General features: G+C 41.7%; 6 protein-coding genes and 2 long non-coding RNA genes across 23 annotated transcripts; 3 read left to right on the forward strand and 5 right to left on the reverse strand.

The window, feature by feature from the left end:
- Positions 1–103: 103 nt before the first annotated feature.
- pde5ab (phosphodiesterase 5A, cGMP-specific, b) lies at positions 104–19827 on the forward strand. Of its 2 annotated transcripts, XM_058078183.1 has the most exons (22): positions 105–541; positions 1773–2199; positions 2696–2869; positions 4591–4680; positions 5893–5964; positions 6427–6516; positions 6958–7098; positions 10719–10786; positions 11983–12088; positions 12162–12240; positions 12307–12482; positions 12692–12742; positions 13849–13995; positions 14057–14182; positions 14409–14503; positions 14583–14670; positions 15513–15613; positions 15750–15827; positions 15896–15959; positions 16104–16178; positions 16829–16912; positions 18169–19827. In XM_058078183.1, the coding sequence occupies exons 1-22, from the start codon at positions 444–446 to the stop codon at positions 18286–18288; spliced, it is 2550 nt and encodes an 849-aa protein (XP_057934166.1). In that variant the 5' UTR covers positions 105–443; the 3' UTR covers positions 18289–19827. The 2 variants fall into 2 exon arrangements, with proteins under 2 accessions (XP_057934167.1, XP_057934166.1); XM_058078184.1 differs by lacking the exons at positions 12162–12240; positions 12307–12482; positions 12692–12742 and having other exon boundaries at positions 104–541.
- A 292-nt stretch (positions 19828–20119) lies between these two features.
- On the reverse strand, positions 20120–23181 carry mad2l1 (MAD2 mitotic arrest deficient-like 1 (yeast)). Its single transcript, XM_058078263.1, has 5 exons — positions 22978–23181; positions 22326–22472; positions 21789–21909; positions 20597–20700; positions 20120–20499 (listed from the first exon to the last, which is right to left on the reverse strand). Exons 1-5 carry the CDS (start codon positions 23039–23041, stop codon positions 20327–20329), a joined length of 609 nt encoding a protein of 202 aa, XP_057934246.1. The 5' UTR covers positions 23042–23181; the 3' UTR covers positions 20120–20326.
- A 5760-nt stretch (positions 23182–28941) lies between these two features.
- On the forward strand, positions 28942–33982 carry arsj (arylsulfatase family, member J). Its single transcript, XM_058078215.1, has 2 exons — positions 28942–29423; positions 31255–33982. The coding sequence occupies exons 1-2, from the start codon at positions 29152–29154 to the stop codon at positions 32630–32632; spliced, it is 1650 nt and encodes a 549-aa protein (XP_057934198.1). The 5' UTR covers positions 28942–29151; the 3' UTR covers positions 32633–33982.
- Positions 33983–36018: 2036 nt separating this feature from the next.
- LOC131132533 (calcium/calmodulin-dependent protein kinase type II delta chain-like) lies at positions 36019–38379 on the forward strand. Its single transcript, XM_058078266.1, has 4 exons — positions 36019–36180; positions 36844–36919; positions 37004–37098; positions 37960–38379. Exons 1-4 carry the CDS (start codon positions 36063–36065, stop codon positions 38202–38204), a joined length of 534 nt encoding a protein of 177 aa, XP_057934249.1. The 5' UTR covers positions 36019–36062; the 3' UTR covers positions 38205–38379.
- A 343-nt stretch (positions 38380–38722) lies between these two features.
- ank2b (ankyrin 2b, neuronal) lies at positions 38723–80453 on the reverse strand. Of its 10 annotated transcripts, none has more exons than XM_058078113.1 (46): positions 75022–77579; positions 71629–71730; positions 67474–67572; positions 66216–66314; positions 66032–66130; positions 64718–64903; positions 63568–63591; positions 60929–61027; positions 60196–60294; positions 60019–60117; positions 59068–59265; positions 58905–59003; positions 58451–58549; positions 58277–58375; positions 57219–57416; positions 57048–57146; positions 56494–56592; positions 55820–56017; positions 55225–55323; positions 55053–55151; positions 54125–54223; positions 53933–54031; positions 53794–53866; positions 52721–52862; positions 52556–52637; positions 51858–51961; positions 51732–51770; positions 51162–51386; positions 50909–51007; positions 50057–50211; positions 49780–49991; positions 49123–49333; positions 47958–48054; positions 47674–47899; positions 46884–47009; positions 46680–46802; positions 46271–46297; positions 46157–46178; positions 43069–44454; positions 41395–42816; positions 40509–40574; positions 40305–40430; positions 39598–39670; positions 39434–39497; positions 39149–39259; positions 38723–39075 (listed from the first exon to the last, which is right to left on the reverse strand). In XM_058078113.1, exons 1-46 carry the CDS (start codon positions 75142–75144, stop codon positions 39028–39030), a joined length of 7773 nt encoding a protein of 2590 aa, XP_057934096.1. In that variant the 5' UTR covers positions 75145–77579; the 3' UTR covers positions 38723–39027. The 10 variants fall into 10 exon arrangements, with proteins under 10 accessions (XP_057934096.1, XP_057934095.1, XP_057934098.1 ...); XM_058078112.1 differs by having other exon boundaries at positions 41395–42819; XM_058078115.1 differs by having other exon boundaries at positions 43465–44454; positions 75022–77577.
- Positions 68150–71622, reverse strand: LOC131132543 (uncharacterized). Its single transcript, XR_009130383.1, has 2 exons — positions 69848–71622; positions 68150–69155 (listed from the first exon to the last, which is right to left on the reverse strand). It is a non-coding gene; the product is annotated as an uncharacterized LOC131132543 (long non-coding RNA).
- A 3797-nt stretch (positions 80454–84250) lies between the features above and the next one.
- On the reverse strand, positions 84251–105987 carry frem1a (Fras1 related extracellular matrix 1a). Of its 6 annotated transcripts, XM_058078086.1 has the most exons (38): positions 105949–105986; positions 104324–104427; positions 103673–104011; positions 102167–102261; positions 101773–102077; positions 100915–101093; positions 99477–99803; positions 99288–99396; positions 98297–98428; positions 97120–97464; positions 96671–96813; positions 94794–94990; positions 94628–94718; positions 94163–94330; positions 93880–94088; positions 93703–93796; positions 92496–92748; positions 92008–92181; positions 91698–91883; positions 91592–91621; positions 91425–91516; positions 91174–91354; positions 90486–90630; positions 90282–90423; positions 89952–90147; positions 89618–89882; positions 88972–89386; positions 88717–88912; positions 88508–88652; positions 88303–88432; positions 87421–87493; positions 86983–87132; positions 86733–86905; positions 86550–86672; positions 85721–85852; positions 84712–84827; positions 84564–84649; positions 84251–84491 (listed from the first exon to the last, which is right to left on the reverse strand). In XM_058078086.1, exons 3-38 carry the CDS (start codon positions 103949–103951, stop codon positions 84298–84300), a joined length of 6270 nt encoding a protein of 2089 aa, XP_057934069.1. In that variant the 5' UTR covers positions 103952–104011; positions 104324–104427; positions 105949–105986; the 3' UTR covers positions 84251–84297. The 6 variants fall into 6 exon arrangements, with proteins under 6 accessions (XP_057934069.1, XP_057934073.1, XP_057934071.1 ...); XM_058078090.1 differs by lacking the exons at positions 103673–104011; positions 104324–104427 and having other exon boundaries at positions 91425–91621; positions 105949–105987; XM_058078088.1 differs by lacking the exons at positions 103673–104011; positions 104324–104427; positions 105949–105986 and adding an exon at positions 103031–103163 and having other exon boundaries at positions 91425–91621.
- Positions 105988–112842: 6855 nt separating this feature from the next.
- On the reverse strand, positions 112843–113276 carry LOC131132209 (uncharacterized). The gene is made up of 2 exons (XR_009130325.1): positions 113068–113276; positions 112843–112997 (listed from the first exon to the last, which is right to left on the reverse strand). It is a non-coding gene; the product is annotated as an uncharacterized LOC131132209 (long non-coding RNA).
- Positions 113277–115000: the final 1724 nt, after the last annotated feature.

A 115000-nucleotide genomic window follows, 5' to 3' on the forward strand; every position in this document is an offset into this window, starting at 1 on the left:
AAAAGAATAATCCAAAGAAATACATCCAGTATGTAATATAGTATTTACAAATGGTTAGGAATATTACAATGAATATATAAAGAGCTTTGTAGCTGATAATGTCGTATTAATTCAAAATGTTATCATTTCTTTTGTCATATTATTCACCCAGTACCACTAACCGCTAACGTACCACCGGCAGCTTGTGTGCCACAGCTTGAGGAACCCGTCCGGCGGGAGTTTGCCCCCAGGGAGCCTGCCGGCCGAGCTACGGCACTGCTAGCAGCCTCCCCGTGTGGGTGTGTGGGGGGGGGGTCTTGTGTTCCTCCCCGTCTTTGTCCGCCCCCTCCCTCTCTCCGTGTCTTCCGTCGACTGTGAGGACAAGCGCGGTGATCGAGGGAGGGGGCCGTGCCGTTCGGGACCGGGGTCCTTACGGGAGCGGCGTCGGGCGGAGAGGGACGCCGATGTCGAGCCGCCGTCCGATGGAGGAGGACACGATGGAAGCGTGGCTGGACGATCACCTCCACTTCACTCGCTCCTACTTTGTGAGGAAGGCGTCAAGGTAGGAAGATGTTTGTCGCCATTGTCGTCATGTGTTTTCCGTGGAATTGGACGTTTTTAGGAACAGTCGTGGGAAGGCGGACCCTTCCTTGGACTTCACGCACCCTGCTCTAATCATTAACTTTTACGGCAGGAACTCTTTCAATTTGCTCCCTGGAAATCCACCTTGGCGATCATTTCATAGCCGGAAATATGTTTATACTCGTCTTATGGTTACACATCTTTTTACATTTATTTGTGGGGAACTTTGCAAAGCTATATTTCACATGTACAATATTTCCTCGTCATGTTAATCCTTCAACTAATGTATATTTGAAATACCTAATTATAGTATACATAAATACATAACCTGTGGTACACACCATACTCTTGTCATCTTCTATGCTGCTCATTGTTGGGGGGGGGGGGGGGGGGGGTACAAGGAAATGAAATGCATGTTTTTGAAGCCATGACTGGCATCGTCATAATCATCATAAGATCATAAGTATTCATCCTTCTGTGCTTTTCATACAGAAACCAGCGGAGCCGGGATATTATTGCAAATGTTGCACAGATAAGGTCACAATTATGCCGTTATACCAAGTGTTTATTCATTTTTTAATGATTTTATGATTACCATAAATAGATATGATTTTCCAAGATAAGTTGTACTGCAAAGGTTGTTTTCAGAACATAACAGAATGAAGTAATACCCACAAGGAAGTCATGACAATCAAGTCCGGATATTATGAGAAAAAAATTGTTCAGTTTGGAGAATAAAGGCGAGTCGTGAGAATTCGCCGTTTTTTTGTGGGAACACCCGGAGATGGAATATCACAAGAAAGCTTTTTATTATTGACAAAATCCTCATCTTATGACAAAAATGTTGTTGTCATCTTCCAGTTGGGACAAAAACAAAGTTGTAGTGTTTCAGGATCAAAGTATATTGTGATATAAGTATAATATAATATATATAATGTAAGATAATATTGCATGAATGAAGTTGCCAGAAAGAAAAATCCTCATTTTAGGCGCCAAAAGTGCTAATATTTAACGTATACATCCTAGCATCGTGTGGAAGAAAGCTGACAATAAACTTGTGGTAGTATGTCAAAACTTCACAAGATAAGGTTGTCGTTTCTTCGAATAAAGTTTTTTTTTTACTTTTGAAAAGGATAATGTGTTTACTTTGGAAAAGAAAGCGATGCTACTACGAAAAAGTCATTTTCCCGCCCCCTCGTCTCTCGTGACAGGGAGATGGTGAACGCGTGGTTCGCCGAACACGTCCACGGCATCAAAGCGGCCGCCTCCAAAGACGGCCCCCCCACTTGGGACAATCTGGCAACGATGTCGGCGGCCACCAGCCAGCCCCCAGCTACGCCGCCACGCAAAATCTCCGCCTCAGAGTTCGACCGCCCGCTCCCGCCCATCGTGGTTAAAGACTCCGAGGGCTCGGTGACGTTCCTGAGTGACACCGACCGCCCGAGTGCGCCGAGTGCGCCCTCTCCGCTTGGGGACGCCGAAGATGGGGGCGGTGGACGGGCGGCGGCGGATCCTTGCGCTCGCCTGCTGGGGCTGGTGAAGGACGTTGCCAGCCATCTGGACGTGACAGCACTCTGCCACAAGATCTTCCTGCACATCAACCAACTCATCGCCGCGGACCGCTACTCGCTCTTTCTGGTAAGGGGGGGGGGGGGGGGGGGGGGGACAGGGGGGGCAGCCCCCTTTAAGGCGTCCAATCCCAGCCATTGTTCCAAACACAAGTTTGACGAGTTTGACCGATCTGTCGGCACACGGAATATTGTGTTGTACGGCGATGCAAACATGGAAGCCACCCAGGGAAACATGACCTTTCTACAGTTGCCATCTTTTTCCGCTCTTTAGTCGTCAGCAGTGGAACGTCGGTAAGTTTCAGGAAAATATCAGTTCCCCACTAGAAAAGGCAGAACAGCAGCTTTTTGTCAAAAGATGCATTTCAAGCATGGCAGTCAGGTGTCGTGTTGGTTGGTATCAAGACGTTTTGCTGGCGTTACGTTATCATGTGGTATTATACAAATCATATTACAAAAGTTACTTGTTTTTACTGCTATGATTACTTTGAACATTATTATGATTACTTTACTTGCTAAGTCGATGCAGCGCCGCCCTCATCTTCTCGCGACTGTTTTTTTTCTAGGTGGGCGAAGACAGCTCCAACAGCAAGTTTTTAGTCAGCCGCCTGTTCGACGTGGCCGAGGGTTCCACGCTGGAACAATCTTCCAGCAGCTGCATCCGACTGGAGTGGAACAAAGGCATAGTGGGACACGTCGCAGCCACGGGACAGCTGCTCAACATCAGGAACGCGTACCAGGTAAACATGTCGGCTTCTCACAGATGCCTTGTTCTTTTTCAACCCAAAGAGTAATACTGCTGGCTGAGTAATATTACTCCCAAGGTTAAGAGTATAAAATTACACGGAAATAATATAATAATAGTAGATGTTCATCTCAAACCCAGCAGTCCTGATTCTGAAGGCCCTGGACGGATGACACTAACATTTGAATGTGCTGGACAATGAAATCTGACCTACACATACTGTACTGCATACTGCATACTGCATACTGCATACTGCATACTGCATACTGTACTGCGTAGTGTACTGCAAACACGAGGGAATGACCATACATGGGAACCTGGGTTAGCGTCATTCATGTGTTGCACAAGGTCGGACTCAAACTGAAACGGACATGAATCACACAAGAAATAACCCAAGTTAACCCAACTGATCCGTGAAAGAAAGCCTAATCATTAAAGGGGACCTAACATGCTCATTTTTCATTTGTATTGAGTTGGGGAGTCCTATAGAGCAGCTACACACAATAACCCACAGAAACTTTCATCTTCCGGAATCTGCACCTATTCCAGCTGTGTTTCCGTGGATTAGTGCTTCCTGCCAAAGCGGTCTGTTTTCATTTGCCCGCCTCCGGGCACGCCCACTCCGCTGCGATTGGTCAAGCCCAATTATAAATACTTCCTGACCACTTTCCAATATGGTGGGTATGGCTGTTGATAAGTCCTTCATGTCCATGATCTGCTGGTTGGAGACCCCTGACTTGCCGTGTATGAACCCATAGAGTGCTAACGGAGGCAGCGCTCAGGAGAAAGCGCTGCCTCCGACCTCGCCTGCCCGAGGAGGAGCGCTCAATGTCGGACACACTTTGTCAGAGGCACCGCTGGTGCCTTGGAGATCATAAGCAAATAACGTTTGCCCCAACTTTTGCCCCAAAAGACCTTAAAAGACCTTTTAAGCGGCAACAATCATCAAAACAGGAAATGGCGTACTTCAGATGTCACGGCTCACAGTTGTTGCTCTCCAGCTGACCTCTGATTGCTCATTGTTATGTGGTTGCCGGGCAACCAGGAGATGATGATGATGGCCCACGAGCATGCTGTGCAATTAGCACGAGTGCTCTTATGTGTTCAAGTACTGCGCACGGACATACGTAAGTACTTGGACAGTGTTGGAATCATTTGTCCTGTACACGGCTTCTCTATGGCTTAAAGGGTCTAAGAGGTCAATACGCAATATGGCAACCTGCGCAACCTGTGTCGCTCTCACCTGGATGTAACATGGCCCAATAATAATCATAATCATAATAATAATAATCATAATCATAATCATAATAATAATCATAATAATGGGATCGATGCTGTCGGGTGTCATCCTAGTCTGGGGTGGGACGGGTTTGCCCGAGGGGGTCAGGGTAGGCTTTGGCTTCATGCTGGGGTTTGGCCCAGGGTGCCCTGATGTCCCGAGCTCTTTGCGAATCATATATATATTGAATACAGGAAGTGAACAAATTATTGTCATACATGTTAAATTGTGTAATGTAATAAAATATACATCAAATATAATTAAAAGCAATATGAGAATAATTGTACTATTACAACAAAAAGTGTACTAAGAATAAAATCATAGTTTCACTTCAATAGGAATTTATTTTTTGAATGAAAGGAATATTTGTAATATTTGGACCTAAAGCGGGATATTTATACTATTTATGTATTTGGTCTTGTGCTTTTCTTGAACAGGACCCTCGATTTAACGCAGAGGTGGACATGATCACTGGTTACAAGACGCAAAGTATTCTTTGTCTGCCCATCAAGAACCACAAAGACCAGGTAAGACCCACACGCTCTCCCTCACTTCTTGTTATTGTTATTGTTGTTGTTATTGTTATTGTTGTTGTTATTGTTATTGTTGTTGTTATTGTTATTGTTATTGTTGTTGTTATTGTTGTTGTTATTGTTGTTGTTGTTGTTATTGTTGTTGTTTTTGTTATTGTCATTCTCTCCCAGCCCCAATTCCAAAGACGTTGTTAGGTCTCGGCTTCGGCATTGTGACACGACCCCAGTATGGGGTCAGGAGCAGGAGAGCCAAGTGCAGATAAAAGGTCTATTTTTAGTAGTAATGGCTGACATATATGATGTGTAGTATATGATATTTAGTATATGACATATAGTACATGACACATGCTGATGTACACCAGTGAAGACGGGTCCAGCAGCGTGGGAGCTCCAACAAGCAATGCAGCCACAAACGGGTGCACGCACCTGAACTGAATGGAAGGGGAACACGAGGAACACAAATAGCAACAGGTGCGAGTGAAACGGAAAAGCAAAGCAGGCAGACAAAGCTCAGGGCAAACAGGAAATGTTAGCAAAATAAGAGCATAAAACAGGAAGTGAGGCGTAGAAGCAGAAACTGAGGAAAGTGTCACATCGGCTAACTTGAGGATGGTGACACACGTCAATATTAAAGGGATCCACACCATGCGATGGTCCAAATCCGTAGACCTGCCCAGTCTTGTTGCCCAGTCTTGTTGAGCAAAGCCTGGATGGCGGTGTTTAAGTCCCACATGAATTGTGGTACATTTCTTAGGAAAAAGAAGCCAGTGTAAATAAGTTTCAGGACGTTCCAAATATCTAGGGAATGTGGGGGGGTAGAACTCCCACATTCCTTGGGAGCAGGCTACAGTGTATCTTAACATGGATCTACGAGGAGAACACGCCAACTCCACACAGAGATGCCCAATGGAGAGTCAAGGCAACTGTACTACCCAAGATGTACTTTTCATGTACAGTATGAAGGTTTCTGTCTTCTTCCAATGATGACGTGTATTTCTGGTACCGTTATTAAAGCGTGGGCTCCATCATGATGTCTAGCATCAGGAGGTCATGAAGACTGTCTAGCATCAGGAGGTCATGAAGACTGTCTAGCATCAGGAGGTCATGAAGACTGTCTAGCATCAGGAGGTCATGAAGACTGTCTAGCATCAGGAGGTCATGAAGACGTTATGAAGACAATCTGATGAGATGTGAAATGAATTCCAGGTTGTTGGAGTGGCCCAAGCTATTAATAAGAAACACGGAGAAGACGGAGCCTTCAGCAAACAAGATGAAAAGGTCAGGAAAAATGTTCTTGGCAAATATGATGATCTCCACAAACTAACTGTTTTTTTCAATGACTTATTTCATGACAATAACTCAAACTCAACAACGCAAATATAATGTGTCCATCCCCCCGTGTCCATGCCCCCCCGTGTCCATCCCCCCATGTCCATGCCCCCGTGTCCATGCCCCCCGTGTCCATGCCCCCCGTGTCCATGCCCCCGTGTCCATGCCCCCCGTGTCCATGCCCCCCTGTGTCCATGCCCCCCTGTGTCCATGCCCCCCTGTGTCCATGCCCCCCGTGTCCATGCCCCCCGTGTCCATGCCCCCGTGTCCATGCCCCCCGTGTCCATGCCCCCCTGTGTCCATGCCCCCGTGTCCATGCCCCCCGTGTCCATGCCCCCCGTGTCCATGCCCCCCCGTGTCCATGCCCCCCGTGTCCATGCCCCCCCGTGTCCATGCCCCCCTGTCCAACAGGACTTTTCTGCTTACCTGGCCTTTTCAGGCATTGTGCTACACAACGCACAACTCTACGAGACATCGCAGCTGGAAAACAGACGCAATCAGGTGGGTGTTAGGGTTAGGGGTTAGGGGTTAGGGGTTAGGGGTTAGGGTTGGAGTTAGGGTTAGGGGTTAGGGGTTAGGGTTAGGGTTGGGGGTTGGGGGTTAGGGTTAGGGTTAGGGTTAGGGGTTAGGGGTTAGGGTTAGGGTTAGGGTTAGGGGTTAGGGTTGGGGTTGGGGTTAGGGTTAGGGGTTAGGGGTTAGGGGTTAGGGTTAGGGTTGGGGTTGGGGTTAGGGTTGGGGTTGGAGTTAGGGTTGGGGTTGGAGTTAGGGTGTTAGCATTGGTTACTCCACCCGGAGGCGTCACGCTTGGCTCCAAACCGGCCAGTAAACGATGAAAACTGTGAATTTTCTGAGGAAGAAGTTGTAGTACTGTAAGAGAACAAAGTAATCTGACCAGAAGTAACTTTTGAGCATAATATTTGGATTGATAGACTTTGTGTTCAGGTTCTGCTGGAGCTCGCCAGTCTTCTGTTTGAGGAGCAGCAGAGTGTGGAGGTTCTTCTCAGGAGGTTTGCTGGAACCATCTTGTCCTTCATGATGGCCCAGTCTTGTACGGTCTTCATCGCTGACGACGACTCCACTCAGGTTAGCGCGCCACAATGCTAACACTTGATCAACACAATAGCTGGCAGCTTCCCCTCGTTAGCCACATTTCCCTGGAAGGAACATGAAGGACTTGGTGATGGAGGCGAGGAAAAACCCATCTCAAACACTGAATGCTGCAAGAATGGGAATGATGCCCACTCCGGGTGTTTTCTTCAAATCCGACCTTTATATCGTTGTTCATGTTACCAAAAAAGAAATGCCACTTTTAATGTGAAGGCCCCGGGAAGTGACGCACATGCACACGTACACACGTGCACACGTATTTGCCTCTCACAGAAACATTGTCAGGTTGGCGCTTGTGGGCTTTGCCATGCGAGCCCAGGATGCAGAGATCAGGACCAAGGTTGTGGATAAAAGGTGGTTTGAAGTAACGGCAGCAGGATAGCAGATGCAGAGATCAGGACCAAGCGTGTGGATAAAAGGTGGTTTGAAGTAACGGTAGAAGGATAGCAGATGCAGAGATCAGGACCAAGGTTGTGGATAAAAGGTGGTTTGAAGTAACGGTAGAAGGATAGCAGATGCAGAGATCAGGACCAAGGTTGTGGATAAAAGGTGGTTTGAATGAAGTAACGGTAGAAGGATAGCAGATGCAGAGATCAGGACCAAGGTTGTGGATAAAAGGTGGTTTGAATGAAGTAACGGTAGAAGGATAGCAGATGCAGAGATCAGGACCAAGCGTGTGGATAAAAGGTGGTTTGAATGAAGTAACGGTAGAAGGATAGCAGATGCAGAGATCAGGACCAAGCGTGTGGATAAAAGGTGGTTTGAATGAAGTAACGGTAGAAGGATAGCAGATGCAGAGATCAGGACCAAGCGTGTGGATAAAAGGTGGTTTGAATGAAGTAACGGTAGAAGGATAGCAGATGCAGAGATCAGGACCAAGCGTGTGGATAAAAGGTGGTTTGAAGTAACGGTAGAAGGATAGCAGATGCAGAGATCAGGACCAAGGTTGTGGATAAAAGGTGGTTTGAAGTAACGGTAGAAGGATAGCAGATGCAGAGATCAGGACCAAGGTTGTGGATAAAAGGTGGTTTGAATGAAGTAACGGTAGAAGGATAGCAGATGCAGAGATCAGGACCAAGCGTGTGGATAAAAGGTGGTGTGAATGAAGTAACGGTAGAAGGATAGCAGATGCAGAGATCAGGACCAAGCGTGTGGATAAAAGGTGGTTTGAATGAAGTAACGGTAGAAGGATAGCAGATGCAGAGATCAGGACCAAGCGTGTGGATAAAAGGTGGTTTGAATGAAGTAACGGTAGAAGGATAGCAGATGCAGAGATCAGGACCAAGCGTGTGGATAAAAGGTGGTTTGAAGTAACGGTAGAAGGATAGCAGATGCAGAGATCAGGACCAAGGTTGTGGATAAAAGGTGGTTTGAAGTAACGGTAGAAGGATAGCAGATGCAGAGATCAGGACCAAGGTTGTGGATAAAAGGTGGTTTGAATGAAGTAACGGTAGAAGGATAGCAGATGCAGAGATCAGGACCAAGGTTGTGGATAAAAGGTGGTTTGAATGAAGTAACGGTAGAAGGATAGCAGATGCAGAGATCAGGACCAAGCGTGTGGATAAAAGGTGGTGTGAATGAAGTAACGGTAGAAGGATAGCAGATGCAGAGATCAGGACCAAGCGTGTGGATAAAAGGTGGTTTGAATGAAGTAACGGTAGAAGGATAGCAGATGCAGAGATCAGGACCAAGCGTGTGGATAAAAGGTGGTTTGAATGAAGTAACGGTAGAAGGATAGCAGATGCAGAGATCAGGACCAAGCGTGTGGATAAAAGGTGGTTTGAAGTAACGGTAGAAGGATAGCAGATGCAGAGATCAGGACCAAGGTTGTGGATAAAAGGTGGTTTGAAGTAACGGTAGAAGGATAGCAGATGCAGAGATCAGGACCAAGGTTGTGGATAAAAGGTGGTTTGAATGAAGTAACGGTAGAAGGATAGCAGATGCAGAGATCAGGACCAAGCGTGTGGATAAAAGGTGGTGTGAATGAAGTAACGGTAGAAGGATAGCAGATGCAGAGATCAGGACCAAGCGTGTGGATAAAAGGTGGTTTGAATGAAGTAACGGTAGAAGGATAGCAGATGCAGAGATCAGGACCAAGCGTGTGGATAAAAGGTGGTTTGAATGAAGTAACGGTAGAAGGATAGCAGATGCAGAGATCAGGACCAAGCGTGTGGATAAAAGGTGGTTTGAATGAAGTAACGGTAGAAGGATAGCAGATGCAGAGATCAGGACCAAGCGTGTGGATAAAAGGTGGTTTGAATGAAGTAACGGTAGAAGGATAGCAGATGCAGAGATCAGGACCAAGCGTGTGGATAAAAGGTGGTTTGAAGTAACGGTAGAAGGATAGCAGATGCAGAGATCAGGACCAAGGTTGTGGATAAAAGGTGGTTTGAATGAAGTAACGGTAGAAGGATAGCAGATGCAGAGATCAGGACCAAGGTTGTGGATAAAAGGTGGTTTGAATGAAGTAACGGCAGCAGGATAGCAGATGCAGAGATCAGGACCAAGGTTGTGGATAAAAGGTGGTTTGAAGTAACGGCAGCAGGATAGCAGATGCAGAGATCAGGACCAAGGTTGTGGAGAAAAGGTGGTTTGAAGTAACGGTAGAAGGATAGCAGATGCAGAGATCAGGACCAAGGTTGTGGATAAAAGGTGGTTTGAAGTAACGGTAGAAGGACAGCAGACAGCAAGGACCAAACCAGCCAAGGCAAAGACGATGAAGCCTCCTAAGAAGGAGAGCTCACACCTGAACTAAACAGGGACTAGGACATTAGAGACAGGTGTGTCAAATGAGTCTGACAGAAAACGGAAGGGAACAAGACAGGAAGTAGTTCCAAAATAAGGGCATGGAAACCGGAACAGAGGCAAAGAAGGAAACTAAAGGCGCTGTCACCAGGGGGTAACGCCCACACGGTGACAAATGTTTTTTTTAAATGTGTCTTTCATGGCTCTCCTAGCCAAAAAGGTTCCTGACCCGTGTGCTCAGAAAACAAACTCTCCGACCTCCAAAAAGTTGTGATGTTCCAAGGTGAAAACATTCATGCTCCAAATCAAATCTGCCGTGAGCAGTTCCAAGAGATAAGTGGCAATATAATATTCTATTGCAATAAGTGGCAATATTATGCCATAAAAGTCAGAATCTTGTGAGTGTTACAATGTTGTGATGTTCAAGAGAAAAAGTGCAATATCAGCAGGAATATTTGAGGAAACTAAATGTGTCATCTTAGGAACATAACGTCCTGTGGAACACAAAAAGTCTCCTGGCCTACAAAGGTGAACATTTCTCATGAAAGTATGATGATATATTATGATAAATGATATATTTGCCTATGTTTATGTCCCCGGAGGAACCCCAGCATTCCCAGTCACATCCTCCTCAGCCGTGTCCAAACATTTGCTGTTTAAAGTACTTTTTTATGACTCAAACATTTGTTTATCTTCCACATCCTCTTAAAAGTTGGGAAAATGATCTCCTTTGCGAGAGGTCACGAGTGCAAGTCCAAACCAAACGGGACCTTAAAAGGACTGCAGGAAGAAATAGGAAGACTTGGAATGTTCCAAAAACTTTTAAGAGACTTTTGTTTTTTTTTTTGCAGAACTCCTTTTCCAGCGTCTTTCACATGGACTGTGAGGAGCTAGGTCCGATTCCCAATGCTCCCAAAAGGTAAGATGGAACCCTGACGGTGCAATGTCACCAACTGGCAAAAGTGGAAACCAACAGTCATAAATCCCAGCGTACCCGTCTTTTATCCCATCATGTCGGAATGTGATGACATCACTCTGCAATATATGAAGTATTTAATGAAGCAATTGGGCGTATTGTAACGTTAGGGTGAAGTACCAGAAGCCTACGACAGCGACATCCATCATCCAGGAATATGGAAGAGGGAATGCAAGACGCGGGATGGGAGCCGCACACAAAATCCTTTTTGCGCACGTTTTCCACCTTGGAAATGTAGGCGACATTCCATGTCCCAGCGTCCCTCGTTTGCTCACATCGTTTTATGTTTTTTTTCATCGGAGTTGAACAGTTGCCACGGCGAACAGAAGCTGTGGTTGTTGATGAAAAATGTTTACTCTTACAGTCCTGACGTTTAAAGGGGAACTGGACTTTTGGGGAATTTTTCCTATCATTCCCAATCCTTGTGGGAAACACAAATGCATATTTCTTTTCCTTTTCTGTGCAGTTGACTGCGAAAAAACGAGTTAATATGAGCTAGCTAACAACGAAGGAACCATTGTTCCATTTCCACAAGTGACTTTTATGTTAACCAAGCTACTGCAATATTATATATAATATATAATATATATAATATATTATTGTAGCAGCTACACCAAAAAGTATATTTATCTTAGCATTTATCTTGTATCTGGCTAGCCACAAGTCTCAGCTCCCTGACGGACGGTAGAGTGGATACCTCGCTCTCAATTTCGCTACCAAGACTCCACAAGATTCTTGTTTGCTGCCAGCATTTTCAACCTGAGGATCGGGGCTCAGATTGTACGCCTTGTCGCTGTATCCATGCTGTTGTTGTTGACGGAACTAGCATAAGAATGCGTAGCAGTGCGCCTAGGAAAGACATTTCGGTCATCAAAATACGGCAAGATACTGTAAGTATCACGTTATATTATTATTATATACGTATATATATGGATATCAAATGATACTTTTCTTGGTGATGGCCATTGCTAACGAGCTCCTATCAACGTTTTCCTGCGTTATAATGCACAGAAAAGGCAAATAAATGTGATGGTGTTTCTCCAAGGATTGGGAACGACGGGCCAGATTCCCAAAATGTTCCCTTGAATGTTGAAAAGTGGCATCCTGTGTTTGTAACACGGCGTGCTTTGCTGTGTTAGCGATAGCGTGAGCCAGAGGAACTACATGTACGCTCAGTATGTCAAGGACACCATGCGGCCCCTCAACATCGCCGATGTTGGCCAAGATCAACGCTTCCCCTTGACGGTACGCCCGTTTCTTTTCCATCCATGGTTTTGTTGCCAAAGGTGGTAGATGTTGTTGTTGTCGTTTCTTTAAGCGTGAACCTCAACCAGGCAGACCAACCAAAAGTTTGCTCTGCACTCCCATCAAAAACGGCAAAAAGGACAAAGTCATCGGTAGGAGACGACAAAATCAGCACTGAAGTAGTTGAAGACATGGAAGAAACGTACGATGGTTTGCAGGCGTCTGCCAGTTGGTCAACAAGGCGGACGAAGCGTCGGGGAGCATCAAGACCTTCAACAGGAACGATGAGCAGTTCTTGGAGGCCTTCGCCGTCTTTTGTGGTCTCGCCATCCAGAACACGCAAATGTACGAGACGGTGGAGAGGGCCATGGCTCAGCAGCAGGTCACCTTGGAGGTCTGAGGCCCTTTCTTCTCGTAGTCTCATGCTAGCCGACTCTTCTCACCTTCGTACCACATTTTCTTCACTTGGGCTTATGGAGCATTACTCAGAGTAGTTAGACTTCCGTCCTGATATTCTTTCCATAAAGCGACCAAAATTGCTGGAATTACTGGGAATGCTGGCCATCAACGTATTTTTCGTTACTTCCGACATATTTTTTTCAGGTTCTTTCATATCACGCTTCTGCTGCTTTGGAGGAGTCCCAGGAACTCCAGGTAATGACTTTCGTTCTTGCGATACACCATATCCATTCTCTGGTTTTGTTATGGCTTGTATTATATGTATGTATTATATATTATATGTATTATATGTATGTATTATGTATTGTGTATTATATGTATTATATGACAATTTAGTTCAAAGTTAAGTTTGCATTTGACTTTTATATTTCTGCTCAACTTTGACGGATAACTTTGAGCTTTGAGATCCAAAGGGAAGAAGAATGTCAAGGTGGCGTTGATACCTTTTAGCTAGCAAAACATGCTACGATAATTATCGTAGTTTTATCAGATGATATTCAAGTTTAGAAGAAATGAATTTGTTTTGGTCAAAACGAAGGTCAAAAGGTGACCCACATTTTTGCCAGACTTTTGTGCTCCGCATAAACTGTTGTGACCTATGACCCCGACTCACGCCGTATGATCCATCCGATCGCTGCACATAACCCTGCCGCACAAAGAAACCACACATGTGCCACCACAGACCAGTTGGGCAAATTCCCATGCAGCCTCCAGGGTGTAGAACTGGTCCAGTGTTCCACGACCAGTACCAAAACCCCATTGCACTTCCTGTAGCCGAGGTTCAGCTAATACCTCATACCCTTCTCTCCGGCACTCCGGAATAACCCTTCCCAGGGAGACTGAGAAGCGTGGTCTCCCGTTCAACCCAGTCCGCCAATCCTGACTTCCACAATGTTGAAGAGATGTCCCTCAACAACCAAGAGTCTTTGGACTACCCTCAGCCAGCGTGATGGTCCTGTCAGCGTTTGTGTCTTCACACTCTGATCCTCTATGGACGGTATGACACTGGGATCACCGGGATCACCGGGATCACCGGGATCACCGGGAGAAGGGCCTCCAAATATTCCTTCAACTGCCGACGTTGTCCCGAGTGGAGGCCAGCAGGCCACCGTACCCACTGGAGCAACCTGCTTCCACTTTCTGAGTCCAACAGTTTTTCAGGGCTGACGACAAAACTTGAGCTTTTTAAATATGAATTGAAATCATACTCGATAAAAGACGTTATTCTTCATTTAACGTGATGTATTCTTCATCCATAAAAATGTTCTCCATATCTTCATAGTCTGCATGTGTTTCTGAAGGCAGCCGCCGTCCCGTCGGCGCAGTCGTTGCGTCTGTTGGACTTCAGCTTCAGTGACTTTGAGTTGACGGACGCTGAAACAGCTTTGGGGACGCTTCGCATGTTCACGGACCTCAACCTGGTCCAGACCTTCCAGATGAAGCACATGGTAGGTCGGCGCTTCCTCACAACGCTGACAACAAGAACATTGGCAGCTTGCTTTCTTCTAGAGTTTGTGCCGGTGGGTCCTGAGTGTGAAGAAGAACTACAGGAAGAACATCGCCTACCACAACTGGAGGCACGCTTTCAACACGGCACAGTGCATGTTCGCGCTCTTCAGATCAGGCGGCCTGCAGGTTGGAAACCAACCACTCACAAATATTCTATCACAGTACAACAACTAACAGTTTGGTGGTTTTCATGTCATGTTGACAAATCATCCAAAGTACTGCAGCATATCATGCCCTGTCCCGACTATTCCCAAGTCATTCCCAAGTCATTCCCAAGTACTATTTTTGTCTCTTGTTGTGACGTTATTGTCCTAAAATGCTAAGCTAGCTAAAATGACTGCTGTTGTGACAGAACAATCTGAGGGATTTGGAGGTTTTGGCTCTGATGATCGCCACCTTGTGCCACGACTTGGACCACAGAGGAGTGAACAACGCATACATCCAGAGGTAAAGAATACTACTATAATGTGTACGTACCTTTCAAGCCGTGTGTAGTACACGTTGACTAAGAATCCCAACAACGAAGGAGCGACCATCCGCTGGCTCATCTCTACTGCCACTCCACCATGGAACATCACCACTTTGACCAGTGCCTCATGATCCTCAACAGCCCAGTGAGTACGCTGACATCGTCGTCCCTCGTTTATCGCAGTTCATTGGTTCCAAACCAAACCGTGATGAGTGAATTTGGGGTAAGTAGGATTCTAGGCTAACTAGTTAGCCTCCAATGTATTTATTCTGAACTTGAGAAAGAAGCCAAAAAGTACCAATTCCACATGGAATGGGAGAGAACTTTTTTGAAGGCTTTCATGTCACACATGCCACGGCCGACTACCTGCAGGGTGAAAGTCATGACTTGGGTCGGTACCGACACCCGGAATACTACATATCATTTGTCCTTCACTAAGAATTGGCCGTACCGGACACAAACCAGAGATCATTAAGTCATTTCTTTAAACCCGCCATGTTTGAACTGCTCTGTAACGAGGGATGACTGTATATATACATATACAGTACATTCAAAATACTTCTTTAAAATGCTCCTTTAGCGAAGCATTATAGTATAAACGTTGTTGTCAAAAAGGCAGAAAATCTGCCAAATATGTTGTCTTTGCCGTGAAACTTGGACAAAAACCTCATCAAGTCTACGGAATAAAAGCAATACAGCCATGATGAGTACAATGTATTGGAAAAACTATTTTTTGGCACAAGTCAACTGGGTAAATTTACAAACCCCAACATAAAACTTGTTTTACATTCAATCTGGACCTGTAAACTTCTTACTTTATGATTTTACAGTACTTTTACAGTACTTTCCATATTCCAAGACTTTCTGTCATAATCTTGTGCTAAAATGCTGCGCTGATGTTTCTCTCGTGAACGTATGCCGTAGTTCTCATGACTTTGGTGTTTTTGGCGGGTACCATGATGACCTGCAACCATTGTGTTGTTTCAGGGTAACCAGATCCTGAGTAGTCTCTCTCTGGAAGAGTACAAAAGTACTCTAAAGATGATCGAGATGGCCATACTCTCTACTGACCTGGCCCTCTACGTCAAGTATGCGACATGTACACACAGCGATAATACACAACATAGTACACCTCTTGTATTATATTGTGTAAAATTCCGTATCCATCACGCTTGTACTTGCGTGTTAGCATTGTGCTAATTGGCTATTGTGCTGCGCTATCAGGAGGCGTGAAGAGTTCTTTGAGTTGACTAAAACCAAGCAGTTTGTGTGGGAGGATGAACGTCACAGAGACTTACTGAGGTAAGAAGGAATCACGTGCCAAAATATGATGTCACCTCCTAAACGTTGTAAGTCGTCTCCACGCTCAGGTCAATGCTGATGACTGCCTGCGACATATCGGCCATCACCAAGCCGTGGCCCGTGCAGAAGAAGGTAACATCTCAGGCGCTCCAGTGGCTTCAGTGAAGGGAAGAGTAGATCTCCTTCCTAGAAACGTTGTGTTAGATGATAACTGTCAATGCTACTGCATCAACTCACGTCCAAATACTTCACTGCTGTGATTTTCCTCCCACGCAGGTTGCGGAGCTGGTGGCGACCGAGTTCTTTGAACAAGGAGATAAGGAAAGACGAGAGCTGAATATTGAGCCCAGCGTGAGTGCTTTCTTCAGGAAGACAAAACTGCAATATTTCTGTGAAGTTTTGACCGCAGTACTGTAAAGTAACAACATTGTTTGAACTTTATTGACTAAAAATGACCACATTTCTCTTCTAATGACTTTTTTTCTTACCGCTTTGTCTCACAATGACATTTTTGTTCAATGTTTTTCTCCCCAATTCCCACCAAATTCTTGAGAAATTAATATTAATGACAGCTTTTTGTCCCATTTTGTGATATGATAGATATTTCAGTCATTTCATATCATGTATTTATTCTCTTTCAACGACGATGGTCTAGAGCGGGTTTTCATCCAGGATGTCCGTCCATATGGCTTCCTTCCTCTTTCCATCCATCCTGCTGCTAAAACATGCTTTGTGTCATATACTGGATTCTTCACCTTTTCCATGGAAACGCCCGACTATGGTCTTCTAATAGTCTTCAAAATGTTTCCTACTTTGTCAATGTTCACTTCAAAAACACTTTTTGGTCAAATGTAGCTTTTTGTTCATATATTACCTGCGTTTTCATGATTCTCCAGGAATGACATGTTATATTATGTTATATTAAATATTACAACGTTCCCTTCATCATGGTGCCGATCCTAACCCATTTCTACTATTTCCTCATCAACGTTACATTTCAGGACCTCATGAATCGGGAGAAACGAGACAAGATTCCCAGCATGCAAGTTTCCTTCATTGACGCCATCTGCACTCCGTTATATCAGGTCATTTTTTCCATCAATCCTAATTGGGTTATGTTATTATTATTATTATTATTATTATTATTATTATTATACGCATGCCAGGCCTTCAGTTGCAAGTTGTATGTAAACCTACCGACTCCGTATTTCTCCTAAATATCCATATCAAAATATCAATGTTCATAAAGTGAATATTTGTAGAATTATGGCATCGGAAAACACTTTATGATCCTTTTTAACAAGCCCATATCGTCATTTACCCAATATCATAGACAAAATTAGACATAAAGAGGATAACAGGCTTGTTGGCTTTACACTCCTATTGCACAATATAAAACAACTAAACAACCTGATGTCCATGAACGCACCTCACACCACTCCTGTTGGCCTGCTATGCCACCACTTGGTACGTGCCACGATTACGGAGGACTTGGTGAAGGAGGGCTGATTTCTTTCTTTTTTTTGGTTGCCTGTTTAACATGCTGACACGTTTCAGATGACCAAACTCATTTACATATTAGTTAATGACTTGTCATTAGTTAATGACAACACAACTGAACACAAAATGTGTGTGCCCCCCCCCCCCCGTTGAAACATGAGATTATTTGAGATCTGTCAGTCTGGAAAATGTTATAAAGCTTTCTAAAGCATTAGGACTCCAGCAAACCACAGCGAGAGCCATTATCCACAAATGGCAAAAACATGGAACAACGGTGAACCTTCCCAAAACAAAATGACCCCAAGAGCTCACAGACGATTCATTCAAGGTCACAAAAGACCCCACAACAACACCCAAAGAACTGCAGGCCTCACTTGCGTCAGTTAAGGTGAGCGTTCATGACTCCACCATCAGAAAGACCCTGCAGGCCAGACTTCCAAGACATCAAAAACGATGTTAAGGCTTGTCTGGATTTTGTTGATCTTTTTGGAAAGTGTGTGTCCCGTTGCGTCTGGCGTAGTAACACAACATTTCATAAAAACATCATCATAGCGGCAGTAAACTTTGGTGTTTGGTTGCGTTAGTTGAGTCATCGACTCCCATTCAAGCTGGTTTGATGATCTGACACATTGAAACATGCCAAAAATCAGCACGGGAGCAAACGCAGCACAGGACATCATACAAGTACGTATGATTCGTGGTGATATATTTTTGACAGGAGTGGGAAAAAATGCTAATTGACGTGGGCGATAAGCGAGGTCCACTAATGAACTTGTGTGTATACGTACTTTGTTCTCGTAAAGTACGACCTTTTTTTGACTTGAAAAACGTATCGTTTCAGACGTTGGCCACAATGTCAGAGTACTGTTCTCCTTTGCTGGAGGGTTGCCAGACCAACCGTCGGCACTGGAAGCGTTTGGCCCAAGAGTGTGACGAAGACGACCAAAAGAGCCTGGTTTGACCTTTGGTTTGACCTTCAACAACATGCAGCTTTTCCAGGTCCTTCCTGCTTTTTGGTAGTTGAACTATTTTGTAAAGGTGGCCAGCAAAGCAAAAAATAAAAGTCCTAAGTTGAAGAAGGTGGTGCTGGTGGTGAAGAAGGAAGGCGGCCACCACCTCGGGGTGGGACTCACAAAGTAACGCAAGGCAGTGGTGATATTTTCATAATCGTTCCTTCATAACATTCACTATTTTTCCTTGGAAACTTGACAATGTTTATGTACCGTATTTCCCTCACCGTAAGGCACGCTTCTCAAAAGTCGATGTTGCAGCTTATAATCCGGTGTTCCCTGTGTGTGCAGAGTTCCCAAATCAAATGTATTGGGAGCTTGTCATCATTCCGGGACGATAAACGATAAATAAAATTGGTGTAAACGATGTGAAGTGAAGATGCGAGCAGAGTGCGAGCGATGGATGAAAGGCGGCGGCGGGCGAGTTAGTCCACCGTATAGGAATGGATGGTGGACGCTTGATGATTGGTCGGAGGCCCAGGTGTCAGTCGGAGGCTGACACCGACGATGATGAGGGGCAACCCGCCATGTTTGATGGTGAAATTGCCCAGCTGTTCAATTCAGATACAGAAGATGAGAATTTGTGTTTGGTTAAATAGTAAAATAAAGGAAATTGTTTGGGGTACTGTTTGGGGTACTGCGTGGGGGTTGGTACGTACATCCAGTAATTCTATCCAGTAATTCACCACAGATCTATTATTATCTATTATTAAGTTCAGGCTGTTTCCACCACAATGGTTCAGGTAGTAAGAGGAACCACTTTTTGAGGTTTTTGGACTCTCTGCTCCTTTTGTACTGGCTAAGTACAAAAATACACAACGTAATTGGGACTGCGTGTTATAATCCGTTGTGCCTTATGGTGCGGAAAATACGGTACTTAAAATTGTACACGTCTATGACAGAATTTTCCTGTCTAGTTCAATTTTCTGTGTAAAACCTTATGACTTAGTCCATGTTTTTATGCTGTCACAATACGGCTTTATTCTCAGAATATTTTTCATAAACTTACAACCTTTGTCTAGTAAATGTACAGGTTTGGGGGGATTGTTTTTAAATATTACAACCAATTTTGTAAAAAAAAAAAAAAAAAAAGGTTTTTGTCATCATATTGTGACTTTTTTCATGAATATCTTTTTGTCATGTTGACATTTTCTCCAAATGTATTCTTTCATTTACATTAAGAGTATTTTCCACATGACCACTTGAACATTTTTTTACAATCATTTAAAGGCACAAGCAGTCGTACAGGCTCCCAAATTCCAAATTGTGTTTGGGTTTCAGGTTTTCATATGATATATTCTAACGTTTTGTAATGTACCTGTAATATGGCTTACTTGGTACAAATGTTACTTCATGTCATCAGTCAGAAAGTCAACGATAAAACAGAACTATGTTGAGTACACAAGCTGTTTATTTCTTTCTTTTTGTTGTTGCACCAAGTGGCTTTGAAGTCATCGCCAAACAAGTCATTAAATGTTTGGGTTTTTTAAGTTATGGTTAAATACCGCAGTACATCAAACACTACATTTGTTTCACTCACTGTCTTAGATATTTGTTTATTCAAATGATATCTATTGGATTATCTTATACAACATGGAAGGATTTTGTCAACATTCTATTTTTCATACTAAAAAACGGGAAAAGGTTATAAGGGCAATATCTTGAAACTAGTAAAAAAAAAAAAAAACACAGAAAACGATTTTATTAAAATACCCAGGTGTTAACTTTATAACGTGTCTTTGCAGTCAATGACAGAAAATTCAAACATGTTGATATTGCCCCCCCCCCCCCAGCTGTTCTATGAAATAAAATCTGTTTGACCATCTTTTTCATTTTGAAAAATACACAAACATACACGTCTGTCAGGAATTTTTAATGTCCGGTAAGGAGCATATGGATATAGAGTCGTGGATGGTACCCGAGTCCATCGATGAATGTGAATATGAATATGAATATGAATATGAATGACATACGAATGAATGTGTGTATTTAGAAAGAGTCTGCCTTCTTGTAAGCCACCATGCTGGTCACTTTGTGAATAGAAGTGGTGAACGAGCGCAGACGCACCTCCTCCGATTGGCTGATGATGTGCGGGCTGGACTCCTCCCACTTTTCCGGAATCTCGAGGTCTTTGTCGGTATAGACCAGGAGGTTGAAGCCACCTGGGGGGTTGACAGAAGTGTTCATTGCACGGTGGGCTCCATAAATGTGTGGGTTGTTTATGACCCCCCCCACCCGCGATGGTAGGGGGCTACTCACACGGCGTCTCCAGCAGTGGCAGGAACGTTACGGTGGCTGTTATCTGTCTGAGCACTGAGCGGATGTCGTTCTGGATGGCCTTGATGGACTTCTCTTGGGGGGCACTGGGAAATGATACAAAATGATACAGGGCAACATATATCATTCATATATATATATATATATATATAACCATTGAAAATGATAAAATTATGAAATAATAATAATGCTAACACTAATGAATGCCACGGCAGTCCAGGCACAGTAAGGGGGAACTACCACTATACCTGCAGAACCGAGTATCCAACATCCAAAGGGAATCAAACATCACCACGGTTACACTACGTCTGCATGGTGGCGTTGCGCTTTGAGGCACCTTGGACTTGAACATTTTGGTGTGTGGCGCTTTGCTACCAACGTTTGGCCCAATCTCGTGATGGAAGCCGGTATTATCTGGTCTTCAAAAATGCAGCGACTCGGCAGCCCATCCTGATCCTGAAGATGGGATCGGGACATCCCGAATAATTATTTGAGTAATCAAGTATTTTTTCATGTCATCGAGTAATCGAAACAAACATTTTTGCTCTGTTTTTTACAGAGATGTATTCCCAATGGAAATGCGAGTATTTCTCAGTGAGTATTTCCCCTGTGGCAATAAACCATGTATGTAACCCGTCGTAATAAACTACCATGCAGCCACATTAACCTGCAATATTTACTCTTCCCTCTGGCTGAAATAAACCCTGTATGAAGTCACGTTACCGTCGTAATAAACTACCATGCAGCCACATTAACCTGCAATATTTACTCTTCCCTCTGGCTGAAATAAACCCTGTATGAAGTCACGGTGCCATCGTGATAAACTGCCATGGATTCAACAGAAGTCATAACTAAGAGAAAGTTCTCCCTCCACACATTAAAGTACAGTAACTTTTATCTCAGTGATTTGCGCTACATTAAGTTGACCTTGTGGCAGACCTTCCACTCCATTTGTGACTCATAACGTGCAGTCTTCTTTACATTTCCAACACCTTTAAACCTCCGCTTCCTTCTTTGTCGTTCGTGTGGTTGACATAAGCGTTTCCTCAAGCCAGAAAAAACATATTTTTTGTCATTTTGTAACTTGAATTATGCGTGGAATCTTTGCCACCCTAATCATAATCCTAACAATCAAAGCTGGGTTTTGGAATGCTCCGATTTTGATGGCACTCACCTGCACTCTTTCACCGACTTGTCACACTCGATGTCAAACTGCCACCTCTCCAGCACCTCGTTGGTTTCCAGGCACGTGATCACCAACACCAGCTTTTGCACCGTGCAGTCGAGTAGCCATGCTGCAACGATAACATCGGCGGCATGCAAGCTGATGTTGACTAAGCAATCGACATAAGTAAAAAAGGACAGCGATACAAACTCCTGACAACCAAAATTGGAAAATACCCTGAAAAAAAATGATAGGTGGTAAAAAAGTGCATGTTGTGAAAACAGCAGTAGCACAGGTTAGGGTTCATAAAAAACAAACAAACCCCCCCACAACCTAACTATCACCTGTTATATACTTTACTGCTGGGTTACTAGTTCCTGATGTTATCTGTTAGGCCAGTTAACAGGGAACATCCATAGACTTTAGCATTAGCAGTGCAACACCAGGAGATAAAAAAACTAAATGTCATTTTGTGCATGTCCTTTGATAGAGAATCTGTGACACACCCGCTCCACGTGCAATATCAATCTTTGAATGAAGACCAACCTTTGAGCTGCGACACCACGCTGTGGAGATAATCCTTCAACTTGGGGTCGTCTGTGACTTGGAGGTTCATATCATACTGGCTGACTCTGGTGAATGACTCTGGAGGGTAGATGCCACGCTGGTACAAGATACTGTTGATGCCGAAAGCTGTGGGACAAACATTCCATGTTCAGATGTTACATAGAATATGGCTGAAACATACCAAAGGGATCACGTATATGTTTTATATCCTTCTTAGAAATACATGTTACGAGTTGTTGATTGAAACCTGTCATACTTTACTATTAAAATATCTATTACAAATTGTATTGAATGCATTTATTTCATTGATCAAATTACTTATTTTATGACACCATCATGAAATTATTTTTATCCGTCAAAAAGCATAAAGCATGTGCTACAGAATAGTGAAATAACTACATTATGAATACATGAAAAAGGAACGTGCACTTTATGTATATAAATTATGTAATGTACGTACTCTAGAGAAGTAGAAGATGAATTTCACAGCATGATGTGTTGCTGTCCTATCTAATATTCTAATATTAATCTAATATTAGCTCAGATATAGCACAGTGCCTAGGCTTGTGGCATTATGCTAACTTAGTTTCATGTCTTCACGATACGACACACATTCACGATAAATACTTACAAAAGAAGTCAGCCACAACCTCTGCACTTCCTTTAAGGGTAATTCCTTTCAACGTACTCGTCATTGTTTGATTATGGATTACCTAACTAACACCAAAAGTTGGGTTACGTTTCGACTCTTCTTTAGCTTGTCTGGAGACCAGACGAGGACCCGCCGTTCAGTTCGAAAATGGCTGGAGCGCATGCGCATGAGTGCAATGCGTGGCCATTGGTGTTTTGCTTTGGTTTAATGGCGGGTTGCAACCATGACTTTATCGGTGTATACCGCCCTCTACTGTACCGGAGTATTAAACCTGGCTTATGCGACCTATTTTACATTCATTTAAATTAAAAAACACTATTATATAATGACGTGTCCGTAAGAAACCTCATAGTAGCCCTCGGTGTGCGTCTCTAACTCCTTCACCTCTCCTACGGTTCCCAAAATAGTCAACATTATTGCTCTTCTTCTCAATAGGAATGTTGATTTATGGACGCACGACCGCTATCTGGTGTCTTGGAAGCATAACGTTGCCACTGGAGGAGTGGGAATGAACCAAAAAACACAATGAATGAGGAGAGACATTGTAGTGCATGCATCAATTGCAGTTGTCATTTCTTGGTGGTAAAAACAAGTATAAAAGACAACTATAAAGACTGGAGCAGTGACGTTTTCCACCCATTCAAAATGGGATTGATCCCTCTGAAAATGTGATGTCCATGTTGCAACTGTTTTCTAGAGCGTTTTCTAGAATCACATAGAAGGCACAGAAAATAGAAAGAATGGACGCAGAGCTCAATACTGACATACAACCACTTTTATTTATTTACACTGGCACTTTTAGCATAGGTTTTAGCACCATTTTATTGATATTATTGGTATTTTAGCCAACGGGTCTGGCTCCGTACCCTCAACCAGTGTGGCGTGACGCCTCGGTGAGGCATATCAGGCTTCCGGGTGGCAGGGGGGGCAGCCTCGGTGTTGGTGTGCTAGCGTGTGTGTTTTTATTTCTTTATTTACTCTTTTATTTATTTGACTTCATGAGGGCGGTCTGTTGGAGCCGGAGGCTGGGTGTTCCATCTCTGCCGGCCAGACCTCCTTGAGGGTGGGGCAGAGGTGGGGGGGGGGGGGGGGGGGTATTCAGGCTTTGGGGTGGGCGGTCCCATGTCCATGGTTGTGTATGGGGTGGGCCCGTGGTGGGGAACTTTCCCTCTCGTTGGTGGGAGTGTACTCAGCTGCAGCTGTGTGGCCCCCCTTGCCCATCTACCTTGTGGGGTCTTGGGGGCTGGTTGTCCTCTGACCTTCCGGTGCCCTGTTTTTTGCCCGAGTTAACTCTCTGCCGCCCCTTGATGGTCTTCCCAGGGTGGGGCTCTGCGGGCTGGGTCTTGGGGCGCCTGTCCAGTTCTCTCTTGTGGTGAGGGGACATGCTGGCTGGGTGGTGGGAAGCAGTCCATTACTTTTCATACGCTGTTATTAAAAATACACCCACAGACGAGGACAACACAACACAACACAACACAACACAACACAAGCGCTCATACGGATGGAAAGAAAGAAAAGTTACCAACCCAGAAGACGTTCCAATAAGTAGCGCCACATTATTTCTACTACATACACTACTACATATCTACATATCTACATATCTACATACGTATCTACATATCTACATACGTATCTACATATCTACATATCTACATATCTACATATCTACATATCTACATATCTACATATCTACATATCTACATATCTACATATCTACATATCTACATATCTACATATCTACATATCTACATATCTACATACGTATCTACATATCTACATATCTACATATCTACATACGTATCTACATATCTACATATCTACATATCTACATATCTACATATCTACATATCTACATATCTACATATCTACATATCTACATATCTACATATCTACATATCTACATATCTACATATCTACATATCTACATATCTACATATCTACATATCTACATATCTACATATCTACATATCTACATATCTACATATCTACATATCTACATATCTACATATCTACATATCTACATATCTTCATATCTACATATCTACATATCTACATATCTACATATCTACATATCTACATATCTACATATCTACATATCTACATACGTATCTACATATCTACATATCTACATATCTACATATCTACATATCTACATACGTATCTACATATCTACATATCTACATATCTACATATCTACATATCTACATATCTACATATCTACATATCTTCATATCTACATATCTACATATCTACATATCTACATATCTACATACGTATCTACATATCTACATATCTACATATCTACATATCTACATATCTACATATCTTCATATCTACATATCTACATATCTACATATCTACATATCTACATATCTACATATCTACATATCTACATATCTACATATCTACATATCTACATATCTACATATCTACATACGTATCTACATATCTACATATCTACATATCTACATATCTACATATCTACATATCTACATATCTACATATCTACATATCTACATATCTACATATCTACATATCTACATATCTACATATCTACATATCTACATATCTACATATCTACATATCTACATATCTACATATCTACATATCTACATATCTACATATCTACGTATCTACATATCTACATATCTACATATCTACATATCTACATACATATCTACATATCTACATATCTACATATCTACATATCTACATATCTACATATCTACATATCTACATATCTACATACGTATCTACATATCTACATATCTACATATCTACATATCTACATATCTACATATCTACATATCTACATATCTACATATCTACATATCTACATATCTACATATCTACATATCTACATATCTACATATCTACATATCTACATATCTACATATCTACATATCTACATATCTACATATCTACATATCTACATATCTACATATCTACATATCTACATATCTACATATCTACATATCTACATATCTACATATCTACACATCTACATATCTACATATCTACATATCTACATATCTACATATCTACATATCTACATATCTACATATCTACATATCTACGTACATATCTACATATCTACATATCTACATATCTACATATCTACATATCTACATATCTACATATCTACATATCTACATATCTACATATCTACATATCTACATATCTACATATCTACATATCTACATATCTACATATCTACATATCTACATATCTACATATCTACATATCTACGTACATATCTACATATCTACATATCTACATATCTACATATCTACATATCTACATATCTACATATCTACATATCTACATATCTACATATCTACATATCTTCCTTCATGTTTGCAATAAAACCATGGTCGACGTTGGTTTTCTTAGCCATCCAGCCTAGCTAAATACTGCAACTGTGCAGGTGAATATTGGTAAAGTGTTTACAGTCATGTTGCAGTGCAAGCCTATAACGGGGGTGGGGGTGAAGGTGGAGGGTGGGGGTTAGTGAAAAAGACCCTTTTAAAGAAAGCTCATGTATGGTGAATGCAAGGCAGTGTGCTCTGCAGAAACACATTCACTGACACATACGTAGATACATACATACATACATACCTATATATACACCATATAATACAGTCCCTCAGAAACACATTCACTGACACATGCGTAGATAGATACATACATACATACCTATATATATACACCATATAATACAGTCCCTCAGAAACACATTCACTGACACATGCGTAGATACATACATACATACATACCTATATATATACACCATATAATACAGTCCCTCAGAAACACATTCACTGACACATGCATAGATACATACATACATACATACCTATATACGTATATACACCATATAATACAGTTCCTCACAAAGGTAAGCACACCCCTCACATTTCTGGAAATCTTTGATTATCTTTTATTTTTATTTAGCAAGTGTTTATAAAACAGGTAGTAATACAACGTAGAGTAGTAAGTAGTAAAACAGCTTGTATAACACTGTAAAGTCCCCTCAACATAACCCAACAGTCGCTAAACTGCTGGCAACAAAAGTGAGTCTGCTTCCAACACCCGAATTGGTGAGACGGCTGTACACTGACTACTTTTACTTATTGGAGCAACGTGTCTGACAAGCTTGCTTGAGGAAAAGTGGATGGATCGGGGACGTAGACACGAGGACCACTTGAACCGAAAGAGTCTCTGTCGACTGTCTTTAATGTTACTACAAAATGGTGTGAAATTGAGGGTAGCACAATGAAAAAGACCAAAAGGGGTACCACAAAGGGGTACCACAAAGGGGTACCACAAAGGGGTACCACAAAGGGGTACCACAAAGGGGTACCACAGGAGGCTGGTGGGCTATGCACCACGTCCTGTACACCCCAATCTAGACATGTATGTGAAACATACAGTAAGTTTTAGGTATGCGGTACATCCTGTACACCCCAATCTAGACATGTATGTGAAACATACAGTAAGTTTTAGGTATGCGGCGTGTCCTGTACACCCCAATCTAGACATGTATGTGAAACATACAGTAAGTTTTAGGTATGCGGTACATCCTGTACACCCCAATCTAGACATGTATGTGAAACATACAGTAAGTTTTAGGTATGCGGTACATCCTGTACACCCCAATCTAGACATGTATGTGAAACATACAGTAAGTTTTAGGTATGCGGTACATCCTGTACACCCCAATCTAGACATGTATGTGAAACATACAGTAAGTTTTAGGTATGCGGTACATCCTGTACACCCCAATCTAGACATGTATGTGAAACATACAGTAACTGCCAGCTGTTGGTGTGGAATGCATTTGCGGATGTGAAGGACAGGACGGGACTTGCAGCAGGATGATGTCGGCGTTCACGCTGCAGCTTTGACATGATTTTTTGGGACAAGGGGTGGGGTCCGTGGGGGCTCGGGGGCAGCTGCCAAGCCGCCAAGTGCTGTAACAAATGTGTTGTCGTTACCAGGGTGTGTATATTGGTCTGAATCCCATAATCTGGTTTCCCATTGAGAGCCGTTATGACCGCAGTAGTCTGTTCCGGTGTCAAGCCTGTCCCACATCAGTCACTAAAGCATAACAAGAACTATTAAACACTTTTGTCATGGCAGCTAGCTAACAGGCAGCTCATGCGATAACATGTTATCATATGAATTGTTCACACTTATAGTATTTTTTATAATGTTATTCAATGATTAAATATTTATAAAATGTTGTTATGATGATATTATAAATGGTAAAGTCAATTATTTCTTGATTTTAATGAAGAATTCCCTTGGAGTTAATATTAATGACGCTTTAAAAGGGACAAAGACATTTGTCTTTGACATTTGACATTTTGAGGGACAAAGACAGCCTGAAATTAAAAATGTCATTTGATCATAAAGCATGACTGATTGTTGCCTTTGTGTTCTTATTAATGGAGGACTCATTAAAGGAAGACTCGATACTGGACCCAAGAAGGCAGTTCAGGAAATATTTGATAATATTAAGTAATTATAAATACATTGTTAGGACCGGTTTTTCTCTTAATACTTTGACGATGGCTCTATCATCAACACTGTACTAATAGCAATGATTATACCGATTCATTAAAAAGAAAAAAACATTATTATTATTATTATTATTATTATTATTATTATTATTATTATTATTATTATTATTATTATTATTATTATTATTATTATTATTATTATTATTATTATTATTATTATTATTATTATTATTATTATTATTATTATTATTATTATACCTTTAAAAAGGCCCGACATTGAAATGTGTGCTTATCGGCCACAAAGGGTGTTTTTTTCTTTTTCTTTTTTTTAAAGAAGGACCTGCCCACCGTGTCTTCCCACACGCACACACACGCACGCACACACACACACACACACACACACACACATTTCTTTCTAACACGATGGAAGACATCTGCTAGGGACGGCTTGGCTTGGCTGGTCCGGGTCCAGGATCATGTCTTCGAGCTTTTGGAGGACTTGGTGGAAAGTGGGCCGCTAACACGATGGGAACTTTTTGACGCAACTTTCGTGTTTCCCCTCCGTGGGAATTGACGGCGAACGGCCCCGTTTTAGCAGCAAAGGCTTGAAGAGCAGCCGGAAGGAAGGATGAAGTTTTGGGTTCCGCTCAGTTTAGTCCTGGGCTTCATTTTGTCATCCCGGACGTGGAGCTCCGGCAACAAAACCCCCGGAGCGTCGAGCTCCCGGCCGCACGTCGTCTTCGTCCTCGTGGACGATCAGGGCTTCCGGGACGTGGGCTATCACGGTTCCGAGATCAAGACCCCGACTCTGGACCGGCTGGCGGCCCAGGGAGTCAAGCTGGAGAACTACTACGTGCAGCCCCTCTGCAGCCCCACCAGGAGTCAGCTGATGACCGGCAGGTAAGGTGCTGCCCCCCCCACCCCACCCCCCCATGAGCAAGGCATTCCCAACGGCACCTTTTCATAGAAGAATGCACCGGGTCACGGTCTCCAAACTGTGGATCGGGGACCCGTGATGCAACTTTGGGCGTGTTTCATAGGGGCACCGATTGTACCGACTGCGTTCTTGTCATATGATCAAACTATGCTGTCATAAAAATGATTATTACTATTATTATTATATTATTACTAGGAGGCAAATATTAGTTTTTTATTGTAATATGACTTCATTACAATAAATTACATTATCCTAAAAAAATGATAACTTTATTTTTGTAAAGCTGTAGTTGTTTTTGTAATATTAGCAAAAATTGCATCGTCATGATTTTATCATCCCGTTGTATTAAAGTTGATTTTTAGGAATATTTCATTTGAATATTTTTGTAAAATTGGGAATTTTTCCTTGAAATATAAACTTTGTTCGTGCATGTGTGGGTTTTCCCCGGGTATTCCCCCCCCCCCATTCCAAAAACATGCTAGGTTCATTGCACCCCCCCCCCCAATTGTCCATAGGTATGAATGTGGGTGGGAATGGTTGTTTGTCTATATGTGCCCTGGGATTGGCTGGCCACCAGTCCAGGGTGTGTAAAGTTGAACCTTGGTTAGCGTATACTTTGTTCGGACTGCATAGAAGTACATATAAATACATGTAAATACATATAAATACATGTACATACATATAAATACATGTAAATACATGTAAATACATATAAATACATATCAATACATATCAATACATATAAATACATATCAATACATATCAATACATATCAATACATATAAATACATATAAATACATATCAGTACATATCAATACATATAAATACATATAAATACATATAAATACATGTAAATACATATAAATACATATAAATACATATAAATACATATAAATACATATAAATACATATAAATACATATAAATACATATAAATACATATAAATACATGTAAATACATGTAAATACATATAAATACATATAAATACATATAAATACATATAAATACATATCAGTACATATAAATACATATAAATACATATAAATACATATCAGTACATATAAATACATATAAATACATATAAATACATATCAGTACATATAAATACATATAAATACATATCAGTACATATAAATACATATAAATACATATAAATACATATCAGTACATATAAATACATATAAATACATATCAGTACATATAAATACATATAAATACATATCAGTACATATCAATACATATAAATACATATAAATACATATAAATACATGTAAATACATATAAATACATGTAAATACATATAAATACATATAAATACATATAAATGCAGTGCATATAAATGTTGAGAGAAATGGATAGTCTTCAGGGAAAGTTCATTTATCCTTTCATTGGTCACTTTAATGCACGTACAAGTATTTTCTGCATGCAAAACTATTTGTAAAAGTATCAAAAAGTTTTTGAGAGTGAAGCGCTGACTTCCTGTTCCTGTTGCCATGTCGTGGCCATCCAATAGGATGTCAGCAAAGACGTTTTGTCATTAAAAACACACAAAGAAGCCAAACGATGGCACAGATTTCAACATGAACAGAAAAACATGGCACCCGTGGTGGAGGCCAAGCGGGGGTCCACCGGGCCTCCATTGTTGTCACGTCTTCGTTCTTTACAGCAGCAAAGTTTTCCTCCTGAAAGTCTGTCCTTATATTTGTAGCATTCACGGTTATTATGATGATTACTGGTAATATTGCAAAACTTATGGACATCATAAAAGTCCGTGTGGGGTCTTGTTTTTGCAGGTATCAGATCCACACGGGCCTCCAGCACTCCATCATCCGAGCCACCCAGCCCAACTGCCTTCCACTGGACAACGTCACCCTGCCCCAGAAGCTCAAGGAGGCGGGCTACTCCACCCACATGGTGGGCAAGTGGCACCTGGGCTTCTACAAGCGGGGCTGCATGCCAACCCAACGGGGGTTCGATAGCTTCTTCGGTTCCCTGCTGGGGAGCGGAGACTACTACAGCCACTACAAGTGCGAGGGTCCCAGCGTGTGCGGCTACGACTTGTACGAAGGCGAGGAGGCGGCTTGGGAACAAGATCGGGGCTTGTACTCGACCCTGATGTACACCCAAAAAGCCATCGGCATCTTAGCCAAACATGACCCTCGCAAACCGCTATTTCTCTACCTGGCCTACCAGGCAGTCCACTCCCCCTTGCAGGTCCCCGCTAACTACCTGGAGCGCTACAAAGGCATCGTCAACCTGAACCGCCGGAAGTACGCTGCCATGGTTTCCTGCCTGGACGAAGCGGTCCGCAACCTCACGCTAGCGCTAAAGCGCTATCATTACTACGACAACACCATTATTGTGTACTCCTCTGACAACGGGGGGCAGCCACTAGTGGGCGGTAGCAACTGGCCCCTCAGGGGGAGCAAGGCCACGCTCTGGGAAGGCGGCATCCGGGCAGTGGGGTTCGTTCACAGCCCCCTTTTGGTGAAGAAGGGGACAAAATGTCGCTCTTTGGTGCACATCACCGACTGGTTCCCCACGTTGGTGACCCTAGCGGAAGGGACTCTGGATGAGGATCTGAACCTGGACGGGTACGACGTCTGGGAGGCCATCAGCGAAGGGCTCCCGTCTCCACGTCAGGACATTCTGCACAATATAGACCCCATCTATATTAAGGCCAAGAACGGGTCTTGGAAAGCCGGGTTCGGGTTGTGGAACACGGCCATCCAGGCCGCGCTCCGTGTCGGCCACTGGAAGCTGCTCACCGGCGTTCCCGGGTATAGCGACTGGGTACCTCCGCAGACCTTCTCCACCCAGAGGCTCACCATTCGCTGGCACAACGAACGAGTCCGCTGGGACCGTGGCAAGTCCCTGTGGCTGTTCAACATCACCTCCGACCCTTACGAACGAGTCGACCTTTCCGGGCGCTACCCGCATATCGTGAAGAAGATGCTAATGCGGCTAGCGCAGTACAACAAGACCGCCGTCCGGGTTCGGTACCCAGCTAAAGACCTGCGATCCAACCCGCAGTACAACGGCGGCGTCTGGGGTCCTTGGTACAAAGACGAGCCGGCAGAGGAGGACAACAACGATCTTTTCAGCAACCATCTTAGCGGCTGGGAAAATCGGCCCGATAGCAAAAACGTGCTAATAAACGTGAAAAAATAGCTTGGCGTATTTCTGGTGTGAACCTTTCTCAGGGATTACAAGTTTTGGCTTTTCCATCAAGTACTCCCAAGGACTGCGTGCTGCAGGTTTATTACCCACCCCTGATGTTCACTCAGTAGCTTGTGTCCTGGGAATACCATGTATGGAATACATAAGGAATATGGCATAACAAATGAACTCAAGTTCAAGTTCCTATTCCTCTCAGACGTGATCATGTGAAAAAAAGTTCTCCCATTCCATGTGGAAGTGGTATGTTTTCGGCTGTCTTTTTCATTCTTCCACACTTTGTTTGAAATACTTTATGTTTAGAATAAATATGTTGGAGGCTAACTAGCTAGCTCGGTAGCGGCGGCCGTCTCTCGTGTGCTAGCAGTGAGCCCATAGCCTGCACAAAACAGCTGAGCAATGTGTTGTAAACAATGACTAATAGGCGTATAAAGGTGACTATAGGGATGTTATGTCATGTCTACAGGACTCTAATGATGGGAAAATCCCATTTAGAAAGTCATGAACTGGTTTATGCCAACTCTCAAGTATTGAGTTGAAAAATCTGCAAGCCAGCAAATTTGAGAAACGCTGAGCTAGCACACAATAACCTAGCTAGCTAGCAATAGCTAGCAACGGTGAGCTAGCAAGAGAACAAGCTGCTACGTTTATTTGGACGATGAGTTCATTGTTGCTGTTCGTTTTCAGGTGTTGGTAATTCAGGTGCCAACACGAGCCGAAGGTTTGAGATTTGGGGATGCGGACCGCAGCTTGAAGTCCTCGTTCAGACTAAAACTACTTCTAATCTCTGCTTTGATGAAGTTCTGCATTTTGGGGTGAAGTTTTGCGTGTTTGTATAACGTATATTTCAGTGAGTGGTATCATTATGTTGGAGTTTGGAGTACTGGAGATCTCAACATGAGCACAAACGCTGCGTCTGTCTCAGCTTTGACGATATTCCGAACGTGTGGCAAACAGCTTACTTTGTTGTCAGGTTTTGCGTATTTGTAACAGTATTTCCAATGTGCAAACATGGACCCACATTGTTGCTGGACAAGCTTGGTACAGAAGACAGCGGTGATGAAATACTACTGTAATATCCAAACACATCCAGCGACCTCGTAGACTTTCTTACAATTCTTTGATATGTTTTTGTAGGATATATCGATAAACGTTATCATTGTAATGATAAACCAAAGTTAGACAACATAACTAGAAATGGTCATGAAAATCGAGATGAGACGTTGAAGCAACGTCATCCCATTTTTCATAGCAGAGGACTGGAATGTCGGACAAGTAAAATAAAGGATGCATTGAGTGTCTTCAGTCATGGTTTTCATTTTGGTAACGTCCATTACCATATCCGGTTATTACTTGAGTTACTACGTGGTTTGTTATTATTTATCATTATTATTATTATAATGAATGTCATCAGTATTCCTGGTTCACTTTGCCAAGAAGCCAAGAACCAGCAAGCCGGCTTGGCTGGACCACCGGGGCCACCACCCAGAACCCACCAGACCCACAGTTATGCTAACCAGAGAATGTACGCAAACCAAGGCAACATTTTCGATGTTAACTGAAAAACAGGCTAACCAAGGTACCATGCTGGAGCCTATCCCAGCTGACTCTGGGCGAGGGTGCAAACTCTACACAAATGAAGATTGGAGCCCAGATCTTCTGGATCTCCTGACTGCGGAGATTGGGAAGTATTGGGAAGTATTTCTTCTGGGAAAATCTGATACGGTAAGCACCCGTTTTGGTTTGAGTCAGACCTTGTGGAAGGAATGACGCTAACCAAGGTTCCACTGTGTCGCATTCATGTGCACGAGCCTTAGTCAGTAAAGCTGGGACTTATTTACTCGTTTGGGCCTGATATGTAGTATTTGGAGGATTTGCAAATGTACTATTACTATTGCAGTTTTATTACGTAAGGTTGTGTTTGCAGTTTCTATGTTTGTATCCGAGATCTCATCCATCCAGCCGCCGTCTTCTTCGCTAAGCCGCACATATCAGCATGGAGCGGGAATTTGATCCGCGTCTCCAAGCACAGCTCTCAGTGGGAATGACATCACAGTTTGATTGGATCGTGTTGGAAGTTTGGAAGAGAGTACTTGAGATCTCATCAGGGGCCCAAAACGTATCTCTGTCTTTAACTTTGTGGAGGTTCCGCCCAAGCCAAAAATGCTTCCATGCTTCCAGTGCAGAGGTCAGGCAGGAAATGGGAGCGTGGAAGTGAATTCCACACCATGGAAGGCTAAACCTCGGCTTCTCCCTCGGCTCATCTTCCCTCCGCATAAATCTTCTTTCCCCCCTTCGCCTCTTGGGGGGATCCAGCTGCTGCAGCACACCTGTCAAAGTCCAGATGGTCTTCCCAGGAACCCCCCAGGAATGACCAGAGGAACTGCCGTTCCGTGACAAGACTTTACCGTCAAAGTAGGTCAAAATCATTTGTCATCCCTCCGTTATCACTGTTAATGGCTTCCAGACCTCTTTTAAACATCATTAGATCCCCGTCAACATGAAGGGAAACATCATATCAATAATCATCATAAATCATATCAAATATGACAGCAATTAGACACAAACATTTAGAAGCCATTTTACATACTGAAGAATGACTTCCTGTGTTGTATAGCGGGGGTCATTTCATCATTTTCTACCGCTTATCCTCACCAGGGTGGGGGTGCTGGAGCCTATCCCAGCCGTCCACCCTGGACTGGTGGCCAGCCAATCCCAGGGCACATATAGACAAACAACCATTCACACTCACATTCATACCTATGGACAATTTGGAGTGGCCAATGAACCTAGCATGTTTTTGGAATGTGGGAGGAAACCGGAGTACCCGGAGAAAAGAACGTGCAAACTCCACACGGGGATGGCCGAGGGTGGGATTGAACTCGGGTATCCACGCTGTGAGGCCTGCATGCTAACCACTTGACCACCGGGTGCAATGATTAAAAACAAACATACACTTTATGACATCCATTTGTAAATAGCTAAATAAAATACAGGTGTTGCACAGTGTTTGAGTGGTTAGCATATAGGCCACGCAGTCAGGAGGTCGCAAAGACCTGGGTTTGATTCTCTGCTTGCATCTCTGTGTGCAGTTTGCATGTTCTACCCGTACGCTGGTTTTCCGGTTTGCTCCCACATTCCAGAAACAAACAGAAAACATTCCATCCACCCATCCATCCATCCATCATCCATCCATCCATCCATCCATCCATCCATCCATGACTATATGCATAAAATGAGAAGGAAGATGATGTAAAGTAAAAAAGGTGAAAGAAGTGAAAGACTAAAAGTGAACATAAAGTCAGCTGATGTATTTGCAAAGTAAAGTCCAGAATGAGTCCAAAAGGCGGACAAACATTTGTTTTAAGCTGTGTGAGCTGTTTTCACGGGAATACTTTGGATCTGCTCTCTCTCCACCAGTTCCATGACAATGAAAGAAGACATGATGGCAAAGCTGTTTATTCCTCTTTTATGGTTTTTGCTGTCAGTGGAGGGACTGAACGACCGTCTTAGTGTTCAGCTGGCTGGGAAACCACTTGGAGGTATCGCACGTCAAATATATCGATTTTACAAATATCTTCCTAAAATTCTGACCCGCCATGCAATATTCTGACTACTTTCATAAAATTATCAAATCATTTCTTGCATCATTACAATTTTAGTCGAAAAAAGCGGACTTTTCTTGTCATAAAAAATTTGTATAAAATTGCAGCTTTTCTTGCACTAATACGACTAATAGCTTAAAGTTATGACTTTTCTCAAAATATCACACATATTTTTATAAAATTCTTACTCTTCTTGCACTATTATAACTACTTGCTAAAAACTATGAGTATATATCTATATACTAGTATACTATATAGTATATACATATAGTCAAAAAAGGTTACGACTCGCAATAACTTAAGTTTAAAAAAAATTCTCACAATATTATAACTACTTTCATAAAATGATGACTTTTCTTGCCATATTCCGACTTGTTTTGTAAAAAAAGATGACTTATGTCACAATGAAACATTACTTTTCTTACAAAATCATGACAATATTCCGACTTTTCTGGCAAATGACATACAATTACAACTTCTATCACAATATTTTGAGGATTTTTTTAACCAATTGTTATTACAAAACTTTTGTCAAATGATGACTTTTTATCATTATTGTTGAAATGGTTTGTTGTTGCAACATTGCTATGTTTCTTCCAGGGCGCGAGCAGGAAGTCATTGACGCTACCAACCAGCTGATGTTGGCCATTTGCAACGCTGACTACGAACTATACCAGTCAGTCTGACTGACACTTCAAAGAATGTTTATCATTGTTTTCATCTAGAAATGTGACTCCAAATGATCTCCAAATCATTTTAGAAATGTGACTGATCCGAGCATAACGTCCTTCGAACCAGAAGCCGTAGGCCAATTGGTGGAGGGCATGAGCTTCCATCGCTTTCTCTTCGAAAATGGTACCATTTATTAATAATATTATTACACACAAATAATATGAATTATAATAATATGATATAAACATATTCTCATAATATAATTACTTTCTATAAATCGAATCACTTTAATTGTAATAATCATTCATTCATCACATTGTTTTTGCTCATAACGTTATGACTTCACTTCTGTAATTTAATGACATTTTTACATATAAAATATATTTTCTTATGCTTTTCACACTCTTCTGACCTAGAAATATTGTTAGAATGTTGTATTCTCATGTTAAACGAAACCAAAGTTGCAGATAAAAAGGTGTGCACATTTGGAAGTGAGCCCTGAAACAAGTTTGGGATGTCTCTGAACGCTAGGTTTCAGAGTTTTTTTTCTCACACTGGCTCCCTGTGATGTCACAGGGAACTGGACTTGCTTATATGGGCGTATAAGCACCGTGTTTATTTTGTATCTGTGAATGATTCTAGAGTGTGCATCCTGGGACCATCTTACCCGCATGCACGCGGGTGCTACTGTTAAATGATGCCAAGGTTTCAGGAAGATATTATTGTGTGTAGCTGCTCTATAGGAGTCCACAACTCAATACAAAGGGACGGAAAAGGAGCAGGTCTCCTTTCATATGACTTTTTCCTCACAGAAGTTTATGTTTTTTTCTATTAATGCATCATTTTTCCATGTTTGAAACTACAGTATTTTATATCATGACTGCATTTTTGTAATCAACCAACATTGTTCTCAGCACTTTTTCCTGTAATATCACAACTTTATTCTTGGAACATTAGGTGCTTTTCCTCATAATATTACATAGCAAATAATATGAATATCATAAGATAATATAACATTGTGCCTTTTTACTTCCTCCCCTGCAGACTTGCCAAGGTTGGGAGGTCTTGTCCACATTCATCTTCTTAACACCCATGTTCGCATGCTGGGGGAGGATGCCGCCTGTATGTCTTACGTTCGTCTCATGCAGTACTTAGACCCGGACATTATGCAATCTCGCACCCTCAAGTCCGAGGAGACTCGCATCTGGCAACACCGGAACGGAAAGTGGGTCAATGTTCACTTTCATCGATCAGGCTCACCTCTTGTGCCCTCAAAGGGACGGCTTTAGTATTTTTCTCGCAGTTTTACTATTACTGCCTGATTAAATTACAACCTTTCTCACAATCATATGACTCATTTCATGACAAATTTCCTTCAAATATTATAATGTCACTGTTGCAAAATTCCAACTTTTCTTGCAACACCACAACTATTTTAGTAAAAATAAAACCTTTCTTGCAGCATTCCAAGTTGAGTCTCTTGTAATTACATTACATTTTCAATTTCAATGATTTCTTTTCATGAAGTGACTTTTTCTCACAGCATCTGCATTTGGTTTGTTTTGTTTTGTAGGAAAAGGAAAATATTTCATTGTAAACAGTGAGCATTTGATGGTGGTGGGAATAATGGATTCAGTACATTTTGGTAATTCAGACCTTCTGTATTACGACTTTACTCTCATGATATAAGTATAACTATAAGTATAAGTATAACGTTTATCTCACCTCCTTCTTTGGGCAACCAGGAGTATGTCATGTCCTGATATGGAGTGTTTCCTCACCATACCCAATGAGCACAATGCGCCACAACCTTTCTAGAAAGTTTATTCACCAACACAAGTGCGCACAATTCATGAATCCGTCATTTCTTCCCGACAAAAACAAAGAAAAAACCCACCAATGAGGGCGAGTCATTTCTAAAAGAATGTCAAAAAAACACATTACTACATTTGCACGATAAAACGCGGACAATAATGATGCAGTCTTTGGCCACAAAAAGAGCAAAAATAAGCAATTAGAAAAAAAAAACGCAAAAAATGACACAAATGGGGAAAAAAGGTTTGACCATCAGGATATATTGCAGCGTCGATTTTTAATTTTACATTTTTCCATTCAGTTCATAGGTGTGCTGGATTTTGCATCTGGTGGACCATCTGGCTTCTAAAAAATAGAGAACACGCACAAAATGTTCATTTTTTTAAATACTTTTCGCTGTAAAATTGAAGACACGAACCTTGTCCAGGTTTCTTCTGGTGTCTTCCGTCCTCGCTCGCGTCACCACGGTCGTCTTGACCACCTTGCTGACCTTTCGATCCTTTGCAGGCTCCATCTCAAATCCCGGAGCCTATCGACATAAGAGAGAAGGTCATGTGGACCAATCAGATCATCCAATACTGTGGTCAGGTTCTAAGAATAATCATTCAAGCGGCAGCTTAGCGAGGGTGCACCGCCTCACTTTGCTAACATATGAAATTGAACATTGATAAGTCGGGACGAACCGATCCTTCTCGTGACTCACTTGTTGACGAATGCTTTCCTGCTCCGAGTATGTGAATTCCTCGGACGCTTGGCTTTGTTCCGAGCTGCATGAATAAAGCGAGAAGTGGGATTGGGTCAGGTACCGGACTGAACAGAAATCCAGAATCCTGGGACAAATGTTGTCAGGAGTTGAACGGCACTTACCACGTCGTGATTTGGATGCGTTGAACGATGTCCATCCTGTTGATCTCAGTCAGTCTCTTGATAAGTGCTGTTTCTGGAACAAGTTACCATTCATATTCATATATCTAATCATATTCATACTCAACTCAATTATTTTCGTACATTTACAATTTTAGATTCCTACTTTCTTTTTTTGCAATATTCTAACATTATTGTGATTGAAAAATAACTTTATTGTGGTAAAATTCTATTTAGTGGAATATGATTCTTACATTCTTTTCTCATAATATTAAAATACAATACTTGTACAATTCCAATACACTGCCAAACCCCCCCAAAAATTGTTTCTACTCTTACAACATTATGACTTTATTCTTGTGAAATTAGAGATTAGATTATTTTCTCTATGACATGACGATTATAAAATGTATATATTTTTCCTTCCAATATCCCACCATTTTGTTCCTGTGAAATGCTTTCGTCCCACAAGTAGTACTTTATTCGTATTCATTACCCTGCGCAATCACAACTTTATTCCTGGTAAAGGTATTGGAATATTTCAACTTTATTCTTTATTTATTAGATATGACTTGCAAAATGATAACTTTATTTTGTGAGATTCAGTAATTGAGTTAATAAGACATGAATTCATATAGTAAAACATTCTGCAGAAGTACTATTTTGAGGTATTTTTCTCATAATATTCCAATTCGTAGGTGTCGTCATACCTGTGGCTCCTTCTTTCTCCATCCAATGATTCAAAAGGGCAAAGCTTTGGTCTTGCAGGGAATTGGGATTTTCAGTCCTTATGGAGTGGATTTCCTCCCGGCTGAATCCCAGTTCTCTAGCTAGCTCTATTTGAAGAACACATCAAAGCAAATGGAAGTCATGGATGTGGGCGTACGGTAGAAGATGAAGATGTATTTATGGACCTGTCCAGCTGAAGCCCAGGTGGTCCGCTATCAGCAATAATGTCTGCTTTGGACTCTCTGCTGCGTCTATTGAAACAGGACACAAGCTGCTTGGCATCGGCTGTCAGTTCAATAGGCGCACTCACATCAGGCCACTTTTATCCTGTACCTTTACTTCATGATATACAATATGACAATATGACAATATGAGGCTCACAACACTAGATTTTGCCCCAAAAATACGAGTTCTGCTTTGGCTGTGCTTGCACGCTGCAAGAGCGAAGAGTGAAGAACTGTAAATGAAATAAAAAACAAGACGCCAAACATAGAAACGAGTGGGAGAAAGAAGCAGAGCGATAATAGCAGTCAAAGTAAATGGACCAAATTGGAAGAAAAGAGCGAAATGGAGGACAAGTGTGGCGAAGGAGTATTGACACGGATGTCAATTCAAATGTGGGGCCAATATCGCTTCAGGCTTTGTAACATTGGAAAAGAAATAAGAGATAAAAGAAGATTTCAACTATTTTGGAGGAAAGTTTCTTGGATGAAAAAGGACTTGGACGACTTCACGTGGTAATGGAGAAAAAAACGGTCTACGTTTACCGGGCACAGCCAAAGGTCCACCAAAGTCGAGCTGCGTAACTTCTCATGATACCATTCAACTTACTACTCTGCGGCCCACAGTGTACATTTCACAATTGATTCCATTTGAATGAATGTAAGCAAGACAACTTAGCCCCGCCCCTGCCCCGCCCCCAGCTGTATACATATGTATAACATATGTTTATGTTTTAAAGGTGGTTTTGTTTGACTTCCTGGGCACAACATGCCTTGTGAGTGCGCCATTGAAAGACATCGTTAAAGCACAGAAGCTAATAAAGGTAAAAAACCTCCAGGGTCCCAATACCTCGACGTAGAACAGGGTCCTCATGATGCGGTCTAACAGGAAACGTGTCCATCCCCACTGGATCCACGAGACTGCTCTCCTCCTCTGAATTGTCATCACTGGCGGGGACCTCCTGGTCTTTCCTCGCCTCTGCTAGCCTTTCCACGAGCTTTGCTGCCTCGTCGGTGATCTCATCGAAGAATTCGACGGACCTCTTGTGGCGTGGAATGGAGGAGGAAGTCCGGCCACTTTTAGCTTTGACTGGCAATCTGGATTGGAAGGGTTTAGCCTCTCCTTTACTGCTCTGTCTGGCGGAGACCCCCTCGGAGAGGTTCTTAGTCTTTAGTCCTCCTGTGTTCTGTCCTGTTTCTGACTTTCTTGGCGTGGTCCGGTTTTTGTCTTGCTCAACCTCTTTGAAAGACTTTGCCTTGATGGGGATTCTGGATTTTGACACAGGCGAGGATGCAGATTTGGTTTTAGCTTTGAGAGGAAGACAACTCGCTTCAGAGGATTTGGGGGTCTCGATCACGGATTTGGATTCTTCCGGGGAGGAATCCGATGATTCCTGACCTTGCTCGGAGTATACGGATCTTGTAACGGTGGTGTCTGCTAACTCTACATTCATTATCATTTGATCCATGCAATCCAAATTGGAGGATTTGGGATTCTCCAGAGACCTAGCGGGTTTACTCGAAGCGGCGAATCCCATTTGAGGAATGTTCGACTCACAAGGCGCCGTCTCATTCACCTCACGTGAAAGATGAAGAGCTTCTTCAGATTTGTCTGCATTATCCTCGGTGTTGACCTCCAGTTTTAGATTGAGGCCGACTTCTGACTTCTCAGAGCCCCCGTTGGGTTCTAGCGATTGCTCACCGATCTGGAAAAAGGCAAAACCTCCGCAACCACCTTCATCCTCTACGCTTCTTTTGGTCATATCGATAGCGCCGCTTCGAGTCATCTCAAAAAGCTTCCCCTCCTGGAAGAGAAACGGGTTTGGCTCGCTAGTTGGCGTGCTCTCCTCGGTTTGGGTTTTACCGGGTGTCGAGGCAGGACTCGCCTGCTGGGAATGACCGCTTTCTCCTCCCACCACTAGATTGAGTATTTTCTGTTCTTCTACTTTGAGACAAGCTTCGTCATCCTTAGACCAGGAGGCCGCCGTGTCTACCTTTGCGGTGACACCCTTGGATTCGGTTCTGGGATGTTCTGCTTCTTCTGTATGCTCATAGATACAGTCCCCAGGTTTGAAGTCCCTCGCTTGACCAATCAGGCTTCCCTTGGCGTCATCGGTCACATGACTTTCTCCTTTGTTTTCTGCCAACTTCTGTAAGCTGTCCTCCTTTTGCTTGTCTGTTCGCTTCTGCTGACTAGCTACTCGTGGTTCCGGTGCGGTTTTCAGACTGGATTTGGACTGGTTTAGGTCTGCGTGGTGTTTCTCTTGTGCACCTGCTGAAAAAGAAGAGGGAGCTTTAATACGTTGGTCACAAAGAGGAGGGTTTAACTCTCCTGTGAGTGCTTTGGCCCCTATTTTACATTCTAGGTCTACGTCTGGTGTATGGTCTTCTTCTGGGTCTTCTTCCAGGATGACGGCTGCTGGTTTGAATTGAAAAGTCAGGCATGCGCGGTCAGGAGGTTTGGGATTTAGCTCGTAACTTACCTCCTCGGAACTAGGGGTATCAGGGCTGAGCGGACTCTTACCGGAACTCTGCTCGCCACTGTCCTCATCAGCCTCCAGATCTCGGAAAAGCCTCTCATGCAAGGTATCTTTCATTTGCGCAGGCTGAATTGAGGATTTACTCACGAAGGGTGGATCAACGGGGCTAGTCTCTAAGGAGTCCCGAGGAGGGGATCCCTCGGTCGGGCTTGGTTCAATGGAATCTGGGGACTTACGGGAGGAGGAGTCCGTAATGGGACTGCCGTCCAGGGAATCCCTGTGGCTTATGGTCAAAGAGTCATCAGCTAACGGACTGAGAGGATCTGAGTCTTGTCTTAAAGGTAACTCCAAGGACCTAGAAGCTTCAGAGGAAGCGAATGGCAATGCTAGCTGCTCTACAATGTCGCTATTAGCCTTTTTGGTCCTGGATGCAGACTCACCAAGGGGAGTTGATTCAGGAGACAGTTGGTCACTGGGTAAAGCGTTTTTTTCTTGGTTTGAGGTTTGTTCGGTTTTGGGAGAAAGACACAGACTTTCAGGACTTGTGCCGGGAGTGGCCAGACCTTCATGTTTACAGCTGTCCTCAAAACTTAGATGAGGCGTTCCGGAACTCTGCGAGTCAGCAACCCTGTCTGAGTTGTCATCATCATCACCACCTTTTCCATAGTCTCGAGTTTTGGGTTTGGAATCCGGCGATAGTTCTTGAGAGTTTTGCTTTTCAGCTTTTCTGATTCTGTTTTCCTCCATTTTGGTTTTGGGCTCGTCCAACTCAGTCTTCGGGGTTCCATGGGTTTTCTGAAAAACTTGCATCAGCTCTTTAACCGAGACCGTCTCCTCTGCGGCATCAGTAGGTTTTGGAGGACCGCTTCTAAACGTGGGGGTTTCTTTGACTTTTGGAGAAGATAGCAAAGGTTTAACTCTGCTGCCGACACTTTTCCCTTCTTGCTCTGCTTCAACTTTTTTTTGCAAGGCTTTGACTTTGTCCTTTATGGACCCGATGGGGGTCTCTTCAATCAGTGGAGACTTGACTGGTCCCCGTAGAGGATGTTGGCCATCTGTCGGAGTTGTTGATTTAGTGGATCCATCATGGATGTTGCTCTGTTTTTTGGGCGTATCCAGGAGGTATTCCTTAAGATCACTAGGGTTCACCTCGTCACATGATCCACTCCGAAGTATTTGACTAACTTTCTCGAGGTCCTCTTTGACTTTCTCCAAATCCTTCTCAGTTATTTCTAATGGTTCCCCTCTCGGAACGTCACCCGTCCCCTCCTTCTCAGGACCGGAGCCTTCTTCCAAGGATTTTTCAGAAGATGTCAAAATGGCCGTCATTTTCATCAAGTCCCGTTTCATCTCTGACACGTCGGATAGGAGGTCAGGTTCTCGATTGGGCTTGGATTGCTGGATATCTGATGTCTCCGCCACCGTTTGGTCTTCCCGGGAGAACAAGTAAAATAATATAGAAATAATATAGAAAATTCAAATAAAAAGGAGAGATATTTGAGATTGTTGTCAGGTCAATAGTAAAAATGTACACCCCTTGCCCCAAGAAAAATAAAAAAAATATTAAACAGTACTTTTGTTTAGAATATACTACTTACAGTACATTCAACAAAAAAATAAACACTTTTGTTTTTGCTCCCATTTTACATGAGCTGAACTGAAAAATGGATATGCCTTTTGATTTCTTCATCAAACAAAGTGCCGAAACTCAGGAGGAGTGGAAGGGGGACTGTATGCTGTATCTTAAAAACTGACCTATTGATGATCCATCAACTGACCATAAGTAAAGTTACCCAAGCTGGATGTTAACAAATATGACGGTGAAATATCCATATGGCATGAATTTTTGGCTCATTTTGAGACTTCTGTTAATGAGAAGATCGGGATGAGCAAAAAAGAAAAACTCCCAATCTGAGAAAGCAACTATGATACTTCCACAGAGATGCTTATGGAAAGATATGGGAAAAAAGACACGCTTGCGAGGACACGCATGTCAAAATGACTGAACTCCACAGACATCTTAATAATGAACTCCACATAAGAGGCGTGGCGTCCCGAGTCATTTCACATTCATATGGAGTATTGTTGTGCCACGTTTGGCTCCAGTTGATCCAAGACGATCCTGTTCTTGGCTATAAACGTGAAACGGGTTCGGGCCATGAATTGAATGTAGACCTTTTGAATACATAGACAAAGATTAAGATCTTTGAGTTCAGCAAAAATCAAAGTATTCATTTGAGTTAATTAGCTTTATTTTAGTTTGGTTGAAATGGTGAGACTTGTACTTGTACTTTTGACTTGACTTGTACTTTTTTCATTTGGTTGAAAAAGTGAAATGCAACTTGCAACAGCTTCTTACGTATCGGGCGGCAACCACTAGCATCACGGCACCTACCATGTTTACGTATTTGTTTATTTCCTTTGTTTCAGCCTTTTTCTTTGAGGTGGAAAAAGTTCAAAGTTTCAGATTGACTCTGAAAATCCTTAGTCGAAGACAGCACTAAAAAATTCTAGAAAATACAAACATTTTTAAAACCGGATTTATTGTAATGTATTAAATATATATATATTTTTTTAATCCTCAAAATATCCAACTGTTTTTCAAAAATATATTGGTCTGGCTTGCTTGAAGTTTCCAAAAATTATGACTTTATTGTTGTAATATCTCATTTACCTGTAACCTTTGACTCATAAGATCAATCAATTGAAATAGTAAAATATTAACAAATCAAAAAACACAACTTCTAATATAACTAGGGTTTCTTTTGTGAGTATTTTTTAAAAATAAAAATACAATAAAATGAAAATACAAAAAAATACAAAATAAGACTTTCTCCTGAAAGTATGAAGAAAGACATTCTCTTATACTTATAAATACCGCTTTCTCAAAATAAATATTTTTCTCAAAATGTACAACCTTTTCTTCTCCACGATAAAATAGGACTTTTGTCTTGATAGAATAAGATTGTTTTTCTCCAATATATACAACTTGAAGTCAGGAAGAGAAGAAAAGGCAGGATGTGGGATGTCCGTGGGCATGCAAATGGTTATGTAATATTCAATATGAAAGACTCTTCGTAATATAAAAATACAAATAAAATTGAAAATAAAACTAAGATGGTAATGGCTTACATTTTTGTAGTGTTGTGTTGGTCTGAAAAAAAAATACAGAAAAAAGATCAGTAACTGTAACATTTGATACATTTTCTGTTTCAAGTATAGAAAGTATTTATTATGTGTCGTTACCTCGTCATCTTGATCAGAATCCGAGTCCTTTTTTCAAAGCAAGAAGCAGGAAGAAGAGCAAAGACAAAAAGTGCATTTTTTCAGCAAATCCTGAAATTAAATATCAAAATTACGAGACATCAATAAGGCCAGAAAATGTCAACAATTTTTTTGTTGGGAAAGGGATATGACAGATTTTCTAGTATTTTTTTGATGACATTTTTATTTACTGAATAGCATTTTTCCATTGAGCAACATTTTGTATTATTCCTTGGCAACAGCTTTTATTACATTTATGATTTTGGCATTTGTTGAATTTGTTACTGACTTTATGACAATGTCATTTCTGGAATAGCATTTTGTACTTATTCTTTTTCTCCTAAATGTTTAATCATAGAAAATAAGAGTAGAAAAGTGCAGATTTTTTCACCTTACAATATGATGGCAGCGTAATGTTGAGGTTGCACACAGCGTTTTGTCCATGTGACCAGTAAGTGCGAGGTTCCTTCATAAAACACAAGCGTCCACAAAGCTCCTGAGTGTTATCTCTGATCTGCAGAAAGAAAAAAGAAAAACCACCAGAAATATAGCCAGCTAGTAATGCATTAGCGATTGACATGAAAACTTAGCTTACTTTGATGAATAGTGTTAGCTGGTTCTCCTTAAAGGCCAAAAACCTAAAGACGTGATGCTGCCCACTTTTGACGAGAGGAACCATGTTCCCGTAGCAGTCTGCATAGATGGGCTTTCCTTCTAGAACCTACCAACCAAAAAATACAGGAGATATGTTTTTTTTCAAATCGGAGAAAAAAGTTGTACATTTTCCAGACAAAAAGTTGTACAGTGAAAAGTTGTCATCGAGGAATATTGTTGACTATCTTGAAAATATCTGACTCGTGTCTCACAAAAGTACACAACTTTCTTCTCAAGAATACACATGAATTGAGCTTATTTACTCTTATTATGTCTCCTACTGTATGACTTTTTTTTCTCGGATGTATCTAATGTTTTCTCAAACACACGTCTGAAAATCTCTGAAAAACATCTCTGTGACTATTTTTTCTCTCCAAAATATACAACTTATGATAAAAAATAATCCACTTTTTTCTTATGACGTTCTTTTTCCCCCTATAATAAACCGTATTTTCCAAAGCAGAAGTCGCTTTTTCAGTCAGTCAGTGGACAATAAGTTTGATAAATGATACATTTCATCTTGAGAGGGAAGTTCTAGTAATAATATACAAATGGAGAACAGGATAAATAGGCATCAACGTAACGTGAATGGGTGGTATGTTCATGTATCAAGAGTTATTCCCATAACTATAGCCTAAACAACATAACATAACTTTTATGTTTACTTGCAACGTGCAATCTGCACAATATGATTTTCTTTTCGGGGGCAAATATTCAACTTTTATCCTTACCTCAACATCGCGGCTGCGGGCCACCTGGGAGAAGTTCTGCTGTTCCAGCGTCTTGTCCACTTTGTCATCCGTCATGCAAAAGCAGCGCAGTCGAGCCTCGATGGGGTCGTGCATTTTGGCGAAGACCAGGAACTTGGCCATGTAAGGCACGCAGATGATCTCCCGGTACACTTGCGAAGAGAAACTTACCGACTCCTGCACTTGTCGACAATCAATGAGCCAGAACCTGCGGGATGACTGAGGTCAGGTGTGTCTTCAAATACCTGGCACAGGAGGCGTGTTACCTGGCAGAGACGTTGGTGGTGAAGGACACGCGGTCACTGACGAACGTTAGCGGGGTAGTTCCGGTGATATCCTCCCACTGGGCTGGCGTTGTTCCACCTAAAAAAAAAAAAGACCCAATAGCAAAAAACTGCATGCAGTTTCTACTTTTAGATAGATAAATAGATAGATAGATACTGTAAGCTATCAGTCGCTAGCTGTACAATCTGTAGCTACCAGTAGCCGATTAACTTCACTGTAAGCTATCAGTAGCTAGCTGTACAATCTGTAGCCGACTAACTTCACTGTAAGCTATCAGTAGCTAGCTGTACAATCTGTAGCCGACTAACTTCACTGTAAGCTATCAGTAGCTAGCTGTACAATCTGTAGCTACCAGTAGCCGACTAACTTCACTGTAAGCTATCAGTAGCTAGCTGTACAATCTGTAGCTATCAGTAGCCGACTAACTTCACTGTAAGCTATCAGTAGCTAGCTGTACAATCTGTAGCTATCAGTAGCCGACTAACTTCACTGTAAGCTATCAGTAGCTAGCTGTACAATCTGTAGCTATCTGTAGCCGACTAACTTCACTGTAAGCTATCAGTAGCTAGCTGTACAATCTGTAGCTATCAGTAGCCGACTAACTTCACTGTAAGCTATCAGTAGCTAGCTGTACAATCTGTAGCCGACTAACTTCACTGTAAGCTATCAGTAGCTAGCTGTACAATCTGTAGCTATCAGTAGCCGACTAACTTCACTGTAAGCTATCAGTAGCTAGCTGTACAATCTGTAGCTATCAGTAGCCGACTAACTTCACTGTAAGCTATCAGTAGCTAGCTGTACTGATATGCGCCGTTTCGCCCGTACATGGGAATCTGAATTTCTGAGTTCCTAGTCAGAAGTTTGAACTGGAATGGCCCCCGAAGTCAGATTTTCTACTCCTCACGACTCCCGAGTTGGCTTTCAAAGATGGCTGGACCGAGTGTAAACAATAAGTAGAAGCTGCTGTAATAAACTTTGGTGACCTGTTTATTTCAGCTCAAGAATGGATTTTGTGGGGGTGGTCATCTAATTTTCCAAGTTCGCACCTGGAACGCCGATATGTCGGCTCTGACATCATTCTGACAGCAATAGCTAATATTACTATGAGCTATCTGCAGTGTTAGCTATCTGTAGCTGTTCCAATACCTGTGATGCTACATAACAGTCGTAAGGTTGGCATGTCTCGTCCCAAACTGTGCTGGAGACCTGCCGGGTCAGAGTATCCTTTGGGTACCGGCATGGTCACCGTGATGGGTTTGTGGAACTTCCGACGACGAGGTTCCAGAGTGACGATGGGGCTGAAGCTGGACTTGTGCCCGAGAGTCCTCTGGACGATATCAACGCTGACAGACTGGGCCTTTTTGCACAAAAAAACAGAATATTACTTTTTTTTCTCAAAATGTAATCTACATCTTTCTTCTTAACTTTTTTTCTTGAAAAAAGAATATTTTATTGCAAAAAAGAACCTTTTTTTCCCCTGGAATATCAAACTTTTTTGTGCAAAATATAAACTTATTTCCTGAAAATATATAGACTCTGTCTTAAAAAAAACGAAATTAATGTAAACATATATAAAATATAAAATAATTGGAAAAAATGAAACATTTTTTTTAATAGCACGCATATCAAGACTACAATACACAATATATATATATATATATATATATATATATATATATATATATATATATATATATATATATATATATATATAATATATATATAATATATAATATTAAACATGGACTTCTTTTTCTCAACAAATCTACAAAAAGTCTTCATTGTGAACAAGAAACCCTTTACCTGGAGACCGACCCGGATCCTTTTGGTTAGCGCCCCCTCAGGAAAAACTGCTTGCACTTGCGGTACCACGGTGCTGCTGAGGACGCCTCCTTCTGGGCCAATGAGAATACTGTCTTGCCGGACACGCGACACCACAGCGAAGTACTGCGGGAAATCTCTGGTGATGATGCGGCAAATACGCTTCTTCTGGAGCTCCTCCGGAGAGTCCAGCTCTGCGGGGACATCGGTTTTAGGACCACATCGTCTTCACCATTAAGAAAAACTGATTTGGACTAACCTTCATCCATGCTGTTCAGGATCTGGTTGAGTTCTTCCTGGGTGTGTTCACAGTGGTGTTCCTTCCAGCTGTCCCCCGTCTCGCTCCTCAGGATGACAAGTTCCCGTTCACCCCCTCGCAGGGAAGCGAAATGCGGGACCTCCACAATCACGGGACTGGAATAGCAGGAAACACTAATTAGTTACCAATTTTGATGATCATAAGTTTGTGACTTTGAGAATCCAATCTGTCCATTCACACAAGCACGATGTCCAAAACATAAATCCCAAATTAAAAATCATATACAGTATTACAATGTATCCCAAGTGGTGAAAAATGTGGTCGATTTTTTACAGTAAAGTTAGTTATTTTCAATGCTTTTTTCTCCTTTCATAATATACAACTTTTTTATTGAAACAGTTTTCCTTTTTTCATGATTACCTGTACTCTAAAACAAATATGAAAAAAAAATGCCAAATATTTTTTTTCCTTAACATTTTTACTCTTGCCAAAATGACTACTCAAAAATATACAACTTTCCGTAAATATGTATTTTTCCTTTTCTTTAAAATTATCATTTCTTTTTACAGACTTAGATGTAGACGTTACAGACAAAATGTACTTTTTTTCTTGGAAAATGCTTTATTATTTTATTATGCATATATTGCCAAAATTACAACTTTATAAATTATGTTTTTTTTCCTCTGAACAATGCAACTTGTCATGTCATCACAGGAGTGTAATAATAACATAAAAATAAAATAAAAAAGCCATAAAGGGCCACCACATATTAGATATGGGAGGTTAAACGTCACACACAAAAAACAGACAACAAGAAAGAAAGAAACACGGAAAATATACAATGCCCCCTACCCAAGGAAATTGGTCCCTGGCGGACCAAGTTGAAGGATTCTGCTGACTAAACTTTCACCCTCATTGAGGGGTGGGGGGGCGCTGGGGAGGTGAAGCTTCCTGTGTGAATGACATGAGAAAAAGAGAGCCCACAATACATTGAATGCAATACTACAATACAATACTACAATACAATACTATTGGCTAGCATCCCAGAGTTTCTGGACTCTTGTGACGGTTTGAAGGGCAAGAGGAAGGAAATATGCATCCTTACCCGAGAAGGTGGCCACCAGAGGGCGCCGCTTCGATAAACCTGCCAGCCAGACCTTCCGCCTCGACGATGGGGGACATGCTGGCCAGCCGGTGCCTCTTCACCAGCCTGCAGGTGACTCGTGTGGGAGCGCCGCACGTCCGTGGCGGGATTACGATGCGTAGGCCGTTGTGGCGAAAACCGCACATAGATCCGCCCCGCGCATCCACCATGAAACTCACCAGGAAACTGAAATGAATTGAAAAGAACAGACTCAACAATTAGAAAACTGTAAGGAGCCTACCCCAGCTGACCTGAGGCCAGGATTGGATAAAGCAGTTTTAGGTCAATAGATTTTCATTTTGGCGCTGGTAATACATACAAATATCCATAAATCTGCCCTAAAAATGTACATATGTCAGACATATCTGAGACATGGTGATTAATCATGAGTAATTCTTTTGAAAACCGTGATTAATCTGATTACAATTTTTAATCATTTGCCAGCCCAAATTACAATTGGAATGGACTTCCTTAACTCAACAATTGGAAAACTGTAAAATGTGGGGTGAAACAAGGTTGAGTGGGAATCACCTGCTGTGGTCTGCGTGGTCATGGCACGGAGAGGAGTGACTAAAGAAAAAACAGCGGACAAAATTTTGTGAATCAGGCAAATGTTCATATATACAGTAAGTAGCACAGTCACATGACAGTGCATACCAGGAGTGGGCGGGGCTTGACGATAACGCAATATTGTCCAGGTTCTCTGTACCCCAACCCATTCTGTATGAATCTGTCTCGTTTTCCCTCGCAAAAGCAGAAATCTTTATGGGAAAAAGTCAGAGAATTAAACATTTGACATGAATGAAATCATACATTTGAGGAAAAAAATAAACTATTTCTGATTTCATGTAATCCCTTGGATGGACAGGATGTGTTGTGATAAAAATACATTAAGAACACAGTTGGACTCACACGTGTATTAATAACTTAACAAGATGCGCAACATATTGTACGCTAATCGAATAATGTATATAAACTGAGGCAAAGGTTTGGCATAAATTTTCAAATTAACCAAAAAAAACATGTGGGAGTTTCCACTGTACATCAATAGTTGTCATTTTACGAGAAAAGGCTTAATTTTACCAGAACCAGATGTAACATCACAAGACAAAAATCCTAAAGTTTTTTAGGAAAAAGTTGCTATTTTTCATGAAATGACAGTGAGGATAAAATCATAAGATTATGAGGAACGAGTTGTAATTTTATGTGAAAAAAGTCACATTTTTAGCACAATAAACTGCAAATGTCAATAGTCTTGATTTTCGACTAAAAGACTACCAAAGGAAGTCAAAGCATGACAAACTGAATTTACCCAAAAAAAGGTGAAATGAAATTTTCCTTCAGTCATTGTGTACCTGACAGTTTAGCATCTCCTCCATGGTGCTTTGGTGTTTATGGTAGTAGTTCCTGCGGGTGGGTGTGAATGACCTCTCTGAACTGGAGCAACAACAAATACACCAGCGGTCGACAGATCAAGTCCAAATCCTGAGACATTTTACTCTCGCTAAAGCTGGCTTTACCTGACGGTGTGCGCTCCCTCCTGGCTGAAGCAGAGGTAGCTCATGCTATCCAGGTATTGTCCTGGGAGAGAATCGTCTCCAAGCTCCCTGAGGTCCTCGGCTCGTAAATACTCCCCTCCGTCCCCTGTCATGGTGTCGTCTCCTAAAATATATATATATATATATATATATATATATATTACACACAAAAAGGTCACATTTTGGATTTTTAAGAAGACAAGACGCAAAAACCTGGAACCAAGTCCTGAGATACAAAGATTAGCTCAATCTGTACCCAAGGATTTCCCTCAGGGAAAGGAGTCCAGTCTACATCTAAGGTCACTGACTAAACGTCCAGGTCTTGCAGCTATAAAGCAAGCCCGGGAGTGAAGACTCAGACAAAGCACTCTGGTTGAGGGACTCCAGTATTCCCTAGACATACCCAGTGGTACTTTTTCCTCCCATTTTCCTCAGGGACTTGTTTACCAATGGAGTCCACTGTCAGGTGATCACTTCACATCTTGCAGACATAAAGTAAGACTGGGACTACTGGGACTTGAAAGAAACTAGGACTTGTGTCTTTGGATGAACATTGTCATCTTGGTCATGAGTTTGCCAAACATAAAGCAACACTAGGACCAAAGACTTGGACCTTGTCCATCTAAGTATCTGGAATGCCAACACTGGTTCAGGGACTCCATTACCCCCCATGGTTGACTCAGACAAACCAATCAGTACTCAAGGATTTTCCTCAGGCACTTCTTACAAATTGAGTCCAACATCAGGTGATCAGTCCATGTCTTGCAGCCATAAAGCAAGACTGGGAACACCATAACTCAAAAGAGACTTGGACCTTTGTCTTTGGAAGACGAATTAGTCCCCATGTCTGACGGACCCATCGGTATCAGAGAATCTTCCAAAGGGACTTCTTACTCAATGAATCCAGTCTCAGATGTCTCAGATGAAACCAGGACGTAAAAGAGACATGGACCTTTGTCTTTGTGTCTAAATGGAGCGCCAAACGCACAGATCCACAGCGGATATCGACGAGTTCGGAGCGAAGGCTGGAAGGCCGGAAGGCTGGAGAAACATACCTTCTTCATCGGAAACATCCAGTACTTCAGTCATTGTTTCTGGAACATTCAGTTTGTGTTTTTCTGTCACCGTCTGATATGGAGAACAAAAACAAACACATAGAACATGAATCTCATCATATTAGATTTTGTGGCGCACCGTTGTCATGGTGACGATCTCCTCCGTGACAACCCGCAGCGTGTCCACGACAGAGATGTATCCTAGCCTTTGAGCGATACCCAGGGCCGTGTTACCATTCTGGTAGAATGGCAAGAAGAAGAAAGACACTTAGTTACGGTTATGTATTATATATCAAATATTGATATAGTACATGTCCATGTGGGAACATACCACGGTGATAGCGTTGGGCTTGGCGCCATATTGCAATAGGATGTTGATGATGTGCGTGTTCCCCTGCTGGGCCGCCTGGTGAAGTGGGGTGTATCCATTCTGTTAAGAAAATGACAAAAAAATAGGAATTTATTCATCTTTGATACAGATTTACAATTTTGGGTAATGTGGGTGTCAACATTGCTGTTATTTGACAGGGTGACACTCTCTGCTGCTGAATTGGTGGAATAGCCATCAGGTTTTACGTAGCGCTTTTCTACTACGCAAAGACGCTGATTAATAATAATGAGTCACATTTCACAAAAAAATAGAAAATGTGACAAATGTTATGAGACAAAAGTGTGACTTTTAAGTCAGCAAAAAAACCCTCAAATATTACATGGAGACCCCAGCAGTCATGCTGCAGGTCCGTCAAGGGACACGTACACATGAAGAGATGCAACTCGAGGAACAGCTTCATTACATCTCCACACCGGGAGCCGCTTCCCCTAACCTGCGGTCTTCTTAAGTTTGATGACCAACCACAACTTTACTGGGCCTGCAAGGCATGGTTCACTTGCTCCAAAAGAAACTTCTACCTCAAGGCAAGTGAAGAGTTAGATTTCCTGGCTAAATGGCTTGGACCTCAGTAAGCAGGGCAACAGCTTCAGAGCCACATCCATCCAGGTCTTATACGGAGCACGTGAGATCATTGGTGCATGCTTTGCTTTAAAAAACCTGAGAACTTCAGGAAGATTGTCAACCATAGCACGTAGCATGAGTCCCACCCTAACCATACTGCAGTGCGGCCACTGCATTTTGGACTCGGGCCTTCCGTAAAATGATGCACCAATTGCACTTACCATAGTAAAGTAAAATTACATAAAAGACCAAAATATTTTTTTGAAGCAAAACTAATTTGTAGGACTATGTTAAAAGTATAACTTACCTTGGTCTTCACTGTCACACTAGCACCATTTTGAAGCAGGAAGTTGACCATCTTTGCGTTGCCATAATGACAGGCAACAATTAACGGCGTGTAGCCCAGCTGGACACAGAATGACAAATTCCACACAATGAAAAACAGAACTGTTAAATAAAAACGGTCTTTTTCTTCCTACTTTTGTCTGCTGGTTGAGGTTTGCTCCGTTTCTGGCAAGGATTTCTGCAACGGCTACTTTGTCATCTTGTGCTGCCAAATGCAAGGCAGTAAGGCCACACTAGAAGCACAATAATACACAATAATAATAAATACACAATAGTAGTGATCATGATGATGAATTTCACAATAAGAATAATACCCACACAATGACATTTCTGTAGAAATTCTTTGTGAACTGTTTTTGTGAACATGAATGTGAAGTATCTGCCAAGCTGTTGCTCTTGCTGGGAAAGGGGCATTAATGTCGGACTTGCTGCTGCTGTAAGTCCCCTTTAACATCAAAAGGAATGCTAGCATTGGGCTGTCAAATGAATGCATTCATTGCAATTCATTATTTAAGGTCTTTAACTTTACAGTTTCTGTATTCGAGTTGCCTTGTTCGAAAATCCGGAAAATGAGGATTCATTTAGTGAGTTGTGATTTTGGTGGAGGAACCTCAGCACGTTTAGCTGAGATTAAAGAAGACAGCACTAGTTATGATAAACCCTTGTAATATAGTATTTGTTGTCAAAGTAGTATGATGTATTGTCTTACAATGACGTGAGTAGCGGTACCTTAGTGGGGGTGTTGACGTGAGCTCCATTGCTAAGCAACAAGGCGGTCATGTCAGCCTGGCCGTCCTCTGAGGCCAAGTGGAGAGGAGTGACTTCCTGTTTGGTGACCACGTTGGTGTCGGCACTGTGCTTCAGCAGCGCTGAGGCCACTTCCATTTGGTTCTTCTTGGATGCAATGTGGAGCGGAGTGTAGCCGTTCTGACACATCAATCACAAAAAAATAATGAGTAGAAATAACCATGACGATGAAAATAGTGGAATTATGGATCCATTTTTCCATTTTAGTTTTAGGAGAATCTTGCTACAACATGTTCAGGAGGCTCATCTATAAAAAATGTGTTTGGAAATCTGACTAAAAGTCTGGGTGTACAGGAAACCCAAAATGTGTGTACGGACAATATTCAGACCTAAATAAAGAGGCGTATGCACACATTCACACAAGTTGTGGTCCAGGGTGGACCCCGCCTCTCACCCCAAGACAGCTGGGATAGGCTCCAGCACCCCCGCGACCCTCGTGAGGATAAGCGGTAGAAAATGAATGAATGAATGAACTTTCTGATTGATAATTGTTTTTCTCAGCTTGCTCCGTGGTATAAAATAATCACAGAATGCAGAAGTAGACTGGACATGTGTGTTAGCTCTACCATAACCATTACCATACCATGACCTCTGACCTTGGCAACAGCATGGGGGTTTGCTCCTTTTTCCAGAAGAAGCAGGGCCACATTTTGGTTATCGTAATGTGCTGCGACGTGAAGCGGTGTTAGGCCATTCTGTGATATATAAACATATAAAAATAAACTGTTAAGAAAACTGCACACGTATAGTATATGCAGACTCACGCACGCACGCGCACGCACGCACACGCACGCACGCACACGCACGCACAGGTGGACACAATGACAGGATGATGTCTTGTTGTGGCTGACAGCAGACAGCATCTTATGCGGCATGCAAAACTGCATTTTCATCTTCATTATCCAATTATGTGTAACTATCTATAGAAACTATAGAAATGAAGGTAATCAAGGCATAGCCACGTTGGTTTCTAATGGATCCACGACCATCATGACATCAGAATGAGATGCTAGCAATGTCTTAATACAACAAAAATGTCTTATTAAATCTTTATTCTCATAAAACTGAAACAATGTTTTCTCATAAAGTTAAGTTTAAAGTTAACTTTAAATGTAGGAAAAATTGCAAACAGCTGAAAGCAGATGCAAACCTTTCCTGCGGCATCGGGTGGTGCACGACGCTGAAGCAGAAGTTTGGCTACATCCAGGCTTCCGTACTTTGAGGCAACATGCAGGGGAGTAAATCCTTTCTGCGCAAAGAAAAACAAGGAACAAATATGATGATGATGATGAATTTTGGCTAAAAACGTCAATCCTCCCACCTTTGTGGCAAGAGAGTGCGAAGCCCCGGCCTCCAGCAGGATGGACGCCGTCTCCATTTGGCCCTCCTTGGCAGCGATGTGAAGTGGGGTGTAGCCGTTGGCCGTGGCTGCGTCAGGGTGAGCCATGTGTTGCAAAAGCAGTTGGACGATCTCTGTTTTGCCCAGACGGGCGGCGATGTGGAGGGGAGTTTGCTCCTCCTGACAAAAAAATAAAGTGGTCCAATTTCATGTCTGGAAATTATGACATATTAGGCTATCATCTTAAACCTGTTTTTATCCTGCCGTAGAAGTTTAAAAATGATAAATGACAGTTATTGTCGTGAACTTAAAACATCATTGTCTTACAGTCATTTTTATTCTTGGAAAAGTACTACTTATTTGATGATATGAGCACCATGTTATCATATTACTTACTTATTACGTACTTACTAAGTATATTTACAATATTTTTATAACATTTTTTGGCAAATGAAAAAAAAATTGGCTTTTTTGTGAAATTTTAACTAACACCAAGTCTGTTACGTGACAACTTTTTTGCACTAAAATTGCAACCTTTTTCCATCTATCCATCTACTTCCACTTGCAGGGGCAGCAGCCTGAGCAGGGAAGCCCAAACTTCCCCCTTCCTGGCTACTTCCTCCAGCTGCTCATCAGCATTCCCATGCTAGTTGACATACATAGTCTCTCCAACCTGTCCTGGGGTTTGCCCGAGGCCTCCTATCGGTCAGACTTTCCCTGAGCACTTCCCGAGGGAGGTGTACCAGAGGCATCCTGATCCAAATCACCTCATTTGGCTGCTCTTCGACTGTTGATGTTGTGGAACATTTCCAATCGCCAACATAAAGCCTTGATCGAAGAATCCCGAATTACCGTAATTTCCGGTGTAGAAGCCGCTACTTTTCTTGTCAGCAAAGCATTTAATTGGTTATTGGTGGCAGGGCACTGCAGTGCTGCCCAGAGGGAGGCTAACATCACTGCAGCGCTGCAGCAGCAATAAACAATGAAATACTGTGCTTGGACAAAATGCAGTATGGAAGCTAACTTTGTAGAATACTCACCCTCGCCCTGGCATCCACCATGGCTCCGTTCCTGAGCAGGCAGCGAACCACCTCCACCTGACCTGCCCTGGCGGCCATGTGTAGCGATGTTTCTCCGCGCTACGCCAAAATCAACACACAAAGCTCTATATGATATATAATCATACAAAAGAATCATGATAATACAAGGCTTACAATGTTACTCCTATCTGGCGAGGCTCCGTTTTGTAGCAGGAGCAAGACGATGTTAAGGTGCCCCATGAAGGCGGCCACGTGGATGGGCGTCAATCCAGACTGTTCACAAGAACAATAAACATTTATTCCCCCTCATTCATGCAACATTCATCATGTTGTATACAGTTAGACGACATCAGAGAGAAGTCACTGCTCTCTTATCACCGCCACCGATCAACTCATTGGGGCACGGCTCAGCTGACCATAACATCGTGTTTTGTATAACTATAACAATAGCTATTTTTAGATACTGTATTCACATCTACCAACTTCATCATCCTGAAATTACAAAAACAACATTTTTGTAATTGTGACTTTGTTCCATTATATCATATCACTTTTTTGTTGAAAAAGTGTCACTATATTCTCAGTATATTTTGATTTGAATCCCGTGATTCAAATCAAAAGAAGTTACCTCGGTAATGGCCTGGATGGAGGCTCCATATTTGACCAGTAACTCCATAACTTTGACTCTGTTCTTCTTACAGGCGATGTGAAGTGGCGTAAAACCATTCTGTGGACAAAAACAAAGTAGACGTCACATGCAAACTAAATTATAAAAAGAATTCTCAAAGTACCAAAGCTCGAGCGTTGGGGTTGGCCCTCTTGTCCAGAAGAAGCTTGGTGACTCTGTAGTGTCCACAGTGCGCCGCTACGTGAAGCGCCGTCAGATAGTCTAAAGTCACGTCGCCAATGGGCGCTTTGTGTTCCAAAAGGTGTTTGACGCATTCGGCGTGGTCACCTTGCGCCGCCATGTGGAGAGGAGACAGGCCGTTCTGACAATAAATAAAAACAGTCAAATTACAAAATGTTTTTTTACAAAAATATTTCTACACTAACACTTTCATTCTTGTTAGAAAAGTTACATTTTTTTATTTTCATACATGGTACACAACTTAGAAAGTATAAACCACTTTTGTACAACTTTATACGAACAATGTTAAACTGTTTAGACTTTATTCTTATAAAAGGACACAGTTTGTTCTGCAGAACCTTATCTTGGCTAATTCTCGAAATGTATCGACTTTTTAAACTGCATAATCTTACAATTTGTGATATTTTGACTTTATTCATGTAAAATTTGATTTTGCTTCATTGTATGATTTTATACTGAATGCTTAACTCATTCAATCCCAACCATATTTCCTTTAGCATTTTAGACGAGTTTGACTGATCTTTCGAGGTACACACAATATTGTTTTCTATAGCCACATAAACTTGGAACCTACCAAAAGAAAGATTACACTCCCAGACAAAAAGTTTGTTTCTATCTTTTCCCGTTCTTTAGTAATCAGCAGTAGAATATATGTAAGTTTCAGGAAAATATCAGCTCCCGAGTAGAAAAGTGAAAAAACTATTTTTTTGTTGAAAAGATACATTTCACACATAACTCTCACTTTGAGAGAAATATTTATTGCTTTGTGACAATGCAAATATCTAAACAACTATACCACAACATAAACAACACAAAAAAACAAACTACCGTTCCGAAAATGTAAACCATTTTTTTTCTAATATTAAAATGCTACCTTGGTTCTGGCCAGCAGAGGAGCTCCTCTCTCCAGTAGCAACTCCACGGTGACGTCGTGTCCACTGCGAGCTGCACAGTGGAGAGGAGTAAGGCCATCCTGCAAAGCACATTTAGGAAATATGTACATTTATTTATATTACATGTTAATAAATAATGTTATTCTTAGAGTCCTCACCCTTGTTTTAGCATCAATCTGACAGCCGCGATCCAACAGTAAGCAGACCATATTGGTGTTGCCTCGCTTGGATGCCACATGAAGAGGGGTGATGCCATTCTGCCAGGAAGAAAAAAGACAGAATTATACATACAGTAACTATATACGTATATATATATATATAATCATATAATACCATATTATATATATAATAACGATGGCCCTGTGTGAAAACGTGGTTGGTGGTGGTAGTGTGATGGTCTGTTTTGCTGCCCCTGACCATCACACTACCACCACCAACCATGACTTCTGCTGTCTACCAAAAAATTCCAAAAGACAATGTCCAACTATCTATTGGTGACGTCCAGCTGAAACACAACTTGGGTTCTGCAGCAGGACAATGATCCAAAACACAGCAGCATGTCCACCTCTGAATGGCTGAAGAAAAACCAAATGAAGACTTTGGAGTAGCCTAGTCCAAGTCCTGACCCAAAACCTATTGAGATGCTGTGGCATGACCTTAAAAAGGTGTTTCAGGCTGGCAAAGCTTCCAATGTGGCTGAATGACAACAATTTTGCAAAATGAGTGGGCCAACATTCCTCCACAGCGCTGCTAGAGACTCATTGCAAGTTATCACTCACGCTTGATTGCAGTTGTTGTTGCTGAGGGTGGGCCAACCACTTTTTAGCTTTGGGGGCTATCCCTTTTTCACACAGGCCATGCAGCTTTTTCTCCCTAATAGATAGATTTTACCCTTGCGAGGAAGTCCACAGCGGCCCCTCGGTTCAGCAGGAGCGTGGCCACATTGACGTTCCCGTAGTGGGCGGCGATATGTAGCGGCGTGAATCCACTCTAGAGCATGAAAGACAAAAAAAGTATAATACAAACAACAGATTGCTTTTACTTACTTTACTTGCTTTGACTTGTGTTTTTGATCTCATTAGCTCACAGCATGCAGAGGTCAACTAAAAACCACAAGAAAGAAATACAAGAAATACCAAGAGTGAACAGCAACATGGAGACTTTCATGCAGGTTGTCAGGCTTCAAATTAGAGATGGAAAAACACAATGCAGGGAAATGACATAGTTGCCGTTGGGATGCGCATGAAGGAATCCCTCCGGGAAATTGTATGAATGCTGAGAAATACAAGTATAGGTTCGTATCTAAACATGTTGGGAATACAGCAAATATATTTCATTCAAATATGTTTGTGGGGGATACAATTATTTTAAAAAGTAAGTTGGTTTTTGATGTTGATTAAATGTACTTTTGTATGAATGCTAACAGCCAGGAGGTTATTAAGGGGAAAGTCAAAAACAATTGCAAGATCCCTTGACTGCCAGGGCCCACAAAAAGGTCATTTACAATAAAATGATGAATGAATGAACAGGGGCGGGGGGGCAAAGGGATCGGCCTTTGTGATCAGCATTGAAAGCCACCTATACCGATGGCATCCCTACTAAAAATGTGTGCATTTGAGGTCAAGGTCGAGGGAAATAATAAAACCCTTGCATTATTTTCATCAGGTTTTCAAATTTGGATGACATTTTGGAAGTACAAAACTGTTGTAGCAAATGTAGCTGTAGTGTTGATCAACCTTCATTTTAAAGGGATTACCTGTTGACATAAACATAAAAAATGCCTTTTATTTTGCCAAAATACCTTCATATGATGGCTAAAAAATCATTTGAATAATTGTATTGTCTCAGCATATACACAATTAGAGTACAAGCAGTATTACTCTTTTTTTCACTTTTGAATAGAAACCAAAAGAAACATCATTAGGAATTCAGCATTAGTAGCAATGGCAGTTAGGTCGGTATGAAAAAAGTTAGCTTTGAAGTAGTTGTGAAATATCTGTCTTACCTTGCCATTCTGTAAGTATTGGTCCGATTTAACGTGAAAAAAGTGTTTACAAAAACTTTGCACAGTCAAAAAACAGAGTGCTGCAACTGAAACCAGTGTCCATGCATGTCACTTTTTTAAAGCCCATGCAATTGGATTATGTATTCATATAACTAGTGACGTGCGGTCAGGAGAGGCAGGTGAGGCAAATAATAATAACATCAAATAAATATGAATATTTCTCCATTGAACTGTATCATACACATATTTTCTGTATGGTTCCAATCATTTTCAACATTCTCCTAAGGAAACATTTCCTGATGGAATTCAGGGCAGAAACCTCTAGCGTCTGAGTCGCATCCTGGTGCCTGACAGTTCGAGTCTGTCGGCACGTTGCCAAGAACATACCATCATTCCCGCTGTATTAGCTGCTACTCTTTCCTTCAACTTTGAACCCTGCAACTTGTACAGCCATGTGGGTCATGAGCGCCCTTTCATGGCAGCCGTGAACTGCCAATGAACTGCTTTGCTGGGAGTAATGCATTATGGGAAGCTTGTTGGGAGTTTTCTCCTAGCTCCCGTCTGTCCTCATAGACTCTTGTGGCCACAATGGGCTCTATTTTGGTAGACCAGGTGCAGGCACCGTGCCAACTGGGTGAGGATTTTGTGAGCAGCGCAGTACGGTGCAGGGCACCCCCACTCCGGTCCCTCCCATCAGGGCAAGGTGATTGTCACTGCCGTCCTTCCGTAGAGAGGAAACTCCATCTATATATTTTTTGACCAGTAAAATATTTGTATACTGAAAAAATGGATTTAATTGCCAAGATGGAAGTGTTCAGACTTTTACATCAAAGTATCAGAGCTTTTCCTGGCGAAAGATAGGGTACATTTACTTAATATACAGAAAATAGGTAAGGACACAAATGTTTTTAATACAAAAAAAATACATGTAATTAAGAAGTATTTAAAAGTATTTGAAAGCGTTGTTTTTTTCACCAAAGTGAACTATTCCCTTCTTTTTGTTGTTATCATCTTAATGTGCAACCTGTATTCATACAGGTTTCTCATTCCCTACAAAGACAACCTCCAAAAGAGACAGTGCCTCACCAGCCAGGAACCTCACCACCCGTCACTGTATGGTAACAGTAACAGTAGCAGTAACTGTAACGGTAACAGTATAACAGACAGTATTTTCAACAGCATGCATATTTCATCGAAAAAATGCAGTACTGAAGACAAAGGGCTTCCACAAAACTACATATAATCTAAAAAGTATTGCGATAAATCTACTACAAATACAGAGAGCATGCAACATATGTAGTAAGTGAATTAAAAGTTGATATTTAGTAAGGCTGCGTGTTTTTCTTGTCAACAATCAACTGTGAGGATTGAAAAACAAAGACTATGAAAACAAGTCATACAGTAGAGTGGCTTGGCCATTCCTCTCAGCCATGCAATACAGGCCTACATGTGATGATTCGTATGTAATACAGAGCTATGAAATGCAGTTTCACAAAGACTTTGCAATAAGAGAGCCGTCATATACCTCTGTAGTTCTATTGACCATCATCTGAAGCAGGAGAAACCATGGAGGGAAATATCAGAACATATAAACTTGATTTTTAAAAAATCCAGCCCCCCAAAGTCACTAATTTCACTTCGCCATATGAAATATGGTATGCACGTGTATTGGTGATAATACACTCAGTTTTTTTTACTGACTTGAGTTCCTATAAGTCACTCTTCGCCAAACACAAATGGGCAACAAGTTCCACCCATTGCCCTGATTGAAACCACCTACTTATTCCATTTAATCAAATGCTGCACGGTTGTAACTAAAATTATTGACTCAACACCACAGGAGGAAAGAAATCGAAGGTAAGTCTATTTGGTCTTGGAGCAACTGGAGTGGTTACATAGTATGTTACATAGTATGTTACATAGTATGTTACATAGTATGTTACATAGTATGTTACATAGTATGCAATGAATGAAAAATGTTATTTTGGCCCCTAAACATGAGGCTGGAGAACTAGTTTACAGGATGGCGTGCCAGGGAGGAAATATACTATGCATGGCTGACACCATACCCTCAGCACTGGACTGGCGCGGTCATAATGGCCCAATTGTAGCGTGCACTGGGATGTTGTAAGGCTGATAAGGAGGAATCTCTTTATTGCAAAAACAAGAAAGGTTAGCATAGCAAATACTTTGTTTATGTGAATGCAGTGGAAACAAATTATTTCAGACATATTGGTCATTCCAGGAACTTTTTAAACATTCAGCCACCCAGCTGGTTTCACTACACAACATGAATTAATTGATAGATGCCTCAGTATCAAGAACCCATACCTAAAAACGTATGGGAACATATAGCCATTTCTTTAAAAAAAAAAAAAAACCATGCACTGTGCAACTTTTTCATAATCCAGCCCCCAAAGCCAGAGATTTGCTAGGCAGGTCTATCACAAGTAAACACACAAAACAGTCCCAAGAACCCATGTTTGAAACCACACAGTTTTCACATCATTTAGGCTTTTTTGAGTGTCCTTCATAAGCAAACTTGTCCTGAAGATCTTGTCCAATTGCTACAGGGTTTGAATCACAACTAATAGACGGTGGGGCCGAAGATACTGCCATTAGCAGTATCATCATAAAACACAAAACTGTCACACAGGTGGAAAAGGAACACTTACCTTTGACTGGACATCGGCGTTATGGTCATTCTGGAGGAGGAGGGCTGCCGATTTGGTGTCGTCTTTGCGGGCGGCAATGTGCAAGGCGGGCAAACGGACCTTGCCTTTGGTGTCGTTCTCCAATAAAATGGAAACCACCTGGTTGTGGCCCTGCTGAAGGGCGATGGCCAGGGGGGTGAAGCCATCCTAAGTGACGGAGGACAAAGAAGCTTAAGTACTCTTGGGACAGGTTTCAACCCAAACTTACTTCTGTATTAAGCTAACATTTTAGCCATTGAATCCATTGAATTCTCTCTCAATGACCACCTTCTCCAGTTCCGACGTAGAAAGACGTAATGCAGTGTTTTCAAACTCATTTAATTTTCAAATGCACTGGAAGTTTCAACCTTGAGGCATCTGATTTCCTAGCAGGTCTTCTTACTTGTACTAATTAGTGCTGTGACTAATTAGTGCATTTTCTGAGCTTGTCATTTGTTGGTTGGCTGAAAGCACTGACTATGTTAGAAAGCCCCCAACTATAAGCCCCCAACTTTGCAGGTGTGAGTAAATTTATGCTTTCAGGAATACTGTGTTTGTACGGTCCTTGAACACACCATGTGTGATGTAGATTGAGGCTTGTTTTGGTGACTTTGTCCAACGTTGCTCAGACAGGTGTGTTTTCTATTCTTCCTTTGGGCTCATCCTTGTTCACGAACGTTAATGTTGTGCATGAATGCACACAGGTTAGGTTTGATAATGTTCCATCTGTGACGCATAATCTCATGCTATATGTGCTTGAACTGTATTGGCTCAGTAATAAGCCTCTTATTGAATTCATTTCCTAATTGATTTCTGTACATTATGTGCCATGGTTTTAATAACGTAGAATCATTACGTTTGCGTGTAACTAGTTGCATTTCACTGATTATTTCCGTGTTGTTGCAGGCCAAAGCATAGCAACAGAGCATAACGATCACATGTGCCACATGACTTTTAGTCAGTTGTCTGAAGGGCTTCGTGAACCACAACTGTAGGGGCATGCCGGAGTTGTGAATCTCTCCAGGGCGTGCAAGGTTTCAGTTCCAGTTTGAAGGAGATGTGGCGCCACCTCCACTGTGTCATGGTTCTACTGGACTTGAATGTCAAATCCCAGGACACAGGGACACAACTCCTGAGGACCCTCGCCTCCGATTAGGCCATCAGGAGACACCCTCTAAAAACTTGGGGGCTGTGACGAGAAATGATGTCTGAACTGCTTTTCCAGACGTCCCAGAATTTCCATCAGAGTCACAGCAAGGAACCGTACCAAACCCAACTTTCTAAAGGACTCCTCACCTCTGTAGCGGTGCTCTGGTTCCCCCCATTTTCCAGAAGGTATCGCACCACATCCAGGTGATTCTCCTGGGCGGCCATGTAGAGTGGAGTGAATCCATTCTGCACACACAAACAAACAATGCATGTTAACAAAAAAAAAACCTAGATCTGAAGAACTGAAGAACCGGGTCCATGTTGACTCCACCTGAGATTGTGTGTTGATGTCGGCGCCTTGCTTGACCAGAATCTTCACCACCTCGGCCTGACCCGCTAGCGAGGAGATGTGTAGTGCTGTATTCCCTTTCTAAATTCATGTCAAAACAGCAAAAAGCATATTGCTTAGAGTAAGATGCAAATAGAATCCCTTTCTTCCATGTTGGTGTAGAAGTCAGACATTTTGGCTTAAATTTAAGTCATTTTGGCTATTTCTCGCTGACAGTTGACAGTTGCACTCTTACACATCCAGCAACACATGAAGTCAGTTTTACTGTGCAACACAAAATTGCCTGGGAACGTCATCACGAGTAGACGTACGGAAAAGTTTCAAGGACCCATGCCCGAAAACTTAGAGGTGGTTTTATTTTCATTAGAATCTGACATTTTAGGGTCATTTTGGTAATTTCTTTCCAAAAATTGTTCTGCTATGATCTTTTTTTTTTTTTTTAATATAACTATTTTATTTTAGACTTTTTCCATTAACATCCCTATATTACATAACGGATCTGCTATGATCTAAAGTGAAAATGATCTGCTACGTATTAAAGGAACCATCCATCCATCTTCTGTGCCGCGTATCCCCACCAGGGTATGCTGGAGCCGATCCCAGCTGACTTCAGGCAAGAATTACATAAACCAGTGTTAGGTCAATAGATTTTCAGAGATGTGTGCCATATCTTTATTTGATTAAAATTTTGGTGCTGTTAATACATACAAATGTACATAATCCTTCCCTATGATTTGTCTTTCTTTCGCTACGATAAAATACGGTAAAAATTTGAGACATAGTGAGACATGGTGATTAATCATGATTAATTAATTAGAAAACTGTGATTAATCTGATTTTTTAAAGGTATCAATTGACAGCCCTAGTAAAAATATTATGCAAATAAAGTCATAAAATTACAAGGAAAAAAAAATCAAAAACAGAAAACAAGTGTCATGCAAGGGGAAAAATGTATATTAATAATATGATTTGTCATTGATGAAACAAAGTTGATAAGCAGGCTGTTTTTTTTCATCTCTGCATGTCTACATGTTCGGTTCGGGTTAGAAAATGTAAACGTGTCCTTTGATATTTTTTTAGTATGCAGCCCTCTGTGGAAGATTTGGGACATCCCTGATGTAATGGCTTGCCTGGCCCTTGACCAGGATTAGTGACATTTGATTGGCCCCCATCATTAACCCTGATCTACGTGATTCCCAACTTCAGTCTCTACTTGCATGAAGACTGGTGTTTTCCTTACCTTTGTGGCAGAATTCAGCGCAACTCCCCTGTCCAGCAGCTGCTGAACCAGATCTACATGGCCCTCCTTGGCTGCGAGGTGCAGTGCATTGAGACCATTCTGGAATACAAAAGAAAGAGAATAGTTAAGTACGACTTATCTTATTGTTACTATACAGGGTTAGATTACTTCATTTAGTTATTTTTGTAACATGACAAGAATTTCCATGAGATTTTTTTTTTTTTTTTTTAAATAATAATAGTAACTGTCACGTTCTGCTGGGATGCAGAGACTGAAGCACATAGTTGATAAAAACTACAGTATAGCTATTGGCAGGGCACCAAACATATACAAATTCTACACATACGTACTTGTGTGCAAAAAATAGCATGGAAGCTACAATAACAAATCCACTCTTAGTGTGTAGCAGTGGTTATATGTTTTTTTTCCACAACTATTTGCTGGGGTGTCATTGCAGTTAGAGCTGGTCAATGCGTTATGCTGATGGAAAAGCTCATCGAGTGAAGCAGGAAAACTGTTGAAAGTCAAACAACGCAAATGAGTGAGTGTGCAACCTGTCAAAACCTACATTCACTGATGCAGAAAAGAAAATACACGGGTTCAACAATCACACTAACCAACATACCAAAAGAGAATAGCACACCAAAAAATACAAGACCAGAGACAGAAGGCAAAACCCTGCAACACAATAGCAGCTTTATTCAATAGCAAACCCCCAGGAAACATTATCACAAAACAAGAAAGAAAAGCCATCACATCACCCAAAAAGACAAAATCATCCTCATAATACCCACACTTACATGAAATACATTACACGACTGTAGAGTCACGGTGTATACTAAATGATTGTTGTCAACGTGCTGTGACAACTCAGTGGGCACTCAGCCAGGTGGGGCTTGCACACGAATCAGAGAAGAGACGCTCACGGTAGCCTTTATTTTACTTTAGCTTTCTTCATTGTACTTTGGGGTATCCATTATGTAAAGCACGGTCAAGTGTGTGGCATGCACTCAAAGAAATAATTTGTTGGGTGAACGTAATAAAATTATGGAAAGAATTTCCATCCAATTAAAATGCTGTCATTTAATGAGATACAATTTTGTTGAACCAACTAATTGCAAATATGTTGAGTGAACATGTTTAACATGTTTAAATCCAACTTAATTTGTATAGGTTGTTTTCACATATCTACTAAGGCTACTAAGGCTACTTATTTTCCTTTGGTTCCATTCATTTCTATATGATTATGGGTATCTTATTTATACAGGGTAGGTACAGCTACAATTTTAAAAGGTAAAATATCACCAGTTATTTAATCCTGACTTGACAAAACTTAAAGTTCAGTCAACAAAAAGTTAAACTGAGACAAAACTTTTTAAAAGGAAAATAAACTCCAAAAAGACCACAAAACAGACTTGATTTGTAAAATGACTGTATTCTTCAAAACAGGCAAACAATGACGCATAAAAAAAGCATATCTTGACTTGATTGCCACTAAATGTATGAACTTAAAGTACTCTGTCATGAACCTGAGACTGGCTGAGATTGCCCTCTTTACAGTAACTCTTTGGTTTGATGAAGCTGAAGAAGCAGTCCCTTTCAGGTGGATGGCAGATGGAGGTGAACTTGAACAGGAGACCCTTTTAGTTTGTGACACAGGACATCTTAATGGTATCAAGTTCCTGGGATAAATTGAGACAAGAGTGAGTGAAGGACAGGTCAGCTTAGTTTAGTCACCAACAATCAAAGCAACACATGTCAAAGGTTCATAAAAAGCTGACATAATCATAATCATGCGTTTTTTATTAGTTATGAACTTTTCCTCAGTTTGACATATTTCTTAAATAAATTATATGAACGCTGTTCTATAAAAATTTAAATATAAATGTTAATTACTTGTTAACATGTTAACTACATAAGTAACAGTACTTGAAGAATGAGCTTTACTGCTTTGAAAAATATTTCATATTTGTTGCAATAATTGGGATTATACAAATAACTGCCTAAAGAAACATCACCATAAAAATAGCCTAGCATGACCACATTAGCCTAGCATGACTTCAGCCTAGCATGACCACTTTAGCCTAGCATGACCACTTTAGCTTCAGCCGTTTTTAACCTTAAATGTAATTGACCAGTTAATTTTTCCAGGCATGTGAACAGCACATTGTGTTACAATAGTTCATTTTTCCACCTACCAATAAAGTTACTTTAACTGGGCTAGTGTGTGTTGTCTACGTGGTGTTTAACAATGGGCAGCAATTTAGTTTTAGCTAAAAGGTAACAACACAAAAACTAGCAGTCATAAGTATCTAAAATACAATAAAAACGAAAGAAAGAAAGATCACAGAATTAAAGGGGAAAGTGAACTTACCAACTGAGATCTTTCTCCACCAGGGATGGTTTAACTTTTGATGGATGCAAGAAGATTGTCGTGAGGCAGTATAAGCTAACTCCCCAACTCTCTACTATGGCGCTTCTCCACCGGAAGCTACCTTAGCTGATGAATAGGGCCTGTCACGTGTTGCTGCCACCTTCTGTTCTGGAGAGGTATTGCAAATGGGATCCAATCTGAACCCATTCGGTTGTGCTGACATAAATCGATCAAGTAGTTTTAAGGATTTTGCTTGTCATGTTAAAACTACATGATTGAAAAATGTCTAAGCACTAAACATGAATAAATATAGCAGAAACTACATGTTACACTTTTGTTGATAAAGCAGACACCCATGTTGCTTTTTTGGAGTGTTTATCACCCAGGTCATAAATGTGAATTTACAGAAGTCATAGGCCATCAGCCAGCTGATATATTCTCTGAAACTTGGTCGTTAAAAAAGAACAGAACAGATACTCAGACAGAATAGAACAGAGCAAAAAATGCAACATAATCTACAAATTCCCGTGCAAATTATGCAGGAAGGCTAAACCGGATGACATTTAAAACTTAAATTGTAGGGCTGTCAATTGATTCAAATTGATTTAATCATAATTAATCACATGTCCATAGTTAACTTGGAATGAATCACAGATAGACGTTTGTATGTACAATAAGCCTTCGTACCTTTTGAAAGATCATCTCAAAGTGTTTAATACACATGTCTTAAATATTGTGGTTGTTCTAAGCAACTCAACACAAAATGAGCCTCAATATTCATTCATTCATCCACAATTTGGAGTGGCCAATTAACCGAGCCTGCATGGTTTTGGAATGGGGGAGGAAACCACATTCCCCGGAGAAAATCCACGCATGCACGGGGAGGACACAAAATATAATTGTGACTAAGATTATGAATATAGGTTTGCAAAAACACCCACCAACTAAGTGAAATGAAAAGAGTATTAGAAAAATTAGAATTAGGGTCGTGGGTTCGAGCCCCATGTTGGGCATAAACTTGGGAATAAACTCCTCCTGTGTTGGGAAGACCACCAACTTGTTCCTGCTCTTTTCTGTGTTGCGGATGGAGTGCATCTGACTCCCAGGAAAAATAGAATAACTGTATTTTCCTAGGCCTGGTTTAAGGAGGTAACACTCACACAAAAAAACACTTGTGAGGTTGAACTGCAAGCGCTAACTCGTCAGGGGTGCCGCCATAAACTATAAGTGTTATTTATGCAAATTTACCATTTGCTTTGAAAACTTGAACAATGTAGAACATAACTCCAAACAATATACAACCTATTTAAGCTAAGTTGATGAATCACCCTTTAAAGGTGACTTTTACCTTCATTTGACTGTTGCCAAAGACCACCCCCACCACCTTCCTGTTTTCTGTCACACCAAGAAGCACGTTTTCAGTGAAGGTAAAAGTAACCTTAAATGTACCAGGATACTGTATATTTACACCCATTATTCATTTAGAAATGCACATGTTCACATTTGCTATTTGACTTTATTCATGTTATCGGTGACAAACTAAAAAATACAAACTAAAACAAATCTTCAAATTTGAGTTTTTCCAGCCACAAAAGGCCTATTTTTCTGAAATATTGGTCATAAATTTGTCTTAATCTCCTTTGCGTAGATAATCCAGGTGTAGCACATCAAGATGCTGATGAGACAGCAGGATTATTGCCATTTGAAAATGTGCAGTTTTACTGTATTGTACCTTTTGTATTCATCTATACAGGACCGTAGTATGTCATGTTCATTTCTACCTGATTGCAAGTGTTGATGTCGACGCCCCCTTTTAGATATTCCAGAACCTTGTCGATGTTTCCTGCTCTCGCAGCTCGCAGGAAGCTGGTGTTACTGTCGGACTGCAACAGAGAGAAAACACACAAAACACATGATGAAATGTTCTGTTATCCAGTGTCATGTCCTGCTGCTTGTAACCTTTATTTTTATTTTTAGCACAGCTCAGACTGAAAAGTGAGGTTTGACTTCCAAGTGTGAGCTAAAATTAGAAAGCCCATGAACAGCACTCATGTCTAAAAATGGCTGCATCATCACTGACGTAGCAATCGACAAATAACTTGTACAGGTTATTGCCTGTAATATCATGACTTTAGTCAAATTACAATGCTTTTCGTCTACTAGTATTTATGTATATCATATATTTTGAGAAATTTAAAAGTGAGTGGGAATGGTTGTTTGTCTATATGTGCCCTGTGATTGGCTGCCGACCAGTCCAGGGCGGACCCCGCCTCTCGCCTCTGGCAGTCTGCTGGGATAGGCTCCAGCATACCAGTGACCCGAGTGAGGATAAGCAGCATAGAAAATGGATGGATGGATGGATGATGGATTTGATAAAGTTGCGTATTTATTATAATACATCAAGACTGTACTATAATTGATAACCAAAGTTGTGATTTTACAGAAACTCAAATATTACATGGGTAAACACATACTAGCTCGTACAATCTGCAGGGAAGAAGTTGTTATTTTTTACAAGAATTAAGTATATGATTATTATTACTTCATATTAATATTACTTAATAACTTCATATTACATTGAGAATATTTTGGCAAATTAGTTAAAAAATATAGAAATTCTAATTTAAAAGTACAACATAATATTTTACTGAAATAGTTTATAATGTGTACAATAATTACAATAATTCAGAATATAAGGTGCTATTTTGCGTAAACCAAAAGTCCCAATACTGTACACGCTATATTCCAGGATGTAGATAAAACAATCCACAGGGCAAATATATGCAATATTACAAGTTTGCATACTTTTGGGTGTATGTTTTTGTTCCAGTGTTTTGCTATCAGATGCATATTTTGACTAGTTTGTGTTTTTATTCTTTTTTAAAAATTCCCCCAAGAAATACTCCCATCCTTTTTAGTTGCCATGGCAATAGTGGAATCCCATCTGAGCTGCAGGAACGTCCCATAGTGCCACAACCCCCGGATTACAAACACTCTAATCCAGGATTTTGTCAATCCCAGGCAACCGTCATACAGCACCAAAACCAAAAACGATATAGATTTTATTTTAGACCAAGTGGCCACCATTGTACAGAACAATTACTGGATAGCTTGAAGCACCAACCACGTTAAACCCCACCAAATGCTAAATCATCCCCACCGGGACAAATATTTGCCTTAAATTGTATAAGCAGCTAGCAGTCAGCTAGCTAGGAGATTAGATGGGAAAAACAGATAAGAGCATGGAAAAGTAAATCTCTGCCATAAATGGGGGAGGGGGTAGAGAGTGAGGATGAGGATCTCGTCACAGCTTTTAGTGGCAAAACACAAGTTACCCTGACTTTGTACCTGGTAAATATTGTAGTATCTAATCTATAATAAAATATATGTATAAATTAGGTCATTTATGTAACGACATAGAGCATGACTTCCTTTTTGTGATGTATGGTGGAAGGCCGTGACCAATAATGAGTAACAAGTTACGACTTTTACTATCAAAATAATTGGTGGCTCTACATAAAAAACTCGGTCTCAAGTAAGAAACTCAAGAATCTTTGACTTTGCAGTCGGCCTTTAAAACGGCATAGCGCTGCTTTAATATCAATAGCTGAATATTGATATGAATTGATATTATATTGATAAATAGATGACGTCCTTCTCAACAGCAGAGCACAGATCGTATGGCGCAGCGGTCTCCTATCATTCTGAGCCCATCGGCCATCTTGTGTTCTGTCAAAGTGTCAAACCCCTGACAGATGGGGGGGGGGGGCTGCTCACACTGCTGCTCACACTGACTCCAGTGCAGCTCCGGTCCTAATCCAGCCCACACACAGCGACAACAATACCTTCTCAACACACTACAGCTGCAGAGTTAAAGGTGGAATGCCTTCTCAGCCAGAAAAGGGTGGAGTGGAATGAGGTTCTGCCCCAGGTGGAGGAAAGAGTAGAGAGTAGAGCCACTTCGTCTTCACATCAAGAGGACCAGTTGAGGTGGCTCAGACATCTAGAGCCTCTCTGGTGAGGTGTTCCTGGCATTCCCAGCCAGGAGAAGGCCTTTACATTTATGGACTAATTCCATTACTAATTCACTTTTATGGGGGGGGGGTACTAACTATACCAAATGACTTGTTTTAAGTAATTTTCCAAACACTTATCATTATAGTCAAATGACTTTTGTAGCTAGTTGCCGCGCACTACGTATCAGCTTAGCACCGTTGCTTGTTTTACTATCAAAGTTTTCTACTTCCTGTTATTTAGGATCCCATTCATTTTGGCTCAATAGGCCTTTAAGGCAGCTTTTTTTGTACAAAGAAGGTCCCGCCCTGTGTAGGCTCCCGCATGGCAGTTTGCTTAAGTTACCATCTTGGGTTTTCGCTTCTGTTTGGACACTCTTATTTTGTTTGGAACTTCCTGCTTTGCCTCGTCTTCCTTTGTTGCCCTCATCACCCCCAAATGTCCCTAATTTCTCCTGTTTGTATTTAGTTCAGGTGTGTGCTTCCCCTGCCTGGGATCATTATCATTTATCCTGCTGCTGCTATTATTATGTATATGTATATATATATTTATATATGTATACATATTTGACCTGCATTTGGTTCTGTTCTCTGCATCCTGGGTCGCAACACAAAGCCAACGATGCACAACCGTGACAAAGAACTTTTGTATCTTCCCACTCTCTTCCTATCAGTTCAGCGCTGTTTGTGCTTTTATGATGCAATTTTTCTGCTTCCTGTTTTCGTATGGTCCCATTCCTTTTGGCTTGGAGTCTTGGCAGCTTTTTGTGGACAAAGGACTTTCATAGCTTCCTGCGCTAGCTGCAAGCTTGTCGCCATTAATTTAGCTGTTTCATTATGGTACGTTTTCTACTTCATTTTCTACGTAACCATTCTTTTTGGCTTGATAGGACCGTCAGCAGCTTTTTTTGTGGTCAAGGACTATTTTTTCTTTTTAATTACCGTTTTCACACAGAGTGAAGATAACGTCCAGCTTTCTAGCTAGGTGCCATATCTTGTCAGTGTCATTGTGATGTAAGGTGATTTGGTGGACAGACAGTAGTTGTGATGCACGGTGATGATGATGATGATGGTGATGACAACAGGACGTGGGATGAAGTCACCACACAAAAAAAGACAGGCGGTGGGCGGTGGTTGGTGGATGCTTTCTCTCCTAACTACCTTGCGCTTTGCCTGTTCCCGGGAACGCCGCCGTCTCTCTTTGGCTTTTTCCAGAGCCTTCAAATCGGCAGGTTGATCCATCTCAGACCTGGCCTTCTTAATGTGGGCGGCAGCGTGCGCCATGGCTGCGGCTAAAACTAAGCGCTAACGCTCCACTCCAAATGGAAAAGGAATTGAAATAACCCTAAAACCTCAGCGTGCCAGCATCTCAGTTGCCCGATGGAGTGCAGAGAAGAGGTAGCAGGCGTCGCTTTTAAAGCAAGCGACGTGCTCCTGGGTGAGGGAGAGGATGGTGGTGTTAGAGGAGGGAGGGAGGGAGGGAGGGAGGGAGGAAGGAAGGGAGGGAGGGAACGGGGAGTGTGCCGGAATAAACATGCAAGAGACAGGAGGGGGACATCTGCAGTGGTCCTTTAAAAAGACACGCACACATGGGAGATACCACTTTAGCATAAAACAAAGGGGTGGGCACAGTGATGGACGGGAAAGGTGTGCTTTGCTTTTGAGTGGTGAAAATAATTGTAAAAATCAATGAAATAATCTAAAACAAAAGAATGAAATAAAAACTATTTCATATAATAACAAAATAAAAGATAGATGTACAGTTAGAAATAGTAAAAGAAAATAAAAGTTAACTATAAATGAAAGCTAAAGCTATTAAAGCTATGAAGTATCTGTAAATCCTACTACATGAAATAAACATGCGAATAAAGTTACGTATTTTACCTGACTATGCAGCGATCGAAGTCACGTGCAAGTAAGTCAAACTATATTAGTACCACTCAAGGCAATTCGACGAGAGCGAGATGAGATTTTAACATTATCATTCATTAAGAAAAATACAATGAAAAAAATATTTCACAACACCAACATACACTGGTCAAAATGTCCATCTCGCCCATTTTTGATGATGGTGACACCATCTACAGGATGGCGTCTCAGTCCACTCTCAAGAAGCTAACCCTTCTCCGCCACTCCGCCATCCGTTTTGCTACTAGCGCCCCTTCCACCACTCACCACTGTGAACTACATAAGTTGGTAGACTGGACATCACTCCCTACCAGACGGCTCCATCGCTGGCTGCAGCTCATCTAATGTTATCGTTATAACTCATATGTTATAACTCATCTACAAAAGCATACTTGGCATCACACCTTTCTATCTCTCTTTTCTCTTACATCTTTCTCACTCTGCTCTTAATCTAAGGTCCAGTAATCACATCAAACTCTCCATCCCCAAAGTTCGTACCGTCTTTGGATGCAGCGCTTTCCGGTTTGCCGCAGCTAATGACTGGAATACTCCACAAAACTCCCTAAAACTTTCAGCCTTCACATCGCTCTCTGCCTTGAAACAAAACTTGCAACGAATGACATCTGACCCGTGCACTTGCTGACCGGGCCTGTTGCCGTAGCCCTGAAGAAACTGCAGGTGTGTCGCCCAGTTAGTGGGGACCACCCTTCTTAATCAGGAGGGTGTGAGCCACTACATTTGCTGGTGTAGGCTCATTCATATCAACTGCTAACAGAGCATACACAACGTGGATGGACTTCTGAAGTGTTTGATAATCCATTTAAAGAGCAGAGATGGGAGATTGAACTGGCCTTGATTGGCATGCCCTATTGCAACCCCAATTGGGGCAAATTGGTGCTCCGTTTTAATTAGGGATGAGCGAGTACACCACTACTGTATCTGTCCACCTATCCAAATGATCTGTATCTGGGGCATAAACCAGAAGTGGGTGCAATTTTCTCAAAAACGGGATGGACATGAACCAAAAGTGGGCGTGGTTTACATAATTGGAAGTCTGAAATATACATGGATTGATGAGAAATTGATGCTGCAGGGGTGGAGCTTGCTCTGTCTTACGTAGTGAGATCTAAAACGATGTTCCTTATCTTCTGTTAGCCTGGCTAAAAGAGGAGGTGTGCTTACATTTTATTGCTCCTCTTTATTCGTAAAATGAAGTGGTTTAGCTTACGATTCTTCAGGTAAATGTAAGTCATTGATAAGACTAATAATAATAATCTGTTATGAGCTGTTCAGTTTTGCAAATTTTAAAATGTTCTCCATTGCCAACATGTGATGGGAGAACTTTGCGAGGCGCTGGCCAAGATAAAATATGGAAGCTATTTTATCTTCATGAAAATATGGCCAATGTTAAATAAACAAACTATTCCAAGGTGTTTTTACTCACTGTTTTTGTCTCTCCCATGGCGGTTATGGTTTTTTTCCACAGCATTTTAAAATATCATATGCATGTGTTTATAACGAGTATCCGACTCATCCGATCCTCCACGTAGTAAAAACAATTATTGCTGTCATTTGAAAATAAATGAGTTCCCCGATTTTTGTGATTCTTAACTCTAATTGAAAAACTTTTCTGATTTCCAGGTCAGTAATCGTCGTCTGAAGTACACTGCCCTCCAGAAGTACACTGCCCTCCAGAAGTACACTGCCCTCCAGAAGTACACTGCCCTCCAGAAGTACACTGCCCTCCAGAAGTACACTGCCCTCCAGAAGTACATTGCCCTCCAGAAGTACACTGCCCTCCAGAAGTATTGGAACAAAGAGTTGAATATCTTTTTTTATGAATATCTTTATTTTTGCTGTAGACTGGAAGATTTGGGTTTGACGTCAAATGATGCATATGAGACAGTTCAGCTTTTATTTCCAGGTCTGAACCCACCCCATTTTTGTGTTACTAAAGGTTTTGGAACATGTGACTGGCAGGTGTGTTTCCTATTACATGACTTATTCGATCAATAAATACCTTTTTTATTTAGTTTCTGTGGTGTGCCTTGGGCCAATGACAAATGAGCCACAGGTCGCACTTTGGGTACCCCTCTTTTTGTGGCTCATGGTGGGGGTTGACACGTGCCGTCAGCTCTGTGAGGAAACCATAACTTTATTTGGCTTGCTGTTGCAGGCAAGTGATGGCGATTAAAAGGATGCGGCTGAAGCTGGTCGATCACTGCAGCTCATAGATTTTCTTGGAGGTGCACTCTGCGTAACGCTTGTTGCTCGCTGGACGAGCTGAGCCGGTGTGGCATACGCTGGCCCTCCGGTCGGGTCTTGGGGACTGGGCTCAGAACTAGGGCTGGTGGGATGCCTGCCTGGAGAAAGGCGAGGCATACGGACGTGTTCAGTGCATAAAATGTGGGCCTGTTGGTCCCTCTGTGGTAGCGGAGAGCATTGATGTGATCACGCATTTATTTTTCATAATATTTCCTCAGCTTGTAGGAATTTAACCACCTGTTGTTCTCTTGCAGCAACACCAATTTCTTCTGGTTCTCCTCTTGGTATCGGACCTGGGTTTGATGCACAGACCAGGCACAATCACATTATTCATGCATGTGCCTTGTTCCGTGTCCTCCATCTTCAATCTCAATAAAGTGGATTATTTGCTTCAGTATCTTCCTTGAAAGCTTGTAGTAGTGGTCCGTTTTGAAGGAGCCGCATTTGTTGTTTTAATTGTCAATTCCTCTCCATCACTGCTCTGAGGGATTGTTGTGTGTGTTGCTACGCTAATTTGCCAGTTGTGGGTTGTGTTCCTTCTCCCTCCATGCAATAAACCTCATGTTTCTGGTGCCTCCTCTGCATCGGACGGGCTTTTCTGGTTGAGAAGGTATTGTTGTTGCTGTGTCACATTTTGCTGAGTAACTGCTTTTTGTTTATGTTCCAGCTAGGCACCGTTAGCTTGCCTTGCTCGCGGTGATCGGTACGACTAACTAAGGTACTAACTGAGGTACTCGCTCAGTGCAACCAATTTGTGCCATGCGCCTGACAAGATTCAAGCCGTTGTTGTCTGCAAGCTTGGTCTACTATTCTCGTGATCAAGAACTGCAGCTTGAAAATCTTAAAAATGGTCCAAAACGTCAGTAGTGGAGCTCTCTTCCTGTTCATGAAATCCAAACAGCAAAATGTTTCTAATGTAGCATTTTTTACAAGTGTCTAATCCAGCGTTACAAACCAGGTCTGAAATCGGCATCCATTTTGCTGAGTCTGTTGGAGTTTTGGCACTTTGTTTTTCTTCGCCTCCATCGTTAATAATTGGCTTTCTATTCTAGCATCTTCAGCTCAGTGCCTCCAAGAGACAAAACATCTTACCTGTCCCGATTCCCCAACCACCATGTCTACAACCACAGCTTCTTCGGAAGAACCAAATCAAAGATGTCCTTATCTTGTGATGATACTCCAAGTTTATGGTGCATAACGTGGTGTACCGGATGTCAAACAATGAAGGGAAGACAAGAAGAAGCTTAAACGTAGGACACAAGACTTGCTGACTGTGTGGATTAGTGTGTTGGAGGTATTAACACACATGGGCGTGGACAACGCTACTGCAAGTGTGTATTCTTAGAGGAGAGGATTAGGTCTTTTCTACTGACCTAGAAACAACGTGATGCAATAAAAGGATAAAGGAGAGTGGAAGAGCTTGGAATACACCTTGAAAAACACTAAGAATGGAGTGTGTCAAATCATAAAGAATAACCAAAGAAGTCATTTTTTTATATGAAAGTCTATAAACGTGTGTATTGTACATGACTTTAAATGGCCGGGCCCAGGGTGGACCCCGCCCCTCGTCCGAAGACAGCTGGGATAGGCTCCAGCATATCCCTGCAACCCAAGTGAGGATAAGCGGTCTAGAAAATGGATGGATGATTTGAAATGAAATTATTTTAATTGAAGTATGTTCAATTATGATTACAGTATTTAATATATTCAATCAATAATACATTGTTAAATATATATTTGTCAGAATTTATTACATTAGATAATTTTTGAGAAATTATAATATGGTCATCAAAATAGTTTTTCAAATATTTACTATGTGTACAGTATCTGTATTGTGGTTTATAATATATCTTTATATCTGTTGTTATTTCATCATCATCACCTCATATAATGAATTGATGAATATATAAATAATACTAAAATAACCCATCTATTATTTAGATCTTATACATCATGTTAAAAAAATAATAACAGAGAAAGAAGAACTCCAGGTCAATGATGATGATGATATGATGATGATGTTTTCGTAAGGTGATGAAATGAACACAAAGAGGGGAGCTGAGGAGGGACCCACCCTGTCATGTGAGCGGTCCCCTCCTCCTCCTTCTACTATTACTACTACCACTACTACTACTCATCACTTGGGGGTAAATATCCCAATGTACATGTGGTAATAATAATAATGATGACATAGAAATAGAAACGTTCCGGTCATTTACCTTCTTGGGTCTTTTCCTCCTCTGTCCCAGACTGTTAAGGCGATCGCTGGGGTCCATTCTGTACTGGTAGTCCTCATTCATTGCTGTGTCAAATGCAACAAACCAAAAAACCTCTTCTGCGTCTTTATATCACTTGAGTCACCCCCCACAGGCCCCCCCTTTCCCCATTCAGTGGAACGTAGTGTCAGGATGCTCCCTCCTGTTCCAAGAATAACAATAATAAAAACAATAACAAGAGGCAGGCGGACAAAGGTGCTGGTGGGGCGAGTGTATGGTGGCTCGGTTGGGGGGGTGAGAAAGGGAGCTGGGAGGTGGCCTTAGGGGGAGGGGGAGATATAGGAAACACAATGGTGTTGCCATGGCAGCAGATGTCACCAGTATTGAGCTGGAAGACCGGCCAGCAACAGCGCATGTCTGTTAGTTATTGACATGATTATGACATGAAAGCATTCGTTATTATTAATAGTGATATACATCAGTAGAATTCATTGTTTTTAATGATGAAATATAGCATACACTATATACAACTATATACACAATATAGCATTAATAGTAGCATACACACACATACGTATATATAATGTATCATATATAATGCATGTAATGAATTATACTGCTTTTGAATTCATTCATTTCATTCATTTTCTACCGCTTATCCTCACAAGGGTCACAGGCTCGCTGGAGCCTATCCCAGCGGTCTTGGGCGAGAGGCGGGGTCCACGCTGGACGGGTGGCCAGCCAATCCCAGGGCACATATAGACAAACAACCATTGCACGCATTCCACAACCATTCCAAGCCACGCATGCATAGAGATGCTTAAGTGGAGAGGTCCTCCCGATCTCCTGACTGTGTGGCCAACATACTAACCACTCATCCACCGTGCAGCGCTACTTTAGCCCCGTAGAACTGTAATACATACGTATGTAATAGTCATTTAACGGTTGTAAGTAACAAGCTACCAAGCACACAAAAAGCACAATCACAAGAAATGCTCGGACTCAGGACCGACGCCAAAGGCTGAACTAAGTGATCACAAACCAAATTAGCGGTGTGTGTAATACGGAACGTAAGGACAACAGAAATAACTCTCAATGCTGCGAGCCGACTCCTTCGTTCCTTTCAAAGCGCCGGCTCTGAGATTAGCTCCCGACCAACACATCACTAATCATCTAGACCGGGGGTCGGCAACCTTTACTATGAAAGGAGCCATTTTATCCCCTTGCCCACTAAAGTAAAACAGCCTGGAGCCGCAAAACAGCCTGGAAAAGAGACTGGCCCTATGGTGCAGGTTCAAGTGGACATTTGGAAGAGGTGACTTGGCCTCATGTACGCGTCTGTCACATCTCAACCAACGCTGGCTTCCCCTGCCTTCCTGGTGCTCATCCGACACCGGTCAGAATTCAGCCAGGATGCTTTCATGGTCTCACACAAAGTAGGATATTTTTAACTCATTACAAAGACGTGCACTTTCCCCACTCGGGTGTCAAAAAAATATTCGAGCATTGCAAAGGGAGCCACGACAAAGAGGCTGAAGATAGTTGCTGACCCCTGACCTAGACACGGTCTCTGCTGTTTTTAAATAATTACTTTAATAATATATACAGCAGAACAACTTGAGAGCCGTTTAATATTTGTTTTACTTTTTAACCTTTTTAAAAATTGAATCATTACTATATTTTTGTAATAAATGTCCATAATAATAATTATAAAAGTAGTAAAGTTTTTATTATTTTTCTTTTAAAAAATAATATACAGTAATCCCTCGTTTATCACGGTTAATTGGTTCCAGACTGAAGTGGGATTCACTATTAAGAAATTGAATATTTTTGCAGTTCATACACTAGCATAGAAAACCTGAATACCTTTGTAAATACGATATTTACCATTATTGGAGCCATGTAGACATGAAATAACACCCCTATAGTCACCTTTACACCCCTATTACCGATATAGTAAATATAATCAGAGTAAATAAGCTATTGAAGATATAAATAAGACTCATGCTCGTGTGTGTTTCAATAAATGTCTTCTGGTCAAGGATTCAGAGTTCACTTTTAGTTCCAGTCTGTGTTATTGATGATCATGATGATAATTACTACTATTATTATTATCAATATAATGTTATTATAGTGCTTGTTGTGAAATAATTACAGAATAATAAGAATAAGAGTCTGTTGTCTACGATCGTCTGGTGTGTTCTAGTGACACCTTGTGGTCAGTGTAAATAGTTCATCAATGTCTTGTACTTCTTTCAACTGTCATTATCTGGATTGTCACTCTGCTGCCGCCTGTCGGCCGTCTGTTGCAGTGCACCATGCCGCCTGCAGAGGCTGCTGCTAATTAGAGCGATGGCCTTTAGCGTTGGTCATCTTCATCAGCTCAGTAGCAGATTGTGACTCAGCAGCTTTCCTTGCTTTGTGTATTCTTCCAATGCTTTACTTTCTGGTCCCCTGCGTTACCCGTGTCGTAAATACTTCCCTGCTTGGTGACCTCCAGCAGCGGTTACTGCTTGTGCTCATGTTCAATTCCTGCCTGAGCTTTCAGCAGTGCTTTTTGGTTTTGGTTGTTTTGTTTTGTTTTGTCCTCCTTGGTTTCAGCTGCACCTTTTGTTAGCTAGTGTAGTTTTTCCCTTTGCCTGATTTTTCTGCAGGACTCTTAATTGTAGTTTTCTGTACATATCCTTGTGTTTTTGTGTTGGTCATTTTCTTACTCTTTGTTTATTCCTGTATTTTTCCTCCTTTCAGAGACACCCTTTGTTATTCAAATCTTTTTTGTGTGTGTTTTCATCTCTGCATCCTAGGATCTAAACTCTGCTTGAGCCAAACATGACAGTATTTCTTTAGTTCATTTAGAAAATGTTTATGCTTGAAAATAATTAATTCATGCCACAAATATGTAGCATTGGCATTGTTTGGACTAAAACAGGCTGTAGTCAACCACGAAACAACAAACGTTTGTTCATTAAACCATGTAAGGGTGTGATGTTCAAACTTTTGATGTGTTGTGTGCCAACCATCCAAACTCTTTGCAGGGACCTAAAAGTTCATCCCTCACTCCATCGTGGTTCCAACATCGCTCACTCTATCGTTGTAAAAAAAAAAAAGCCTGTTTTAATAAATGAGCATTTTCATCATTTTCATTGCCTTGGGTGCAGCTGCTCGGCCAAGGAAACCCATTCCATGAAGCCCTCTGAATGAAGTTTGGAGTTCTGTAGCAATTGACCTCTTTGTGCTGACCCCCCCCCCCCCCCCCCCATCCATTTACATGGCCTACCACTTGAGTTGCTGTTATTCCCAAACTCATTTGATCATTTGGATGGGGGAGCAAATACTTGGGGTAATATAGTGTATAAACATGGTAGGTGTGCAACAACAGTACCTTTATTTTTTTAGTGTCACAGAAAACAGAAACCAAACCCAAAATGATAACTACAATGCAAATCTTGAGTTAGGTTAAGTTATGTTAAAGACACATTCTTTTTTTTCAATTATTTATAACACAAATGAGGCTGAATTTGTATCAAATTTGTTTTTGTTATAAATAGCCTTTCTATGCAAAAGTATATTCTCAGTCGCAGCTGTGGGTACCCCATATAGTCAGAATGGCACAATCTTGATCACATATTTTCATATCAGTCAATGGTGAGTGAATGATATGATTCTGATGATGAGTCCTACTGTACGTTTGCCTTTGCTGTACCTCCTAGCCTTCATTGTTATTTGCGACTTTGGCTTTTTGTGTGTCCTGCTGCTCTGTGTGAGCTTATTTTTTGGGAATTAAAGACCAACTTTCCACCATGTCTTTGCATGCTGGGTCAATGCTACACCTGGGGGGTCAGTTAGCTAGTTATAGCAATGTGTTATTTGTGCCAGGAACCAAACATAAGCGATTCAAGCTTGTCATTTTTCAGCCTCCACATTACCGTTTGGGTAAAATTTGGGTCAAAATACAGCTAACCACAGCAATTCTTATGTAAGCGGAAGTTGGGAGCCAAAAATGGTCGGCAGGTCACTTTATGGAGGGTCTTCATAGATGCCGTGGGAGTCAAATCTTAACAGAACATATATAGTTGTGACGACTTTTGGTCTTGCGGTCCCGTATTTGCCATTTAGCCTGTCTCCACACCAGGACACACTTTTTACCACTTCTTACACGGGTTGCCCTCGTCATCCAGTTTGTGTATTTAAGAGTCGTGCCGTCCAGCCACTCCCACAATCCTTTGCCGTCTCTGCTAAGTCCTGACAAAAGTGGAAAAAACCATCACTCTCCCAATACTTCTGGACTTTTGGTATCATTTTCTTGCAGCGCACCTATCCAAAATGGTCTCCGTCCACCAAAGGCCCACAACCATTCCATGTCGCGTTCTGATAAAACACTCACAAGGGTGCCTTTATACCTGGAAATGTTCAGATGATATTGACTAGACAAGCAGATTTTGATACATTTTTGCCTACTTACCTCTCTTTACAGTTGCGTTTAGCTGTGCTCCACGAGGTTTTATGCTTTCTGTCGAGGACATAGCAGTGACCGTTGTGGAAGCTCCAACCCCGAGCACATAAATGAGTTTTTCTGTTCTGTTTTGGGGACAGATGGACAGACTCTATTGACATTTTGCAGTACATATCTTATATTTAAAGTGAAATTTTACGTAAGTAATGTCTACCAAGTATTTGATCTTGAGATCGCTTTTGATGGGTCAGGGGTTAAGGTCAGGTCTTGTGTCACACTTTGGATTTATTGTAAAGACCAAGCAAAGTATCATCATCATAAGTGGATGTGGTGATCTTAGGACTGGATGTCTTGCGGTGCCATCCCTGTGCCCTTTGTTGGTCCTTTTGGATCAGAGCCTCCAGAGGGTGGCTCTGTGATGGCGCCTTCCTGCTGGCTCCTGACCTTTTCAAGTTCCCTTGCTTTTAGTTTTCTGGAAGTTGATTCATCTTGGTGGGCTGACGACGTGCTGTACAGTCGCTGTTTCAGGAGGTAGCACCTTGTTCTTCATTCTAGCCCAATACCACTCTCACTGATTTTTTTATTTTACAGGTAGTATGTGTGTAGTAGTGTCACGAGACAATATTGGGGTTGTGACATGAGACTATATTTTACTTTTAAGAAAACTACAATAACAAGTGTTTGTCTTTTAGTATCCCACATTTTGCTAAGATTTTGTCTTGGCTTGCATTCGCACGTTTGTTTAGCTACCGCCCAGTGATGCGGGGGCTATCCAAGACCAGCTAGGATCGCAAGGTTTAAAGGTTTATAGTGAGCTGTTCCAATCCTGCCTCGTGCCCTGCCACTCATATACGCCAGTTATATACCACTATATTACTTGTATTATCATTCCCAATAGTGATGCCATTGTTTGCAGTCTGATTGGCTTCTGGCTGCCAGCTTTTCTTTAAAACAGGAAATGTAACCTTGTGACACCCCTTGTGTTAGGTGAGTTAAGTGTAACCATTTTGTGAATTACCTGGTCTGTCGGTGCCCAAGACGTCCAGGTTACACCATTGCACTGTAAGATCTGTTTGGTTGTCTGGTTAAAATACAGGACTCCCATCAGTTTTGGCAAACATGGCTTGGTTAGGAAGTTTTCACTTGTAGCCTAGAAGAAAATATGAAAACCCAACAGCTCAGTGGTGTGTAGCTTGGTCTCCACGAGCCTGTATGCACTCCCTACAACATCTGGCAATGCTCCGGGGGGATGACAGGGGGTCTGATGCAACACCATATTAGGGATGACCTGGACACTCATAAACGTTAGGGCTAATGCATTTTGTCCAGAGGTGAGTATGAAACGAGTACACTTCGTCATTGTCCGTATTCGTGTTTAAAGAAAATGCTCATTATTTATTCACTCTTCATGCTCCAGATCGACTCCGCAAGCGGCAGCCACAAAGGACCTCAGCGGTGCCTCATTTGCATACAAGGTGCAAAAACGACTCAGCGTTTGTCACAATGACTCCACTTTAGTAGATTCCCCGCCCCCCAAATTTTATAGAAGAGATGATACATGAATTATCTATTCAGATATGGGTGGAGTAGCCAAAACAACTGTACTCATTTTAAAGTATTGCTACTTTACAACAGTGCTTCTCAAATATTTGGACGGGGGGCTTAGTGCATAAGTTTTGTGCATAAGCAAGTTTTATAAATGAGCCTCTGAGCTTGCTACTGAAATCACGACTTGGTCTCAAATTCTCAAAATCTTGGTTTCCTGCTTTGACTCTTAAAAGTCTTAGTCTGGACTTTTCATGATGTACCCATGCAATTTCTTATTCAATTGGGCTGCTTTCACTCACGTGTCCACTAACAAGGCCACTTTTCCCAGCGTTGGTGCGTGTTTTTTGAGGTCTGCTGACAACATGACGGTCTTTCTTACCCTTCTTTGTCAGCGAGGCATCGTCCACTTGTATTTTGCTATTCTAAAAATAAAAGCAGGGTTTAGAATTTGAATAAACCGAATACTTGCTTACAGTACTTACGAATTTGTTTTCGAAAACGATGTTCCTTTGGAAAACGTCCAATTCAGGTATTGAGATGGCACCTTCACGGGTACCGATGACTGATTCTGCACCAAGTGATGAATATTGAGACCCTGATCTAAGACCCGAAATGACTTTTCCACCGACACCATCCTGGTTTTCTTCACAACGCCCTGTGGTTTCCCAGGTTTTGTAGTAAATCAAAGCATCAGAATATGCATCCAATACTTAAAAATAATTGTTTTTGTACCTCTCCCCGAGTCATTAATGGTAACTTGGGCTTTCTGGATGGTGCCAATAACGGTGCCTTCTGGGTGAACCAAAAGAACTTCAAATATTTCATCTGTTTCTTCAAGCTGATCCTGAAGGAGTTTGATTTTCCATGTCTTCGTTGAGACTCCTTCATGAAACACAAAAGAAAAGAAAAGTCAGTGTTTACTAAAAAATCAAGACATCACTGTGACCCCCCAACCGTCCCAGGAAAATCGTGCCAGGAGGGCCTACCCACCAAAAGACAAACAGAGACCAAGGCTGTCAGTCTGTCTCTGGACTTTCATTCTAGTGCTTATTTTATTCCTGGCATCTCATGGTGCCAAGCTATCTTTATTTTATGCCTTCGCCAACCTAAACGTGACAAATCTGCCACCCACCACCCCCACCCCCAATTCCAGGGCCTAGCCTACCTTACCTGGATCAAACTGGACTAGAGAAGAGGCACTTAAGAGAAAATCTTTTCCAACCATTGCAGTCACCTCCTTCACCTGTTGCAAAGAAAAAATGAAAATGAATGGTAGCATGACAACATCTCCAACATTTTTGATGATCTAAAATCATTTAACACCACCCCACCCACCAAAATGGTCATGTTGGTGGTAAACGCCCCCCTGTTCCCTTGACTTTACAGGCACTAGTGACAGGTTGGTACCTATAAAGTAAATAATCAAGTCATGAATTTAACTACATTTAAATAGTTACATTAACATTATACAGAGCCATGTCAAAAAATGGAATATTGTGTATTTTCTTCTGTAATATCATTCAAATTTTGAAACCTTCCAGGTTCATTGTGCATGTAGTATCCAAAAAAAGCCGCTGTGGCGACTCCATCAGGAAAAAGCCGAAAGAAACAAACAAATTGTGCATGCTGTGACCAATTCAAAACCTTTTTTGTATTAATTTACATTTTCATGGCATATACAGCTCAAGAAAACGTCCAAAGCCATGTGTCATAATTATTATTAGAATATTCTGACAGTACTCAAAGTACTCAGTTTACTAATATATATATATATATATATATTTTAAAGTCTAACCGAGGTTTTGTATGTTAATGTAAGTCAAAATCAAGGTCCTATGGTCTGGAGGAAGACTGAAGAGGCACAGGATGGAAGCTGCCTAAAGTCCAGTGTGAAGTTTCCCCAGTCTGTGATGATCTTGCAGCACTTTATGGAGAAGCTGACTTCATATTCACATTATACACATTAAAGTTCATTTTATTTTATATGTACAGTAAAAGCATTTCCTTGATATTTCACATTTCTAAGTAATAAACTATGCTATATGTACTCACCTGGATGCTGATATACGATGATTCCGCTATATAACCTTTCCGAATGATCTCGACTGAGACTATTTTGTCATCCTCGCACACGATGTATTCAGATTGCAACAGCGCTACGCTGGACCAGCTTAGTTGTAATCTATAAACAAAAAAAACTCTGTTTAAACAAAATCAGAATTATTAATATTTATGTTTTTTGTTTGTTTTGTCTCACATGTGAGAAGGGCCTGCGTTTCCTTGAGGATCAGACACCCTGAACTCCAAGGTGTCTGTCAAAGACTCCATGTTTGGATTGATGATATAGACCACCGTTCTCATGTTCAGTTCCGTTTGAGAGATGCGTCGTCGAGCAAAACCACCTACGAGAAATAAAAGTTGCAATCTGGGCTGCTACTGCAATCAGAATCAGAACCACTCCCTTACCTGTTGTCATATTTTCCAGGTAGCCAAAATATGGCTGCCGAATGATGGAGAATATTATTTGCTGTTCTTTGCCGGCTTTAGCTTTTAGCTTGTGGGATGACAAAAAGATCCCATATCGTCCATCCGCTAAAAGCTCTGCCTTCCAAAGAGGAAGCAATGTCACAACTTGTGGATGTGATGTATCTACTGGCTTGATCTGAAATGAAATACATGATGCTTCACTTGAAATTTCTGAATAACATTCAAAATGTTTACCTGAATGGTGAACGCCAAAGGTTCCGTTTTTAATTGCCCGTCCAGCATGACGCCACAGTTGGCATCATCCGTGGCGATGAACTCAAACTGGTCGAGCTCGGACGCCTCACCGTCGTGTTTGTACATCACCTCCAACTCCTCTACATCTCGCTGGGTGAAATTGGAACCGGCAGTCAGCAGTGTGTCATGCAAAACCAGGATACCGTGCTGAGGAGGATGCAGGACTCGGAAGGTCAGGCTGCCAGGCGAGGTGCCGGTGCTAGACATGGAAAGGCAGTCGGGACTCAAGATCATGGAGAATCCACGGGGAATGATGAGGCCCTGGTTAGATAATGACGGTGGGATACAATCCGCTGTTGTCACTGCAACCTCTAAGATTCCCTTTCGGCTTGTTGCTTTGTTGCTCGTGACAAACCTGGAAAAACAGACGCAAAAAGCAAAATCCCATTTTTCATATCTAAGCCCCTCTCTTTTAGAACTACCGATGGATAATGTATCTGTCAGATGAGAACCCACCCGACCAGGGATGATCCCGAGGACCCGATCTACCAAACATCCCCAGTCAAGTCATCCCCTACAGTCTAAGTAGGGAGCACGGGGGCCAGAGGACCCCATCTCTAGAGACCCAGTCTAGACCTAGACTCACTGTATGGTTTCTTTTGGAGAGCTTGAACTCTTGTCGTGCACGTAAGCCACCAAATTTGCCGCTACATCCATCTGGCTGAAGGTGGAGATGGCCACTCCGGGACGCTTGACGTTCTCCAAATATCCATGAGCAGGCGGAGCGGTAACAATGAACACGAGCTCCTCTGACTTGTCCGTACCATCTGTGGCAAATAGTGCGTCTGTAGTGAGAACCACGCGATCCCCGCGGCGGACCTTCACCGGTCTGACCAACATGGCGATATTTCCTAGAATAAATAAACATCACATTCAAATGCCAACAAAGGAACAGGATGTTTTACAATAAATTGAAAAACCTTTTTCCACGTGTAGGATGGACATGTTGAACCGCTGTAACGGAGATTGATTCCTTCCGTCGTGCAAGTAGAAAACAAAGAAGTCCAGCATCGTGTTACCAAACAGGTCTTGGTGCACGTAGCGCAGATGGTTCATGTCCACCATTTCCTGGGTAAAGTTTCCTCCAGCTCTCAGCTTAACCCAGTCCCCATCATGCTGAGTAAGAAAAGAGTCATCCTTATTATACTTATATTATATTATTATATTATACTTATATGATGCTTATTATACTTATTATTATCTGCTCAAATACACAGAAATGTTCTTTATGGCAAAGTTCCAATACCAACCCTAATCTCTAGTACTCCTTGCGTAGGAACATTTGTCAATTCGTACAGGACCTGTGAAGACGGGGTGTCATGGTCCTGTGCAAAGAGTGTTACACTGGTTATGAGTCTGGCCTGTCCTGGTTCCACCTCCAATTCGATGTTTCTAAAGGAGAATCGATTAGGTTTAAAGTATCATCTTAAAAATTTGTGTTGTAAGACTCTAACCGTGTTAAATGAGGTTTTTCGTCGTTGACTGGCAACACTTTAACCATAACCCGTCTTTGGATTTGGTATCGCCCGTCAGTTAACTCGACAGTAAAGCTGTCATCTTGGCTTTCTGAGTCATCATGTGCATACATCAGTGATTTACCTGCAAGATAAAAACAAAAATCACATATCAAGAGTACCCCAAGTTTAGTTTACAAATAGCCTACTGTAGATTTGTTTTTTATTGACCTATGGAGGCTTGTTTGGATTCAGGTCTGGGCGTGCTTGACTGGGCGTGCTAGCCTGGAGAAGTAACCCAGGACCCACGGCAGCAGCATACGTATAATATAAAAATATGTCTCAGGATCTCATCCTGGTTGCAAATAGCAGTCAGGGTACCTCTGGTTAGCATGTAGAGGTCAGTATCCACAAATATGTATGTATCCCTCCCAACACCATCAATGACCCACAATTTTAGTGCTGCAGGGTACAAGGCTGTGACCACAGGCCCTCCACACCCTGGACATCGGGCTTGAGGTCAATTTTTAAAACCCTGTAAAAATGTATTGCTGTTGGGTTGCGTGTCTCCTGGTAAAAACTGCACAGGAAAGAACCAGGAAGGATGGCAGCTACCCAAAAAGTAGGATGTTGTCTCACTACCAACCGCTAGCTTCTGGTATTTCGTATCCTGGAAGCACACACATACCATTTGTCAGATCCATCATCGTGAAGTCAACTACATCAGATTCGAAACCACCGGAGGGCCTCACAATACGGCCATGCCACGGATGTTTAACAACACGAAAGAGAAGAACATTCTCGGGGACATCCATATCTTCCACGTGGAACACAGTCAAGTCCAGATGCTTCATGCCTCCTTCTCGTACCTAAACATAATCGGGCATGGTCAGCTTGGTGCGTAGGATCAAAAGGTGTGTGAGAAACGAGGTGACTTACCGTGATATTTTGAGCCACAAACTCTGGAGTTTCGTCATTTGTTGGTTTGACCACAATGCTGAATGCGAAACGACCTGAACTGAATTGTCCGTCTGATGCACAGAGGACAAACTGGTCAGTTGTCGGCTCTGTCTTTTGGTGCCAGGACTGCACGTAGTTCACTTTACCGTCAATGACGTCACTGTAAGAAAATGAATCTAGGAAAAAAAGCCAGGACATTTGTTTGATTTTGGTTGATTTTAGGAGCTAATTAATTTGCAATACTTGTAGTACCTATGCTTACGCCCATGTTGCTTTTCTCAAAACCAGGCCTCGGCCGGACATTCTCAAGGTAGCCAAACTGAGGCGGTGTCATCAAAGTTAACACCAGCTTATCCAATACGGTGTCTTCGTCAGACACCTTCAAATGACTCGTTGTTATTTGAGCGGTCCCACCTTCGTCTACCACAAACAGGTCTCCTATAAAAACAAGCACAAACCATGTTTGTTTGAAAGTGACTGAGTGCTATTGTATGAACCCTGGTGATCACGAAGCGACTGAGACTGAGACTGCTCGAAGGGGCCAATCTGGTCGAGTGCAAACCTGTTTTGAGCAAGGGTGGCTGGCTGTTGACTGGAAAAATTGTGACATGGAGGTCATACACAGGAAGTGCCATTTCCGCTCTTTCACCACAGCATGCAGCCGATTTTTCCGTTTCTTCATCAGAAATCACAAAGGTGATAGTGTCATGGTGAGGAGTGAGTCCGATTTCCTGGCCTAAAAAAACACAAACACGCTTAGTGTAGGCCTCTGTCACTGAATTGTTTGCTCTGTTTGTATGCCCTTGGTTGGTCCGATATGCAAAAAGATTAAGCACGGATTTCCCAAGACCCTTCTGGACTACAAGATGTTGTGCGACCAGAATGTGCGACACTGAAGTCTGCACCCCTGGAGCCAAAACTGAGGGACAGTAATCGAGGATTCCCTGATGTCCCTGGAGGTCAGGGTGTCCTTCAGGGATCGTTTTGAGCGCATCAGCTGGATTTTACATTGGGGAAAACAGGAAAACAGATGCAAGAAAAGCTGCTCACCTGTGTGTTTGTAGCTAATAAAACCCTTGATGATATCGGCCTGAACAAAGTAATCTACGACAACACCGTTTCTCAGCACCAACCCCTGAAGGGGCTGCCGGGCAATCAGGAAGGCAAGGCTGTTGTTGTCGCTGTCTGTGTCTGTAGCACAGATGTATTCAGCTGTAATGACAGCTGTGTGGCCTTCGTCGCAGTTGAGCACCGGTTTCAAGCCAGGAACCAAAACAGGTACCTCATCATTGATGGACATTACCTAAAAAAGAAAATAGCCAAAGATTGTGTCAAATGCAGAAGTTCCATGTGAACAGGGGAGTATAAGAATCTCATATTCCTCCCATGGCCTGCCTCCAGCCACGCCCACTCCGCTGTGATTGGTCACAAAGTACTTCCTGACTACTGCAAACCCACTTTCTAATTTTGTGGGTATATGAATTTATAATAAATGAATAAAGCCTTTGAAGAGAAAATTGAAAAGTGGTTAGTCTCATGGGAAATGCCGTTGACGGATGAAAATATTTTTCTCTTGCTGGGAATCATCAACTCCAATAACTTCTGCCTGAGCTTGCCTCATAACAGAGAAGTGGAGCTTCGGGGAGGGCGGGGGAAGCAGAGTTGGGGGGAGGGCAGAGAGTGTTTCTGTCCTACAGCGTAATCCCATATAAGGAAGTTCGCCCATCTGTGATATCACAGACCTCCAGTTTTAACCCCTCTGAAACCAAGCGTTTTGAGCCATCCCAAACTTCTTTCAGGGCTCACTTCCAAATGCGCAAACCCCATTATCTGAAACTTTGGCATCGTTTAACACGAGAATACAACATTCTAACATTCATGGGTCGCAAAAGTAGAAAAAGCAAACGTCCCCTTTAAAACAGACTTGGATTTTGGAAATCCAAGGATATTCTGGAAGATTCTGGAAGATCTAGAAAGCTTTCTGTGCGGGTTATCGTCTACAACTCGTCTACAGGAGTCCACAACTTAATACAAAGGGCCAGAAATGAGCGTAATAGGGCCCCTTTAATAACAAATCTTGAAGCTAACACTCAAGTAAAATAATATTTTTCCCAAATGTTTTTAAATCAATAACGGTGTAAATAAATCTTTATTGGCCTTTTTTGTTATGTCTCCAAAATGTGGTGTACCGGTGCACACTCTGTCACATCAGGTTGGGTTTTTATAGGTCACATACTTTGCATGTTACAACACTTACATTTACTTGAAGACTAAAACTGATGTTATTGGTCCCATCAGTGACTGCAAAGTCAATGTTGTCCTCTGTAGTTTCTGAATTATCGTGGTGGTACCTGAAAAGTAAACATTATTATTATCTCAGGCCAATTTGTCCACCATGCTAACTTGGCAGGACCCAGGTGGACCAAATACAGACCTAACTATACGGCTAGTCAGCTCAAGCAGTCTAAAATCTTGTCCCGGTTTTAGAGGCAAGCCATTCAGCTGCAGTGTTCCGTGCTTCGGCTCCCTCAGTAGCTCCAACCGCAAGGAATTCTTAACAGAGTCCACATCCGACAGTATCAGGTGTTCCGGGCCTAGCAGGCTACTTCCACCTTCATCTACTACTAGAGAGTTGGTGATGACCTGAACTCAGACATTTTCAAACATGACTACAGGAATCACAACCAGTTTTTGGAGGCGTGTTACAACACCTGTACCTGAGGAAATTGATTGTCCACTGGTATCAGCGTGACGTTAAAGCAGATCCCATCCAGTTTTTTGCTGTGTTGGTTGGTTACCGAGAGAACAAACTGGACGTGGCGAGGAAAGGGACCGATATCACCGATGGGAGACATGTAGGCTACTTTCATGAAGTTGATGGCATGCTGAATACAAGAAACAGGAAGAAACAATTGGCAGTTTTAAAAGCATCTTTTGATTATTTTTGCTCTTCCAATAGAACATTACAGGAGCAAATTAAGCAATTACATTGTTTTTTGACCCTGAAAAGTATACAGCGCTTATTGTGGCTAACATCTAGGATTGCAGATGCTAACGACTTGCCAGCGACTTCAGAGCAGACAGGGACGCAAGAGCCTATGGTTAGCCGAAAGGAGGGAGACTTGCATTATATTTGAACAAACATCTGCAGTTGGGACATCAAACTCGTCAAAATAAATGACCTGCGTGAAGAGCTTCAGCACTGGTGCATTGGCATCTTTGGCGAATTTGGGTATGCTGTCCACGAGAAACAACCTCCCCGCATCAACACTGCTGCTCAACAAAAACATATATTGTATTTTTATATATTGTTAGTCGTATATACAGGAGTGTACTCTGACTACTAACCTTTGGCCATCAACATAGAAAGGTGGCGTCGTAACGGTGTATGTGACATCACCATCAGGTGACCCCATGTCTACGAAGTGAAGGTGCCGCTGTGTCAAAAGAACCACGTCCGTCTCTTTGACTACGAGACACCGCCTGGCATCGGGAACCTCTTTAGGTGGTTGGTGAGGTATGCTCTCAATGTCTAGCATGACAATCTGCGCGAAAACAATTAGTAACAAAAAAGTATATTTTGTGAAAAAATGCAATACAACAAAATTAAACACGATTTCAGTACCGTATTTTCTGCACCATAGGCACAGCATAGGTACTTAACCCATAGAAATGGCACACCGCATTATAAGGCACCTGCTTAAATATACGATCTACAAAAACAAGGCAGAGGAAGCAAAGCAGTGAGTTTAGTTGAACTTTATTCTAGTATTATTCTCCAGAGAGGAGGCCTGTCTGATATGCTGAGGCAGATTATTCCAAAGTTTTGGGGCTGCAACAGCAAACGTACGATCCCCCCTGAGCTTCCGCTTTGTTTTAGGCTCCCTCTCAAGAGCAGCTGATCAGCTGACCTGAGAGACCAAGACGAGAGTGTAAAAATGTAGAAGCTTCGAGTGGTAAGGTGGCGCAAGACCGTTGAGGGATTTCAAAGCAACTAAAAGAATTTTGAAATGAACCCTAAAACGTATAGGCAGCCAGTGGAGTGAAGATAAGATCGGGGTAATGTGCTCATATTTTCTTGTGCCAGTTAAAAGACCAACTGGAGGCGAGAGATGGCCAACGCACCGACCCCCACATATAAGGCATTGCAGTAATGCTGCCAGGAGAGAATAGGTTTTTATTTTTGCCAGCTGTCTCAGGTGGTAGAAACCGGAACTAACGACAGAACTGATCTGGCTGTCAAGTTTAAGACGAGGGTCCATCCTTCCTTACCCCCAGGTTAGTAATGGACGGTTTCATGTACTGGGTTAGGGAAACCAAGATCTGGCGAGGGGGGTCCCAGAGGTTCCACCAAAAAACATCACCAGTCAATCAGTTTTACTGTCATTAAAATCAAAAAATGTTAAAGCCATCCAGGCCTTGACGTCATTGAGTCTGCATGATTTTTCTTAAGAGGCACATAAATTTGACTATCATCTGCATAACAATGGAAAGAAACGCCATCTTTCTTAATAATGGAGCAAAGTGGGAGCAAGAAAAGTGAAAAGAGGAGAGGGCCAAGGACTGAGCCCTGTGGGACCCACATACCGTCGCCAGCAGTCCCTTAACATTTGAAAAGACGCCTGCAATTTGTCCCTCTTCCATTTGCGCTCAGCTCTGCGGCACCCCCGTCTGACAGCCCGAGTTGTGTCTTCCAAACCAGGGCTCATATGAGGTTTTAGGCTGCCTGGTTTTTAATGGCGCCAGTGTCTAAAACAGTCTGACCGCTTCTATGAAAGCGACAGTAATAACTAAGCAGTGGAGTGGTCTCATTATTGAGATGGAAAGGTTGCTGTTCTTCGGCTGGAAGACCAGAATCAACGCTGCATACCAGTAAGCCTTATGCCAATGCAGGACAAGGCTAAAACATTAAAAAGAAGGGGGAGGGTTGTTATGCAGAATGGTTGTTCATCAGCCATGTAGGGTAAAAACCATAACCAAAAAATATAGACTTCATGCTGTCAAATTTCTGAATTGAAGAAGCCTTTTGAATTGAGGGTTGAACATCATTCAACAAATGAGGGATTAAATTGCCTCCTTCTTACTTCAACCTTTGCAGATTACCATGACCTGGCTGACTGAGAATCTACACAAACATATTGCATATAAGATGTTTCTGCATGTTTCTTGCCTGTCTGTCTCATTTTTCTTTACTACAGCCATTCATTTCACACCATTATACATACCTGCGTTTCTGACAGGTTTGGGGGATCGTGCAAATCTGACAGAACCACTTCAAACGAGTCGTGTAACATCTCCTTTCCTGTGTGGTGGTAGTAAATCGTAGACTGGGACAGGTCCCTCTGGAGAAATTTGCTGACAGGGTAACCTGGATGATACAAACAAAAAGAAAACATGTATAATTTGAATATGTGAGAATATTATGTAATGGGTTTTCTAAAACCTTTTTTAATTATCGTAAGATTACTACTTTATTTTCAAACCTCTCAAACTGTCATCTATGCTAGTAAAACATGACGTTGTTTTGCATAATGTCAAAAATGTTATCCTCTTCAGAAAACAAATGTACAATTATTTGAAAATATTGTAAAGAAAGTGGTAGTGAGTGAAAAAGCTATTTTTTGCAATATTGTTACATTGTGTATTTTTTGTTTTTGCCTAGTTTTTGTCTGACCTATAAGCCCCGGTCCCGGAATCTTCACAATCTCTCCTGCCCGTGGGGGAGTGGTTACATTAAAAATAATGTGGCCATCACTGGAATCCATATCGGATGCTTGAAGAGAGGAGCCTTTTAGCAGGGTGGTCTGACCCTCCAACACCTCCAGCAGGACGTTGGCCACGAGGAACGGGGGACTGTCGTCCTTCGGGAGGATCTTAACAGGGAACTTGGAGCGAGTGCTGTGACGTCCATCGGTGATGCGGAACACGATGAAATCGCTGGTGGAGTCACTGTCGTCGTGGTGATAGCAAACAAAGCCAGCTTTAATGTCACTGATGGTAAACATGAAGCCCTTTATGCCTAGAGATAGAAGAGAAGGTTTTGTTACTCCAGCTATAGGAACATTAAGCTCATAGTGTGAAAGGTTTCTGGGTACCCTGTGCCTGTGAAATAGCTTTTTTCTCAAATGAGAAATATTGTCACATTTTACTTCCCCTCGTATTTGTCATGATATATTCAACAAGCACCGGTTAGGTTAACTGCAAACTCTGTAAGTATGAATTGCCACGCTCTGCATGACGTGTTGAACTCTTTCGTGCTGGTTCTCCTTAGTTCCTGCTGTATTTTGCAGGCACTTCCTTTTTTGTACTATTTGCAGCCACCTTTACTTGATTTCTATTGAAGCTGAACGTCACAGCCGGTGGTGATTTGTAAGTAGTTGGCTTCTTCAGGAGAGTGTGTGGTTTGTCTCATTTGCTGGTTCATTGTGAATGTTTTGTTGGCTTTGGATGAATGTCTGCTTAAAGCAGGGGTGTCAAACCCATGCCATGGAGGGCTGATTACAGCTTTTCTTCGCAACCAGTTTCTCCAGCAGGTTATTTAATTGACAGCTCCTTCCCTCAAACCAAAGGAGGGATAATCATTAAAATCACCTGCTTTAGTGACCGGCTGGAAAGAAAACCTGTCGTGTCTCGGACCTCCGTGGCAGGAGTTTGACACCCCTGGCTTATAGGTTTTGATGCTATCTACTACGTTATCTATTTTTCCTTTTTTGCCACTTGGGAAGGGAGCCCCTCCTATTGTGAGTTACTGCAACGTTGTATTAAACACTTTTTACCTGCACGACACTCCTATGTCTGCATCGTGGGGTCACAACCAAGCCTAAACGTGACATGAATTTGAGTGTGAATACCTCCAACAGTCAGCTTTCCATGCAGAAGACCGTCCACCACAGCAATACGAACGGTGTCTATGTTGTCATTGTCCACAATCTGCAGCTGCTCCCACGTTATCGGGAGAGACTGACCCTCCAACAGGCTGAGACCTGCGAGAGATATGGTACATTACAGACTGTGTAAATGTAAGGAAGGATCTTTTCTATCTTCTTACATACACTTCATGATGCCTCTCAAGCAGAAGGCAGGCTGGTGGTCATGCACCAGAAAAAATGAAAAGCCAAGAGAGAAGAAACAGCCCCCAATTGGCCACACTTTTTCTCTCAGCCGTTTGACTCTCGCAACCATCATTAGGGATAAAGGCCGTATCCTTGAGCATGTTAAAGGATCTGCTTCTATAAAGCGACAGTAATAACTAAGCAGTGGAGTGGTCTCATTATTGAGATGGAAAGGTTGCTATTCTTTGGCTGGAAGACCAGAATCAACAACAAAAGTAAAAGGGGGGCAGCACAGTGACAGTGAAGTGTTTATAGCCAGTAAACCTTAAGGATTTGCATAACATTAAGGTTATCCATCAGTAGAATCATGAGCGCTATTTTCCTTGAAATGTATTTTTTTCTTAAGCCATTCATAATAAAACAGGCGTGCTACTTACAATATAAGAATTTTGTTCATTTTCAGTTGGCAATACACAGACAATGACTGCCGCAGTGACTGGTCACAACATTAGGTACACTGCAGTGGCTGCATCAAAACACTCTGCCTGTATGGCTATGGTCAAACATTACACCCCTCTCAATATGCTGCAGTAGGAACGTTGTTAGCGCTTTTTGCATTTTGAAGCTCTACTTTGAACTAAGAAGACAGTGGAAAATTAAAAATATTAACCAAAATCTTTTTCTTCAATTTTTTTTCTTAAATATATTTTTTTTACTGGTCCCGGTTTTGATCAGGAGTGATGCAATGGAGTGATGCAATAAATTGCAGTTCAACAATGGCTTCCAATACCCATGTTCCAAGAAACTCTGGGCGCGTTGGTGTCGGCTGTCCGCACGGAGATGTGAACTGTCATCGGTGGGCTCTTCTCAAAGAAAAAATCGTGAACCTCGATTTTCATCTGTATGGAAAAATTCAGAATGTTAAAGATTTGTTGATCCGCCCATTTTTTTAAATGTATTTGATGTTTTTGTGGAAGACCTCGTAGTTCCTACGCTGGCTATGAGAGGAGTTCGGGGGCTGGTATCCAATCAGCATGTCACTCAGATCCAACCACGTGAATGAGTAGATGGGACGAGTGTGATCCGACAGGTGAGCGATAAAGCCGTTTGTTGGCGAAAGCTCGGTGATGTTAAAAATCAAGAGCTCCTTCGGTGTTTCATCATCGTCTGCATCCAACGTTGTTGTGGTTAGCGGGGTGAAGACAAACTGGTCCACCTCCAGGACGAAGGTGGGCATGAATGCTGCTTCGGGAGGCTGGTTAGCTAAGGCTCCTTTGATCCAAATGGGAATCCAGATCTGTTCAGACTTCAGGGGGAAAATAAAACAATGTTGTGTTTTTATTTATATATTAACATATGTACATTATTTTAAGCTGTAAAAAAAAACTAGGATGGTGCAATGTCATAATAATAAAATCAGAACTGTAAGAAATATATCAATCATATGAGAATAAAGTCACTCATATATACAAATATATACAACCAAAGTTACCTTTCTTGGGAATTAAATATCACAAGTGATTTTTAATAAATAAAAAGAGTCTACAAAAATAAGGTGTTCCAAAAAAAAAGTCTTGTTCTCATGAATTTCTTTATATTCATACCTGTGTCTTGCAGTGGCCATTTTTAGTATTTCTGGGTCAGGACCCCCGGTCCACACCTGTGTTGTTACTTTGTTATGCTCTGTACATTTACGCTGTACATGTCCACTTTGGTAAACACTGTTCAAGTCATGTCCTGTGGTATTGTTTTGGTGCAGCATATCTGCCTTTTGTTGCAGCGCACCGCTGGCCGGCAGGGGCGGAGTCACCAGCACACCTGTCGCCAATTTCCGCCAGCTTATCTAAAGCACGACTGAAGCATTCGCCCATTGTCAGATTATACCTCGAACTCCACCCTCCGCTCTGCCCGGCCCCGTGGCACAATGTGCTTTCTGTGCGTTGGCTCTTGTTTCATGCTAAGGTTACCATTTGCTGCTTGGGATTCCGGCAGCACCTTGTGCTATTTGTATTAGTTTTTGCTGCCAGCCTTTTCTTTGGGGGTGATTTTAGATTCAGGATCACACATTTACATCACTTTTTCCTGCAACTTTTTGTCTGAAACACGTTTCTTTTAGTTTATTTGCTTCAGATGACACCTTCTGATTGTGACTTTATTCTCATAACATCTTTTTGATGGTGTTATTTCACCATTGCATCACTACAACCTTTTCTTGTAACTTTACTAGATTTTTATCATAAAAATGTGACTTGTCTTTAAAAAAATGTGATCTTCATATTTGAACATTTTTCTTCTACTTGGAGATTTTTTCCATAATGTGTTGCCTTTTTATGTTGTAAACTTTACAACTCTATCCTCATACATTTCTGACATGTTTCTTTCACAAAGTCTTATTAACACAAAAGTCACAACTTTGCCTTATATACACTGCTGCTTCTCGTGTCCTTGAGGTCAAGCCTGATGGTGATGTAATCTACATCAGGAGACGGAGGAGTCATGTGGCGATATTTCAGTCCCATCACCAGGAAGTCATCACAGGGAATTTTGAGGAACTCTATGGTCTTCATATTGCCGCCTAACCCGCTCTTTAAATGTTCTGGGGAGTAAAATAACAATGACAAGTTAGTACTGAGAAAATGTTTATGTAACATAATAATACAAGAACAGAATGTTACCATTACAACAATAAAGTCAGAGAATAAAGTTATGTACTATATTATGAGAAAGGTGTTAGCAAAAGGTGTCACGTAATTATGACAATAGAGTTGTATTGTGGTGAGATAAGGTTGCAATGTCTTAAGAAAAACTATCATAGTAAAAACCAAAATCTTAATCTTTCCAAAAATTCAAAAATAACATGTCATGACAATGAAATTGTAATATTACAAGAAAAACATGTGATATTGTCACATTTTTTGGAGAGCAAAAAAGTCATCATCTTACCAAAAACAGTGAAAGAAATGTTATGTTATGTGACTAATGTTGTATACAAAAAATGATAATGTTAAAAAATGAAAGCATAATGATTAGGGCTGCCAAAAATAGCATGTTAATTAATTTATTTCATTAACTTCATTAAATGTTTTACGATAATTAACGCTGGCTACTCCCCTGTAATGACGACAGACGGCGGCACAGACAAACTTTATTCTGAGCTGAACACATTTTAGGACAAAAGTTGTATTGTTACACAAAAAAGTTGTAATAATAACACAAAAATAAGAAAGTCAAATGAAATAATAATAGTACAAAAAAAGTTGATGCAGTACTATTACCGGTTTGCAGATTTACTTGGCTGTAGCTCCTCGGATTGTCTTTTTGCTTTGCAACATTCTGTGTTTCGCTAATAAGTTGTCCATGAGCCGGCAGATGAGTGTCCTGTGTATTAATATGGACACTGCAGTCTAAGCTCGCTCTCCTCTCATAGTGGAAAGACACCACTTTGCCATCGACATCATCCGATATTCCGTAAGCAGAAACTTCTAAAATTTTTGGCCCGAGCTGGATGATGCTACATTCAGGTTCCACGATGTCAACATGGAGAGAAAACACCTCCATATGTGTGTCATTGTTGGTAAACCTGATTGGACAAAACACACAGCTAATGCAAAAGGAAAAAAGACAAAGGGATCTTGTCTTGAGTTTTAGGTCAAAATCAAAGTGATGTACCTGTACAGCCGAAGTTTGACTGTGTCCTCTGTTAACAACGGACAACCGTTATGGACGTACTTGACCTCATTATCTCGATACTGGCAGTCGAATACCTGGAGAAAATAAGATGTTACTAACCAAGTCATCATACTAACAAAAAAAGGCACCAAAAGTCAGAATCTTGCTCAAAAGGGTGGAAGAAAAGTTTGCCCATTCATGTCGATGAGACACGCTTTTGGTTCAAAAACTCACATTTCTATTAACTTTCTATTAACATTTCTATTCTACTTCTCCTGTTTCATAGTGGTTTATTTACAGTGGTGTGAAAAAGTGTTTGGCCCTTCCTTGATGTTTAATTGTTGCGTGTTTGTCACACTTAAATGTTTAAGATCCTGTGAATGACAAACAACTGAACACAAAATGCAATTTTTAAATCGAACTTTTGATTTATAAAAAAAATCCAAACCAACATGGCCCTGTGTGGAAAAAGTTATTGACCCCCAATTAAAACATAACGATAGTTTATCACACCCGAGTTCAAGTGGAAAAGTTCTAAAACCATTTCCAGCAAACCACAGTGAGAGCCATTGTCCACCTAGGGTGAAAACATACTAGTTAGCGATGTGTTCAGAACTGAACCGCAACACAGTAGCGATGCTAACGAGGCTAACTAACAGGCAGTGAGCGACCAGCCAGGTGGCTGGACATAACGGCACAAAACACTACACAATAGGGATATAGATCGGCGGTGTCTAACATTAAATAAGTGATAATAAACGTTATTCACGTTAATAGACGCACACAGCTCTACGTAACATCCACCGCGAAACCCGTGTGGACACATCAACACTCGGGGCTAAACTGTTACTAGCTAGCAGCTACCGTGGCGCGTTCAGGTACCCGACCAGCGTAGTGCGTCCGAGCCACGCCCGCACACATGTCAGCCTAAATAAACTGAGAACAGAACAGGGTATAACAAGGAGCCTTTTGCACAGCAGACATGGTTGTTCTGAATGCTGCAGAGGGGGCGGAGCTGATCGGTGAAGGGAACTGGCGTTTTAAAGGAATTTGTACATTTTTCACAGATTGACACTAATTATGTTTTTTTTAACCATGATAGAGCAAGGGGCAACTATATTATGTACAAAACGTTCTAAGATTACAATAATAAAATTGTGATATAATGAGAAAACATTTTTTTGTGAAACAACCTTTAGTAACAGCTTTTAAAAAATAATGAATTACTAAGAATGTTGTATTATTACAAGGACAACATTATAATAATAAAATCGTACGACTAGAATTTTTGTTTTTTTGAGAAACTGTCATGACCTTAATAGATTTTTAAAAAATGAAAATGCTCCAACACTCTGAGTGACAATAGTAATAGAAAGTCATGGGAGTATTTTGAGGAAAACCTTGTAATGTCAGTAGTTTTAATATTAGGAGAGAAAGTCAAAGGTGGGAGGAGTAATCGTGTCATTTCTACTAATGACATGCATTAACCAATCAGCAGCGGTTTACCTGAGGCAGGAATCTGCCCACTCGTTGAGTGATGGCCTCGTTTAAAACCACTTCCACCTTGCACGCATCCTTGTGAAGCGGGATCGAGAACTGCAGGTCACCTTCCTGGAGGTAGACGGACTGACCCCGCCTCACCTTTAAACCTTTATTGACTTTTACAAGCGAACCATTGGAGCAAGAACAAGTTATTCCCAAAAGAAGAAGAACAAAAACGAAGGGAAGGAGGGGTTTGTCATTCTTTGACAACATTATTGCCGAGTCATCAGTAGTTGCCATCATGGCCAGCTGAGCTCAATCAGCATCTTTTTACCTCTGGTGCCACGTGAGCGGAGTCAGGAACTGTAGGAAAAAAGTGTTTTAGAAAAACTTGTACACAATATTTTGGAGAAAAAAAATCCAGATAACAATATGATTTATCGCAAAACCCCTATTTAATGTTGATATAGAATATCACTCCTGTAGTATGACAGGTAACAATAGCATAAATTCCAACTCAGTTCGGCCTTGAAGGGGGTCCTAATTGTGCTGATGTCTACTGTGTACCACACATCCGAACGCTAACCACTGGCGATGAGTGCTAATTACATAGCAGCAGTACAGGAATGTTAAGTATCATGCTAAAATACAAAGTTGCTTTGTTCTGACAGGCACCTTGAGGTATTCTTTTTCCGCAGCAAACTCCTTGTCATGGTAATAATGACAGACAGCGCTGCACAACAACCAGCAGTTACACTGCAATCGCTATCATTTGGACACTGCAACAGAATGTGTAACAGGACACACTAACAACAGTGATACATCATTATAAGAAAGAGATGCACACACACAAAAATACATAAGGAACCCGTGAAATACTCACATCAAATACACCATATCAATCACCATGATGACAATGAGATTTTTTATGCTGCAGTATGATGAGAAAATGTTTTGACTTTTTTCCAGATTAAAAAAAAGGAAAATACTCAGAAAAATGTTGTGAAGTATTGTACAGAAAAGCATATGGCATATGACAACATTGCAATATTATGATTAAAAAAGGCGCATCGAGACACCATCAAATATTCATATCGCAATGAATCATATCAGTATCTTGGACAACACAGTACAGTACCAATATATCCAATGTTGATATTAATCTTTTGAGCTACGATATCAATACCAACTAACCCTTTTTTACATATATCACGGTTAACTGGTTCCCAGCCCAACCGTGATAAGTGAACATCCGTAAGGATTGCTTATTACAAAGGGAATATTGTCATAGTTAGAGCTAGAAAAGCCGTTTATGGCCTTCAAAATATGTTTTTTCACATTATTAAAATGCTCTAGGCATGGAATGACGGATGTACCCTGCCTCTCGCCCGAAATTAGCTTGGATAAGCTCCAGCATACCCCGCGACCCTTGTGGATAAGCGGCATAGAAAATGGATGGATGGGTAAGACCCCTACATGTGTATTGTGACAATAAAAGGCATTCTATTCTTGAATATAGACCCACACATGTAAGCATTGGGAGAATTCTTTGTTTTTTGTTTTTTTTGTAATTCCGAGACTTCTTTCCTGTGGCTGATGCAACATGACTGACAACTGGTGACCATTGTATAATCCTACATACCACAATGTGTCTTTCAATACGTTTTCTGAATGTCTTAATTTAGTTAATTTAGTCATTTTTATGCCTGGAAATGCTTCATTTTGAACAAAAATAAGTACATTTTGCTAATAAAATACACATTGCTACTAATGGGTTGTAGTCAACCCGGAAACAGCAAGGATTTATTATTTGATATATTTCTGAAAAACCGTCATAGAGTGAAGCCGTGGATTTCGAACTGCGATGTGGTGAGGGAAGATTGTAAATATTGATATAACATAATGATATCACAAGCAACTGTATCATTACTTTTTTGCACTATAGTGTCAGTATACAAAGAAAAGATTTTGTACAATACAGTACCAATATATGAAATATTGATATCATGATTAATTGCACCATCATCTTTTACAATACAGCATCGACACACCAACATCAAGTATTATGATTACTTCCTTTTTGACACAACAGTACCTTTTACTATATAGTATTATTATAGCAACATCAAATATCGATATTATGATGAATCATATTGTTGCTTTTTACAGTATCAATTCAACAATATCAGATTTTGATATCACATTGAATACTATGGTTATCTTATCTTTTACTGATTCAAACACGAGTAAAGCTAAAAGTAAAAAACATCAAGCCGATGCACAGGCAAACATGTCCTTACCTGTATGCAGCTTCCTCTTCTCCTACATTATCCATGTATCCTGCCTCACTGACAAAACTTGTTTTGGGCCACAGTGTCAAACTCCGCCCCCCCAGGACTCCCCATCCCCCGGGCCTCCAGTGTGAAAGGCAAGAGGGAGGCGCGGCCAAGAAAAAGCCTCCTGTGTCTGCTGGATACAAGTATGTTGTCACAATCTGCATTGTTGCCTGAGTGACAGTTTGTTTTGTTTCACTTTGTAAGCCTTAGTTCCTCTTATTTTGTATTATTTCATGTGTTGGTCTGTCCTGTTTTCCACCACCTTACGTTCCCTCCTACACGCACCTGTTAGTAATGGTTGATTGTTATTTAGTTCAGCTATTCGCCTGCAGTACACTTAATTGACCACCAGATGGCGACATAGTATTAAGGTTAGGGTTAGGTGTAGGTATGGGGTGAAGGAGGTCTTGGTAGCTCGTACCAAAACCAAATAACTCGAGAACGGTACGTCCTACGGAGGTCCCGAGGGCGACCCCCCCCCCCATAAGTGGGCACAGGCTTTCTTTTGGGATCACCCCCGACTCGTATCGAGACAGACACTTGAAACTTGGCACACAGGTCAGCGGCCAGCCCCTGATACACATATCAAAAAATCAGGGTCCTGGATCAAAGGGTCCAAGATTTATGGGAAAAAAGAGGGGTTTTTTTGGAGGGAAAGCCCTGCGAGGCCCATATTGACCCCAGCGACAGCACATTTTTCAGTTTTTGTCTTTCCAGCCTCATGAGACTCCAATGAAAAAAAGTCAGTCCATTTTAGTTCAGAAAGGGGTGACCTTTGACCTCAAGCAGGCCTCAATTTAGTGGGTTTGCAGGTCTAGCCACGCCCCCTTTTGAGCCAAACACTTGAAACTTGGTACACAGGTCAGCGGACAGCCCCTGATACACATATCAAAAAATCAGGGTCCTGGGTTAAAGGGTCCAAGATTTATGGGGAAAAAGATGTTTTTTTGGAGGGAAAGCAGTTTTTCACGCCCTGCGAGGCCCATATTGACCCCAGTGACCCCAAATTTTTCAGAGGTTTTGTCTTTCCAGCCTCGTGAGACTCCAATGAAAGAAAGTCCATTCATTTTTTTCATAATTTTATTTTCCAAATCTGGCTGAAATGGCCACAAAGGCTCTGAGAGTCATTGACCTGCAGACTGTCATGCTCTTCAGACCTGATCTGCAGAAATGTTTTTTCCAGACAACGCAGAGGTCTGAAATTCGAGTATGTTGTTGGGGGCCTCCAGATGAGTGGATCGACATCAGTCGGGCATCGGTCGGACATGTACTTTTTGACCAGCGGGCGTTGGAATTTCATTGTTTCCTCATGTTCACGCCCCCGCCGATCGGACAAAAAATGTCCAAATTTGTCGAAAAATGCAACAGAACATCTACAAAGAATATAAAGCAAGTGTGCACAGTTTCACATCTGTGCGACCTTTGGTTAGCTACTTGGCTTTAGCAAAGTTGTATCGAGCTGGAACCAATTTCTTCCTAATTGATAGGATGGTGTCTGCAACATATTGAAAAATGAAAAAAAAACTCCAAGAACAAGTGTTTCTAATTTCGACAAGTTGATGGTGACCTATGACCTTTGTGCAGTCTGTTTGATTACTAGGCAAGGTTCCTTTGGAGCTAGACTCTTGAAATTTTGCACACTCGCACAGAATAATTGTCTGATGACACGGTGAAAAATTGGTGGACCTAGCTCCATGTTTGATGAATCTATAAAAGTTTTGTTTTTTTAGGGCCTTCCACCGGCTTCGTGGTCAATCTATTTGGGAAGGAAACATGGTTCCTGTTGAGTCCCGTCCCTGAAATTTTGCACACTCGTGCAGAGTAATTGTCTGAAGATATGGTGGAAAATTGGTGGACCTAGCTCAATGCTTGATGAATTTATTAATTTTTTATTTTTTTAGGGCCTTTGACCAGCCCTGCGAGGCCCATATTGACCCCAGCGACAGCACATTTTTCAGTTTTTGTCTTTCCAGCCTCATGAGACTCCATTGAAAGAAAGTCAGTCCATTTTAGTTCAGAAAGGGGTGACCTTTGACCTCAAGCAGGCCTCAATTTAGTGGGTTTGCAGGTCTAGCCACGCCCCCTTTTGAGCCAGACACTTGAAACTTGGCACACAGGTCAGCGGCCAGCCCCTGATACACATATCAAAAAATCAGGGTCCTGGATCAAAGGGTCCAAGATTTATGGGAAAAAAAGAGGGTTTTTTGGAGGGAAAGTAGTTTTTGACGCCATGCGAGGCCCATATTGACCCCAGCGACAGCACATATTTCAGTTTTTGTCTTTCCAGCCTCATGAGACTCCAATGAAAAAAAGTCAGTCCATTTTAGTTCAGAAAGGGGTGACCTTTGACCTCAAGCAGGCCTCAATTTAGTGGGTTTGCAGGTCTAGCCACGCCCCCTTTTGAGCCTAACACTTGAAACTTGGTACACAGGTCAGCGGACAGCCCCTGATACACATATCAAAAAATCAGGGTCCTGGATTAAAGGGTCCAAGATTTATGGGGAAAAAGATGTTTTTTTTGGAGGGAAAGCAGTTTTTCACGCCCTGCGAGGCCCATATTGACCCCAGTGACCCCAAATTTTTAAGAGGTTTTGTCTTTCCAGCCTCATGAGACTCCAATGAAAGAAAGTCCATTCATTTTTTTCATAATTTTATTTTCCAAATCTGGCTGAAATGGCCACAAAGGCTCTGAGAGTCATTGACCTGCAGACTGTCATGCTCTTCAGACCTGATCTGCAGAAATCTTTTTTCCAGACAACGCAGAGGTCTGAAATTCGAGTATGTTGTTGGGGGCCTCCAGATGAGTGGATCGACATCAGTCGGGCATCGGTCGGACATGTACTTTTTGACCAGCGGGCGTCGGAATTTCATTGTTTCCTCATGTTCACGCCCCCGCCGATCGGACAAAAAATGTCCAAATTTGTCGAAAAATGCAACAGAACATCTACAAAGAATATAAAGCAAGTGTGCACAGTTTCACATCTGTGCGACCTTTGGTTAGCTACTTGGCTTTAGCAAAGTTGTATCGAGCTGGAACCAATTTCTTCCTAATTGATGGGATGGTGTCTGCAACATATTGAAAAATGAAAAAAAAACTCCAAGAACAAGTGTTTCTAATTTCGACAAGTTGATGGTGACCTATGACCTTTGTGCAGTCTGTTTGATTACTAGGCAAGGTTCCTTTGGAGCTAGACTCTTGAAATTTTGCACACTCGCACAGAATAATTGTCTGATGATGTGGTGAAAAATTGGTGGACCTAGCTCCATGTTTGATGAATCTATAAAAGTTTTGTTTTTTTAGGGCCTTCCACCGGCTTCGTGGTCAATCTATTTGGGAAGGAAACATGGTTCCTGTTGAGTCCCGTCCCTGAAATTTTGCACACTCGTGCAGAGTAATTGTCTGAAGATATGGTGGAAAATTGGTGGACCTAGCTCGATGCTTGATGAATTTATTAATTTTTTTTTTTTTTAGGGCCTTTGACCAGCTTTGTGGTCAATCTATTTGGGAAGAAAACATGGTTCCTGTTGAGTCCCGTCCCTGAAATTTTGCACACTCGTGCAGAATAATTGTCTGATGATATGGTGCAAAATTGGTGGACCTAGCTTGATGCTTGGCCTCAGGTTCCAACCCTCACCTCCAGTTTGCCCACCGGCCGGCCACCGTTTCCAGTTTGCCCGCAAGCCGGCAGCTGACAACAGATTGCCCGCCGGCCGCTGCAGTCTGCGCCCTGCCGCCGGCTTCGTATTGCTCTTTGGTCGCCGGCGGCCGCAGCCTTCACATTGCTCTCTAGTCGTCGCCATCGCCATCGCCATCGCCATCGCCATCGCCATCGCCATCGCCATCGCCATCAGTCCGCTGTCCCGCAATCTTCAGCAGAGTAAGACAAAGCTTACATTAGCCACGACTTTACCGTTGAGAAAACACAGTATATGATTGCCCAGCATAATGATTACAGTCACGGTGTCATGTAAAAATCCCATCAAACATCGACATAATAGATAGATTTAGAACAGACTTGGCCAGTCGTGTGCAAGAATAACCTATTTACGTGGCTTAAAACAAGTAATTTAACAGCTATTTATTTCATAGACAGTACCGCAAAGCACGCTGGGATGTGCGCCTATCGGCTACATTATGAAGAGGACAAGGAACTGCTGATTATGATGCGGGCGAGGGAGGATGTCAATTAAGGGCCTTAATTCTTGAATTTCTTCTCTTTAAAAATTACTTTTATGCAACTCTTGGCTATGTTATCTGTATCATGTGTCATTTGTGTGCTCTCAACATATACTTGTTAGTCCAAAATACAGTACACTTCAAAAAGACGTTTGTGTGTTTTCGAAGTGGCCACAGGAGGGCGACAGAGGCTAATATATCTATGTATGTCCGTCACAGGCCACCGTACTGATCCGCCAGGAAGCGGTGACGTTACGTGAAATCCAACAAATTAAATAATGCCTCCTTTTTTTACAGCCCCCTACGAACGGTGCCCAAGGTGCTTCAGGAGCATAAAGTATTATTTCTCTTGTTATAGTGTGTAAAATCATTGTGAAACACGACGTCACATCCGCGCTGTAACTTCCGTTTGCACTTCCTGGTTTCGTCCGGATCATGGCGCCGACGATCCCAATGACGCTGTGTCAACCTGTTGGCAGCCAAGCTGAAGTATTCTAGAGGGAATGCCGTCTACTGTTTGTAAAACTAAGAGGCGTGATTGTTGAAACTCTTTATTGAAAAGGCTTTAGAATATATTACATGTATATTGCTTAATTTTTTGAAGTTTTCAACGCTGTTACAGGCATGTGTTTGGCCAGCTATGTGGGGCGGGTTGAGCGTGAACAAGGAAGTGCGGGGATCTCGTGCGCGCGCGCGCTGACGCTGCGGGGTTTTTTGGCCACAGGACTTCACGATAATGAAGATATTATACTTTGTGTCTCCTTTATTATTTACTATGAAACATCTAAAGCACACAGTATATGAAAACTTCGATTTATTGGCTTGGTATTTTTTAGGTATGTCAAGCATTTGACGCATGCGTATTCAGGAATACGGTGAGTGGAGCGGGGTTAGACATTTACAATGTAATTGTGGCGCTTTGTAACACATTTCTTCCGCCATTTAGGTATTTCTGCATAACTAATGACAAATATGAAATGTGGAAGTATTTACCAATTCATTTTGTGTCCAGGAGCTGACGTAATTTCTATGAGGCATGATGCAACAGTCGATCTCACCCGTTTGACATACTTTGGACTGTAAAATGAAAAATAAAAGTGTTGAACTTGGGGGCTCCACTCATTCATTCATTATGTGGCAACACAATGGTTATTTGGTGAATTTTAAATTGCACCCCCTACTTGGACCAGGATAACTGCTACATGTCTATAGTTCACATTATTGACTTTAAAGACATCCATCTCTCATGTGGATGTCATCATTTGAAAAAAAAGTTTCCATATAGGAAATATGGGGTGCATGCATTTTACGGCAGGGCAGATTTTTGACCTGCCGAGATTTGCATTCACCCCTATTTGGACTAAGATTACTTCTACATGTCTATAGTTCACATGATTTACTTTAAAGACATCCATCTCTCATGTGGACGTCATCATTTGAACAAAAAAGGTCCCATATTGGAAATATGGGGTGCATGCATTTTACGGCAGGGTGGATTTTGACCTGCCGAGATTTGCATGCACCCCCTACTTGGACCAGCAAAATGTCTACATGTCTATAGTTCACATGATTTACTTTAAAGACATGCACCTGTCATGTGGACTTCATCATTTGAACAAAAAAGGTCCCATATAGGAAATAACCCCAACAGCAAATATGGGGTGCATGCATTTTACGGCAGGGCGGATTTTTGACCTGCTGAGATTTGCATGCCCCCCCCTAGTTGGACTAGGATAACTTCTACATGTTCTACATGTCTATAGTTCACATGATTTACTTTAAAGACATCCTCCTCTCATGTGGACTTCATCTTTGAACCAAAAAAGTTCCCATATTAGAAATATGGGGTGAATCCTTTTTACGGCAGGGCAGATTTTGTGCCTGCCGAGATTTGCATGCACCCCCTACTTGGACTAATATAACTTCTACATGTCTATAGTTCACAGGATATACTTTAAAGTCATCAATCTCTCATGTGGACTTCATCATTTCAGCAAAAAAGTTCCCATATAGGAACTATAGGGTGCATGCATTTTACGACAGGGCGGATTTTTGACCTGCCGAGATTTGCATGCACCCCCTATTTGGACTAAGATAACTTCTACATGTCTATAGTTCACATTATTTACTTTCAAGACACCCAGCTGTCATGTGGACTTCATCATTTGAACAAAAAAGTTCCCTAACAGCAAATATGGGGTGCATGCATTTTACAGCAGGGCGGATTTTTGACCTGCCGAGATTTGCATGCACCCCCTACTTGGACTAGGATAACTTCTACATGTCTATAGTTCACATGATTTACTTTAAAGACATCCATCTCTCATGTGGACGTCATCATTTAAAAAAGAAGGTCCCCATCAGCAAATAGGGGGTGCATGCAAATCTCGGCAGGTCAAAAATCCGCCCTGCCGTAAAATGCATGCACCCCATATTTCTAATATGGGAACTTTTTTGTTCAAATGATGAAGTCCACATGAGAGATTGATTACTTTAAAGTAAATCATGTGAACTATAGACATGTAGAAGTGATCTCAGCCCAAATAGGGGTGGATGCAAATCTCGGCAGGTCAAAAATCTGCCCTGCCATAGAATGCATGCACCCATATTTGCAGATGGGGAATTTAAAATTCACCAAATAACCATTGTGTTGCCACATAATGAATGAATGAGTGGAGCCCCCAAGTTCAACACTTTTATTTTTCATTTTACAGTCCAAAGTATGTCAAACGGGTGAGATCGACTGTTGCATCATGCCTCATTCACTGTCTGTTAACAACTCTTCCTTGTGGTTTGGTTGGTTTGGTCATATTTGTCATTAGTTATGCAGAAATACCTAAATGGCGGAAGAAATGTGTTACAAAGCGCCACAATTACATTGTAAATGTCTAACCCGCTCCACTCACCGTATTCCTGGATACGCATGCGTCAAATGCTTGACATACCAAACAAATACCAAGCCAATAAATCGAAGTTTTCATATACTGTGTGCTTTAGGTATCTCATAGTAACTGATAAAGCAGACAAAAGGTATAATATCTTCGTTAATCTGAAGTCCTGTGGCGAAAAAAACCCGCAGCGTCACATATTTTCGGTTTTAACTGAGCGTGCGCGCTCCCGCGAGGTGGATGCAAAATCCGGGTTAATTTTTTGAAGTGTTCAACGCTGTTTCAGGCATGTGTTTGGCCAGCTAAGTGGGGCGGGTTGAGCGTGAACCAGGAAGTGCGGGGATCTCGTGTGTGCGCGCGCGCTGTTCTGTCGTTGCTGGCTAGTCGAAGAAGAAAGTTGACCGGAAGCAGCAGGCAACCTGTCTGTCTGTCTTTCTCTGACGAAGTCAGGCCGCCCCTTACCACGGTTTGGGGTTGAAAATAGTGACAGTTAACACCGCCACGACCGTGGAGAAGTGCCGAAGTAAACGGTTTGTCTTGCAACACCATCGTTTTCAATGGCGCCAATTTAATTCGGTATCGAGTCGGCGTTCCAACACCCTGACGGAGAACACTGGAGTTGCCATGTAACTCAGACGCCGCACAAGCAATGCTACAAGGTCAGTATCACAGTTTTAAATGACGTTGAAGCACGAATAGTGGCGTTTCGCTCCGACAATAGGAGAATATACAGTATATAAACGATGTCGAAGTTGAAGAGCTGAAGCGGAGGTCGCCATTTTGTGGACATAATTGGCGCACAGAATGCTCGAAATGACGGAAGCAATTGTTTCAACCGGTTCATTTGCAATCCATAACATAATGTGAACGACTTTGGCCCAAATTGACAACGATTTTTAAAAAAAGTATGTTTCGCTACCCTCGTCATAGTCAATGACAACTGAAGCTAAAAGTGGTTTATTTGGAAATATTTCGTTTGACGTGAAAATCCCTTGATGTCCTGGTTACGTCGCGTGCATGGCGTGTTCAGTTTGTGTCGGAACTTGTTGCCGTCAGAGGCGAGGTTAGGTGAGTGTTAGGTGTTAGGTGTTAGGTGAGTGTAAGCCGCCGATTTTATCTTTGAGCATCATTGTGACAACGGAGGAGAAAGCACACTCATAACCCTTCTCCCTTATTCGGTCTATTTTAATGGCGCCTAAAAAAACTTACTTCTGTACACCGCATCATTACAATAACCAAGCTCCGAACCTGGGGAGACAGAGCCTTCTCCATCGCTGCCCCCACCCTCTGGAACTCTTTGCCCCATTCACTCCGTGCTTGCCCTGACCTTCCCACCTTCAAAAAACAACTCAAAACCCACCTCTTTAAATCAGTTTTTAATGTCTAACTTTTTTATATCTGACTGCTGTTCCCCGCCCCGCTTTTACTCATGTTTTAAATGTGTATTAACCAATGAATGTTGTATTTTGGTAATTCTTCTATTCTGTTTACTTACTTTATTCAACTCCATTCTTCTGTAAAGTGTCTTTGAGTATTTTGAAAAGCGCTATACAAATAAAATATATTATTATTATTATTATTATTATAAGTATTCAATGCAGGAATGAATTTTATAAAACTGAGTATTTCATTACAGCAAAGGAATAGCAGCTAATCTTACAACTTCTGTTACAGATGAAAAGCCGCTTGTCGCTTAACAGCCCGTGGGATCCCTCTGGATCCATCTCAATATGAGCTCCAAATGGGAGCGTCATCTGATGCCATAGGTTCTCCAGTGGACAGTTTCACCTATTGCACGCACAAGACGGCATTTTCTGGAGCTTCAACCTTTTGCGTCCATCAGCAGTCTGTCGGCCCCCGGGGAAGGACTCATGTAATCGTGTTGGCAGACCATCAACAACATGGCGTCGGCATTCTTCACAGGTAGGAAGACTTGTTCAAGTAAATGACA

Source organism: Doryrhamphus excisus, chromosome 7 (assembly GCF_030265055.1).
Source record: "Doryrhamphus excisus isolate RoL2022-K1 chromosome 7, RoL_Dexc_1.0, whole genome shotgun sequence".
Lineage (NCBI taxonomy): Eukaryota > Metazoa > Chordata > Actinopteri > Syngnathiformes > Syngnathidae > Doryrhamphus > Doryrhamphus excisus.

What these genes read in the sequence shown, in the direction of transcription:
- pde5ab (XM_058078183.1), top strand. Translation starts at nt 444, where the DNA reads ATGTCGAGCCGCCGTCCGATGGAGGAGGACACGATGGAAGCGTGGCTG. An exon ending in TCAGCAAACAAGATGAAAAG is followed by an intron (nt 5,965 to 6,426) that starts GTCAGGAAAAAT and finishes CCTGTCCAACAG; the next exon opens with GACTTTTCTGCTTACCTGGC. An exon ending in TGGAAAACAGACGCAATCAG is followed by an intron (nt 6,517 to 6,957) that starts GTGGGTGTTAGG and finishes CTTTGTGTTCAG; the next exon opens with GTTCTGCTGGAGCTCGCCAG.
- arsj (XM_058078215.1), top strand. Translation starts at nt 29,152, where the DNA reads ATGAAGTTTTGGGTTCCGCTCAGTTTAGTCCTGGGCTTCATTTTGTCA. An exon ending in AGTCAGCTGATGACCGGCAG is followed by an intron (nt 29,424 to 31,254) that starts GTAAGGTGCTGC and finishes TTGTTTTTGCAG; the next exon opens with GTATCAGATCCACACGGGCC.
- mad2l1 (XM_058078263.1), bottom strand. Translation starts at nt 23,041, where the DNA reads ATGACGAGTACGTTGAAAGGAATTACCCTTAAAGGAAGTGCAGAGGTT. An exon ending in GGTTGTGGCTGACTTCTTTT is followed by an intron (nt 22,473 to 22,977) that starts GTAAGTATTTAT and finishes TTTGTCCCACAG; the next exon opens with CTTTCGGCATCAACAGTATC. An exon ending in GCCACTGCTGGAGACGCCGT is followed by an intron (nt 20,500 to 20,596) that starts GTGAGTAGCCCC and finishes TCAACCCCCCAG; the next exon opens with GTGGCTTCAACCTCCTGGTC.
- LOC131132533 (XM_058078266.1), top strand. Translation starts at nt 36,063, where the DNA reads ATGACAATGAAAGAAGACATGATGGCAAAGCTGTTTATTCCTCTTTTA. An exon ending in GCTGACTACGAACTATACCA is followed by an intron (nt 36,920 to 37,003) that starts GTCAGTCTGACT and finishes AAATCATTTTAG; the next exon opens with AAATGTGACTGATCCGAGCA. An exon ending in TCGCTTTCTCTTCGAAAATG is followed by an intron (nt 37,099 to 37,959) that starts GTACCATTTATT and finishes CCTCCCCTGCAG; the next exon opens with ACTTGCCAAGGTTGGGAGGT.
- ank2b (XM_058078107.1), bottom strand. Translation starts at nt 75,144, where the DNA reads ATGGCGCACGCTGCCGCCCACATTAAGAAGGCCAGGTCTGAGATGGAT. An exon ending in ACGTCAACACCCCCACTAAG is followed by an intron (nt 55,324 to 55,819) that starts GTACCGCTACTC and finishes TTGTGCTTCTAG; the next exon opens with TGTGGCCTTACTGCCTTGCA. An exon ending in ACCACCAACGTCTCTGCCAG is followed by an intron (nt 47,900 to 47,957) that starts GTAACACGCCTC and finishes GTCATCCCGCAG; the next exon opens with GTTCTGGCTCATTGATTGTC.
- frem1a (XM_058078086.1), bottom strand. Translation starts at nt 103,951, where the DNA reads ATGATGGCAACTACTGATGACTCGGCAATAATGTTGTCAAAGAATGAC. An exon ending in GTCAAACTTCGGCTGTACAG is followed by an intron (nt 102,078 to 102,166) that starts GTACATCACTTT and finishes TTGTCCAATCAG; the next exon opens with GTTTACCAACAATGACACAC. An exon ending in CTGACTAGCCGTATAGTTAG is followed by an intron (nt 93,797 to 93,879) that starts GTCTGTATTTGG and finishes TTTACTTTTCAG; the next exon opens with GTACCACCACGATAATTCAG.